At 40.4% G+C, this 135947-nt stretch overlaps 5 protein-coding genes and 1 long non-coding RNA gene across 11 annotated transcripts; 2 read left to right on the forward strand and 4 right to left on the reverse strand.

The window, feature by feature from the left end:
* Positions 1-958: 958 nt before the first annotated feature.
* gfap (glial fibrillary acidic protein) lies at positions 959-35769 on the forward strand. Of its 4 annotated transcripts, XM_016994529.2 has the most exons (11): positions 959-983; positions 6583-7138; positions 13034-13094; positions 18371-18466; positions 21347-21508; positions 23752-23877; positions 24456-24676; positions 25104-25147; positions 29020-29105; positions 33025-33110; positions 33200-35769. In XM_016994529.2, exons 1-10 carry the CDS (start codon positions 974-976, stop codon positions 33061-33063), a joined length of 1401 nt encoding a protein of 466 aa, XP_016850018.2. In that variant the 5' UTR covers positions 959-973; the 3' UTR covers positions 33064-33110; positions 33200-35769. The 4 variants fall into 4 exon arrangements, with proteins under 4 accessions (XP_016850018.2, XP_003222660.2, XP_016850019.2 ...); XM_003222612.4 differs by having other exon boundaries at positions 33025-35769; XM_016994530.2 differs by lacking the exon at positions 29020-29105.
* Positions 35770-42178: 6409 nt separating this feature from the next.
* LOC134299895 (uncharacterized) lies at positions 42179-46437 on the reverse strand. Its single transcript, XR_010007147.1, has 2 exons — positions 46297-46437; positions 42179-43859 (listed from the first exon to the last, which is right to left on the reverse strand). It is a non-coding gene; the product is annotated as an uncharacterized LOC134299895 (long non-coding RNA).
* A 12389-nt stretch (positions 46438-58826) lies between these two features.
* On the reverse strand, positions 58827-60990 carry fam187a (family with sequence similarity 187 member A). Its single transcript, XM_008113464.3, has one exon. The coding sequence runs from the start codon at positions 60111-60113 to the stop codon at positions 58851-58853; it is 1263 nt and encodes a 420-aa protein (XP_008111671.3). The 5' UTR covers positions 60114-60990; the 3' UTR covers positions 58827-58850.
* Positions 60991-61063: 73 nt separating this feature from the next.
* ccdc103 (coiled-coil domain containing 103) lies at positions 61064-67222 on the reverse strand. 2 transcript variants are annotated; one of them, XM_003222611.4, is made up of 4 exons: positions 66871-67222; positions 64440-64585; positions 63545-63677; positions 61064-61900 (listed from the first exon to the last, which is right to left on the reverse strand). In XM_003222611.4, exons 2-4 carry the CDS (start codon positions 64574-64576, stop codon positions 61436-61438), a joined length of 735 nt encoding a protein of 244 aa, XP_003222659.2. In that variant the 5' UTR covers positions 64577-64585; positions 66871-67222; the 3' UTR covers positions 61064-61435. The 2 variants fall into 2 exon arrangements, with proteins under 2 accessions (XP_003222659.2, XP_008111428.2); XM_008113221.3 differs by having other exon boundaries at positions 66865-67213.
* A 176-nt stretch (positions 67223-67398) lies between these two features.
* Positions 67399-99202, forward strand: eftud2 (elongation factor Tu GTP binding domain containing 2). The gene is made up of 28 exons (XM_003222610.4): positions 67399-67553; positions 70081-70195; positions 70561-70726; positions 71484-71562; positions 72748-72823; positions 73326-73391; positions 73698-73733; positions 75393-75483; positions 77852-77934; positions 79475-79641; positions 80828-80952; positions 81718-81781; positions 83054-83144; positions 83558-83693; positions 85928-86055; positions 87269-87462; positions 88439-88550; positions 89630-89770; positions 89902-90003; positions 90141-90223; positions 91322-91408; positions 92011-92137; positions 92721-92808; positions 93916-94034; positions 95587-95681; positions 96802-96955; positions 98193-98300; positions 98422-99202. Exons 2-28 carry the CDS (start codon positions 70091-70093, stop codon positions 98515-98517), a joined length of 2919 nt encoding a protein of 972 aa, XP_003222658.1. The 5' UTR covers positions 67399-67553; positions 70081-70090; the 3' UTR covers positions 98518-99202.
* Positions 99203-101411: 2209 nt separating this feature from the next.
* Positions 101412-116611, reverse strand: higd1b (HIG1 hypoxia inducible domain family member 1B). Of its 2 annotated transcripts, none has more exons than XM_003222519.4 (4): positions 116223-116611; positions 105111-105213; positions 103659-103793; positions 101412-102620 (listed from the first exon to the last, which is right to left on the reverse strand). In XM_003222519.4, the coding sequence occupies exons 2-4, from the start codon at positions 105205-105207 to the stop codon at positions 102574-102576; spliced, it is 279 nt and encodes a 92-aa protein (XP_003222567.1). In that variant the 5' UTR covers positions 105208-105213; positions 116223-116611; the 3' UTR covers positions 101412-102573. The 2 variants fall into 2 exon arrangements, with proteins under 2 accessions (XP_003222567.1, XP_062839929.1); XM_062983859.1 differs by lacking the exon at positions 116223-116611 and adding an exon at positions 106015-107956.
* Positions 116612-135947: the final 19336 nt, after the last annotated feature.

Below are 135947 nucleotides of genomic sequence, written 5' to 3' on the forward strand. Positions count from 1 at the left end.
CCACATCAGTTCCCACTTTCCCACTTTCAATCTTGCTGCTATAGATATTTGTGCCCCTCCATGACCCTCCATGACCAGGACTCTCCTGTGCACAGACATGGATAAACATCCAACGTGCCATAACAACTAACTTGCTATTCATTGAACTTTTACAACCCTAAACTTCTGGAAATGAGGGGGATATCCTGTGTCCCTGGCTCATGTCCTGCTTTATCCCTTCTCGGTACCGTCCCAACTCCTTGCACAGAGACCAAAGCCATTGTTTGCCAGTGCCTGAGTCTTTTAAGTTGTGTCGCCATTGGAACAGAATGAAAGGGTTGTTGTTGGATTGTTGGGCAAGAGTTTGGTGCTGTGAATAGGGTGGCAAGGGGGGACACGGCCCGCCTGTGCATAGCAATGAAGTCTTCTTTATCCTGCTGTCGGGGAGCTGGCACACCACCGGGGAGGCACAAATATAACTCAGTCTGGTGGTTTTGACCAGCTTTGTTTGGTTTCTGGGAAAACAATGGGTTCCAGCAAGAGAGAGTGCGGGGCAGGGAGCTTTAGGAGCACTGGCAACTATCATTCCAAAGCCTTTTTTTCATCAGGTGCAACAGGCTAGGCAAAACTAGTCCCTCAGGTGAGTATCATCAAAATCCTTCATGTGTTGTCAAAAAATTGGTTCCCCCTCTGAAAGGAAGGACTTGACATGAATTCCAGATTAAATCTGAAATTTTATTTTATTTTACATTTTATAGAGTTGCGCAAGTCAAAAAAGTGGCATTTTGTCACTACTTATCAAACTCTTTGAGTCCCACATTGTGAGAAAAGTGGCATATAAATTAAATAAATAAGTGGGTAGGTGGGGGTGGGGTGCCACTCTCAATCCAACACTCCCAGACTCATTAATATTCAAAGCTGCACAATGTAATTATGAGGCAGATTAGGGAGGAAGCATAACTTCAAGCTGCCACCACCCACGAAGGAGGAATACATGACCCAAGGTAAACGCTATAATCTTTTGCTAGAACACGTTTTCATTCTGCATTACATGGGGTAAGGAGATTTGGGGCCAGCCCTGCTTTCTGGAATCCTCCAACACAGCTTTTAACAATGTGGGATTTTTAAAAATCACACTAATTAACTATTCTGCCTTTGTGTTGCTGGTTCCTTCCCAGGCTCAATTTTCCAGAGCCCCTGTGTCCCCGCAGTAGTTCACGGTGCTTCCAGTAAAGCCAGTGGCTTGCAGGGGGGTGGGCAGTTATCCATCATTCCAAGATGAATATGAAGCTGGACATTTTGGGACAGAAGGTAAAATACAGAGCCCCTTCTGTTCGAAGAAAGGGGCTCATGCCACAGCCTCGGGTCCATTAATAAGCCCTTTGTAGGGCTGTCTGCTTCTGGCTCCAGAGGGACGCAAGCCTGGTCAACGGGGGCTTGTCAGAAGGAGGGGCTCGGTGAGCGCTAAGGGCTGGGAACGTGGCTATGGGCCAAAGGTGTGGCCAGCAAAGAGGGCTGTAAAATGGTTGGGGACAACTTGCCCACCAACAATTGTGCACAGATGGAAGGAAACTGTGTTGTAAGACTCATTTGCAGGACTGTAAAACAATCTGTACCACCCACGGGAATTGTTCACAATATGTATGGGAATTCAGTAGGGATTTCATGGGAGTTCCAAAGATGACAACTGCCTGAAAAAAGGAAGTTAGAAAAAACATCCTTTCTGTTGAAGTAGGGATGAAGAACCTTTTAGCCCTTAGTAAGATAAAGGTAAAAGTTTCCCCTTGACATTATGTTTAGATGAGTCCGACTCTAGGGGGATGGTGCTCATCTCCATTTCTAAGCTGAAGAGCTGGCGTTGTCCTTAGATGCCTCCTAGGTCATGGAACCAGCATGACTGCATGAAGCACCATTACCTTCCTGATGAAGTGGTATCTATTGATCTACTCACATTTGCATGTTTTCGAACTGCTAGGTTGGTAGAAGCTGGAGCTAACAACACCCCATTCTGAATTCGAACTGCTGACTTTCCAGTTTAACCCACTATGCCACCGAGGTCTCTGTAGTCCTTAATACAAGGCAAAATTTCAGAGAACTTAAAGGCACGGTATGCATACCCATTTATTTTCACTTAAGCACCCCAAAGTTTGTGAGCTGTCACCAAACAGCAGGAAGAACAAAGATTTCCCATTCCTTGCTCTTCCCAAATGTTGCAGCTTTCCAATGTGATGGATTATCACTTCTGTTATCCAAAACTTGCAAGGGCACGCTGGCATTATGGAATGTGTAATCCAGCACAACTGGAATTTTGCCATATTGGGGAAACATGTTCGACAGGCTCCTTTTTAGTGCTGGTTGTTATTGCTGTGTTCGGATTTCTATGGCCATTCAGACTCTGATCTCCAGAGTCCTATGTTCAAACATACCATGGGAATGCAAATACAGGAAATAATAAGCAATTCTAAATGAGAATGACTGATATGTTTCCAGCTCAGCAATGTTAGGAAACGTGGGGAATGAAATAAAATTCCATTGGGAGGGAGGGATATTTGAGGGGTAGTGCCCATACTTTTTCACTGTCATAGCTATTCTCCAGTTTCAGCAATTTATGTGAGTCTCCTTTTGGAGAGAGAAGCATGTGTATAAATGAACATAATAATAACACTATGTAACAAAATTTGAAAAAAATCAGTAGTTTCACTTATCCAACCTAAACGGGCCAGTAGAACATTGGATAAGCAAAAATGTTGGATAGTAAGGAGGGATTAAGGATAAGCCTATTAAACATCAAATTACGTTACGATTTTACAAATCCAACAAAAAAAAGCAGTTCAATACCCGGTAATGTTATGGAGAAATTACTGTATTTACGAATTTAGCACCAAAACATCGCAATGTATTGAAACATTGACTACAAAAACACTGACTGCTAAAAATTGACTACAAATAAAGATAGATTTGCATAAAATGAACTCGTAGTAACACCATTGTCGGAAATTAAATCCGTAAAAAGTTCAGTCTTTGCTGCCTAGAGAAACAGTTGTGGATCCAGGCGGGAGGCAGACTGCATTGGATAATCTAAAACGTTAGATAAGCGAATGTTGGATAAGTGAGACTTTACTGTAGTTGTTATACTCTAGAGACTTTTTTGTGGCTGCCACAGACTATGTTAAATTGGTTGAGACTTGATGAGATATTCATTGAAAAACTATAGCAAAATGTGATGCAGGATGCAGTTTTATTAACATTTTCCATGTTTTTACGATACCACTTTTAAGGAAATGACATTTATAACTCAGGAACAAAAATGGTGTTATGTAGTGTAATAATAATAATAATAATAATAATAATAATAATAATAATAATAATAATAATAATAATAATACTGTAATAATACGAATCTAAGAATTAACTTGATATGATTTGCTCTTGAGCATTCACATTCTTTTTTTCTGTACTGTGTGGAGGGATGAGTATGTTGTTTTTTTATGTGTGCTGGGGAAGGCACTTAATTTCGTTGTGCAATAGTACAATTTCAATAAAGGTATTCTATTCCATTCTATTCTGTACTGACAAGAATGGAGCCTTCTAAGAAATAATTTTAAAACGTTAAGCAGCCATAATAATAACGAGCAAAACTGGTATGATCAATACTGAATTTATGGTCATAATGGTGGAAAGGATCATTCTCGGCACCCACTAACACTGCACCTGACACCAGGTCTGTAGCCGAGGGGGGGGGGTAGGGGTTCAACCCCCCCCCCCCCCAAAAAAATTCAGGTTTTTTTTAAGCCTGGTTTACTCATGAATTTTGACTGATTAACCAAATCCCCATGAGTGTCCACTGAAATTTATCTGTCTTGAGTGTCCACTGAAGTTTATTGATGGAGCCTGGTTTCTAAATTATTTTGCATTATGGAACTACTATTCATGATTCGCAAAAAAAAGTTTCAAACCACCACCCCCTGAAATTTTTTTCTGGCTATGGTCCTGTCTGCCACCCACCCATCAGATTAACCACAAGGCTGGAAATTATGCCATTCTCTATCTGTTGTGGATTACCACTCCCAGCATTCCTCCCCATCATGCCAAAGGCTGGTGGGACTTTATCTGGAAGACTACAGGATTACATGACTCTGGTCGTTGATCTAGCAAAAAGCTATACTCTTTGCCCTTTTGTAGATATCATCTCACTTTTTCTCCATAAAAAAAATCATTTGCAGAGACTGAAAGGTTAGAGGAATTAGGTGGGATAAAGCTTGACAAACAAGAACCAGCCACTGCGAGACGGCCTCCTGTTTGCTTCCCAGTCTATTTGCTCCTCTTAAGTCATTATTTTGGAAGCTCTTCACCCCTTTGCCGAATGCCCAGCTACTTTCACCATCACGTTCTAATGCGTTTAGCCAACTGGGAAGCAAAGAGCGCCTGAGTTTCCTGAATTTACTCCACTTCATAACCTCCACTCCACCCTCTGACCAAGATATATCATGGCTTATCAGTACCCATTTCCAAAACCAGCTGTACCAACTAGCTCCTAATTTTGAAAATTCCTGTTTTCTCCCCTCATCTGAGCAGGTGAGAATTAAAGTGAACTCGGATGTCTAAGCTGGTAACTTAAAGAACTATTCATTGGCCTGCATTATCTTTAATAGGATCTCCCAATGGCGCAGTGGGTTAAATCCTTGTGCTGGCAGGACTGATGACTTGAAGGTTGGGTTGCTGATCTGAAGGTTGCTGGTTCGAATCCAACCTGAGAAGACCACGGATGAGCTCCCTCTATCAGCTCTAGCTCCATGCGGCGACATGAGAGAAGCCTCCCACAAGGATGGTAAAAGCATCAAAAGCATCTGGGTGTCCCCTGGGCAATGTCCTTGCAGTCGGCCAATTCACTCACACCAGAAGCGGCTTGCAGTTTCTCAAGTTGCTCCTGACATGAAAAAAATTATCTTTACTTCTGCCTCTGGATATATAGAAAGTTGTCTTTAACAAGACAGTCTCCATAGCTCTGGGAAGAATTCCTGAAACGCCTTCTCCTAACCTGGTGCCCTTTAGTTGTGCTGGATTGCAGCATCCCTCATCCCCTACTAACACGGCCATCTGCAACTACAGGAACTGTCCAATACATCTGAAGGGCCCAATGCTGGAGAAAGCTGAAATTAAAGGATGTGGCAAACTTTGCTACTGTTCTGTTGTATGCTATGTAAACTTCACTACTGTTCCTTTGTGTTTTATTAAATGATTTGTATCAAACTATAAGCAGCTTGTGACTAGAGCTGAGGTGAGAGAGTGTCACTCAAAATACCTGAGCTCCTGCTTTGATCACAAGCTGCCAATATGCCATCAAGCCATGATTCGCCCACCCCTGCCAACCTTTACTTCTCTCTGTACCCACAGATATGTCTTCTACTGGAGTTTCAATTGACAAGAAGTCCAGAAGTTGTGGAACATGGTGGGTTTTTTTAATTGCTGCAGCCTTTAAAAAACCACTGGAGTGGAAAGCTAGTCTGGGGGTTCAAAGAGACATTCAATTTAAATCTCTCTTAATTAGCTTCTGAGCTGCTTTGTTCAACCGGCTGGTGAGATGAATCAAAGTTCTGTCATTTGGACCGTTTTAGCAAGAGAAGACAGCAGGTTCATGGAGGAAAGACAGCTGTGTTTTCAGTGTTTCATTTCTGAAAATGATGCTCAACTCTCCATTGAAACTATACTTTCTGGTCAGCAATTTCATCCGGATTGACTGCTGTTATTCACTGAGGAAGAAGACATTCTGTACAAGCACAGAGGCATTTCTGTTGTCGTTAACTGCTGTCAAGTCGATTTTGACTCAACATGTCATGCTATCATCTACCGTATAGCTCTGCTCAGCCTTTGCAGATCCAGATCCTAAAGTTTAACAATATATTATTGTAGTCATTTTTTTCTTTTCCGCAAGTACATGCAGAGTGCTTTCCCCCTACTGTTTTGTAATAATTGCTCACACCACTATACTGCTATTAAAAGTTCAAGACTTCAAGATGTGGCTTTCTGGCAGAATTGATTGAAAAGACTTCTCAGAGTAAAAATTCACCAGAACAAACCGTCTCTGCATGGGCAGCTTGTATTAAGAATACACATCTTTTGGTTGCCTTTGAGCCTCTCTTTTTGAGCCTTCATGTAAACATGGTCATTATGTGATTGTTGGCTATACAAATAAAAGAGTGCCATTTGTCATGTAAATGAGTATTCTGGTCCAAGCGTTGCAAGAAAACAGAGAGGGGGAGATTAACTAGGTTTTTGTAACTATTATACTAAGGCAAAAGGGACAACCCTAGTCTTGTGGGAATCCCACTGCAGTGATGGTTCATAACAGATAGTTGCAATGGTCATTACCAATGGACACAGCTACATCATTAATCCAAGTGCATTTTCTCTTTGTTCCATCAAGAAAACTCAAAGCTTCTCCCCAATGTCCTCCTTTTGCAGCTTTGCCAGGGCAAGGGCACTTGGCATAGCAAATGTGAGATGTCAAGACCTGGCACACAACCCATTCCTCCCTCCCTCTTCAACCCTTCACACGCAAATGACCAGGCATAGTTAACCTTCTTGTATAAAAACCCTTTGCAGCACAGAGAGAGGAAGCTGTCCGAGCCTGCAAAGTCTGGAGAAGGGATTTCACCATGGAAGGGCAGAGGCTGTCATCCTATGGGAGACGCTTTGGCTCACAAACCAGCTCTGTCCACCACGCTCTGAGGTTCTCGCCAGGCCGCAGGTACATGCCTTCAAGTGCCACCAGCCGGGTCTCTGTCACCAAACTGAAGACTGCCAGCCTCAGTTTTCGTGCTGGCCCCAAGTTCTCCTCAGACAAAGTGGATTTTTCCTTGGCTGATGCCCTCAACACTGAGTTCAAGGAGACCCGCACCAACGAGAAGGTGGAGATGATGGAGCTGAATGACCGTTTCGCCAGCTACATTGAGAAGGTCCGTTTCCTTGAGCAGCAGAACAAGGTTCTGGTAACTGAGCTCAACCAAATCCGAGATAAGGAGCCCACCAAGTTGGCTGATATCTACCAGGAGGAGCTAAGAGATCTACGCCACCAAGTAGACCAACTTTCCAACTCTAAGGCCCGGCTGGAGATTGAGAGGGACAACCTGCTGGAGGACCTCAACAATCTTCGGCAAAAGTAAGAAAACTATCCATAAGATCTTGACCTAGAAATGAGCAAATAGAGAGCTAAAACAAGAAAACAAAATGCAAGTGTACTGGAAAAATTTGCCTTTAGAGGAGGATTTTTTGTCAGATGACTTTGTTGCTAGTTTTACACACTATATTTTTGTACACTACAATTCTAACTATCCCTTTTGAGCACGAAACAGAATTTTCCAGGATGTGATTTGCCTTGTCCAAGGTGGCTTGTTTGAGTTGTCTTAAACAGTGCTTCTTAAGCTATGTAATGCATAGGACTAGTAATTGTTTCCACCAATGTGCAGTGGACCAATCTTATATTAGTGCTCATTAGCTACAATTGTTATTTTCTCTCCTGGAAGCTCACCAGGGACCAACAGCAGTACTTTGAGTAGAGCTGGTTACAGCAGTTTCCTCTAACATGGCATTCTCTATGGCACAGAGTCAATGCTGAGCGACCAGGGGTGATGTGAATTGTGTATCTTTAAAGTGCCAGCTTAGGAAAAGCTGATCTATGAAGAACAGAATTCAAAACAGTTCTGGGAAACCTTGTGATTCCTCTGAACCTCATTAATTCTTTAATGAGAACATTATAATGGCCAGCAAGCAGCACACAGTGGCATCTTGCCCACCTCTGCTGACTGTCTCCTGCAATACAGGGCCACAAAGGGAGTGGGAAACAGTCCAAGGGATGACTTGAAGTTAATGATGAAGCCCAGCAGATGTGGTCAATAGTTCTTATGAATTGGGGAGTGTAAAAACTGCAACTGTGTTGACCTTTCTTTTGTGGGAACCTTTTAATTACCAACCTGCCCTTTCCTGTAAGGCTAATTTGTATTTGGAGAGGTGGATTGATGAATCTGCTCTTGGTTTTAGTCTGAACTTTAAAGGAGCTATCCAAAGTGATGAAATTATTTGCAGGATAAGGAGCTGGAGTAAATGATCTGTTCCCAATTTCTCATTCTATGCTTACGTCTTTCTGTACTAAACCCCTTTTATGCTAAATTATTCCGAAAGTGTCACCAACAAACAGTAAGGACTTGAGAGTGCCACAATAAGGAGATTTACAAAAAGCCCATTTGCAAGAAGAGTAAAATATTCTCCCACCAGCTCCTGGGGAGGCCCAAATGTTTTCCAGTTTCAAGGGACGAACAATATAGAACTCCCCTGCATTCCCTAGTTAACTAGACTGAAAGTTAAATCTAATGTCATAATTAGATATGGTCTTCTCAAAAAGTACATAAAGTTGCATTTCTCTCACAGTTGTACAAATGTTAGACATCTGTAATGCTTCTAGTATTGTGTCAAATGTCTCACATTGGGAATTTCGTATCACTGGTCTAAACAATAGTCACAGGCATTGTTTGCTGAAGTGCTGCAGAACCAGTCCTATGATATTGACTAGGGCCCCTTCCACACAGCTGAATAAAACTTCACATTTTCTGCTTTGAACTGGAATATATGGCAGTGTGGACTCAGATAACCCAGTTCAAAGCAGATATTGTGGGATTTTCTGTCTTGATATTCTGGGTTTTATGGCTGTGTCGAAGGGCCCTAGGATAGGCAACTAATCTTATATCTCCTCCCTGCCCACCACAACCACCAATGTGTTCTGTGGAATTTTACTCTCTTGGAATATTCACAAACTAATTTCTGAATGATAGGAAGCCAAGTATAGAATGTTGATGCTACAGCTGTTATATAGGCCATGAGAGATCTATTACTTAAGAAGTGGGCAACGGTGGAAGGTTGGGGGCAATTTTTAGCATCTGGTGCCCTCTGAGGCTCTCAACTGTACTAAAAAAAACAAAGACAATTAAAACAGGGCACCCTCTAGCCCAGTTCCTTTTATTTTGTCTTTTGCATTTTGAAGGTTGTGTGTATGTGCATGTGCCTTAAAGTTACCTGTCAAATGAATTACCCTATTAATTTCATAGATAAGGAGTTCTCAGAGGTGGTTTTATCAGTCCCTTCCTCTGAAGTATAGCCCACAACGGTTGGTCTTCCCATCTAAGTATTAACCAGGGAGGACTCTTCTTAGCTTCCAACATCAGTCAAGATCAGGTATCTTTTAGGGTATAGGTAAAGGTTTTCCCCTGACATTAAGTCTAGTCATGTCCGACTCTGCTTAGCTCATCTCCATTTCTAAGCCGAAGAGCCGGCGTTGTCCGTAGACAACTTCAAGGTCATGTGGCCAGCATGACTGCATGGTGCACCATTATCTTCCTGCCGGAGCAGTACCTGTTGATCTACTCACATTGCATGTTTTCGAACTGCTAGGTTGACAGAAGCTGGGGCTAACAGCAGGAGCTCACCCCACTAAACCGCATTTGAACTGCCGACCTTTCAGTCAACAAGTTCAGCAGCTCAACGGTTTAACCCGCTGCACCACCGGCGGCTCCGGTATATAAAAAGAGTATATAGGCATACTAGTCCTAAAAATCACATTAAACATGTTCAATGAATATTTCATAAAATTATTTTTTTAAATACAGTAGAGTCTCACTTATCCAAGCTAAACGGGCCGGCAGAAGCTTGGATAAGCGAATATCTTGGATAATAAGGAGGGATTAAGGAAAAGCCTATTAAACATCAAATTACATTATGATTTTACAAATTAAGCACCAAACCTTCATGTTATACAACAAATTTGACAGAAAAAGTAATTCAATACGCAGTAACGTTGTGTTGTAATTACTGTATTTACGAATTTAGCACCAAAATATCACGATATATTGAAAACATTGACTACAAAAATGGCTTGGATTATCTAGAGGCTTGGATAAGTGAGGCTTGGATTAGTGAGACTCTACTGTACATGTATTCCTGTTCATCATTATAATGTTCAAAGAAGCATGACCAAAATACCTGTCCATGCTCATCATCTGGACCCCAACTTTCAACCCCATCTGTCCTCTCCCAACATGACTATTTCCTCACCAGGAGAGAGCACCGAGAAGAGTGTCTAGCTCTGTCCTTCCAATAGCCATACTGGGAAGGGGCATCTTTTGCTGAAACTGGGGGTTTGGGAAGTCAGGAAATCCCTGCTCCAGATTCTGTTGGACAACTCAAAATTACTTGTATTTATTCTTTACAGTATTTAAAAGATTACTCATTGTATCATGTGTTTCTCTCTCTCATTTTTGTTATTACTGCTTTAGAAATGAGGTGGAAGATGCCTGTCCTTTCATATATTTTAGATTGCCTCTTCCAGGATTCTTGTTTAGGGCTATAGAGACAAAAGCCTGAATTTTGTTTTTAACCCAACTTGTTATGTCAGATTCTGTTTCTTTTCCCTACTTGTTATATTAATTTAAAATAATAATAATAATAATGCAATTGTGTCCTTGTAACCGAAGAAAGGTATCTCGTAATGGATTATTACCTTACTTATAACCCATTACTTCCAAACTTTGGCAAAATGAATACACGTTTAACATCCTGTCTATCTTGGCATCATGCTATTCTCTTGAGATATCTGTTTAATTCAGATATGTATTAAAGGAAATGCTACAATCCTTAGGGAAATGGTGCAATTCAGGCTTCTAATACTTCATTATTCCACATCAGAATGGACAGCTGCTAGGTTTGGGGGGCATTTTTTAGGTTGGTCAAGTCCTTGAGGACCGCTGAAGTGTTTTGGAGAGTCCATTTTGTAATTTGTAAAATTACATTTAGCAATTAGCTACATGAATGCAAAAATGCATTAAAATTAATTCTTCATTAAATATTATTAAATTCATTAAAAACAAAACCTCTATGCCCTCGGAAGGCTGTGTTAATTTAATGGGGGAAGGGGAAATAAAAAAGCAAAATTAGAAATCTGAATCCAGTAAAAAAAAAACCAAGATCAGGTCAGTAAGAAAGTTGGGTGAGTAGGTTCTGTAGATTCAATGGGACTGCAGGCCTTGCTCATGTTCCTTGGAACGGATTGGAGTGGGGAATACGATCAATTGTTTGCCCACACAGATTTGTTTAACCATTTGGAAGAATGTAACTGTCGTTGCAGAAGAACATTGTTCTTTGTAGGTGGTCAATTAGGCCATGGTGGCTTGAATATCCTGGGACTTGTGGCCAAAGTAATTTTTTTCTGAAATAAAGGCTGAGGGTACACATGTAGGGCAATGACTGTATGTACCCCTAAGGCCACAAGTTACCCATCCCTGGCTCTGCAACACTCACTCAGCCTTGCAATGCCCTGTAATATTTTGTTGCAACTCCTCATTAGTTCCCTCTAATTACCAACTTGGTGGTCCTTGTTGATCAGGAGAGCAGTGAAGTGGGACCACCCAGAGACAAGATGAGGTTCCCCCCCCCCCCTCTCATATTCAAGGAACTGCCACAGATGGAAAAGAAAGGTTTTGTAAAAAGAAAAAAGGAAGATGCTTCCTGACTTTTTACGTCTCACGTTAATAATAATAACAATAACAACAACAATAACAACAACTTCATTTTTGTACCCTGCCTCCATTTCCCCGAAGGGACTCGGGGCGACTTGCATGGGGACGGGTCCAATCAACATAATAAAAATAAAAATATACTAAGTAAATAGACAATAGCATAAACCAGAATAAAACAACAACATTATAACAAAATATAAAAGCAACAATTGGACCAACCAATGAACCTGAAATAACAGTCAGTTCCTGTGCACAGGTGGGCAGACTGGTGCAAATCAATTTTGAGGATAAGGCTGATAGATAAAGTGTGTAAATTAGACAGCAGAATTAGGGATGGAGGACCATGTAAAATGGAGCATAGTATCTTTGGGTAGAGAAAATGCAAGGACGAGATTTTATGTCCTAGTTGGGACCAAATTGTCTGGGGGATTGTCTAGTCAAAAGTACAGCGGAACATCCATGTTTTTAGATCTTTACGGAAGATGGGCAAGATGGGCAAGGTAGGTGCTAGCCTAATTTCCCTGGGGAGAGAGCTCCAGAGCCAGGGGGCTACCACTGAGAAGGCCCTCTCTCTCGTCCCCTCTTAGAGATCATACAGGTTTGTAAGGGAAGATGTGGTCATGAAGATAGGCAGGTCTCAAACCGTTTAGGGCTTTATAGGTGATAACTTACACCTTGAATTGGAACATTTTACTCAAACTGATTACATTATCCAACACATTGGTGCCTCAAATGTTAGACCTATTTCTACATATGCTTAATCTGCCAATTCCAAAAATGGCACCAGTTTCCCCCTATCAGCTCTAGCTTTTGAGATACAGAACATATGTCAGATACCAGGCTTCATTTGCACATTCATAGACAATTGTGAGAACCCCATACCGTATCTAAGAAACTAAAGTGGATGCAGTTTATCCAATGCAATATTCTGAATCAGTGCCCCAGATAATCCCAGGAACAGGCCTAAAAGACAAGACAACACAATTTTTTTGGTTGAGCTGTGTTATCTATTTCCAATATCTTTCCAAAGGAACTGAATATTAAAGCCAACTGGAGACCCTTCAAACAAGGGTTAGATTTCCTTCTTACTCCTTCATAAGAAAACATGAAACATGTTTCCAATGTGGGGTGCATGTTGCCCCTTTCCTGTTGTACAGATCAGATTTCTTCCATTTTCAAACCTTGACAAGGGATAGGAGATTGCAACGGTCCTTCTGGGCTCTTGCTGTATTAACTATGAGGTTACTCTCCATAAGAACAATTCATAATAATGGACATCATTGTCAACAGAAGCCAAAAGGGTATAAAAACTTTGCAAGGCAGAGTGTGCGAGCACATAGGCAGCAAGGGATTAGCAGAGGCTCCAGCGCTACATGGACGCTTTGACTTTGCTGTGTTTTCCCTTGGTCTTAGGCCCTTGCGGAAGAGATGAACCAATAATTCAATAAGCTTCCCTGATTTTCTCCCCACCTCTTTTCTCTTTCTCATTTAAGGTTACAAGATGAGATTAATCTGCGCCTTGAAGCTGAGAACAATTTATCTTCCTACCGACAGGTGAGGTGGCAAGATGACAAATCCTAACTGGGAGCTATAGGAGGGGGATACAGGATGTCTTCATGAAATATAATTGGTTTGAGGGTGGTTACTTTGCAACTCTGTTGAATGGAAAGGGTTTTATGAAAGTGTTGAAATTGGGTAATTTGTAGTACATATTAGAGCACTCACTGCTTGATTTCTTTGAAAAAACAAAATGATGTCTCTTTCTTCTAGGGGTTCATGTCCATCTTTTCCTTTATAATAAAGGGCAGAGACTTGGCTATAACTGTGTCCTGAATAAAAGAAAGGAATTACAGTACAAATGCCCAGTAGCTAGCAAGACAGACCGAGAATGCTAGTTTATTCAAGACCATTTCACATTGCTTCCAGACCTTGCTATTTAGTCTGTAGTAAATGTCTTGAATCTGCTGTATTTTTAATATATATTATTTATTTACTGTATTTATACCCCTCCCTTCTCACACCGAAGGGGACTCAGAGCAACTTACAAGTAGGCAACAATTCAATGCCATGTGAACAGACATAAAAATAAAATAAACATATCTATTAAAAACAATAAAGTTAAAACCATCTAAACATTCAAACCAATTATTAAAACACACAATCCAAAATCATAATCCAGGAGCCATTCCGGTCGTAATTGCACTTATTCCATATTAGTGGTGTGCATTCGGGACTTACCTGGTCCCAGTTTGTGTCCCGGCTTTCAGTGTGGTCCTGTTCCATTTTCGTCTGACCTCCTGATATCGGGAGGTCAGGCATTTGTTCTGTTTTGTCTCCTGGGCCAAAAGATCTGGGTTTTTTTCGGCCCAAAGCACCCAGGCCTATAGGTGCAGCCGTTTGGGCCTACACACCTTGGCCTCGCAGGGCCTACAGTTGTGTGCTGATTTGGCACTTGGCAGTAGGCCCTATGAGGCCCGGATGCGTAGGCCCAAAGCCTGCACTAGTAGGCCCGGGAGCTTTGGGCCCATGCACCTGGGCCTCGCAGGGCCTGCAGCCAATCGATCTGAAAAGCAGGCTTGGAGCCGATACTGGCTCCTGCATGCCTTTTGTTTTGCGTTGGTTTTTGTTCAAGGGGAGGGGGAGCCTTTCCATTTCGTGCCATCCAAATGGACGGTACAAAACAGAAATACAAATGAAAGAAATGCAACAAATACAGCACATATCTCTATTCCATATCACTTATTGTACTGAATTTGCTGTATGAAGGCTTGGTCCCACAGCCATGTTTTAGTCCAGGAAGGAGGAGACTGATCTGATTTTGCTGTGAAGGGAGTTACATAGTCAAGGGGCCATCACTGAGAAGACCCTGTCTCTCAGCTCCATCAACTACACCTGCGAAGAAGGTGGGACCAAGAGCAGGACTTCCCCAGAAGATCTTAACCTCTGAGGTGGTTCATAGAGGGAGATATGTTCAGACAGGGAGGCTGGGCCAGCTATTGTAGATTCATAGAGGCAAGGCTCTGATTTCACACATATTTGGTTTGGCAGAGTCCAGATCTAACTCATGAGGGCTATGAATGCCGCTCTTCCTCTTCTGTGAAGCTCTGCTTCCAGATTGGAGGAAATTCCAGCATTGCTATTTCAGAAGGCAAACAATAGATATGAGAGGTCCCAACGGGGAATCTGAGAGGGCAATCTCATTGCTAAATCCACTCAGTGACCAGGGACCATCAGATGCAGACTTCTCTCAGTTTCTCTGCACTGCTGAAATGGAATCCAGAGGGCATTGCATGATGCAAGACCACTTCCAATGGTTGCCTGTGGGACTCTTGTGGCAGCTCAGGGAAACAGAGGGAAGACTGTGCTGTGAGGTGCTACCCAACTCACAATGGGAGAGGCTGGGAAAAAAGCTGGGAAAAAAGTGGGGAAAGGATGTGGGGTGGCTGCAGAAAGCCACGGGACCTGACAGTAGGTAACTAAAGAAGACGGTTCCATCTGCTTTCCCCCACTTTCCTTACTTTCATGTGACGAGGTCCCTGGGATAGCAGTTATATTGCCCTGCTTCACTTGCGTTACCTAATCGGAGCTCAAGTGGGGCAGCACAAAGAAGCTCCATTGCTGACTCTGGTTTTAGTCCTAGGATGAAGTTCTTTCCTGCCCCGTGCATGTTCCTCACTGGAAATGAGACTGGGGCAGTGGAGGATTGCCTCAGTTACGTCTAGTCTGAGATAGGATACAACTGCATTGACTGTAGTGGTAGAAACATGGGACTCCGCCACCCTTTTCAAGAAGGTAGAGTCCCATGTAGACTTCATTTCTCCAGAATGGAGAAATGACATCTCAGAGATGGTGGGATTTGATTGTAGCAAAAGAGGGTGGGATTTGGGGCATCATCCAGCCTGGTTTCTTTTCTAGAAAGGTTTATTTATTTATTTATTTATTTATTTCGTGTCAAAAACATTGCATAATAAATAAGTTTAAAAGTGATAAAATAAAGGAATCACAACAGCTAAATAGTTTTAGACCAAAAGTGGGCAACAGCAATTGTATTGTCCGTAGCTTTAAACAACTCCTCCTCTGTGCATGAGGCAGGGCATTGTGGCTCTGAATAGGTAAACCCATACCTTACCTCTGTTTTAGGTGATGTTGTTGCCATTCCAATCTTTCCTGCTTTATCTGCTGCTGTGTTAATTAGTGGCTTCTTTCTTGCCTTTTTTTTTTTTTTGGCTAATGAGCTGCTTCTTGTTCCCATGCTATGACACTCCTGAATTGGCCTTAATTGGTTTCTTTCCTCTCCCAGGTGAATATGGAAATAGAAGAGAAATTTTAATTACTACATTCTACTTTATAGTCAGAAAAACGTTTTATTTCTCTGTTTTAATTATGAGGGCAATTTCATGATTGAAATAACAGAACCAGAAAATTGAAGCAGAAACAATGAGAAATTATTCTGGCTACAAAGACATAACCAGTAATTAAAGCCCTCCCTGGAGGGAACAGGAATTGATCAATTAATACTCATTTTTAACTATTGCAGCCACAGCGAATGAACACAAAACAATGAAATGCCTGCTTTAAAAGAAAAGACCAAGGAAGAAGACAGTCAGGAGAAAGAAGCAGGATGCCTTTACTGAATGAAACCTATTTCTGACTCTAAAAAGAAAATAGGATCTTGCTGATATTAAGACACAGTGCTAGATTTTATTTATTTATTTTATTTATTTACAGTATTTATATTCTGCCCTTCTCACCCCAAAGGGGACTCAGGGCGGATTACAATGAACACATATATGGCAAACATTCAATGCCAACAGACAAACAACATTCAGTTTTAGACAGACACAGAAGCATTTTTAACATCTTTCCAGCTTCACGGTTCCAGCCACAGGGGGAGCTGTTGCTTCACCATTCATTGGTGGCTGTTCTTCCTCATTCTTTTCCTCGTGAGCAGTTTTATGGTGTTGTAGATAAGTTAAATTAGCCTCCCGCATAAAGCGTACCTAAATTTTCCCTACTTGACAGATGCAACTGTCTTTAGGGGCTGCTAGGTCAACAGCAAGCCGGGGCTATTTTTTTTTTTTTAATGGTCGGAGGCTTATCCCGACCCGGGCTTCGAACTCATGACCTCTCGGTCAGTAGTGATTTATAGCAGCTGGTTACTAGCCAGCTGCGCCACAGCTGGCTAGTAACCAATAAAATGAAAACATTGCTATTTTCATAGTGTTCCCAGATCACAGAGCCTGGCCTCTCCTCTCCTGTACTCAGGGCAAGAAGGAATAATTTTAGAGAGAACTACCTTGCAAAGTGTGTTTTCCTCATTAGTTAAACTTAGATTTGAATACCATGCTTTGTGCAATTCTGGTTGGTCCTTAAGGTATCATTCTTAGTGACATCAGAAAGGCTGCACCTGTAAAATCAGTGGGTCCCACCCTCTGACATCACAAGAGGGGCTACCTAGTAATCAGAGTTTAATCCTGACATCCCAGAACCTGAGATACTTCTGATCTGGCAACCCTATTCACCAGATATCAGTTGCTGTTTCGGTGAGAATGGCAGAGGTCGCCTTCGGCAGTAGCCAACTACTGTTGCACATCTCGGCATAAGGCATCACACCAAGATACTTGTTATGCACAAGGCACACAAGCCAAAGCCAGCCCTCCACGTCATTTTATGTGACTGATGAGATTTTCAATGCTAGGGCAACATGTTACATTTATATAGTCCAGTGTTTCTCAATCTGTGCTCCTCCGGGTGTTTTGGACTTCAGCTCCCCAAAATCCCAACTAGCTTACCAGTTCTTAGGAACTGTAGGAGCTGAAGTCCAAAACATCTGTAGGAGCACAGTTTGAGAAACTCTGACATAGTCTTATAATTACAAACTGTCCTTTGAATGCAACCATAATACTGGTGTAGACCTTGGTGAAAATGGATTTGACACCCCTGCACTAGGATGTACTCAATATTCTCCTTGTGGAATGTCCAACAAAACAAGTTATGCACAGGTTGTGCCAGTGTAAGACACCCAGAGGATTGTGGCAGCACACAAAAGACAAGTTTATTTATTTCATATCAAAAGCATTGCATAAATTAGTATAAAACTGACAAAAATAGAAGGAGCACAAGCGGCTAAATATCTTTTGACCAAAAACGAGCAACAGCAATCACATTGTCTGTAGCCTCAAACAATTCTTCCTCTGTACATGAGGCAGAACATTGTGGGCAAACATACAGATGCTGAGTTGTTTGTTCTGCTCCACAGTCACAAAAGGTGAAGGATTCTTTTAGGTAGTGCCATTTTGCCAGGTTGTCTTTTGATCTGCCCACTCCATTTCTGAGTCTGTTCAGGGACTTCCAAGTTGCCCATTCCTGGTTTGCCCCTGGAGGCAGACCTTCGTGGGCGGCTATCCAATTGGGATTTACTGTTTAGCTGCCCAGAGGGCTACTCTTGCTGTTGCTGGGAAGTGGTGGTTCTCATGAAGCTTTTCCTTGAATTGAGTTTATTGGGAAGATGCTGATAGCCATGCAGTGGATGGCTTTCACAGTGTTCAAACTCATTTTTCTCAAAGTTAACAGCAACTTCCCATTGCACATCAGGAGGGGCAATGGCAGCTAGCTTGTAAAGTTTATCAACAGGTGTAGGTTTGAGAAATTCTGTGATTATTCTGCATGTTTCGTTCAATGCTATGACAAAAGACAAGTGAGACCTGGGTAAGGCTGATACATGGTACATGGCACATCCTCCCTAAGTTTGCATGTCTTTCTTGGGACCAAACCAGGTTTACTGGTACACTCATTGTCCTTCTCATTTCCCAGTTTCTCTGTCTCCACAGGATGTTGATGATGCTGCATTAGCCCGGATAGACCTGGAACGCAAAATTGAATCTCTGCAAGAGGAGATCAACTTCCTAAAGAAGATTCATGATGAGGTACAGAGCCCAGCATAAAATTAGCATGTTCTTTCTTGAGAACCAGTTATGGGAAGTCAGGCTAAAGATTCAACTTCATAGTTTTTCTCAATGTGTTCTGCTCTCCTTTTTAATTTCTGCATGTAATTTACAATGGAGGGAGATTTCTTGGACCATGGTCCAACCTTTCTTGGACAACAGGCCTATCTGAGATTTTGAGTGCATTCTGGCTTTGTCACACTATAGCTAATGTAAGCACTTTACTGTAAGGCAAAGAAAAATGCTAACCAACCAAACCTAGAGAAAGGACAAGGCAATGGAGTGCTAGAGAAAAACATTGCATTTGAAATGTGGGAAGAATAAAACTGGACATCCATGGTAATGTCCAGAGAGAAGAACATAAGCTGAAGAAGAGCCATACACAAAGGAGGAAAGGCGAGAGAAACATCTAAGAGAAAGGAAGAAAAAAAGCCCACCCCGAACCCTCTTACAACTTCCCTGTCACCAGAAAATATGTTAAAATTAGAATTTTTCTTACCCTTAAGCTCTTACTGCTTGTCCAGATTGTGCCTTCTTCAGATTTCCAGTAAAGCGGGATTAAAAAGAGTGAGCAGTTGAGAGTGAGACGTAGAGGATTTGTGGGGTCAGAGCCAGGCTTCATGAGCATTTGTCTACTATGGTGCCATATTGTAGACCTCTGTCATTGTTGGCAAAGCCAATATTTTTAATTTGACTCACTAACTTTAAATGATGTTGCTTAATTTTACAGCTAACTTTTAATTATACTTTGGGGAAACTTTATTATATTGATATCCATACCTCGGTTCTCTGGTGAATAAAAACTCCAGAGGTGGAGTACTATTCTGTATGAATCAGATTTGGCTTTCTTTGAAATTAAGTCTCTGGAGTTTTATAGTATTCTGTAACATTTGCATTTATTTCCAAACATGCCGATTAAAAACTGGTGAAGATTCACTGGTGGAGATTCACCTGTAGATCTTCCAGAACTCCATCTTGGCTCTCCAACCCTGTTTGTGAGTCAGAAAACTCATGCTGCTGGCTTTGTTCTCATTGACACAAGGTTCCTGTTTACATGATCAACCACCTACAGAGGAACTAAATGCACAAATAGTGTGTAGAGGCTGCACACACACACACACACACACTGCCCCATTTATAAGGTTCATTAATGGACACAGTTTAGAAATGGAAAGAATATTTGAAAAAATGGTAGAAAAATGTGTTTCTCAAGTGCCAAAAATCTTGACAAGGGGACTCCTGGACTGATGATAATTTTTAAAATTTAGAACTTACTCTGGGTTGAATCCATGCCTGGGTGTTTTTAAAAAAAAAAAAAAAAAAAACAAGAAGCAGTATTTTCTGCACAGGAATATTTTCTGCCTAAACAATTCTGCTATGTAAAAATACCATGAGCAAATTTGTCATTTCATAAGTCCCAAACTATAAATGCTCTTTGAATACTCCACAGCCCAGCGTGGGAAGAACATTGCAAAAATTATTCATTGCTTCATGCAAGATCAAAATTAATAAAGAACTACATCTCTGATTAAGACCCGGTTAGAAAGCAATTAGGATTCTTACTAGGGTTGTGCGCGGATTTAGTTTCCCCCATTTCACCTATTTCCTTCGGTACCTTCGGTACTTCAGGAGCACATAACGGTAAAGGCCCTTTCGGTACGAAAACTCACCTAACATTAAAGCAAGCGGGAGCCGATCTCAGCTCCTCCTCTCCTATCCGGGATCACAACTGAATCTTTTAAAATTTTCTTTATTTTCCTGATTCTTTTTATTTAGTGGGACTGAGTGGGAGTTGAGGACCTGAAGGACAGTGGGTGGGGTGCACGTGCCTGCATTTGGGGGCTTGGAGACAGAGAGTCACCCTTTAACCTTCTTTTTCTCCTTCCCTTCCTCTCCTTCAGAAAACACTTCTAAAATATAATAATAATTGTTAATAATAGTAATCCCAGCAAACAAAAAGAGAAGCCTACCTCTCCTCTAGAGTAAAAGTTGAAACAGCTTTAAGGAAACAAAATCGACAACAGAAAGGAGATTGCAGGCACTGGAAACAGGATTTTTTAAGGTAGTCCAGGGAGAATAGCTCTACTGAGCTACAGGTCAATAGCTCTTACTTCCCTGGGCCTTCTTAAAATGCCTCTTGGAAAGCTGCTTGGCATGCTGGCTGCTGGTGCTGTTGAGAGAAAGCATGTGGCCCTGCCTCTCCTGCAGCCAAGCGCATCTCCTCTAGAATAGAAAAAACAGCTTTAAGAACAAGAAGTCTCCTTAAAGCACGCACCTGCTTGCAGCTGAGCACCTCTTCTCTAGAGTAGAAACAAATAGCTTAAATGCCTAAAATGACAGGAAGGGGAGCCTGGGAAGCCTCCCCCCCCCCCCCAATAATGGGCCAATAGAAAATGGATATTTCTGCACCCCAGAGCAAAAACAAATACCTGCCCTCCCATCTTTGAGAGGCTCCCAAAAATGCATTAGGGCCCCCATCAAAAGCTGGGACACAAAACAGCTCACTGTTGACCCAGATTGCACAACTCTAATTCTTACAGCTTGACTTCTCAAAAAGTGACTTCTCATGATACAGCTTCTCAAGTTTTTATGGGCTTTGCCAGTTGTTATCACCTCTGTGTTTTCTTGTTTCATTTGAGGTGGATATTTCTAAATGTAGTTGGGAATAGGTTTAGTTCTGGTCCTACCACTATCACCTCTCCAATAAACTGAAGCAGCACAGCACAGTGGGACAATTTTATTATTACCTTCTGCTCTTTGTGTGAACCCTAATGTCAAAACTTTTTTTTTGAAGTCAAAGAGGTCCACTGTGGGAAAATCTTGTTGGCATCTGCCTTCATATCTCTTCTGCCCCTCTCTCAGGAGCTGCGGGAGCTGCAAGAACAACTGCAGCAGCAGCAGGTCCACATCGAGATGGACATGTCTAAGCCGGACCTGACATCAGCCCTACGTGAGATTCGCATCCAATATGAGTCCATGGCCTCAAACAACATGCATGAGACTGAGGAATGGTACAAATCTAAGGTACACAGTAACCAGTCACAGTGGAGGCTGGATTGGTGGAAAGAAAGTCCCATTGTAATGATTATGACAAAAAATCCCAGTCCTATTGCAGTTCTAATTGGTATTTCTGGGTTTAAGCTGAATATGGGTTGACAGGGAAGTTGTGGTACTTCATCACACTGAAGGGGAATTCAGTGGATAGAATGATAATTCAGACTGCATCTGTGAACTTTCACATGGAAAATGACAGCTTTCAGGTCAGTACTGGAAAGTCAGGCTGTGTGATCCTCCATTCTTTTTAGTTGCTTAATGAATATTCCTTTGTGTGTGTGTGTGTGTGTGTGTGGAGGGGGAAGAACCAAATGGAGCACCCCATCATACTAAAAATGTGGCATTTATTTTGATCTTTAAAAACCAGACTGGACTGTGCAATTAGTAAGTGGGAGCTCAGTTTTTGCCCTCTAACTATTGCCCGAGGTTGTCATAGTGGCCTTGTTGACCACAGAATTCTGGAAGTTGAAATATCAAAATGTTAAAATTAAAATTGGAATATTAAGGATCTGATTACATCTATCTATCATTATTACTGTTAGCAGCAGAAAAAAGAAAAGTTGTTACTAAGTGCTGTCAAGTCAACTTTGACTTGTGATGGCCCTATGAAGGAGGGCCCATCCAGACAGGCCCTAAATCCCAGGATCTGATCCCAGGTTTTCTGTTTTGAACTGGATTATATGAGTCCCAACTGCCAGATAATCTGGGATAAACAGAAAACCTGGGATAAGATCCAGGGATATGGGGCCTGTCTGGAAGAGACCGAAGAGACCAGTCACCCAATCATGAACAGCTTCGCTGACTCAGGTCTGTGACTTCTTTTATAGTGTAGACTGCAGTCTTCCTCTCTTTCTTCTGCCTTCTACCTTACCAAGCATTATTGTCTCTTTAGTTTCTTCTCATGATATGGCCAAAGTACAACTGTCTGAGTTTTGTCATCTTGGCTTCTAGGGACAGTTCAGGTTTAGGACCTATTTATTTGTCTATGCAGACATAGAAATTAATGGCATTTTGGACAAATAACATTGTCTGTTTATCAGCATTAGAGATGTGAAGAACAGCTATGTTTTTTGGAAAATGGAAAGCTCCATAAACTTTTGGAGATTTTATGATCTTTGGAAAGACATGACCTTGTTAGAAGTCATAACCTTTTGAAAATGATGCTATAACCTTTTGGGAAAATGGCATTCATGCAAGGCAATTAGGTGTCTCAGCTGTTAAACTGATGTACCTAGATATCTCTTTGAACTGTTATGCCAATGAATAAAAACACACATAGCAGAGTTTCAGAAGTGTTCTTATAGTTGCCCCAAAACATCTATTCTCCCTTAAAACCTTTTGGTTTAAATCATGCTCTTAAGAGACAAAAATAAGTAGACTTCTTTAAAAGTAACACTGTTGGTTTATTCACAAACTTCATCTATTCATCATACAGGTGTTTTGCTTATCCGTCCAGTTACATATAGGATTTGAAGTAGTTTCTCTGTGTAGGTAACACAAGGCATCTTTCTTAGACTCAACAACCCATAATCTAAAACATCTCTTTGTTCTGAGAGTCTAATAGAGTGTCTAGTCTGAAAGTCCAATGGAGTCTGTAAGCATATTGTTCCTGCTGAAGTCTAAAGCATACATCTGCTTCTTCTGAAGTATCTATGCATACTTCTAAAATGGAGTCTGAGTCATAAACAACCCCAGATCTGATTACATGGTCTGCAACCCCTCCCACAACAAAGAATTAAGGCAAAACCTCATACCAATACAAACATATACAATACAGTAAGAAATCTGAATTATATACATAACAATTAACTACTGGAGGCTTGAAGAAGGTTGCTATTTCCAACATATGTTGCATTATCAGCAAGGGCAGCTCCAAACTAAGTAGGAGCGTTTACCTTTTCTATGAATTACTTCCAGTCCTGTTTATGAGTTTGCTGATGCCATGGATGCAGAATTGAACATGTATGGTTGTCATGAATTAGGAACTGAAGTGAAAGATTTGGAGGAGTCTCTGGGCCCTTCCACACAGCCATATAACTTAGAATACCAATCTACAATATCTGCTTTGAACTGGGTTATCTGAGTCTGCACTGCCATTTAATCCAGTTCAAGATGTCGAAGGGGCCTCAGACATGCCTCCGGTCTAGCTAGCTCTCTTTTAAAAATAAATATCAGTTGCAACTTTTGAAACTAACTTAACTTTTTCCTGTTAGTTTGCGGACCTGACCGATGCAGCAGCACGAAACATTGAGGCTCTGCGTTTAGCCAAACAGGAGGCCAATGAGTACCGCCGACAACTGCAGGCCCTCACTTGCGATTTGGAGTCCTTGAGAGGATCGGTAAGTAGAAGTGATGCTTCTAAGGCAGAGTTGCAACGGCTGGAGACCTGGTTGCGTACAGTTACTGCGTACAAAAAGTAACTGTAGTAACATTCTAGTTGTGAGGGGTGGAGATCAGTAATTGTTCCAACTGGTTGTATCAATTGGTGAGATGAGAAGAGATAGTAGAGCTCACACCTCTGATGAAGGCCCACACTCATTGTTTTTCCCTTCCATAATTGTCTCCTGCAATAACCTTCCCATATCTTAATCCATGGACTTGTTTATTTTCCTTTCGTTCGTAATTTTTTATTTGAGTCTTAGATTGGAAGAGTCTCTTAAACTATAAAATGCCTTGAGTGATTTGGCAGAAAGTCAGGGTGTTAAGTGAGTCATAATTAAGTAACGTGTATTGTTCCAAAATGTGTGTTGTTCTCAGGCTACAAATAGTGGCCAGCTTTGCTGCCATTGACTTTGCTGGTGGCACTGGTGATCCCCTAGACTCAGCTGCAGGCAGAGGGTGTCCCTTTCCACCCGTGCAGGTTAGTAACAGGTCATTGCCTTGTTGCGTTAATCAGAAACTCTTCCATTTTTCTCAGAATGAATCTCTGGAGAGGCAGCTGAGGGAGATGGAAGACCGCTATGCCCTTGAGACTACCAGCTATCAGGACACAGTGATTCGACTGGAAGAAGATGCCCGGGGCCTCAAAGAAGAAATGGCCCGTCACCTCCAGGAATACCAGGACCTCCTCAATGTCAAATTGGCATTAGACATTGAGATTGCAACTTACCGCAAACTTCTGGAAGGAGAGGAGAGCAGGTGTGACTTACAGATATACCCCTTTTGTATCATGCATCTACAGTACTGCATAATACCTTTCACTGTGATGTTCTTCTTCTAAACAATGAAAAATCCCAAATTTCCTTAAAGGACTGCAGGTTGGTTCTGAAGCCCCTTCACACTACACATTTATGATTCCATTTTGACTAACGTGGTTGCTCCCAGTGCAATCCTTGCATTTATAGATAGGTAATTCCCATCAGGTTTATGACTGGTGTCCTTGGCTTTGTAAAATGGTTGTTCTTTCATATTATAACACTCTGAGTAAGTACTCTATATGACTTATGCTTTTCACCACATTTAATTTGTCCAGAGAAAAGCCTAGAATGAATAAGAGGAGCTGTATTATGGGTTATTGTGATCAAATCCCCACACTCTTCATCTCTGCTTTCTTGTTCCTTTGCAGGATCACCATTCCAGTGCAGACCTTCTCCAACCTTCAGATCCGAGGTGAGAGACCCACTGAGTCAAACTGGTTGTCACCATAGGGTCACATGTGGCAGTCACCATGTTTGGGACAGCAATAATTGTGAAGGATTAAGTGATCTGCTACCTCTTTCCCTCAGCATGGGGAAAGTTGGCCCTTGCATCCTCTTTTTTCTGAAGGAGGTGTCAGTGTTCACTCAATTATTTCAACCTAAAAGAATTGGAGTATAAAACACCTATCTTCCCATAGTGACACCAGCTGCCCTCCTACATCAGGCCAATGATGGACCCATATTATAAGAGTGTTGTCTCCCTAAATTCTGTGTTTACGGGGCTCCCAGTGTTCTCCTGTTCAAGGGGCTGCTTCAGTCCATACCTACTTACTTTCAACAACAATGCAGTTTCAGGTGCCTCCAGACTAAGAGTATTTATTTATTTATTTATTTATTGTGTCAGAAACAAATTGAAAATATAATAATATAGAAATAATATATTTAAAGTAGTTATAGTAAAAGTTGAAAATTTGGTATTGTAAGAAGGTCCTCCATTGTGCATGTGGCAGGGCTCAGACTGCATTGTGTAATAAGTGGTCTGTGGTTTGCGCTTTTCTGCACTCACATCATGTCATGGACTCCACTTCTGTGTGCCCGGGAGGCAGGGGGTTCTCATCTGGTATCAGCCACTGATTGAGGTTCCAGGTTTTAACTTGCCACTTTTGGGCTTGCTGAGATGCTCCTGAGAGTATCTCTGTAGATCTTAGGAAGCTATTTCTTGATTTAAGGCGTTGGCTGCTGGCTACTATCTGAAACAAGGGTGGGCCAGATATGTCAATGCCCTGATCCTTTCATAGACTAAATGTTTGCTTGGATAAACTCTATTCCCCAAGGAAGATCATTGTAGACCTAGATGTCCAGCAAGCTTGGGACTCACAAGTCTGCAACTGATGGGCCTCAGCTTCTGACGTCCAACGCAACGATTTAAAAACACTCTGCCACACTTTCTCCTACTCTTCTTCTGAACTGTTCCGATGAGGACTAGGTTAGAATACTGTACTGCACAACTGTCTACCCAGTTGGAATAAGGCTCCGTCTGCCCATCTCTTTATTTATACACCTATTTCCCAGATTGGATCTCAAGACAGGAAATTACATATATGATTAAAACCATACGGAAGTTGAGACTGAAACAGCATTGAATCAACAAAAGAATTAAATCCATTTTTAAATATTATAAAGATAAAAAGCAAAAAAGCATCATTTTAAAAGTCTGCTCTTATTAACAATCAATTCCCCGAGGCTTGCTGGACTAGACCAGTTTTCACCTGCCAATGACAAGACAGCAAAGAAGGAGCCTTGCTTAATTGAAATAGCCAATTAATCGCTTTGGAAGTGGCTGGGCAAATACTGAGAGACTGCCTGACTGTTCTTGTTCCCATATTTTCCTATCTACTATTATCCAAGTGGCCCAAAAGATTTCCCCTCTGCCTCTCTAGTCCTTCACATAGTATCATCAGATTCAAACCAAGACCCTCAGACAAATAAAGAGCAGCACAATAACTAAACTATTGTTTAGTTTTACATCTGATTTAAAAATGCAATAAAAGCCATTCTGTCATGATATCTGTGGAGGTGAAGATAAAAAAGGTTTAAAAAAAACCCTAATAAAATATGAGATAAAAATGATCTAACTATTGGGCGTTTTAAACCACACATTTCTTCATCCCCAAATCCTGAAGTTGAATGTTTGTGCTATGGGGAGTCTCACCTTAGCCAGTTCACCTTAGTTCTAGTGTAGATGCCCCAGATAATTTTTAAAAGACTTAAAACAATGTTTAAAGTGCTTTGAATCAATTCCTGATTTATTTTCAGAAAGCCTTATGAAATTATTGATCTTGTCTTGCTGGTAGGGGGCTAACAGCATGATGACCTTCTTCACGGCATGGCTGGTACAAATTATGAAGACATCATTTGTGTATATTTAACCATGGTTTCAAATTGTATAAAAATAGAAAATATACAAAATGAAAAATTGATTTCTAAGCGACATACAAAAACATATAATAGAAAATTATATATGCAATATGTATGCCATTTATAAAATTAAGTTTACATAGTAGATTTACACCAGTTGGAAAAGCTTGCAATAATACATGTCTTCTAACATATACCTGAATATAGGAGTTGTTGTTGACTGGCTATTACACTATGTAGCATTATTTTTGTTCCTGGGTTATAAATGTCATTTCCTAATTGAGTCTATCATAAAAAACATGGAAAGGTTTTTATTAAACTGCAAAAACTTTGTTCTGTGTTATGTCCTGCAGAACATTTTGCTCTAGTTTTTATTTATTTATTTCAGGAATTTCTGTGCTGCCTTTCTCCAGCGGAGCCAAGGTGGCTCACAACAAAATTAAAACATAATAATAATAATAATAATAATAATAATAATAATAATAATAATAATAATAATAATAATATATTTATTCTTGTATCCTGCCACCATCTCCCTGAACAGTCATCCCGGAGGACTGTTTTTTAATTACCATTAAATTAAATTAAATTAAATTAAATGCAGTATAAAATTCCCCTATGACAATAAAATACTATAAAATACTAGGCTTCTGCTACATGATTAGATTGTATTCTAGTGTTGGAAGGGACCCCAACACTATCCAGTTCAACCTTCTAAGAGAGATAAATAGCTGATAGCATGCTAGGGATCCAAGGGGCTATCCAGTCCAACCCTCTAAGAGATAGCTAGACAGATATATAGATAGATAGCATGCTAGGGACCCACTGGGTTTTCCAATGAATATCTTCTAGAATCTCAACCAAATCAACATAGTTTGTGTCAGCCACAAAAATGAAGTTTCTGGAGTATAACAACTACTCTCAAAGGAAGTACCACACAATTAAACAGGAAGAACACTTTCAAACCAGGAACAGAAAATTTTTCAAACGTTGTTATATAGTGTTATCAAGGGAACTAATATACTCATGTAGTGTGTGCCACCACACTAAATGCCTTGCTCCAAATGTTTTGTGAGGTCGACCTTGGGAGCAATTTGGTACAATAAATTGCACTCACTCTGTAAACTTATGCTCTTATTCGTGGGCCTGAGCTTCACAACAGACAATGGGTCTTGGTAACAAACCCCCTTAGCCACAACCTCTGTTTCCTTTCATGTCAGCTGTTTTTTTAGACTTCATTTCATTGCACACCTCTATTTTCTATTGATTCTTCAACATAGATCACTACTATGTTCCTGACAACATTTGGAAGCCTTCCTTAAAATACATTTTAATTGAAGTTCTTCTGCATTCTGATATAGATATGCAAAATATATTTGTTATAGAGACCTTTATCAGTCAAAATGCTAGTGTTGTCGAAGGCTTTCATGGCCAGAATCACTGGGTTTTTGTGCATTTTCCGGACTGTATGGCCATGTTTCAGAAGCATTCTCTCCTGATGTTTCACCCACATCTTTGGCAGCCATCCTTAGAGGTTATATACCTCACAACCTCTGAGGAAGCCTGCCACAGATGTGGGCAAAATGTCAGGAGAGAATGCTTCTGGAACATGGCCATACAGCCCGGAAAATGCACAACAACCGAAAATGCTAGTGTTTAGGTTGAGCAGTGTCTAACTGTTCCTGCTCACTACTTACCTAGTATTTTCTTATCCCTTCACCCTGAGCATTCAGTAGTAAATTCAGAGCACAGATGAGGGGTTTTAGTTCACTTTGTCCCTGTTTCTACACCCCTGCAAAAATAATCTGTATTTCCCTCTGTCACCTTTTCTTGTAGTCTGTCTCATCACTGTCTATCAACTAGTAGTCCCCAGATCGCAGTTCAATGACAATAATTAGGCTGATTTTCTTTCCCTGCTCCCACCAGAAACCAGCTTGGATACAAAATCTGTTTCTGAGGCTCATCTGAAGAGGAGTATTGTGGTCAAAACAGTGGAGACAAGAGATGGAGAGGTAGGAAAAGGCTGCCCACTTAAAGCCTTCTGATCACAAAACTCAAAGTGGAATATTGAGTTCAACTATTTGTCTCCAAATAGTTGACAATCCCATGAACATGAATGTCCCAGAGAAATAATTTTCTCAGTTTCTCTAGTGATCTGTCTTTTATGTTCTTTCTCTTATTCTCCTTTCAGTTAGGAAGCATCTTTAGCATCTTCAAGCTATTTTTTCTTCTTTGTAGTTTTAATATGTTGCATCTTGTCTTGTCATCTTTGCGTGGATGAAGGTACCAAGGTTCTTCATCAACTGCCAGAATATCTTGAGCTAAATTTAATTTTGACTTTATATACCCATCATTCCTCAGTCTTTCTTCGTATGATGTTTTTGAGGACCTGACATTCCTCTGCATCCCCCTTTACCAGTACTGACTTCTCACTGGCACTAAGCAAAGTAGTGTCCTAACCTTTCAAGTCATGGATTTGATTATTTCAATTTGATTTGAGACACAGCCTTGGCCTTCTGAGCTTCAGTTATCAATCACTTATGTACCTCTGAAGCTGTATTTATGTGTGTTTGTGTGTGAGAGAGACTGAAGAAGAAAGGGAGCCACTTAAGGCCACCGATTGAGCAAGTACACGATACATTCAAATGAGGAACTTTTTGTTTTAGATTAGACTTGACTACACAGCTCATCTTTATCGGTGTGCAGTACAGTACAGGATAACCACATATGATAGATGTTCCCTACAATATATGTGCTTGCAGGAGAGAATTCATGTCTTCTGTTTTGTGGATGTGTGGCCCTTATTATTTGGATCACCCAAAATAATACACATATTTATTTACCCCCAAGCGTCTTATGAGAGTATACAGGGGCAATTTTGCCATGTTCTCCCAGGTTATTGTAGACCTTTTACAAGTGAGAGTCATCTACACATCAACTTCCAGACTTGGAAGTCCTAAAGGGCCATAAATGGCCCGCAACCATGCTTCCCTTTCCCCTGCCTTAGAGCCAAGCTAGATCTGATGTTGGAGGATTTATGTGTGGATCATTTGCTATTTTTAATGTAAATGGAGCCAGAGATGAATGGTCTAAGCTGGAGGCTGGTGTAGTGGCTAATCAATTCTGCTATTGCTGTCTGTCTTCAAATGGTTTCCAACTTTTAGTAATGTTAAGGTGACCCATGCAGTTTTTTGGAGCTTTTTGTTTCAGGAGTGACTTAAGAAACTGCATGTTGCTTCTGGTGTGAGAGAATTGGCTGTCCGCAAGGACGTTGCCCAGGGGATGCCTGTATGTTTAATGTTTTACCATCCTTGTGGGAGGCTTCTCTCATGTCTCCTCATGGAGCTGGAGCTGACAGAGGGAGCTTATCCGTGCTCTCCCCGGATTCGAATCAGCAACTTTCAGATCAGCAACCCAACCTTCAAGTCAGCAGTCCTGCTGGTACAAGGGTTTAACCCACCGGAGGCTCCATGAAGCTTAGAATATCTAACTTCCTCAAGGTCACCCAGCGGGTTTCCATGTCCAAGGAATAATAATAATGATGATGATAACACTTCATTTATATTCCACCCTTCTCCCAGTGGGGACTCAGAGCAGATTACAGTATAAACAGATACCGGCAAACATTTAATGGCTTGTTACAAAACAATGAGACATATATACACAAGCAAAGGCAAAGGCTTCTCCTTTCATTTTCGGCTTTGGAGGCGGAACTCATCTCTGGCTCTGGGGGAGGTACTCTTCTCAATTTCCAAGCCAAGAAGCCTGCGTTGCCACCTCCTGGTTGTGTGACCGGCATGACTGCTTGGAGCGTCTTATACCTTTCCCACCAAAGCGGTACCTATTTATCTACTCACATTTGCATGTTTTCGAACTGCCAGGTTGGTAGGAGCTAAGGCTAACAGCGAGAGCTCACCCCCATCCCATGGATTCGAACTGCCAACCTTCATGTCAGCAGTTCAGCAGCACATGGCACAACCCATTGTGCCATGGCGGCCTTGAATTGAACCCTGTTCTCCTCAGTCATAGTCCAACGTTTAAATGACTACACAACTCTGGCTCTCCCTCTTCCTCATTTCAGGTTGAATTAATTCCCCACACCTACTGTTTGTTTCGCAGGGAAAGTATTTTAAATAGGAAATATCGGATATGTTCATTTGAAGGATTAAACATCTCTCCGTCCTGTGCTAACAACAAAGCCTTCTGACAGCTTAAAGACTAAGAAGTTCTGTTTGACATAAGATTCATGAATTTCACTTCTCATCATCAAAGGGCCTCAACCTAAATCCATTTCTCACAACGTTTTAAAATGTCCAACTTTGATGGTGGATTTCCATGCCATTTCCAGTTTGGTCCTAAATTCATCCCTGTGAAAAGACACACATATTTGTTAGCTTTTGCAAGTTTGGTAAAAAATCTTGGCTGGCTGAAGTTTGAGCTAGGTCTCCAGGCGCCCTCTTGTGTTTTACATACAATTAGATAAACGGGTTGCCGTGAGTTTTTCAGGCTGTATGGCCTGACATTTCGCCTGCATCTGTGGCTGGTATCTTCACAGGCAAAACATCAGGAGAGAATGCTATTGGAACATAACCATACAGCCCGAAAATTCACAGCAACCCAGTGATTCCGGTCATGAAAGCCTTCGACAACACAATTAGATAAATGATTGTGTTGCTCCCTTCTTTCCTCTCTCAAGACTACCATCTATCATGGTAAAAGTTTATTTTACATCAAATTTAAACCTTTACTTTCCTGTATAGCTTTGCTCAACATACTACCCTCCAACAGAATAAACTATCCCTTTTATTAATTGATACAACTGAAACAAGAATTTCATTATTTGGGATTGTTGTGAGTTTTCCGGACTGTATGACTATGTTCCAGAAGCATTCTCTCCTGGCATTTCACCGACATCTGTGGCAGGCATCCTCAGGGGTTGTGAGGTATATTGGAAAAACTAAGCAAGGAAGGTTTCTATACCTGTGGAAGGTCCAGGGTGGGAGAAAGAACTCTTGTCTGTTGGAGACAAGTGTGAATGTTGTAATTAATCGCCTTGATTAGCATTCATGGCTTTGCCAGCTTCAAGGCCTGGCTTTTTACTGCCTGAGGGAATCCTTTGTATAGAGATGTTAGCTGCCCCGGATTGATTCATGTCTGGAATTCCTGTTTTCAGAGTGTTGTTCCTTCTTTTTTAAATATTTTTTTAATTTTAGGACATCCACATCCACAACATTTACAATTCCTGCCACTACCACAAGGATTATTTTATTTTACATATTAATCCTGTTTGAGACAATTCTTCTAGATTTACATACAGTATAACATTTATATCCTATTTCTTATGGCCTGATCTCTAGACTTATTCATAATATAATTCTTGATCTGGTTCCATTTTTCTTCAACTTCTTGCATTCTATTTTCATTACCTTTTGAATCATTTAATTTTACATCCATAATTTCAAATTCCATTTGGTCCACCATATACTGATACCATTTATTTATTGTCCACTGTATTTACTGTTTTTCCTTCTTTACTGTTCTGATTTTAGAGTTTTTTTTTAATACTGGTAGCCAGATTTTGTTCATTTTCATGGTTTCCTCCTTTCTGTTGAAATTGTCCACGTGCTTACAGATTTCAGTGGCTTCTCTGTGTAGTCTGACATGATTTAATAAATTAAACCATTTCATTATTTAATTTTCATTTAATTGTCACCAGCATTCTGTTCCCACTTCTCATGAAAACGGACTGTCAGATTTTGTGTTTATGAGTTGTCTGTATGAAGGGGAAAAGGAATGGTGGAAAGTAACTGGAAGCATTTGGAAATGAACACATTTTGACACATTGTCAACATCAAGAAAAATCATCCCATGACAGCTTAAAATATACTTTAATAACCAAACATTCTTTTCTTCTCTTTTCTTTACCTGCAGGTGATCAAGGAGTCAACCCAGGAGCACAAAGAAGCGTGAAGCCTGAGGCCATGAAGTAAAGGCGACACTAAGAGAGCATATGAAGACACTTGTATCCGTAGAATGCTAGGAAAGCTTCACTTTTTTCTGATGCTCGATTGCCATGGTCCCAATGTAGCTCCAGCCAAGCCGCAACCACGTGCAACATGTCTTTGCTAAGGGAACCAGCAAGGGGTGTGAAACATCTGCAAATCTAACTATTATCGCATTACAATAACCAGCTGCCCATCAGGTCTCAGTAGAATATAATTATCAGCCCCATAGTATATAGGTTTTGGCTATATTCCTGCATCTCATCTTTTCTGTGTCAATCACAGAATCCAACAGGTATGTGGTTTAAACCAAGCTGTACCTTTGTTGAGATTTTATCTTGATCTTAACGCCTAAATCTAATGCTTCTCAATAAAGCTGCTAATGAATAGGACCCATTTTACTCATAATAAAGAACACATGATGTGTGTAACAGAGAAAGATGTTGAACCAGAGATACGGATAACCTATCTTACTGAAAATACAATCATTAGCTCAAGCAGTTCCATAGTAACTCATGAGGACTAGTGCACAAAAGGAATTTGTTCATCTGAGGCCACCCATTCCAGCTTGTTGTGGCTTAGATTTGAAATCCTCTCCCTTCTCCCATTTCTTTTTTTTTCTGGCAAGGAATCCATGTGTTTAAGAAATGTATGAAATCCACCATGGGTATGCATCTAACACAAGTCAGTAGTTGAATGGTAAACATTTAATTTTTACTTGTGACACAGCTGTTAAACAAAGCAAACCATGTATGTGTGGCTTCCAGAGCTAGTACCTTGTAGATCATAGAGGGAAATGAAAAAAGGTTTCTGCCTGCTTCCTCTAAGGGGTGGGGTTTTTTTTAATGGTTAAAGGCTAGCTTGCAATTAAGGCTTGGCTTTATGATGGATTACATTTCACTATGTATGCCATATCAGACACATTTAGAATTGGAAATGAATTCTAGCTCTAGACTGTTCCTTGCCTTTCTTTGTAGCACTTAAGTCCTCTCCTCACTCTCATCTGAGGGCCCTTCCACACAGCCATATAACCCAGAATATCAAGGCAGAAAATCCACAATATCTGCTTTGAACTGTGTTATTTGAGTCCACACTTCCATATAACCTAGTTCAAAGCAGATAATGTGGGATTTTATACAGGTATGTGGAAGGGGCCTGAGAGACCATTATATCAAAGTCACTCTGCAGCAGGACTGATGTCTAGATGGTTGTTCCTTGTCTTACTGCTTTGGATTTAAATATGTATTACTTTTTGATATTCTATTTTTATCCTATGTTTACTTCAAGGGGATCCCTGGTGGCACAGTGGGTTAAACCGCTGAGCTTGCTGACCGAAAGGTTGGCGGTTCGAATTTGTGAGGCAGAGTGAGCTCCCACTATTAGCCCCAGCTTCTGCCTACCTAGTAGTTTGAAAACATGCAAATGTGAGTAGATCAATAGGTATCGCTTCTGTGGGAAGGTAACGGTGCTCCATGCAGTCATGCTGGCCACATGACCTTGGAGGTGTCTATGGACAACGCCGACTCTTCAGCTTAGCAATGGAGATGAACACCAAATCCCAGAGTCAGACACGACTAGACTTAATGTCAGGGGAAACTTTTACCTATTACCTTCCTTCAAGGAGATAAAGGTGATGGATGTTGTTCTGTCTACTCACCACAAATTAAGTTCAGCTGAGAGATTAGTGAGTGGCCAAAGCAAATGTATGAGAATGTCAAGTGGGGATTTGAACCTAGTCCTAGACTAACACAGCAACCAGTACTGATAGTCAGTGCTTTATGCAGTGCATGTAATAAGACCCAGGGCAGATTAATATAACTTTCTGCAGAACAACCATATGACTGCCAAGGTGTACAGCCCCCATATACATGGGAGATATATTCCTAGACTTTGCATGAATATGCAAAACTACAGATAATAGTGAAATAAAGGATCTCCAGCCCAAGAATATTGTAGTTATGTTGTAGGACCTAGAAAATGCCTAGAGGGGTGTTGGGATGCGCTGTCGTGTCCCTCTATTACAGTGTTCTTAACCTATAGGTCTCCAGATGTGTTGACCTTCAACTCCCAGAATTCCTAACAGCTGGTAAACTGGCTGGGATTTCTGGGAGTTGTGGGTCAAAACACCTGGAGACCCACAGGTTGAGAACTACTGCTGTATTACCACATGGTCCAAAACCACCATGGTCCTTTTTTCCAATCAAACACTGGAGGCAAGGAGATAATTCAACAAGTTTATTTGACCAAATCACCCTGCCAGGCGAGCGAGAAAAGTACCACAAATAACTGAGATGCAGCTCAGTTTTATAGTCGACAGGTTGAACATGCACACAGGCTATTTTCAGGCTATTTTCTCTTATTTGTGCCTCATCTCTATCTCTTCCTTTTGTTCCCTTCTGGTGCTAGCTCTTACCAGTATTCATGCACCTGCTTTTCTTCAGTAGCCGATTCCCCCCTCCTACCTCCTTCCCCCTCTTGTGCCTGCTTGTTACTAGACTTTTTAATAATAATAACATAAACATAATAAACTTTATTTGTATCCTGCCCTGTCTCCCTGTGGGGGATTCAGGGTGGTTTCCAACAAAAGAGGGAAATAACACTAAACATTATACAACAAATTAAAATACGCAATTTACATCCAATAAAAACGATTAAATTTTCCTCTTGAACTTTCCTCTTGTTTGAACTTTCTTTATTGGTTGGTAATTTTCCACCCTAACCCCCCCCCCCCCCCGGTCCTGGCTGGTAGTCCCACCAATACAGAGGCCATACTACACAGATGTATCGTGTGCTATGGAAAATGGAGAAGGCTGCACTCAATAATAATAATAATAATAATAATAATAATAATAATAATAATAATAATAATAATAACTTTATTTTTATACCCCGCCCCATCTCCCCGAAGGGACTCGGGGCGGCTTACATGGGGCCTTGCCCGATAAAACAATCAAATATCAAAACACAGCAATAAAACAGTTATCCAATAAAAACATCAATTACAGTAAAAACAATCGTTAAAATCAACATAAAACATACAATATTAACACTGGAGACTAATTCATAGAACCCAGGCAACGTGCAACATGTGCCGAAATGGGCCGAAATGGGGAAGGTAATTTCACAGTTAAAATGGACAAAGTGCAATATAGCATTGGCAACACCTCAAGAATGGGGCTATTCTAAAATGGGCAGATCGATCAGTCCAACACCAGATTAAGTATCAATGGTAGTGAAGGACAGAGTAGCAGATTAAGGGACAAGTGACAGCTAGGATATTCAAGAGGGATAGTAAATTGGCCTTGGTCCTGTTGACTGGCATAACTATGCTTGTATAAGTGGTGCCAGCATAAGAGTGACTCGTGAAAAAAGTGTACAGCAGTGGCCAGAGAAAGTGAAAGGCTGTGGTACTGCTGTGATATACTTAGCAGACAGTGTTCTCAGTGCCTATCTCTGGGATCTGTCATTGAAGCTATAGGCCTTCTGGGAACATTATAGGAAGCTGTCTCTTTGGGCCGCGAGGGAGGAACCTTCCTCTGCTACCACTGCTGTGCAATCATAAAAAGGAACACTACGTTTCTGTAATACATAGTTACACCAACTCAGTGTACAAACAGGATTGTCTGTTGCAAGTGATGCAATGGAAGCAACCACCCATATATTAGAGATAGCAGGAGAAAAGGGTTTACGGAGAAAAGTCTGATAAAACTTGATGTATGTTTAGCTTGGTCAGTGAAAAGAATATAGACAGTTGACAGGATAGTCTTCAAACATGAAAAGGCGGTCCGTAATCCTAATCCATAGGGAGCCCCGGTGGCGAAGTGCATTAAAGCACTGAGCTGGAGACTGAAAGGTCCCAGGTTCAATCCCCAGGAGCGGCATGAGTGGCCGCTGTTAGCTCCAGCTCCTGCCAACCTAGCAGTTCAAAAACATGCCAATGTGAGTAGATCAGTAGGTACCGCTCCGGCGGGAAGGTAACCTTTACTTTACCTATCTGAACAGAGAACTATCATACTGATTGCACAAGTCCTGGATGAGGAGTTGCTGTGAGTTTTCTGGACTGTATGGCCATGTTCCAGAAGCATTCTCTCCTGACATTTTGCCCACATCTATAGCAGGCATCCTCAGCGGTTGTGAGGTCTTCTGTTTCTTCTCACAATCCTCAAACTTTACATCAATTTGTAATTACACAGATGAATAGTCTTTCACATTTTGTACAAAATATGTGGAATACAGAATTTGGGCTAGACCTTTTGAAGGGAGAAATCCAGATAATCTGGATTCAAATCCCAGCATATAGCTGAGGCATTCCACTAAAGAGAATTATGAATACAACTGTTTTGCTCATTATACATGTCTTATAGCCTATGCACTCCTCACCCCAGTACATCAACTACGCTACAATCCTTTTTTACCTACATTTGCTTGTAGTCTATCAAATGTGTTGCTCTTAAGCAGCAATATAAATGATACTATCTTTAGAAATTGTTGGACTGCAACTCCAAGCATTCACCATTGACTATGCTAGTTAAGACTGCGGAGATTTGCAGATCAACAACATCTGAAAGACTGAATAAGTTCCACCCTTGTTCTAAAGAGCATACCTGTTTGGAAGGTGAGATTGTGAAAGATCTAAATATACTAGGGAGAAGAAAGATCATGCTCTTCCTATTTGATCTTTGATCTCCTTACCTCCTCCTTCTTGACTCAGAAGTGCAAGAGACAGAATTGACAGACTTTTATGTAGGAGTATTTTTACTTCTTGTCCTGAGTGACTACTGCTTCTGTGTAAGAGGAGGCAGAAAACAGATCCTCCAAACGTGGGAGACTGAGAAGAAACTTTCTTTCTCCTTTTTTCAGCAACTGAAGTGTAGAACCTCATATTGAAAAAAAGGTGTCAGTCTGTGATGACTAGATTGTTACACCTCTTCTAAATTATCCTCATGCCCTGTTGCAGTTGCTGTCAATCTCTATGGTATGAGCTGCTCAATGAAGTAGTATCTCAGATCAGGGAAATAAAATTCAATTAAGCCCGTTCTTTATCAGACAAGCTGTGTCTATTAATGCACTGTTTCACATCTGCCATTAGTAGAGAGGATTCTTTATGCACCTTTTTACTACTATTCCCATTGTGTATAGTTGCTGGTGGACTGGTTATTCTTCTTGGTATTGCTTCATTCATTTTGGACAGAGGCAGATTGCATGATGCGAATATTAAGCCCCTTCCACAGCAGTGTAATCTTTTTGAGTGGGTAATTGTGGCTGTCGGTGCAATTGGATAACTTCTTTTTAAAATGTATTTCTAAAAACACATTTAAAACTAGGGGATATGTTTTAGAAGTTATTGTACAATTAGCAGTTCCTTTATAAAATGTTGTTTTAATCAACATTTTCATATCAACCAAGTTTGGAAATGATAAGACATCTAGGGCTTACACAACACCTGCTTTGTGAGTGGTAGAGGATATTGAGAAGAAACAAAATAGAATAGTTGTTCGCACACTAACTGTTCAGTATGGAATTTCATTGCTTTGCTCATTCCTTTTTAGCAAATCCAGTTGGATCCCGTAGGGTTGTGTACGAATTTTATTTCCTCAATTTCCTCGAGTACCTTCAATGCTTCAGGTACTCAGTCAGGGCCTCCCGGTACAAAAACCCACCCGACATGAAAGCATGCGGAAATCAATCTCGGCTCCTCCTCCCTTATTCGGCATCACAGTTGAATCTTTTTTGATTTTCCTTTATTTTCCTGATTCTTTTTATTTAATGGGATTCAGGTATGGTGAATGGGGTGCAGGCAGGCATGTGTGTTCAGACGCTTTCACCCTTTTAACTTCTTTTTCTCCTTCCCTTCTTCTCCTTCAGGAAATACTTCTAAAGATTATTATAAATAATAGTAATCCCAGCAAACAAAAAGAGAAGTCTACCTTTCCTCTAGAGTAGAAAGTAGAAACGGCTTTAAGGAAGAAAAGAAAGGAGATTGCAGCCTTGCAGGCAAGTGAGGGCATTTTTAAGGTAGTCTAGGGAGGATACAGATCAACTGAGCTCCAGGTCATCCCTCTTCCTTCCCTGGGCCTCCTTAAAATGCCTTGGACACTGCTGGTGCTGGGAGAGAAGAAATTGCCCGCTGCCTGCCTCTCCTCTAGAATAGAACAGCTTTAAGAAGCAGTAAACCCAGTCTCCTCTTCTACAAACAGAAGGGAAAGGATCCAGAAACTTAAGAGTGGTAACCCTGATGCTTTCTTAAATCCAGGTCTTAATGAAGGATATGGAAGGGGAGCCTGTGGGAAGTCCCCCCCCCCCCCAAAAAAAAATAATGGGCTGGATAGGGTGCTTTCTTAACCCCTTTACTGACACCCAGGCTCCCTGGAAGGGAAGAAAGGAAAGGCTCCCAGGAGAAAGGGAAGCCTCTTAAGTTCACTATTGCTGCCAATGAGCTGAAAAGATCCAGGTTTTTAGGGTTTTTTTGTTTTTTGTTTTTTTTTGGATAGTGAACGAAAACATCCATTTGGCAGCGTGCCTGTTTTCGGGAGGCACTGGAAAACAGATATGGGGGGCTTCCGGTATTTGGCAAGCAGAAACGGATAGCGATTCACCTGAAATGCACAAGCCTAGTTGGATATTCTAGTTACAGCTCTGTATTAAGTGCTGTGTGGAACTAATGCTTCAAATTGAAATATGAGGAAATGTATGAATATTTTAGGATGAGTGTAACCATTGACAGAATATTTACTTGCAGACACACTATAGCGTATCATACAGTTGCAAAGGAACTCTTTAAGAAAACATTAAGAAATTATAAGCACAGTTTTAGTTAAAATACTGCTTAATTGTACTTCCAGTTGAATGCACAAAATAAATCAGTAGTCCTAAAGTTTTGAATAGTCAGCCTCTGCTGAGCTGCTGAATTTGCCAACCGAAAGGTCAGTGGTGAGAATCCAGGGAGCGGAGTGAGCTTCCACTGTCATCTCCAGCTTCTGCCAACCTAGTAGTTCGAAAACATGCAAACTGTGAGTAGATCAATAGGTACTGCTCTGGCGGGAAGGTAATGGCACTCCATGCAGTCATGCCGGCCACATGACATTGGAGGTGTCTACAGACAACACCGGCTCTTCAGCTTAGAAATGGAGATGAACACCAACCCCCAGAGTCGGACATGACTAGACTTAATGTCAGGGGGAAACCTTTACCTTTACTAAAGTATAAAATAAATTAATAAATGAACAAAAGTACTAAAGGGCTGTGAGTATGGAAGCAAGCAAGTAAGCAACAAGGCCATGATCCATATGTTCTACTTCCCAGTTGCAGAGGAAGGAACAAAAGAGGGAAACACACACTTTTCTAGCACAAGATGGTTATATGCAGCTATATCTACAAATGCAATAATTGCAAACAGAACGACCATACTAAACCCAGGATCGCAGTGGCTGTGATAGTTTTCCTATGACATGTTAATTCAGATGTGCGTGTTTTCCTTTTGTAATAACTATTTGTATGATCTCAAGCTTCTATGCTGTTCTTTGTATGCTAAACTTTCAAAAGCGCTTGCATATTTCCATATATTTGATTACTTTTGAATACTACCAGTTCTTAAAGGAAATCTGTATTTAAACCTTTTACAAATATTAAAAAGTATTATGCAGGGGAATACAGCCCTACTTAAAATTGTGCTTTTGCTGTTTTTAATCTTTCTTTTGATTGAAATAGTTTCATAAAGGAGTTCCTCTCCTCCCCCAATTCCCATTGTCTGGTGTGAGTGACTTTTGGGGGGTAGGGGCGGGGACAGCAGATCTAAGTAAAATATATTTAAAATACACATATTCACAATGATGTGCTAGTATCAAACATTAAATAACATTTAAAAAATCAGAATTGAATTGAAAGCAAGTTAATGGCCTGGCGAACATCGTAAAAATCTGCTGACAATAATACAGGTTCCCAGCAAGCACTCCTTGGGATAACATGTCACAGTCAGCGTCCCTTTATGAAAAGGCCCTTTCCTCAAGTTGAACCTGGCAAAGAAACTTGGAAAGAGATTTAGGAGACAGAGGAGGGGCAGAATCATACCTTCCCAGCCAGGCCCGTAGCCAAAAGAGCAGTTTAGGGGTTCAAACCACCCCTGAAATTTTTCAGGGGGGAAAAAAATCCCTGATTTGCTCATGAATTTTACCTGGTTACCAAAATCCCCTTGCCAATTATATAGGAAGCAAAAATTAGAGTTCCTCCAGAACTACAAGCACTATCTCAACACAATTTTGATTAGTCATGCTATAATTACCTACCTTTCTACCAATTTACATTGCAATATTAGCAATAGCTGACATAGCGGAAGCAACCAAGTTGGCCTACCCATAGCCGGCAGACAAAGCCTAAGGCCTGGGCGGTGGAATTTGACATGGATTGCAGGTGGAAACTGAGAAAAATGTGGAAACCGAAGTGTCTCCCACAGTTTCATCTAATTCAAAACCCTGCCAAAGAAACCATGGAACCGGAGCAAAGAGAAGTAGCTGTGTCATTGTTAGACCTTGGACTTTATATGAACAAGATGGTTTCCGATGACCAAGTGAAAGCTCAATTAGTGCAAAATATACTGACTCCATTGCCAGGATATGTGCTTCTCATGGATAAGAAGAGGCATCTAAGATTTAAAATGAAATGGTTCAGCAGATTTTCCTGGCTAGCCTACTCATTTCATGTACAAGGGGCACTCTATAATTACATTGTGGTGTTTGAAGGAGAAGCTGGGAGCGAACGTGGTCATCAGAAGCTTGGTGTATTGGTAGCTAAACCATTTGTGCGATGGAGAAATGCAATAGAAGTCTTCAGTAGAGACCAAAAAAGAGAGTTCCATCAGGACAACTTGTTCTTGGCTGAATACTGCGTGCTAATTCACAGTGGAAAATGTCTTTATGTTACCCATCATCTTTACAGAAAAATCCGGGGGGCATTCAGTGCAAAGCTTCATCCTATACTGACATGAACTTCTACCAGCTGATACCAGGACAAAAGCCTAAGCTACTGACTGATGGAGCAATCTAACACAATCAACTTCAAGATCCTAAGGCAATAAGCACAACAAGTGATAACAATTCAAGAAATACATTTATTTGAGAAAGAGACATGGTGACAAAAACAGAAGAATGAAGAGCCAAGCAGGTTCTCCTCAATCCATTGCTGGGAACCCCTTGAACGGCAACGAGGACGACCCCAGGCTGGCCACCAACATGCCGCATTCTCCTGGTCTCAGCCTGGATCAAGGTTCAGCATTAGGCTCCGATCCAAGAAGCTAATGGATCACATCGGTTTTACATCAGCCATCTGGACTCCCTCTCATTCCATTCCAATTTGTTCTTAACAATGAAGTAGGCATAAGAAAGGAAAAAAGTGACATTTTCCCTCTTTAAAAGATTTTGTTCCTTTAGGGTTTCTTTTGAAGGGGGAATGGGTAGAGAAAAATGGAACGACTGAGCACCCCACCTCGCTTGCCTCCTCGAGATAACAACAGTCTTCCGCGAGTGCCCACTCTACTCCACCCGTGTACACAGTGGTCCACTTCAGGCCCATTTGCCATCCGCCCTATATGGTCAGATGAGGATTTGCATAAACCCCCTTAAAACAAAACTAGCCTGATTCCAAAGAATCGAGAAATACAATCTTTGGCCTGATATTATCCAACTGCTTGCCCTTGTAGCATCCATACAATATCCAGCAACCATGGTTCCTGTGACAAAAAGTGTTGCTTGCACAAGGATCGGGAGGTCATGTTGCCTACTCCTTGCAAGAGGGCTACGGCCGCTTTTTCTTGCACAGACAGATGAGCTGGTATCCAAGAAGGCACTCGAAGTTTAATGTGTTGTAGAAGGCTTTCATGGCCAGAATTACTGGGTTGATGTGAGTTTTTCAGGCTGCATTTTTTTCCAGTAGCATTCTTTCCTGATGTTTCTCCTGCATCTGTGGCAGGCTTCTTCAGAGGTTCTGTTGGTAATGATGCAAGTGGAGTGTATATATCTGTGGAATGTCCAGGGTGGGAGAAAAAAACCTTGTCTCTTAAAAGTGTTAATGTTGCAAATTAGCAAGCTTGAATAGCATTGTGTGGCCATGAACCTGTAAAGTCAATCAGTGAGAGTATCTGTATAGAGGTAGCCTGGTTTTTGTTGCCTGGAGGCATCCTCTGTTTGGGAGGTGTTAACTGGCACTTGATAGTTTGCTGTCTGGAGTTCTCTGTTTTCTGAGGGGTGTTCTTTGTTTACTGTCTTGTTTCTGGTGTTTTTTTAAAAATGGCATCCAGATTTTGTTCATTTTCATGGTTTCCTCTTTCTGTTGAAATTGCCCATGTGCTTGTGGATTTTAATGGCTTCTCTGTGTAGTCTGACATAACGGCTATCAGAGTGATCTAGAATTTCTGTGTTATCAAATTAAATCGGATGTTTGTTTCGAAGTTGTTGCTGTGGTCCAGGAACTTGTTCAGTTTTTCTTCTCCGTGGCTCCAAATGGTGAAGGTGTCATCAACATGTCGGAACGATACGGGGGGGGGGGGGGGTTGGTGCTGTTTCAAGGGCTTTTTTTCTCAAAGTTTTCCATGTAAAACTTTCAATAACACGGTTAAGAGGGCTCTGTGTGGCTACTCCATCTTTCTGTTCGAATAATTAATTGTCCCACGGGAAGCAGCTTGTGGTGACACAGTGTTGAAACAGGGCTGTGATGTCTTCTGGGAAATTCCAATTAAAGAGTGTTGGTTTTTCTGGTGATTTGATTGGTTGGGTCCTGTCAAAGCAAAAACAAACAAAACTCAAAACAAAAACAAACAAAATCAAAATAAAACCAAAACAGCCAAAAAAAACAACCAAATAATAAACAATATAAAGAAAATATTGCAAACAAAATAAACAAAATAAAACGGATACAAACCGATAAATAAAAATAATAAAATAAAATAAATGTATACTATATACTAAAGCTAAATAATGAAGATTTTAAACTCTAACAAATACTACAAATAAATTTACTAAACAACAACTTAATAAGAAGAAGAATAAATAACAAACACTAACAAGAAATATTCAAAAAACAACAAACTCAATAATAAAAACAATTAACCGTCTAAAAAGTAACAAACAAACTAATTATAAAAACAAACAACAAATACTACTACCACAAAAACAACAACAACAACAACAACAAAACAACGAAAAGCAAACCATTAAACAAAAACTAAACATAAATACCGGGAAGCGCAATAGGAGGCAAGGACAGAGGCAAGACGGGGGCTTTCTCGGGGTCGGGGAAGTGTTGAAACAGGGCTGTGATGTCTTCTGGGAAATTCTAATTAATGAGTGTTGGTTTTTCTGGTGATTTGATTGGTTGGGTCTTGTTTAAGTTTTTTTACATGTTATGGGATCCAGGAGTTGTCTTCTTTTTTCTTTGTGTTGTTCTGTTTTCATGATGACTTTGGCATTCCCCTTGTCTGCTGGAAGAATGATGATGTCTGGATCTGAACTGAGGTCTTTGATGGCTTTTCTTTCTTTTCTTCTTATGTTGCTGGAGGGACACTTTGCTTCCTCAGGATCCTCAATGTTACCCTCTAACTTCTGCCGCTTCTTCCTCCTTTTGCTCAGATGAATACTTTGCCGCCTAAGGGTTGCCCATCAATCAGATTAATCAGGATCTGCAAATGATCCAGTTTAGAATAAAGTAGGAAAACGGTACATCCGGGTCACTGGCCTGGGGGGAGGGGAAGGTGAGAGCGTTTTCACGGGAGGAGGCCGTGGAACTGCTGGAGGCAGGGGAATTACTTTTGCCGGGCTCCACTGGTCTGTGCTCAGAGGCATCGTCGGGAGAAAGGATTGTTGTCTCTTCACTTCCGTTTCTTCAATATTTGCCAGCCGGCGAACAAATCCAGGCTTGAGATCCTTTGTGATGGGATGGCGTTCCTTCTGGTCTTCCTCGAACTTCCCAAGGCCATGGGGCTTGTTGGGTAAGACTGGGGGCTCCTGTTTGGGCCTTCACCTCTCCCTCTCCTCCCACTGCTTCTTCACCTTCTCCCTCAGCAGTTCGGCTTGGCCGCTTTTTCTGGGGCCAGTTCCCACAAGGGGCACCTCTGCCTGCTCGGCCGCGGTTTCTGCGCGGGTGGCACTGGCCACTTGACGGGGGCTTCTTCCGGGTCAGGGGGGTGTAAATAGATTACCCTGATTTCCTGAAGCAGCTGGCCGGTGCTCAGCATGTTGTATGCTTCCATTCCGCTTCCCAAAAAACAAAAAGAAAACTCAAAGCAAAAACAAACAAAACTAAACAAAAAACAAAAAAACAAACAAAAGACAACCAAATAATAAATAATATAAAGAAAATAATATAAACAAAATAAACAAAATAAAAAGGATACAAACCAATAAATAAAAGTAATAAAATAAAATAAATGTATACTATATACTAAAGCTAAATAATGAAGATTTTAAACTCTAACAAATACTACAAATAAATTTACTAATAACTTAATAAGAAGAATAAATAACAAACACTAACAAGAAATATTCAAAAAACAACAAACTTGATAACAAAAACAGTTAACAGTCTAAAAAGTAACAAACAAACTAATTATAAAAACAAACAACAAATACTACTACCACTAAAACAACAACAACAAAACAACAAAAAGCAAACCAATAAACAAAAACTGAACACAAATACCGGGAAGCGCAATAGGAGGCAAGGACAGAGGCAAGATGGGGGCTTCCTCGGGGTCGGGGGGCCTTAAATAAATGACCCGGATTACCGGAAGCAGCCGGCTGGTGCTCAGCATGTCGTATGCCTCCATTACGATTCCAAAACAAAAACAAAAACAAAAACAAAACCCAAAACAAAAGCAAACAAAATCAAAATAAAACCAAAACAACCAAAAAAAACCAAATAATAAACAATATAAATAAAATATTACAAACAAAATAAACAAAATAAAACGGATACAAGCCAATAAATAAAAGTAATAAAATAAAATAAATTTATTTTATATTTAAGAAAAAAAGCTAAAACTCTAACAAATACTACATACTTAATAACAAAAACAAACCACTCAATAACAAAAACAATTAACTAACAGTCTAAAAAAGATACAAACTAATTATAAAAATCAATAACAAATACTACTACTACTAAAACAACAACAACAACAACAACAACCCAATAAACAAAAACTGAACACAAATACCAGAATCGCAATGAGAGGCAAGGACAGAGGCTAAGGGCAGGCAAGGCAGGGCAGCGGTGAGCGGAGGACGAGGGCAGAATGAGGCCAGAGGAAGCTGGAGGAGACCAATCGCCTGGGGAGACATTGTGACATCAGAGGGAGGGAGGGGGAGGGAGGGAGGGGAGGGGGAGGAGGAGGCATCGTCACATCAGAGGGGGAGGGGGTCTGCTGGTGTGGGGGTTCTTGGGGAGATGACTTAGGCATGTATAGAGGGTTGTTTATTAACAAGTATATTACTATATCACCAAGCATTTGCATTTTGAAAGGACTGACGCTGGATCTACACTGCCCTTTATCGCAGGATTTGATCTCTGAGCTACTGGACAGAAATCATGAATTTGGACAGAAGTCATTGGACAGCAGCAAGGCCATAGCCAGAAAAAATGGGGGGGGGGGGCGTTGAAACTTTTTATTAGTGAATCTTGAAGACTAGTTCCATAATGCAAAATAATTCAGAAATCAGACTCCATCAATAAACTGCAGTGGACACTCAAGACAGATAAACTTCAGTGGACACTCATGGGGATTTGGTTAACCAGTTAAAATTTATGAGTAAACTAGTTTTTTTTAAACCTGAAAATGTTCAGGAGGGGTTGAATCCCTCACCTTGGCAACAGCCCTGGACAGCAGATCTTGTGGGTTTTTCTGCCTTAATATTCTGGATTATATGGCTGTTTGGAAGGGCTGATAGCTCAAACTTATGCACCATGCTGGCTCTCTGGCTGTGGTTTGTAACCCTATGTCTGTGTTGTCTTCTTTTGGCATGTCCATGTCTTGAATTGGCAGGCAGAAATCCAAAGGATTCACTATTTCCCTGCATTGATCACTAAAGAGTGTCTTATACATCACACTCATTCCATGTGGCAAAGTGAGTCCCTCATCCTGCATCTCTGTCCAGGATACATGTAAGGGCCTTAACTTTGTTTCCAGCATCCTCTCCTCTTCTCCTCTCTTGCTCTACCATCGCTGAAGAGTTCTTGAAACCTCATGTCCAAGCACATCCCTTGGGCATGAGAAACTGGCATCAGTTTGTGTTTTTTCTGGGAATAATCTGAAAATTAGGCAAATTGTGACTATTTTCAGAAGCATTTGACATTTTAGAGTCTTGTGACACTCAGAGGAAGTGCTGAAAGAAGACCTCTGTTGCAGCCTTCATCTGCCCTCACAGCCGTTGACTAACTGGCCACCAGAATGCCAGTTGAGGAGAGAGGGAGGGGTTCCCAGCTGTGGCTGCCGAGGAACCAATGGCGTTGCATCTTGCTGGAAGTCTCCCTCCCCCTCAGTGTCCGTCAGAATGTCAGCTGATGACAGAGGGAGGGGCCTCAAGAGGCTCTAGTTTACACCTCCAGTTTCTTCATACTCTTTGTTTTCTGATAGTCTTGGCTCAACAGAGCTAGTATTAAATATTAACTAATATTAAAATGTCTTGGGACCAATTTGCCTAAAGGGAGGTTCTCCTCCCATATACACTGTACAGACCGTTTTCCCAATACCTGTGACAAATTAGAAGAGGTGGAAGGTTGCAAAACTGTGTGTGAGAGATTGTGTGTGAGAAACACACAGATAGACAGACAGACAGACAGACTGTTTCGGAGGTGATGCTCTGTTTTTATGCAATAGACCCACCAGAGAGTTTTTGTGGTTTGCAGATATCGTCTTTTCAACACTGAAGAAATCTTTTACTCATTTATTCTCAATCTCAGGAATATTAAGTACAATTTTCCCAGCTTGTAGATTTTACACACCTTTTTTCTGTTCACTTTGATTTATGCTATATATAGTTGTTACTTTTTGATAGTTTAAAAAATATATTTATTATGTTCTTAGACTTATTGTTTGTGTTTTGTGTATTAACACATTGTGTACTGCACAGAAAACTCTGATTATCGCATGATCTGAAATGTACAAGCTTGGACAACATATAAGAAAAAATGATGTGGTTGACTTCTTTGTTCCAGGGTGACAACATTTCCACTAGAGGACGTAGTACAGTAGAGTCTCACTTATCCAACATAAACAGGCCAGCAGAACGTTGGATAAGAGAATATGTTGGATAATAAGGGGAGATTAAGAAAAAGCCTATTAAACATCAAAATAGGTCATGATTTTACAAATTAAGCAACAAAATATCATGTTATACAACAAAATTTTGACAGAAAAAGTAGTTCATTACACATTAATGCTATGTAGTAATTACTGTATTTACGAATTTAGCACCAAAATATCACAATGCATTGAAACCATTGACTACAAAAATGTGTTGGATAATCCAGAATGTTGGATAAGTGAGACTCTACTGTATTTCTAAATAATGGCTGGTTACATCCATTGTTTTGATACATTTGATAGGATCTCTAGGAAAAATAGCTTCACTTCCCTTCTTATAGGTACAACATTTGTATCAAAACAGATAAAATGTCAAAGGTCAGACGCCAACTGAGAGCAAAATATAGTTTATTTAATAAACAACCCAAAAACAGCTCAGTAAATTGTCCAGGGGCTTTTAACCCTTAAACCTTAGTGTTAATAAGCAGTCAAGGCTAAAAAAACGCCAAAGAAACAAACTGAGGTATAAACCGGATTATCCAGAGATATAATCCGGATTTAAACTAAAGTGCTTGAACTCAGCTCAAAATCACAAAACGGACTTAAAATGGCAAAACACACAAAGGTAAATAGTCCCAAGAACTCAAAACTTCCCCAAAACCCAGAAGTACAGTAAAAATCCTAAAACTAAAGCGAAAGCCCAAACCGGGCAAAAACTCTTTGCCAAAAGCGGCACAGGCAAGCAAAGCTGGAAGACGCTGAAGAAATAGCAGCAAGTCGCTAGAGAGTCGAAAGCCAAGCCAGGAATCAAAGGAGCGTAGCGTTGTAACAAAGTCAAGCCGGTCTGAAGTTGGGATAAGGAATCAGCGTCAGGGTCGAGGGCAAAGCCAGCAGTCAGCAACAGTAGACAGCCACGAAGATGAGAACGATACCAAGCCGAGTTTGGGAGCGAAGAGATATGCCAAGTCGAATTCCAGTCCAAGGTCCAAAGGGTGCAGTTGTCACAACAAGGTCCACGTCACGGGATGGCACAAAAAGCCAAGACAATGGAGGCGAACAGCAAATCGGTTGCAAAGTCCCAAGCCAGTCTTCAGAATCACGTACAGGAAACCCAATGGCGCCCAGCAACACCTTGCCACACGCAAAGAATAATGGCCAAAAATCCCCAATTTATTTAGGTTTCCTTGGGCGTCCAAACCTCCAACACCCTAGGGTCAGGTATCCCCAATTCTTCATCAGATTCCAAGCTCCAAACAGCCAACGCCCTAGGATCAGGCGTCCCAAATTCCTCATCAGAATCAAGATCACCCTGCCCACACCCAACTCTGTCCACACCTGTGGAACTGCCCTCATTCCTCCAAGTAGACCAAGATACCCAAGCTTCTCTTGCATCCACAGCATCCATGGACCCAGTTTCCTCCCCAAGATCCTCCGGAGCCCGTGCCCAGTCTATGCCAACTTCCTCTGCCACCACCGGTTCCTCAGCATCCATTTCCACCTCAGGATCCCCTTCCAAATCCCCACATGAATCCTCCTCAGAAGACTCCTCATCTATCTCCCTGATTCTCTTCCTGTGTAAATCTTCCAGCGAGCCTTCCTCGCGAGGATTCTTCCTTCCCCTCCTGATCCCACCATTATCACTCACAGCATCGGAAGGCTCATTCACAACATAAAATGCAGAAAGAAAACATTGTTTCACCATGGTATCAAATTATGAAAATTCAAAACATGAAAAAGAGAATATAACAAGTTGAAAAACTGGAGGTTACATTTAATAGGTAAATACAATCCTTTAAACTCCTCCAAATTGACCGAAAAAGATGCAGACAATATAGTTTAAAAAAAATCAGCATGTGCATTCATTGACCTTCCTGATATTGAATTATCTGGTTATTGTTTTTAAGTTAGTTATGAGTTTAATGCATAACTGAATTCTTTAAAAAAAAGTGGAGGCTCTGGAAGAGGGCAAAACTGGGCTTCCTGTTGCTTGCAGACTACACTTTATCCACCCTGATTTGATGTGTGATACTAGGCAGAGGCGGTCCAACCGTCAGGCAAGGGAGGCATTTGCCTGTGGCGCCATTGTCGGGGGGCGCCGTTGAGGCCCCTGGAGAATGGCACCACCATCTGCTTCCTCCTCCTCCTCTCCAGGCCTTCCTGCGGGGGGCGGGGCTGCGCAGGGGGCAGAGCCGCGCGGGGGGCAGGGCCACGCGGCCTGGCCTGCCCCCATACCATGCGGCCCCACCCCTACTCGAGGCCAGGGCTGAGCGTTCTGCCTCAAGGGAAGAGGGCAGCCCCTGGGCTCAATGGCTGCTGGGTCAAGAGAACCGGGGCCCTGGACTCATCCACTGGATTTACTTACTGAAACGTGAGTGGGGTTAAACAGTATCCAAGAGCCTCCAGGAGAACTGGAGCTCCCTGGGGCTCCTGCACCGCTTCTGCCTCTCTTTCCCTCCTCCCCCCACCCCCACCCCCCGCCATCCAGCCCCCCTCCCACTGTCTGGTGCCCCTCAGGTGCATCTATATGCAGATTGGCACCACTTTCCTTGCCCCAGGCATCCTGCTCTGCCCCCTCACTTTCCTTCCCAGCTGAGCCCTCTGCTAGGCTATTCAATGCTAATCAAGGTGGCCAATTGCAACATTAGGAATTGTGGGAGTTATTGGAAATAATTATCAACCAGTGTGAAAAAAAGCTCTAAATAAATAAATAAAGAACAACACTCAGAAGACAGAGGAATTCCAGACACGAAACAATCAGGGACAGCTAACACCTCCCAACAAAGGATTCCCCCAGGCAGGAAGCAGCCAGGCTTTGGAGCTGCAATCCTATTTAATGCTAATCAAGCTGGCCAATTGCAACGTTCACACTTGCCCCAAAAGAAAAGAGTTCTTTTTCCCACCCTGGACATCATTCCACAGATATATAAACCCCACTTGCCTAGTTTCCAACAGACCTCACAACCTCTAAGGATGCCTGCTATAGATGTGGGCGAAACATCAGGAGAGAATGCTTCTGGAGCATGGCCATACAGCCCGATAACTCACAGTAACCCTTTGATTCCAGCTATGAAAGCCTTCAGTATTAATTCTAACATGCAGCCTTGCATAACCGCTCAATTTCTTCAAAAAAAGAACAAAAACTCCAGAGTATGGGAAGCTGCAGCCCTCCGTTTCTATTTCATGTCATGGGATTTTTAGGTGGATATTTGGTACAGTAGAGTCTCAGTTATCCAACACTCACATATCCAACGTTCTGGATTATCCAACGCATTTTTGTAGCCAATGTTTTCAATACATCATGATATTTTGGTGCTAAATTTGTAAATAGAGTAATTACTACCCTGTTTCCCCTAAAATAAGACATCCCCATAAAATAAGACCTAGTAGAGCTTTTGCTGAATTGCTAAATATAAGGCCTCCCCTGAAAGTAAGACCTAGCAAAGTTTTTGCTTGGAAGCATGCCCACCGAACAAAACACCAGAGCATGCAGGATCGGTAAATGTACATACCACAGAGTGGTGTACATGGAAATAATGGTAGTAACAAGAAATTCTTAATAGGATTCACAGTTTGTCTGGTTATGCTTTGTGATGACAACTACTGTACAGTATATAATAAATGTTCATTTTTTTGTTCAACAATAAATGTGAATTCTTCTTCATGGAAAAATAAGACATCCCCTGAAAATAAGACCTAGTGCATCTTTGGGAGCAAAAATTAATATAAGACACTGTCTTATTTTCGGGGAAACACGGTACACAGCATTACTGCGTATTGAACTACTTTTTCTGTCAAATTTGTTGTATAACATGATGTTTTGGTGCTTAATTTGTAAAATCATAACCTAATTTGATGTTTAATAGGCTTTTCATTAATCCCTCCTTATTATCCAACATATTCGCTTATCCAACATTCAGCCGGCCTGTTTATGTTGGATAAGTGAGACTCTACTGTATATGCATAAAGGAAAGCCGGCAAAGGAGCAGGAAAAACCCTTCTGCAGAACCCCCAGCTCCTCTTCCCCTCCCTCCTCTCTCTCTCTCTCTCTCTCTCTCTCTCTCTCTCTCTCTCTCTCTCTCTCTCTCTCTCTCTCTCTCGCCTTTGCACCCGCCTCTAGCCTCCTGAGCAGCCCTCACCATGCGGCATTCAAGGTACTTTTTTCAGACTCCAGGGAGAGAAGGGGCAAACTACATTGGATCTAGTTGACATGGGGCCTCCTTCTCTGGAGGCTTGAAAGCAGACATGGGCCAACTTCGGCCCTCCAGGTGTTTTGGATTTCAACTCCCACAATTCCTAACAGCCGGTAGGCTGTTAGGAATTGTGGGAGTTGAAGTCCAAAACACCTGGAGGGAAGGCCAAGTTTGCCCATGCCTACTTTCAAACAAAAGCCAAATGACCACCTGTTGACTGTGTGGATCCTTGAGTGCAGCTTTCTCCCATACTAGGATTTTATGACTCCTTAGGAAACCTATCAGGTTTCCTAGCAGTTTGAATACATGCAAATGTGAGTAGATCAATAGGTACTGCTCTGGCAGGAAGGTAATAGTGATCCATGCAGTCATGACCTTGGAGGTGTCTATGGACAATGCTGGCTCTTCATCTTAGAAATGGAGATAAGCATCAATCCACAGAGTTGGACACAACTAGACTTAATATCAGGGGAAAACCTTCACCTTTTACTTATATTTATTTATTCTGTATGTCACCTTTCCCCCTCTAAAAAATGCTCCAAAGCAGAGCACAAGCATTAAAATAGCAACAATTTAGAAAATGTGTTAAAAACTAGAAGTTGTGCTATATTAGCATTATTGTAGGATACTGTATTTTATTTTTGATATTACTATTAATGTATACTGTATACCACTTTTTCCCTCTTAAAATATTCCAAAGTACAGTAGTCTCACTCATCCAACACTCACTTATCCAACGTTCTAGATTATCCAAGGCATTTTTGTAGTCAATGTTTTCAATACATCATGATATTTTGGTGCTAAATTCGTAAATACAGTAATTACTACATAGCATTACTGTGTATTGAACTACTTTTTCTGTCAAATTTGTTGTATAACATGATGTTTTGGTGCTTAATTTTTAAAATCATAACCTAATTTAATGTTTAATAGGCTTTTCATTAATCTCTCCTTATTATCCAACATATTCGCTTATCCAGCATTCTGCCAGCCCGTTTATATTGGATAAGCAGGACTCTACTGTAGACTATAAGCATTAAAATAGAATTAAACCTACAAAGGAATCATTAAAACAAATTTAAAATACATGAAACATTACCCAACACAGATTAATGGTACAAGACACACAAGTGCAAACAAGAGATTTATTTTTATTTCATTAATACACATATCTATATTTTCCAACTCTATTATTCTGTTCTGGATACAACAAATTGAGTGATTCTTCTTCAACAAGAAACCTCTTTGCTTTTTTTCTCCATGGCTCTCTTCTCCCACTCTCTCTGCACTAGGTTATCTGAGTCCACGCTGCAATATAATCCAGTTCAAAGCAGATAATGTGGATTATCTGCCTTGATATTCTGGGTTATATGGCACACAGGCATATAACCCAGAATATCAAGGCAGAATAACCCACAATATCTGCTTTGAACTGGGTTATCTTTGTCCACACTGCCATATAATCCAGTTCAAAGCAGATAATGTGCATTATCTGCCTTGATATTCTGGGTTATATGGCTGTGTGAAAGGACCATCAGGACCTCAAAATATCAAGGCAGAAAATCTCACAATATCTGCTTTGAACTGGGTTATTTAGAGTTCTCTCTCTGGCCCCTTCCACACATAGCTGAATAAAATCCCACATTTTCTTCTTTGAGCTGGAATATCTGGCAGTGTGGACTCAACTCAGTTCAAAGCAGATATTCTGGGTTATATGTCTGTGTGCAAGGGCCCTCTCTCTTTGCCTCCTTGTCATACTTACTTACTTAGGCGATCCCTCATAGTTCGAGGACGATTGTCTTCCATCTCTGGTGTCTTGGGGGTGGGTTCTTAGGTAACTGAAGAGACCTATTCCTGACCCGCATATTCTCCCGCAGTGAGGACATCAGTTCCCAGGTGGAAGGAGGTCCCGGTCAGGGTTGGCTTGACGCTCCTTCCTCTTGGCACGTTTCTCCCTTAAGCCCTCCATTCGTGCCTCTTCGAACTCCGCAGCACTGCTGGTCACAGCTGACCTCCAGTTAAAGCGCTCAAGGGCCAGGGCTTCCCAGTTCTCAGTGTCTATGCCACAGTTTTTAAGGTTGGCTTTAAGCCCATCTTTAAATCTCTTTTCCTGCCCACCAACATTACGTTTCCCGTTCTTGAGTTTGGAGTAGAGTAGCTGCTTTGGGAGACGGTGATCGGGCATTCGGACAACATGGCCAGTCCAGCGGAGTTGATGGCATAGAAGCATCGCTTCAATGCTGGTGGTCTTTGCTTCTTCCAGCACGCTGACATTTGTCCGCCTGTCTTCCCAAGAGATTTGCAGGATTTTCCTGAGGCAACGCTGATGGAAACGCTCCAGGAGTTTGGTGTGACGTCTGTAGACAGTCCACGTTTCGCAGGCGTAGAGCAGGGTTGGGAGGACAATGGCTTTGGGTATCTCTGGAGGACAAGCACCTTGGTATCTCTACGGATGTCCCGGTCATCAAACACTCTCTGCTTCATTTGGAAAAATGCTGCACTCGCAGAGCTCAGGCGGTGTTGTATTTCAGTGTCAATGTTGGCTTTTGTGGAGAGGTGGCTGCCAAGGTAGCGGAAATGGTCAACGTTTTCTGTTAATGTGACACCATTAAGCTGTATTCCTGGCTTTGCAGAGGGATTAGCTGGTGCCTGTTGGAAGAGCACTTTGGTTTTCTCGATGTTCAGTGAGAGGCCGAGCTCGTATGCTTCTGCGAAGGTGTTTAGGGTGGCTTTTAGGTCTTCTTCTGAATGCGCACAGACTACGTTGTCATCGGCATATTGGAGTTCTATAACAGATGTTGTGGTGACCTTGGTTTTGGCTTTCAGTCTGCTGAGGTTAAATAGCTTGCCATCTGTCCGATAGATGATTTTCACATTCCAGAAGGAATGCCCAGCTTTCCAAAGGTTATATGCTACTTAGGGCCCTTCCAGATAGGACCTATATCCCAGGATCCAATCACAAATTTTCTGTTTATCCCAGATTATCTGGCAGTGCGGACTCATATAATCCAGTTTAACATCAAAAGCATGGGATGGGATCCTGGAATGTGAACTATTTTCACACCCTGCTCCTTTGGATCTTAATAATAATAATAATAATAATAATAATAATAATAATAATAATAATAATAATAATAATTTATGTGTTGTCATGACCAGAATCAACGCTTTTATTTTTCAGTGATTGGTTGGGGGGGGGGCAAAATTTCTGTTCGCCTACACTTGAAAATTGCCTTGGACCTCCTCTGATACTAGGAGTATGCAGAGACCTGTTTTCTACTTTTTCATCTAGAGTACCATCCTTTGCACATTTGGAAATGTGTTCCTGTGTGCTTTGAAGTCATTTAGATCATATGTTTAGTCACTATGCCCAGGAGCTAGATTCAGCCCACCAAGATCATTTCCCTCGTCTCGCTCTAAACTTTAGATTCAACCCACTACCACCGCTGCCATTCATGCCCCGAGTTGCTCTTTAGCTCTCCTTTGCTCTGCTTTCCTCTACCTCCCTCCAAAACAAGGGAGGAAGCAAAGACAAATGCAAGTAAGGTGGGTAAGAAAAAGAGAGGGAAAGAATTTGGAAAGCGTGGTGTTTGACCACCAGACTGTGGCTCTGAATCCAATGGGTTACTTTAGGCAAGTCACGCTCTCTCAGCCTCAGAGAAGGACAAAGTCAAATCACTTTGAATCATTCATGACAAGAAAATTCTGTGAAAGGGTTGCTCTAAAACCGAAACAACTTGAAGGCACACGGCAAGAACAACAAAATATAGCCAACAATTTGAGCTACCAATGTTTGACCAGGGGTGCTTCCTCATGCGATGCCATGATGGAGAACGCCTTTGCTTTCAGACTTGGGGGAAAAATTTCTCAAGGGCTCCAACTCCCAGGACCCCCAAGCTCTGTGTGTGTGTGTGGGGGGGGGGGTTATAAAAGGTAAAGGTTTTCCCTTGAGATTAAGTCTAGTTGGGTTAGACTCTGGGGGTTGGAGCTCATCTACATTTCTAAGCCGAGGAGCCAGCATTGTCCGTAGACACCTCCAAGCTCATGTGGCCAGCATGACTGCATGGAGCACCCTTACCTTCCCGCCAGAGCGGTTACTATTGATCTACTCACATTTGCATGTTTTGAACTGCTCCCCAGATTCGCAGGTATATTCCCGCATGTGTATACACACACAAACACACACACAATAGATTGTTTCCAGGGATCTCTATCTATCTATTACCTATATTACCTATATATGTAATCTTCTATATAATAAAAGTCAAAGTTTGTATGTATGCATGTATGTATGTAGTGAAACCTTGACTTAAGAGTTTAATTTGTTCTGTGACTGAGCTCTGAACTCAAAATACCCTTATCTCATAACAAAAATTCCCATTAAAATGCACTGAAATGCTCTTAATGTGTTACATGTTTTAAAATAAGAAAATATATTTTATTAATAACAAATAATAAATAAAATAACTAGCTGTGCCCGGCCACGCATTGCTGTGGCAAAGTATGGTGGTATGGGAAATAAAGTATTGAGGAATTGGTGGTAGTTAAGGTAAAGGGTAAACGTTTTCCCCTGACATTAAGTCCATTATAAATGGGTTATATAGCTGTGTGGGAGGGCCCTGATTCTACACTGCCATATAATCCAATTCAAATCAGATAATCTGTATTTTATAGGCAGTGTGGAAGAGGCCTAAGTGAGGCCTAACTCTGCCTGTCCCCTGGGCTGAGTGGGTTGCTAAGAAACCAAGTGGGCGGAGCTTAGCCTTCTAACTGGCAGCAATTGGATAAAAGCAATTATTCATCTCCCTCTAATTAGGACTTAATTTTTCTTTTATTTTTGTTGTATGAACATAGAGGCATGGATGAGGGGTTGTGCTGCCAAGTTTAGTGTTTTTGGGATGTGTAGTTTTGTTGTTTTGTCCTAGGCCGAAATTTCATTACCCTTTTATATATATAGATGATACATGAAACGTTCAACTAAAATAAAAATTGTTAAGGGAAAAATATTCTTTATTCCATCCAGTCACTGTGGAAGGAAGCACATTTTGAGCAGTAAAATGTGTGTTGGCCAGGGTAACAGCAAGGCAAAACAAAGTGAAGAGGCAGAAGCATCATTTTCTTCATAGTGTACTCCTTCCAGCCTCCGTCCCTTGCTCGCTCTCTCTCTCTCTCTCTCTCTCTCTCTCTCTCTCTCTCTCTCTCTCTCTCTCTCTTTCTCTCTTCATGAAGCCAAACATATACAATGAACTAATCCAAAGTTCCTAAAAGCGGACAGCAATCTCCCAAAGTGGACAACAGGGAAGCAGGCAGTAATCTCCCAAAGTGGAGAAGAGCATGTGGCACGCAGGGAGAGAGGCACGGAGGCATGAGGTACATAGACTGATGGCTTGAAGCCCTGTATTTTTATGCGAACACTCCCTCTGGTGCTAGCACACCCTCTGGCTGCTCATAGGAGTGACTGCTTGTTCGTTAGTAGAGACCACACCACATGGTTTACTACTGTTTTTACAAAATTCTAACTGGAAAAATACAGCCAACAAAAACCAACTTATAATACTCTATTAATATCTATTTATAACATACTAGTGTATTCAGACTGAAGACTTTGATAAGAGTGAACATTCTGTGTTTTCATCTATATCTATATATAGGTTTGTCTGTGTGTTTATGTATGTATGCAGGCAGTGATATATTTTTCTAGCCGAGCCTCCAACTTCCACAGAAACTGTGACATCCACAAATGATGGACCTGGACCAAACTTGGCACACAGACCCCCCATGACCAACAGAACATATTGGAGGAGTTTGGGGGAGGATGGACCACGGATGATGGGATTTGCAGTACTTTCACCTGCTTTGGATCCAATTCCAACAGATCACTGCGACATCCTCGAATGACGAACCTGGACCAAACTCCGCACACAGACCCCTTGTGTGACCCACTTTATGTCCTGGTGTGGTTTGGGGGAGGATGGACCACAGATGATGGAATTTGCAGTACCTTCACCTGGTGTAATTTAGCTAGGAACTGCAATCAAACACCTGGAGGGCAACATTCTCCCGTTCCTTGTTTCACATGTCATTTTTAAGAGATGTGATCCTTGCAAAGGGAATTTTAATGTTTTTCTGCAATATTGCTTCCATTCAGTTACTTAATTCTTCAAGAGTCAACAACTGTTCAATTAAGTATTTAATTAAGCAGACTAATAAAAAATAATTATTATTATTAACAATAAAACACTCAGGGACCATATACATTTTCCTACAGGATATTATTCCTTAGCTGGGCATTTTAAAGGCATACATGCAAAAGCGTATACCGTGGACGGTTACAAAGATGAAGGTCAGAAGGATATAGAAAATGAAGATGGTCTTGATAGCATACTGTGCCTCAGGATCATCAAAGCTTCGCTGGCGGCGGCTCTCATACATCACAGTTAATCGGAAACCAGCCACCAATTCTCCCTCTCGCCAGCAAAAGTAGATACCTCTGTCACTCAGCTGGGCAAAGCGGATGTGCAGATGGTTTCCATAGTCAATGAAGACCCTCATGCTCTTATTGACTCCAGTGAGGAACCTAGTGAGGTACAGCCGAGTTGAATCTTTGTCCCAGGCCACAGCATGCTCTGGCCGGGCACCAGGACAGGAAATGATCAGGTCGGTGCCAAGTCTTTGCTTGTGGAATTGAATAGGGATGTTAGAGACCCAGGGCATTTCTCCAATCTGTGATATAACATCGGAAATAGATTCCTCTCCTTCACTGGCTGTTGTCTTCCTTATACAAGGCACTGAGCAACTTCGGATAACAATCTCAGGCTTTCTGTTCTTAATAACACGTTTAAACTGTTTTGGGATTGACTCTGAGCCACAGGATGCCACCTCTGCAGTGGCTGTACGGTATCGTCTAATCAAACGGGAACTCTTTATATAGCAAAGACCAATCCGACGTTGCTCACCTCGAACATCACAGCGGTTGCACCTGGTCCAGTCCCAGAAGACAGTGAAGATCTTGTAGTGTTTTTCTTCCTTATCTTTATTAGGATGCTGATTCTCATCTGTAAAGGCAACACTTATGCGTTTGGAAGCTTGTACATCTACATCATAGCCATAAAAGAAATCCCCCTTCTTTGTGCCACAAATATAATGCCCTGAATCTTCCACTTGAACCCGAAAGACAATCAGACTGAACATCCTAATGCTGAAGCGCCGGAGCATGTCCATCCCCACCTTGATGTGCGTGGAATCCACTACCATCGTGCCATCAAAGTCTGTCAGGACTTTTGTCTGCTGACTGCCCATACCTTTCTGGAAATACCAAACTACAGAGGAAACCTCTTCTGGCTTACAGTTACACGGCAACTCAAAGCTCATTTCAGCTAGGTAAGCAGCATTCTCAAACATCAGAAAAGCTGGGCAAGGTGTCCTCTTGAATACATCTTCCTTCTCCATAATATCGAAGGCATTGAGAATCCCAGTAGAACTAAAGAGAATTGCAATAACAATCAATCCTGCTATTGGATGGGCGACTAGTACAGTTTCCATGTTCTATAGTAATCGTTTTCAAACTTTTGTCCTCCAGGTAGACTAAATTCCAGCTCCCAAAAACACCAGACAACTTGGCTGATGATCCGTGATTCTGAGAACTACAGTGCAAAATTCTATTGAACAACCAATACTGAAAACTAACATTCTATAGAGCTTAGCTACAAGCTCTAGAGTTGCAGCTTCTGAATGTATTATTGAAGAATGTTTTAACAAGACCACTAAGCTGACTTTAGGTTATCTGACTTCAAAAGAATAAATATTTATATCATTCTTGCTTATCCTTCCAGTACGTAGCATAGTAAAGCTCATATGTCTATGCAGATATTTTTTGAAAAGGAACAAAGACAGTTTCTAGAACTCAAGGAGCGATGACTATCATTATACACTTCTGAAGCATCCTAGTATATTGTAGTTAAAATAGCAAATGTGTTGTGTACATAGAGGTAACAAAATTTTAACAGGATTTTTGCCTGAATAATTGTGGCTGAAATGCATTTCTTTTTAGGAGAATGAGGATTGGCTGCCTGCCTGGTATTCTTTACTGTGTCTGTGCCAATTCAGTCCAAGCAATGAGGTAGAAAATTACAAGGGTGCCTGCCTTGTACTACTGTAGAACACCTTTTATCTTCCCGTTCTTGAATGCTATATCTGAATTAGCCACTCAGAGAGACCCAATAGCTTTTTCTATTTTTTCCACTAGCATAACAGTAGCAATCATGATAACTTGTGAGTTACTGATCCAGACCACAGGAAACTGAAGTACAGTATGACTCCTGTATCTCCAAAGGATATATTCCTGGAAATTATATGGACAATAGTGAATCCTATTGAAATAAATTACTTCTGGGTCAACAATACAATAGAATCATGCTGGAAGACTTAGAAAATGCCTAGAGGGGACATATTTTGTTGGATATGGATAAATGAGACCATGGATACCCGCCTCATTAATATGAAGGTTATACTGTATTTATTTCATCTTGAAAAGAAACATTCAAAGCTATGAGAAACATGAGACAAGTTACAGCAGAAAGTAACAAAACCGTCCACAAAAAAACTATTTATTGAAACTGAATGGAGAAGAACAAATTTATGTAAAAATTCAATAACTGATGCAGCACAAAATAAAGGATGTACAAAGGGCTTAATCACTGGAAATCTCTTCTGCATAAGATCTTTTGCAGAATGGGAAATGTATAAGGCAAACCCTTGCAGATTGCTAATTTTTTAAAAAACTATTACAAGTGGGTATTTCAATTTTCCCTGTATTCTGCAATATATTCCAGTAGTGTATTTGGTAATAAAGATGCAAGATTATTTCAGGAGATTTGATAAAGCTGCATCAGTTTCCTGAGTTTTTCTTCAGTTGGTCCATCTGTTTGGCCATGAATTTTGGATTGAGCTGTACTTCCCTCATCAGAAGCATCTGGAGATTCAGCAAGTTCACCAGGGCCAGAAGCCATTTTTTGCAGTTTCTTAAATAACCCTCTGCAGCCTTCTTTCTCTTGCTCACCCAGAAGTTCTATATTCAGACCAAAGCGTTTTGTGCTAGCAAAACTCTCCAAGATTTCCAAGACAGTGTTTTGGTCTTCCATGCAGACATTTTCTGTGAGCACCACTAGGAATTCACCTAGAAGACCAAAAGCCAAGTCGGTTTGAAAAATTCTGCCCAAACTCTGGGGTCCAAGTTGGAGCAGAAGCTGGTATCGTTGATGGCTGCTTTTCATGCATCTGCGCCAGTCTCTGTAGAATTCTGCAGAAGTCTCAGGAAGCCGCTCTAAATCCTGGAGGAAAAGAACAATGTTACCAGTCCTGACTCAAATAGACTTCCTAGCATCCTCCCTTCTCCTGCATTAAGCATTTGGGCTCCTTTGTCTGCTCTCAACTTCTTGGCCTCAGTGGTGAATGACAGCCAGCTGCTTGCTTTTGCAGCAGGGAAGAGCCAAGAGGCCAATAAAAGACTGGATCTGAAGGTGAGGACCTGGAAGGAAGACACTGCAAGACTAGACATGGGAGACAGAGTGTACTGACCTCTCTGTTGGTCTGAAATGAGCCTGGATTCACAGGACAACTGGTCCAAAGCCTTGCTCATCTGGCAGAGATGGGTGGATATATAAAAGAAGACTTAAGCAGAAAAAGCCTCATAGGGTGCCAGGAGACAAGCACCTCTACTAAGAAATATTCTGGCAAAATCCTTTGCTGGCTAGTGGAACTCTGATTTTTAAGGTGTACTATCACAACCAAAAAAATCCAACAGCCACTCACCCAGTTCCTTTTCCTGAAATCACTTACCAGACAAACATTGTGTTTCTTCTACATTATCTCTTTAAACACCAAATAACTTGGTCTGATTTTTTTTCCATGTCAGGAGCGACTTGAGAAACTGCAAGTCACTTCTGGTATGAGAGAATTGGTCGTCTGCAAGGACGTTGCCCAGGGGACACCCGGATGTTTTGATGTTTTTATCATCCTTGTGGGAGGCTTCTCTCATGTCCCCACATGGAGCTGGAGCTGATAGAGGGAGCTCATCCACGCTCTCCCCAGGTCGGATTCGAACCTGGCAGCTTTCAGATCAGCAACCCAACCTTCAAGTCACAAGGCTTTAATTCACTTGGTCTGATCAAAGTATAGAGTCATGACTGTGACTGTTAGGCCATTGGGGGATGTGTGTGAGAAATGTATTATGTTTCTCCACATGGAGCACAAAACCCATGCAACATTTCTTATGATACATGTAAGGTTTAAAGAAGAAACAGCATTTCATGCTGAATTCCCCAAATCCTTCTGCAACAAAAATCAAGTACTATCTCCAAAATAGACTGCAAATCCATCCAACGCTAATTTCAATTATTTGGTCATTTTTCCTTTGCACACATTTGCAATAGATCCAATAGCACAATTGACACATACATATATAATTTTGCTGAAACACATGTCCAATTCTGTATCATGACATTTCCATTAATTTTGCATTTAGCACTAATTTTGGAAATACTGCTATATGTTCTAAAATGCCTATTTCTGCATGTAAAATATGCAGTTAATTTCTCTACATTTTTTAAATTGTAGAATAAATAATGGGCAAAAGGTAGGATACAATTAAGGAGCAAGGATAACATAATTAAAAAAACATTCTCAAAGATGGGGAAGAGGTTCATCTTTGATACAGGATTTTTGCTTTGAACACTGAAACAATTTGTTATCAGTATATGCTTGCTTCATAGTTCCTTATTGTGAGGTAGAAATGTCAATATCAGAAATTATACAAAAGGTATATGCAGCAATATACTTCCAATCTCTATATTAAGATAAAAATCCGTTAAAACCAAGAATTACTATGATTTTTAATTTAGAAATATGTGGTCAACGAGGAATCTGGCTCGGAAGAGATCAAAGATTTAAAATATCTTCAAGAAAGGCTATTTCACCTGAGACAATTCTACTTCACTTTCTTCTTTACAGTTTGGTTTAAATGCACAGGAATTCCATAACATGCTTCTTTTGCTCCTCATTTTGTCCCTTTTTTCTAAAGGCTTTAAGTGTGATGCTCGAACAATATCCCTACAAGCAACAAAAAAGTGTGCATTATTAAAAGTTCAACAGCAGTCAGGCCAACTACAAAGTTTTGAAGATAAGAAAGTGTCTACTTCTTGAAATTCTTTCTTTTATAAAATTATTAAAGGTACAACAATGTTACTTAGTATTGTATTCATTCCAGTGCCAAACAGAACAAGGAAACTTCAGGTGCCTACAAACAACTACCTCTGCTGCCTGTTGCTTATTATGGTACATGGTCCAATGTATAGCAAGTAGATCATATGATAAAGTGAATACCTTCGATGTGCCACAATTCCAGGTAGTAGCCTGCATAAGGCAAAATTCACATTCTCCAACTATCTACATTGGTAGTTGCCTGTAATAAATGCTACTCTATTTAATCTTTTTACAGGATGCCTTCTTTCTCTCAGATATACAAACAATAAAACTTGGAAGTGGAAAAAGCAGGCTTTTATTGCCAGTTTGCAAAACAGTAACATTCAATGTTCTATTTTCTATATAATTGCCATTAACAACATACATATTGTTGTATATAGAACAGATTTCACTTTGAGGGAAAGTCATGCCAGTTGTCCTTAGTGCAAGTTTATTTTAATTTGGGAACTGCTGATCGGTATGCCATATAAATCAGATGCTAAACTGTACAAGCTTAACAGTTGCATATGCATTGAGATAAAATCACTAGCAGCTGCTTTAAACAGAAGTAGTTGGTTTTATCTACTCCCTCTTTTTTATCAAGAAAAGTATTAATAGGAATCAAGAAACCTGAATTCTTCATAGGATGCTACTTTCTGATGCACTGCTCGAAATTTGGCATCGTTTTCTCTTTTGTACTTCTCATCACTGGCAATCGCTTGTCCCAACTCTTTTTCCAAAGCACGGAAATCTATCATGCCTTCCATTCTTAAGACCTAGGAGCAGCACAGGTGATTAGTAAATCATTTAATTAAAAAATTAAAATAATTTAATGCCAAAAATTGGGGCTGAACAACTTTAACTGGAGGTTACAAAGATATTAATCAAGAGGAGGAAAGATAAATCCAAATAAATCACAAGCTAATGTATTCAAAAACACACATACAGAAACCAGATTATATTACTATAGTTATCATCAGAGTATATTGTTATGTATTTCCCACTTTGCAATGCAACCAGACAGTCAATGGGCTGAAGGGGCACTACAGAAGCCAGCTTTTTTAGGGGAGAAAGCACAGATTTACAGCATCTTTTGAATATATATCAATTTTACAGCTATATAAGCAGGCCCCCTTAGGCCCAAATTGATTCAGCATATTGGCAAATCCAGATCTTGGCAGGAGTTGCTTGCACCCTGACGCGTGGCGCTTCACATTAAGCCAGTTCACAACTCCTAACTCTTTGCTTCTTGTAAATTCAAGCAGCAAAACCTGGCTGCATACCAATTCTTTTAACTGTAAGAGAGCATCACCTCGCCAAACTCAGATGGGTACAAATGGAATTTGTTACAAATGTGACAAGGAACACTTTAGTTCGGCATTCAGAGTCAACCAGGTATGCCCTCCTTCACAACATTATCTTCCTTAGCCAGTTTTCTGATTCTAGCTCCAGAATAAGACAGCATTTGACATATATTAATCACTCTCACCCCATGTTGATTTGTAGACTATATATATATATATATATACACACATACACATATACATACACACACACCCCTTTACAAATCTCAGATTTCATTGAGGCTGCTGATAACACCATCCAACATACATTTTGGTGCCTCAAATGTTAGATCTGTTTTTGGTCATATACTTGCTGATTCCCAAAATGTCACCAGTTTTCCCCATCAGATCTACTTTTTGAGATACAGAACATATGGCATGTACCAGTCTTCATCTACTCATCCATAAAAATCATGATAACCACATCTAAGAAACTAGAGCTAATGCAGTGAACCCAATGCAATTTTCTGAGTCTTCACCCCAAAGAACCCCAGAAACAGGCTTAAAAAACAAGACACCAAGAATTTTTTTGGTTGAGCTATGTAATACTCTCTTCTGCACAAGCTGTACCATTTTGGCTACAAAGGGATCAGCACTGAGAGCATTAAAACTTAAAAATAAAGAGAACACTTTCCATAGACACGAGATAAATTTCCAGTTTCAAGGGATATTAATACAGTAGGCTCTCAGAGCCCTTCCACAAAACCATATAACCCAGAATATCAAAGCAGATAATCTACAACATTTGATTTGTACTGGATTATCTGAGTCCACATTGCCATATAATCCAGTTCAATGTGGATTCTGTACCGCTGATCGGAAGGGGCCTCGGTGAACCAGAACTCAAGCAACCAGAACTATCAGGCCCCTTCTAAACTATGATATAATCCATATTATCAACACAGATAATCCACATTATCTGCTTTCAACTGGATTATAAGAGTCTACCATATAAATCTGTTCAAAGCAGATAATCTGTTTTATATAGCAGTGTAGAAGGGGCCTGTGACACATTAAGTTTGTCTTTGTCTTAATTTGCTTTTAATTACCGTATTTCAACATTAACATCAAGTAAATACAAAGTTTACGGTACAGTATAGTATTAGTTAGGCCTGTTTTAAATAGTAAGGGTCCTTCCACACAATTATATAGCCCAGAATATCAAGGCAGATAATCCATAATATCTGCTTTGAACTGGGTTATCTGGGTCCACAGTGCCATATAAACTCAATGTGGATGTTATACAGGTGTGTGGAATGGGGCCTAAATAAGGCCATTCAGGCTTCCACTATTGGGGGAGGAAACTCTCAGTAGCAAAGCAGTCTCCCAATAGTGGAGGTCCAAATGGATCTCACTCCTGTGTTAAATCATAAACTTCTTTAAATAAACAAGTCTATAACCACCACCACCCCTTCCCCGTGGCGCAGTGGGTTAAACTGCTGAGCTGCTGAACTTGCTGACTGAAAGGTCGGTGGTTCAAATCTGAGGAGCGGGGTGAGCTCCCGTTGTTAGCCCCAGCTTCTGCCAACTTAGCAGTTCGAAAACATGCCAATGTGAGCAGATCAATAGGTACTGCTCCGGTGGGAAGGTAACGGCACTCCTTGCAGTCACAGGTGTCTACGGACAACGCCGGCTCTTCGGTTTAGAAATGGAGATGAGCACCAACCCCCAGAGTCAGACATAACTAGACAATGTCAGGGGAAAACCTTTACCTTTACCTATAAACTCACAGCTCCAGCTTTGGCCTATCTAGCACCTGTGGGACTCTTTAAAGGATCACTACACAAATTTCAGGAAACTCTGCACTGGGAAGTCCACACCAAGACACGAAACCGAGAGAAAGGCAGCTTTTCACGCTACAGGGCGCTGGAGCTCGTTTTCCAAGGTAGGCCTCGCGCTCCCATGCCAACGAGGTTTCCATAGCAACCAGGACACTCTCCGGGGTGGGCAGGACCTTCCAGCGGTGGAGCTTAGAGTTCACTAGCACAACTCCGATGTAGACGAGAGAATGAAAGGCTCCGCTGTTGCCTCCGGATGAGGCTGTCTACTCAGTTGCCGGAATGATTTCTTCGAATTCTTCGTGTAAAGGTGCCGTCACGATATATATCTCGGTCTTGGTGGACAACAATATCATGTGTATGTGTATATAATATGTATACACACGCGTTATTGTTGTACTTATGGCTATCCACCAAGACCGATATATATCGGGACTGCATCTTTAAAGGAAGAAATGGGAGAAATCATTCCGGCAACTGAGTAGACAACCCCACCCGGTAGCAACAAGGGGGCCTTTCATTCTCTCGTCGCAGCAGTGTGCGACGGGAAAGAGAACGTAACGACGAACGTGAGCCGCTGCCTGTGCTGAGGAAGGCGGCAAAGCAGAAGGAGAAGCAGGAAGGTAGGACTGCATGTCTGTTTAAACTGAATATGGGTTTTTCCCTCTCTAACTGTAAAACTAATACATTGAAATGGGCTTATTAAAATACGAACTAACAGCGTGGTGTGTGAGGACGACTTCGAAAAGACCTGCTGGGGTTCCTTTTAGCTGGAAGTCTTGCAATTGAGCAGGATTCAATGGCCCCTGAGGCCCCTTCCAGTTCTATCTATGGCTGTTCTGTCACTGAATAAAATAGTCTCAGGTCTCTTCCAGACAGCCCCTATATATCCCAGGATCTGATCCCAGGTTTTCTGTTTATCCCAGATTATCTGGCAGTGCGGACTCATATAATCCAGTTTAAAGCAGAAACCTGGGATCCGATCCTGGACATAGGGCCTGTCTGGAAGGGTCCAAAGCTCCAATGTTTGGAGCAGGAATAAATTTCGACTAGATTGACACAGGATTGAACTGTTCTGAGTTGTAGGAAAAAGCTGCTCATAAAGGCTAAAATATTAAAGTAAATAGAGGAATATAGGGAAAGACTGAAAAGCTTTATAAGTACAGGCGAGATAAGTTAATCCTTTCAGATCTTCATTGGGCATGTATAGCCTGGAGAAAAGAGGGCTGAGAGGGGCATGATAGACAAGTGTTGTCAAAGGCTTTCATGACCAGAATCACAGAGGACCCTTTTAGACAGACCCTTGAGCGCTCTAACTGGAGGTCAGCTGTGACCAGCAGTGCTGCAGAATTCGAAGAGGCACGAATGGAGGGCTTAATGGAGAAACGTGTCGAGAGGAAGGTGCGTCAAGCCAATCCTGACCGAGACTACCTTCCACCTGGAAACTGATGTCTTCACTCCAGAAGAACATGTGGTTCAAGAATAGGTCTCCACAGCCACCTACACATCCACCACCAAGACACTACACTTGGAGGGCCATCATCCTCGGGCTATGAGGGATTGCCTAAGTGAAGTGATATCCCAGGATCTGACCCCGGGTTTTCTGCTTTAAACTGGATTATATGAGTCTACTGCCAGAAAATTGCGACAGATGTAGGCAAAACGTCATAACATAATGCTACTGGAACATGGCCATACAGCCCAAAAAACTCACAGCAACCCAGGCCCTTTCCAGAGAGGCCCTATATCCCAGGATCTGATGTTTAAATACTTGAAAGAATGTTCCATTGCGGAGTGGGCAAGATTGCTTTTTTGCTGCCCTGGAGACCAGGAGACCATGGAGCAATGGATTCAAATTGCAGGAAAAATATGCCATGTAAACATTCAAAATAACTTTTGGCAGTAAGAGTTTTTTGACAGTGGAATATGCTGCCTCAGAGTGTAGTAAATCTTCTCCGGAGGCTTTTCAACAGAGGCTGGATGGTCACCTGTTGGGGATGCTTTGTGTTTTTTCTGCATGGGAGGGGGTTGGACTGGATGGCCCATGTGGTTTCTTCCAGCTCTGTGATTATATGAAAACTCCTTAACTTGTTAGTTAAAATGAAGATGATTTAGTTGGACAATTGTATAGCTGTTCAGAATTAAGTTCAAAGTTATTACTAGGCACGTGTGTGTGTAGACCTATAGGCTGACAGCTTGTACACCTGTCAGAGTTCTGCCATATACATGTTTTGTTTTACATACGTATAAGTTAAAAAAATAACTGCTTTTAATTTTTTAGCAGTAAGTTCAAAGGTGAGTAGGAGTTCAAGAATTTGAATTAGAGAAAGCCTGATGAGCGGTATTGCAATTCATAAACACAATTATTTGGAATTGGCAAACAGCCTTTTCAGTGAATTTATTCCAGAATAGCAGTGAGGAGGCGATTGACTTTCTTTTTGGAGATCGTGGTTATTTTGATACAACCTTCTTTTAAAAATCAGCAAAACAAGTTATTCAAGAGATGTTTTCATTTGCAGATCATATTTTCTTCTGCGTATGTCAAAATAGACAATTGTGCTCCTCCTATGTGAAACCTTTGTGTTGGGACTGTTTGTATGGCAAAGAAATTAGAGGACAGAGTGATGGTAGAATGGAGAAAGAAGAATAGGAAGCCAAAAACTTAAAAGAAGGGGTGACTAAGAAAGGAGAGAAAGTTGTGATAAGGAGCCACTAATGTAACTAAAACCAAATGGAAAGGGAGATTTCAGGAGGTTAGCTATTTGGAAAAAATGGTCTGATTTTGGAGGTGGCAGTAGAGGAAAGATATAATACAGAAGAATGAGCATGAAGTTAAACTACAAGGCAGAGATCTGTGCACTGAGACATGACGAGGGGGTAGTTAGAGAGACATAAAGGAGAGGCAGAAATCAGGGAAAGAGACTACTATGGTGAGCAAATATAGAGGCATGATATTTGGACATGCAGAGTTTATTATGAAATTTAAATCTAAAACTCATAATATGCAACAAGGGAAATTAAAATACTTCTAAAATTATCTGGAGTGCAAACAGCAAATCACAAGCAAAATGATCAGTAAAAAAAGAATAACATATTCATTGCAATGTACAAACCGTAAGTGTTCTTTCTATGGTTTTGTTTCATCCAAAGGCCCAGAAACATGGATACAGACCTATATGATGAGTTCGGAAATTATATTGGTCCGGAGCTTGATTCTGATGATGACGACGATGAAATGGGTCGAGATTCAAAGGATCTTGATGAGGTGTGGCGAATGCTTCTACTATAGTTGTCAACCGTGTTAAAGACTGTCTATTGATTTATAACTTTACAGAAAGCTGTGTTTGGATTAAGCATTTTTGTCTTTCTTATCTAACATTTATTATAATTTTCTCTAATCTGGATTAATTTCAACTTCAAGAAAAGCCTCCAAGTTATGCTTTTGTAGCAGTCAACAAACTCTCATAGAACCTTGGTATCTAATACAGTACATACATTTATGCGTGAGCTTTTAAAGGCTTGATACTACAATTACAAAATGATGAATTTGAGGAGGGGATCATCCTCAAGTTTTGTAACTGAGATTATGTTAAAATGCAATGAGATGAAGATCCTTCATTCTTTTTTCAGCTCGATGATGATGACGATGATGATGATATGGGGGACCATGATGATGACCATCATGGAATGGATGTGGTGCTTCATGAAGATAAGAAGTACTACCCAACTGCTGAAGAAGTCTATGGTCCAGAGGTGGAGACCATAGTACAAGAAGAAGACACACAGCCCCTCACTGGTGAGAAACCTGTAGATAGCATAGGATATACATTTCTAGTTCTGATGTCAGTTGTTTAGGCATCAATTTACTTCAGAAATCAGAAAAAATGATATGCATTTGGATATTTTTCAGTGTGTTTAGTTAATTGTATACCTCTATGTAAGGCAGGTATCTTCAATACAATTCCTTCTGCCAATTTTAGACTAAAGAATTGTCTGTACTGTCTGGGGCTGATGAAATTTGTAGTCTTAAATATATGAAGAGCATCCTAGTTGGAAAGCCTGTACCTGCAAATAGTTTGTGTATATGTGTGCTTTCAAGTTACCTGTCAGTTTATGGTGATCCCATGAAAGTCATGGGAAAGATTTTCTTAAGCAAAGCAATATAGCTTACAAGACCTTGTATTTGTTGAGGGTCTGCTATCCTAATACCAGCCATAGCTGACCCTACTTAGATTTCTAGATGAGATTGGATGTCATGTTTAGGCCTTGCGTTATGAACTCTGAAGTTCTTGTTCATGTAATAGCTTCATTTTTTCCATACCTGCTTTGACTCCAGAACTAGATAAGAGGCCATTGGTCTCATCCAACAATTGTTTATACTCTGTGGGTAGCTGTTCAAGATTTTTCCTAGCCCTACCACTTTAGATGCAACAATAAAAATGAACCTGAGACCTGTGGCATGTAAAACCTCTGCCTTTAATTCTCCCCATCATTGTCTACAGTGTAATAGTAGAAATTCTGTGTCTTATTTTTTTTAATCAATCTTTTTTTAGAGCCTATTATTAAACCAGTGAAGACCAAGAAATTCTCTCTTATGGAGCAAACGTTGCCAGTCACAGTGTATGAGATGGAGTGAGTACAATGTGCAACATATATTCTGTTTCCCTATATCCCCACCCGAAAGTTACTAAGCTGTACAAATTCTTACATTATCTTCTTTTTTTTAGCTTTAGTATACTTTTAAAATTAGCTTTTACAAATTAATTTTACTACTGTACTCCACAAACATTCATCTTACTGCAATTCCTCCTAAAGTTTTTTAAAGCTGAAAACAAGACTATATTTCTTACTATATATTTCTGTTTATTATTAAATATATGTTATCAATATCCAATTGTTTTTATCATAGTAATCAACTGTATTTTTGTTTTTCTTTCACCCATTTCCCCTATTATTATTATAGTATCACTTTTATCTCTTGATTAGACTCTGTCATGCACAAAGTAATCTCTTCCAGCTTGTCTCAGTGCTCGCAAAACTCAGGGTCAGCACCATGCTATTCTGCATTTTGTTTTCCTCTCACTGTTTGACAGTAGTGGCTAGTCATGTAAAGAGGTGAAATGCAGAATATACAGAAGTCGTTTCATGAGACAAGATCTTTTAGTCATTATGCATATAGATACTCAATTTTTGTCTTCTGGCAGCAGATGCATGTCTGTGTAACTTGGCTTTTACATTTTCTTTCCTAAATTGTTTGCCCAGTTACAGTGACACTGAACTCTTCACTGTTGAATGCAAATGCACCATAAGAGCATTAGATACACCGTTTTAAGATACGTTCTCTCTCTGCATATTTTCTGTTTCATAGAGGGCAATTTGAAGGAAGTGACTGAATGAAAACAATTAATTTTTTTGTAGTTAGTTAGCAACAGTGTTGTGTTGTGCAAACCAAAAAGCAACACTAATGCCATATCAAAAGCAGCTGCTACCCAGCTTATCTTGCTGGAGGCAAGAAATAAAGGTATTGAAGACTCACTTTTCCCTTTGGTAGCACAGGACAGTTATTTATACTGCTTTTACATTAGTGCTCTCCTGATTCACTTAAGCTCCCATCTGATACAGAACAGACCCAGGAAAATAATTCCGTTTTAGCCTGTTTAATAATAAAACTGTTTCTGTTTTTAACTGATTAAATTCAGAAAAGCAGAACTGTGATTATTGTGCATGTTTGATAATGAACACATGCCTGTACTCTTTGTCAATATACATCAGTAAAAGCTCTCCTGCGCCCTCCCATGGCTGTTTGTCTTTTTTCAGCTTCCTAGCAGATCTGATGGATAATTCTGAATTGATCCGGAATGTTACACTCTGTGGGCACCTACACCATGGAAAGGTTAGCATAAATTTATACCTTGAATTAGAAGTGGTTTGATTTCCTGGAAGTTGGTTTTGTTTTGAGGGTTTTACTTAGCCTTTATCCTTTAGGTTCCATGTTTCTCATTCTCACAAAGTTTCATGCATCCATGAGGTCACGAAGAGTCGGAGACGACTGTGTGAATGAAGAAGTAGTTCCTTTTTTATTGTTTGCTTGTTGCATTTGTATGCACCTTTCTCTCTGAGTAGGACTTAAGGCCTTGGTGCACTGACCAGCCTTGATATATTGACTAGCACAAAATTTACTTGAAAAAAATGATCTCCACTTGAAAAAGTTGTGGTTTAATAGCAGAATCTATGCATTTATTGGAGCCCTGAAATTATGGGTTTCTTAGGTCTGAATTGCATCTTGACCGAAAGAGCTGGAACTGTAGCATACTTGCTCCTATTGGGCTGGGCATGTTCACCAAATTGTTGTACTATGTCATTTATTTCAATCTGCTTTTCTGATTGCTTTTCAGACTTGTTTTGTGGATTGCCTGATTGAACAGACTCATCCTGAAATAAGAAAACGTTACGATCAAGATGTAAGTTAACTAAATTCTGTTCCTTAGTAGGTCCATTTATAACGTTATCCTAGTCCATAGATATAAATGAGCTGTCCTTCAGTTAAAGAAATCTTAGCAGTTATTCTTGGAGTCTAATAAACTTATCAGTGATTAAATTTTTATATGTGTAAAAACAATAGTTATTTTCTTTGCAAAACTTCAATATGTTAATTTCTCCCATTTTCCTTAATCTTTCCAGTGAAAAGAAAGATGAAGATAAAATTTATGAAAATATTCTCATTTTCATGATCTGTTTGCTGAATTGTTTGTTGTTGTTTCTTTCAGCTTTGCTATACAGACATACTGTTCACTGAGCAGGAGGTAAGGGGATCTGCATTTTTGAATCTATAGACCAATTTGATTTTTGGAGTCAAAGCATAAAACCCATACAAAATCTTATAACAATTTTATATAGACCAGGCATGGGCAAACTTTGGCCCCCCAGGTGTTTTGGACTTCAACTCCCACAATTCCTAACAGCCTACTGGCTGTTAGGAATTATGGGAGTTGAAGTCCAAAACAATTTGCTGTGTCTCCTGACTTTTTCTTTTCCTGACTTTTATAAAACAAACTTCTAGATTTGTACAGAATAAGTAAACTAAGTGACTATTATTATTTGTATGTAACGCTGCCTTGAGCCCCCTCTGGGGTGAGAAAGGCAGGGTAGAAATGTTGTAAATAAATAAATAAATAATAAACACTATCAATACTGTGGAGTTCCACAGCTCAGTTATGAGAAAGGCAGAAAAGGAATTAAGGCATATAAAAAAGGATGAATCATAGAATAGTAGAGTTGGAAGAGACCACATGGGCCATCCAGTCCAACCCCCTGCTAAGAAGCAGGAAATCGCATTCAAAGCACCCCCGACAGATGGCCATCCAGCCTCTGCTTAAAAGCCTCCAAAGAAGGAGCCTCCACCACGGCCCCGGGGAGAGAGTTCCACTGTCGAACAGCTCTCACAGTGAGGAAGTTCTTCCTGATGTTCAAGTGGAATCTCCTTTCCTGTAGTTTGAAGCCATTGTTCCATGTCCTAGTCTTCAGGGCAGCAGAAAACAAGCTTGCTCCCTCCTCCCTTTGACTTCACGTATTTGTACATGGCTATCATGTCTCCTCTCAGCCTTCTCTTCTGCAGGCTAAACATGCCCAGCTCTTTAAGCCGCTCCTCATAGGGCTTGTTCTCCAGACCCTTAATCATTTTAGTCGCCCTCCTCTGGACGCTTTCCAGCTTGTCAACATCTCCCTTCAACTGTGGTGCCCAAAATTGGACACAGTATTCCAGGTGTGGTCTGACCAAGGCAGAATAGAGGGGGAGCATAACTTCCCTGGATCTAGACGCTATTCCCCTATTGATGCAGGCCAGAATCCCATTGGCTTTTTTAGCAGCCGCATCACATTGTTGGCTCATGTTTAACTTGTTGTCCACAAGGACTCCAAGGTCTTTTTCGCACACACTGCTGTCAAGCCAGGCGTCCCCCATTCTGTATCTTTGATTTCTATTTTTTCTGCCGAAGTGAAGTATCTTGCATTTGTCCCTGTTGAACTTCATTTTGTTAGTTTCGGCCCATCTCTCTAGTCTGTCAAGATCGTTTTGAATTCTGCTCCTGTCTTCTGGAGTGTTAGCTATCCCTCCCAGTTTTGTGTCGTCTGCAAACTTGATGATCGTGCCTTCTAGGTTAGGTAGATGAGGTTAGTGCAGGGGGACAGCTGTAATCAAGAAACCGTGGGGGATCCCAGAATATGTGTGCTGTATATGCTAAACAGATTAGCTTTTGAATACTCCTAGGAAAAGTACTGAGTCCAGAAACCTTTCTCTATCTCTGAATCAGATGATGTCATATTTCGTACCATGTAATAGAAAAGTTATTACATTGTGTTTCTGTTGTCCCAAGAGAGCTTACATCTTTCTGTTGCTCCACTACTGTTTGTACCTCTACATTGTAGTTCTTCTGCTTCATAGTTCCTATTCATTTTGTTTTTAGAGGGGAGTTGGGATCAAGAGCACACCAGTGACTATTGTTCTCCCGGACACCAAGGGCAAATCATTTCTCTTCAATATCATGGACACACCCGGTGAGTTCAACTGATCAGGAAACTCATACTGTGAAATAAAACACTGGAAACTTGAGTTAAGGATTTTGCTCTTCTTGCTGTTTTTTTAAAAAGACTTTCCTGAAAAGAATGTTATAAAATATTTAGCTCTGAGTAGCATGGAGATATGCTCGCCAATGCTTGTGACTGCAGCCTTTGCCATTGGCACTAAAAGGTAATCGCTATAGGATAGAATGGCAATTGCAAGAGTCATGGATGTGACTTGTCTCAGAGTCCTGCTTAAAAAGAAGTGTGCTTCAATTGTTGACTTAGTTATCATCAATGCCTGAATACAGGCCCGCTTCTACACTTCCATATAATCCAGTTCAAAGCAGATAACATGGATTTCATATGGCAATGTAGAAGGGGGCATAGTGAAGCTATCTTATACTGAGTCAGACCACCGGTTCAGGCAGCTCAGTTTTGTCTACAATTGTTAGCTATTGTCCAGGATTATAGAGGTGTCTTTCCTAGCTCTGTGTGGAGTTCCCAGCTTTTAGCTCAGGTTCTTCAAACTTTACTGCCTTTACTTTACATGATCGAAGAATCATAATGCATTCAGCAAAATTTGTAATCTGTTCCCGGGGAGGGGCGGGAGGGAGAAAGAGGGGGAACAATGTAAACATGTGTTACCAATGGAAAATGTTTTGAATGTTTGTATGATTTTGTGTAGCACTAATATATATACATGTGTGTGTGTGGTGTGCATATATATATATAAACTTTACTGGCTTGTGCAGCCTTGCTGTGTTAGTGAGACTATGCAATTTTATTTGGTTATAAATATGTTGAAAGTAGAAGTAAGGCATTAGAAAAGGTTGCGACTACCTAGCTTATTCCACTTTACAACTGAAGATGCAAGGTTGTAAAATATCCAAGATTATACTTTATTTCTTTAAAAATAGTCTGAAAAGATGCTACTACATTTAAACTTTAACCATTGTAAATTGACTAAAGCAGCTGTCTAAACATGTCCTTTAAACCAATGGTTCCCAACCTTTGGTCCTCTAGATGTTTTGGACTTCTAGAAAGGCCAATCAGCTTACCACCCATTAGGAATTGTAGAAGCTAAAGTCCAAAACAACGGGAAGACCAAAGGCTAGGAACCACTGCTTTAAACTGAATAAATAGTGGAGGAAACAAATAGGGAAATTTAGGAGATGACTAATTAATATTTAGTATTGTGAGCTAATTAATATTTAGTATTGAGAGAAAGCAACCAACTTATTTTCATTTGTCCACCACTCCTCACCGTGCTTGTTACCCTAAGTTGTTTTTCATGTATTAACCAAATCACACTGATCTCTATCACAGAGGAAGTGTGTTCTATCTCTTCCCTGTTTGGCATTTTCAAAGAGGCCAAAAGTATTATGTAAGGTCTAGATCTTCTCTGTCTTGCCATGACTTTTGAAAGAACCCCAAGGATGACAAGGTTTTTTTTGAGTTTGCATTCCATGCTTCCCTGCTGAGACTTCTCCAGCTTTGCTTTGGATAGGCTTTGCAATAGGCTTGGGGCCCCAATTTTTTTTCTCCTTTCTGTGTGACATACTGCTTTTCATGCTGAGCTCTCCCCTAGAAGTCTCATGCAAAATATTTGTGAAGTTTCAGCCAAATGAAAGCAGCCTTTTTATCATCTCTATTGGAGTTCAACTGGCTTTAAAGTACTGGACATTCACAAAATGTAACAAGCATCTGAGAATTCTTTTACATCAATTGTTCTAGCCTTATTCTGTGCCAGATCATCTCCTCCTGAATGGATGCACACACACCCCAACACACAGGCACACACATACTTCTTTCTGTTCCTTTTTACTGCTCCTCCAACTTTACTTAATTCCCCAACATAAACTAAAAAGCAGAAATTATCCTGAGCATGGGTTGAGTTTCATCTCTTCACCATAAAGTCACATGCAACCCATAACTAGAATTCTGGTTATCCTTGAGGTCTAGTATATCTTCTCAAAGATTGACTTTTCTACACTTTCTGAGCCACAAGAATGCCATTTCAATTTAAATACTAATCTTCCACTTCTGAGAAATGAAGATTTGTGAGTGCAGCGAACTAAATAGTAAAGACAGGGCCACCTTTATCTGAAAGAACTGTGCAGGATTACTGTTCCAATGAATGGCTGAACTGAATGTCAGTAGACTACACTAGACTGTTTCACAGTGCTGTCAACAGTTCCTTTTCACTGTGGGATGTTACCAATGCCTTTAGAAATTTGTGAACCACAACAGATCATTAGTGACAGTGGCTAGCTTCTCATACTCTAGTGAAGCCTCTTCTTTGTGAGGTAGATGCTGAAACTTTCAACTTCTGATGGTGGTTGTTCTTTGAAACTCTTTAAAGGTCATGTAAACTTCTCGGATGAGGTCACAGCAGGACTTCGTATTTCCGATGGTGTGGTTCTCTTCATTGATGCTGCTGAGGGGGTGAGTTAAATGGGTGTGTGTGTGCTTTCTTTCTGCCTAGAATGTTCTTTGCATTAGTAGAAAGTATAGCATTGGGGAATCTTAAAGATTATCTCATAGATATCTTTTATTGGGAATTGCAACTGGGACCTTTTCAGTATCCACTACGTTCTCAACCCAGAACATTTAAAACATAGACTTTGGAGGAAGGATAATTGAAATGAAACAAAGACAAATTGTTGATAGTATCTTTCATGTTCAACAAAAATCAGATTTGAATGATTGAAAACCTAGATTTGAATTAGGATTTAAGAAATTCAACAGTATTTTTAGCATGTTGCTGTTGTTTTGTGCTTTAAAGTCATTTCCAACTTATGGGAACCCTAAGATTAACCCGTCATGAGGTGTCTTGACAAGATTTGCTCAGAGGGGGTTTGCTTTTGTCTTCTTCTGAGACTGAAAGAGTATGACTTGCCTAAGGTCATTCAGTGGATTATCATGATCAACTAGGAATTTGAAGCCTAGCATTCAGATCTGCAGTCCAACACCCCAACCACTAATTTTTAGCAATATTATGTAATATTTTTTATCTTATAAAAGTTAATAGAAACTCTGTTTTTGAATGGTTCAAGGAAAGGTTAAGCAGACTTCGTACTTTACTGAGGACAGAATATTGAGACATGAAATTCTGTTGAGTTTGGAGCAATTGAAATGTTGCAGTAGAAATACAGCTAGATAAAGGTTTTCCTCTGACATTAAGTCCATTTGTGTCTGACTCTGAGGGTTGATGCTCATCTCCATTTCTAAGCTGAAGAGCCGGCGTTGTCCGTAGACATCTCCAAGGCCATGTGGCCGGCATGACTGCTTGGAGCACCGTTACCTTCCCGCCAGAGGGGTACCTATTGATGTACTCACATTTGCCTGTTTTTAAACTGCTAGGTTGGCAGAAGCTAGGGCTAACAGCGGGAGTTCACCCCACTCCCCAGATTCGAACTGCCAACCTTTTGGTCAGCAAGTTCAGCAATTCAGCGGTTTAACCTGCTGCGCCATCAGGGACTCCCAGAAATAGAGCTGCTGTTGCCTTTTGATAAATATTCTATTTAATTGATTTGGGCCATTTATTAATTTGGGTAAGATAACTAAATATTTTTTACTAATTATTACATTATTCTACACTGAAGACTGACAAACAGGAAGAATTTCTTAAAAGTGTTTTTCTTGTTGTATTACCACAGCCTCATGTTTTTAGTGGTATCCCTTCTCGGGCCATTTTTGTGTTTTTATGCTCATACATGGCACTGTGCTATATAATTTAATTAGCCTAAATCTTTTGTTCCCTTATTTCCCAATGCGATAAAGAGTTTTATTTTTGTCGAAGGTCATTGGATAGGGCAGCCTTAAGGAAGGCATGTTGCCCTTAAACACATATTCTAAAAGTGAACTTCTTGCTAGTAGTGGTTGGGCATAGATGCTCCCGCCGGCTGCTCTTTGAGCAGAGAAGGGTCAGTGCTTGATTTCTCATGCCTCACCTGCCTTCCTCTTGTATTGTGTGTCCCTGTAGGTAATGCTCAACACTGAGCGGTTGATCAAGCATGCAGTGCAAGAGAGATTGGCAGTAACTGTGTGCATTAACAAGATTGACCGACTAATACTGGAACTGAAACTGCCTCCAACTGATGCCTATTACAAACTGCGACACATTGTTGATGAAGTCAATGGCTTAATCAGGTATAGAAAGAAGAGTATTTAAAATATGTTTTTGATGGCCATCAAAATTGTGAATAGCCCTAAATTCAAACCAACACTCTTCTCATTCAATTGTATTTTTCAAACAAAAATTATCCAGACACAAATAAGATAATAACTGACATCGTTGTGTTTTGTGTCAACCTTCAAAGGAACAAGCAATTCTGGTCTGTTGCAGCAAAACAAAACAAAAAAACTCTTGTGGTACTTCAAAGACTAATACCTTTTATTTGGCATAAACTGTATAGAAACTTTTATCCAGTGAATAGGGGTACAGTTCACAAAAGCTACCTCCTTAGTATACCAGATGTGTTATCATATCAGGTGTCACAAGATTTTTAGTTCTTTTACTATGCCAAGGTTTTTTCGTCTTTGCTTGTCAGACAGATCTGATTGCATAATGGTATAGAATTACCATCAATAAATTTTGATAAAGTTTTAAAATATTTCTATTAAGTTGATTCATTGACTAAAAATGAGATTCTTCAGTAGGTTCAGTATTTGAAACATGCCTTTAATGAAAACATCAATGAAAATACCATTCTGAAATAGTGGAGGATGTCAGTAAATTTTTCTGTTTATTTGTAATATTGTTTTATTCCTTCCACAATTATTTATCCACAATTAAACTAGGTTTACAAAACTAAACAAACATGCCGTTAACTCTTGGATTTCACTAAATAAAATGTACCCTTCCAGATTATAGCTACTGTATATACTCAAGTATAAGCCAAGTTTTTCAGCCCTTTTCTAGGACTGAAAAGGCCTCCCTCGGTTTATACTCAACTGAGAGTCCTGGCCGGCATATATTCGGGTCAACTTTTACTCAAGTATATAGGTAATCAGAGTTGGACAGTCCTACCTTATTAAAGTCTTATTATTAACTTAGAGTTTTATGTAAATATTCAGAAACATTTAACCTACTGATGCCCAGTTTTTTTGTGGTAAAATTATGTGCCTCAGCTTATATTCGGGTCAGCTTATACTCAAGTATATACAGTAATCTACAGCAGTAAATGTACTGATGGGAATGTGCAACCTTTCTTAGAATTCAAGGTGACCTTGGGGTATATATTCTCAGCCTCATCATGCTTCCCAGGGTTGTCATGAAGATTTATTCTCCCTTTAAATAAGGAGAGGGTGACTTGATTTTTTTTTTAATTTGCAGCATGTATTCCACAGATGAGAACCTGATCCTTTCTCCACTTCTGGGAAATGTTTGTTTTGCCAGCTCCCAGTACAGCATCTGTTTCACACTGGGTTCCTTTGCTAAGATCTACACTGACATGTATGGTAAGGGTCCCCAAAAGTACATCTGTACATTATTGGCTCTTATTTGACTCTTTGTCAGAGGCATGCCTATATTGTGAAACCCAGCGACACTTGGCACAAGTATGCATATAACATTTAAACTTTCCTGTTTTGAGACTTATGGGAGGTGCATGTATTTATATATCAAAGTTCTGACATGACCTCTGATGAAGGGACAAGGCTAAGCAGTTTTGATCTGGAAGAATCTGGTTTGTCTACTGCCCTAGTCATGCCCCTAAATAATTTGTTCTCATTCATTCTTTTTGGGGCTAGGGATTTATAAGAATTCAAAAGCTGTGTTGCTTATTGCAATCTATTTTGTATATAGCTTCTGTTTAGTTGGGAATCAATCCACCTTTATGTAAGAGCCGAGATCTGATCTCAGCTGTTGAAAGCTCATCTGTTTCTGTGCTGAGGGTTATGTAGAAGGTCTTGCTCTTCTCTTGTATGGAAATCTTTTTACAGTAACTCTCTGCTGGCTGTCCTTTGCATAGCTCCCTTTGGGAAACAATCTGTTTGTCTATTAAAAAGTGAAAAGCCATCTTTAAAGGCAGCTGTCCAAGGCTAATCTGTTTCCTATGCCACATTATGTGGCAGTGTAGATGAGACCAGAGTCAAAGAAACAATGTAGCTTCAGAGCAATGATTGTTGAAGATAAAACTAGTGGTCTTGACTTTCTGCATGCTTTAAATTGAGTGAGTCAGTTGCATAGCTAAGATGTTCCTTTTACCCTTGCTGTTTGTTCAGGAGACATCAACTATCAGGAGTTTGCTAAAAGGCTTTGGGGAGACATCTACTTTAATCTCAAAACGTAAGGATTGGATTGTCTTATTGTCTCCTTATTGATGCACTTTTTCCATTGCAGCTTTATCTAGACCAGTGGTTCTCAACCTGGAGACCCCAGATGTTTTTGGCCTGCAACTCCCAGAAATCCCAGCCAGTTTACCAGCTGTTAGAATTTCTGGGAGTTGAAGGCCAAAACATCTGGGGACCCCAGGTTGAGAACCACTGATTTAAACCTTCTACATTCAGTCTTGCAAGCATTGTATTTAATATATATTAAGATGAAAAACTGAGAAGAGAATGGGAGATTTTCTTTTTAAATTATCTTTCTGGCATAAGGTTGTTGTCAACATATGAGTTAGCCACAGTTCCCTTAAAATCATGTTAATCGTAACCACAGGTTTTATTGAATAATCTATTACTCTGACCATTCACACATGAACAAAAACATCCCTGTTTAGGTGAATTACCATCCTATCCAAAGAGCAGAAGTGCTGAAAAAATTGATAAATTACTTCTAGAGATATATATGAACTTAGTTTGATTTACTTTCTGATGTTTTCTTTCTTTAAACTTTGCAACACAGCTTTCAGTTTCAAAAAGTACCTATTTTTATTTTTAAATATTTTACACAAGAATGCATATGATTTTTGAAGATATTATCCATTGTTCATCTACAATAGATAGATGAATATGGAAATAGATCTGGACAGACTTCTGAATGAATATTTGTGAATTTTTTTCAGACTGAAAATAGATTATCCATCCACAGTCACATTAATAAGCAATCTGTATGCTATCGTTCTCTGATAACACTTCATCTATTGAGTCATATCAAGTGGGGAGAAATTAATAGAGGTGATTTCACATGATTAATGCTCAGTTCCAGAATTCAAACGTATTAATACCAGACCCAAAGAATACAAGATAAAAAAGTAACAAGTGTTCTCATATTTTCCCAGTCTTTTAGGGCCCTCCCAGACAGACCCTATATCCCAGGATCTGAGCCCAGGTTTTCTGATTATCCCAGATTATCTGGCAGTGATGACTCATATAATCCAGTTTAAAGGAGAAAACCTAGGATCAGATCCTGGGAAATAGGGCCTGTCTGGAGGAGCTCTTAGCCATCATGGCTGGGAGAAGGAAAGATGCTTAGGGTTTTTTTTATTTTGCTTTTTTAGATTAACTCTTTCTGTTCTGATCTTGACATTTTCTCAGTGATCCAGATACAACTGTCAGGAAAGGCTTATTAACTGGATTAGGTTCAAATCCAGTCATATGTCACCTTCTCTTTTTTTAGGAGAAAGTTCACTAAAAAGGCTCCAACAAGCAGTTCCCAGCGGAGCTTTGTGGAATTCATTCTTGAGCCCCTCTACAAAATATTGGCTCAGGTATGTGTTTGACTGTTAGCTATGAATACTGGCAAAGTGAGTTGTTCTTACAATATGGGAGGTTTGGGAGATAATTTAAGAAAAAAGTTACATAGGAGAGAAAGCTAATTTCTCCCTTGCTATTCTGTGTATATGAGTGTATTATAAAACCTGATCCACCCAAACTTTGGTCCAGTCTATTATAGCTTGTTAGATCGTTTTCTTTCTGCTGTACCATGGCAATGCAGAAAGAAGAAAAGAGTGTGGTAACAGGTTCCTGAGCTTATTATTTTGCAGCATTCATAATTTCTTGACTATTGCCCATGCTTGCTGGTGCTGTTGGAACCTGAGGTCCAAAGCATCCTGAGAATTCAAGATGGGGAGTGCTGACTTGAAGCTGGCGTCACCCATTCATCACCCACCCTTTTCCACAGGTGGTTGGGGATGTTGACACCACCCTGCCCCGAACACTGGATGAACTGGGAATCCATCTAACCAAAGAGGAACTGAAGCTCAACATCCGCCCTCTCCTGAGGCTTGTCTGCAAGAAATTTTTTGGAGAGTTCACAGGTAGACTTCATTTTTGTTTCACCCCCTAAACTTGAATATTTTCAACAAAGAGTTGTTGTTGTTGTTATCACAATCTTTATTTCTATCTCACCCCATCTCCCTGAAAGGACTCGGGGCGGCTTACAACATAAGTAGATACCATAAGTAATATATACAAAATAAATGACAAGTTAATAAAAGAAAAATAAAATAAAACAAAATGAACAGATTAAATAATATAACAGTAAAACATTAGTTAAAAACACATTTAAAACACAATGATTTCAGTAATAAATCAAATAAACTGGATAAAAGCCAAAATACCCCAGTATATCCATAAAACAGATACCTCGTCCACATTAAAAGCATATTACTAATCATTTTCAAAGGCCCGAAGCCCCAAGACTTGAAATTATTTCACTCCTTCTGCCCTTGTTCTTCATAATCTCTTCCTGGATTGGTTATTTGGGTCTCAGAGTGACCTCTTATATGTGGATGTATGGCAGTGTAACTGTGTTGTGGTTAGTATGAACAACCAGAGGCATTGTTAAAATCAAAGGGGAAGTTTATTAAAACACATGTGATTACAATATTAACCCTTGAACTCTCAAATCATTCATCACTCCCTAAACCCACAGCCAAGTCACCTAGCTCTCTGACTAACCTGTCAGGATACCTTTGTGGATGATATTAGAGTGGGAACTGTCTATGTTGTCTTGAGCAGAACAACAATTTCATCAACATAGTATATATGATCTTGAAAATATCCCATTATATTTATTCTTCCTTCGTTCTGTTCTCTGATTCATAGTCTGTCTGTAATAATAAGGATCGGAAAAAGCTATTAAAGAGCTGTATGCCAGTAGTAATGTATTCCATATGAATTTTTTAATATATTCAAAGATACATCATCCTTCTATCACAACACAATGCTATTAGAATTTTTTAAACACACAAAATAACACTTGCAATTTAACTAATGATTTAAAGCGTTCATTCAATATTACTGGTATCTAAGCCTCTTTCAGTATAACATACTGATTAATTCGTACAAACTAGAATTGAAATATTTTCAGAGGCTTTCCAGAAAGCCTTCTGCACTTGAGTAACATATATTTCGATAGAAGAATCGGCCATGTGTATTGTGAATTGATATTTTTGTTTTATCTGTTGCTAAAACTGAGCAATCCTCAATTTCAGTGGATGAGCCAGAATGTTGGGAGTTTTTTTATTTGGTTGTTTGTTCATTTTGCATCTTGAAACCTGCTTATGACTTAATAATTTGTATTTAATTCAAACATTTTTACCCTACTCGCCTTTCTGTTTAGAATTTCAGGGAGGTTTGCAATTCACACACTCCTGGTCTGTGACCATAACAATCAAATTCATTCATTCATTAAACCACAATGTACAATAGAACAATAGAACAGCTGAAACCCTTATTTAAAAGAAAATTAAAGATTTGCATGAACAAAAATATTTTAGACTGGTCTTGAGGGGAAATGCAATATAGCTCCTAGCAAGCCTGTTCCATCCTTGGTTTGCCATTGCTGAGAGAATCCTCCCATTTTTAATAATACACTCCATGCTTGATATAGGCACATTAACTGAATTCTAAGGAATATGGTATGGAAAGAGGCAAGTCTTTGGAAATTTGGATACTAAGACATGCTTTAAAGGTGTACATCCTCACCTCAGATTGAGTCCAGAATCAAGGAGGTAGTCAGTAAAGTTCATATAAAGCTAGTGCAATTTGTATAGACCGGATGGTGCCATCCAAATCCCCTCGTAACTTCTAGAGCAAGACAAATATATGTGCCCTGTTCTGTAAGCCGCCAATTCAGGCTGATAAATAGTTGGGAACTACAGTATAAGCAAAAATAATCTTACCTGTCTTCATACACCCTGCTAGGCAGTGTTTTGATCAAGGTAAGATGTGTTCTGTGGGGTGTAGTCAACCATTACTTCTGGCAACTGACTCCATTAAGCTCCTGCATGTACAAAACAATCCCACCCCAGTTGGGGACCTCCAGGTTGCTAGATTCCAAGCATAGTGCTGGCTCTTTTGGCTGGAATGATGCTCTTGTGTAGTCTAGCATACCCTGATGAGAGTAACAGGTTGAGGAAGCCTGCCATAGAATAAATTCCAGCTTATTAAAATTTGTGTAAGTGAATGTTGTAGCAGTTAAGTTGGAAGCAGTTAACTTGTGTACCTTTTCACTGTATTGCTGTTTCACTAATCTTTATTTTTCTAGGCTTTGTGGATATGTGTGTGCAGCACATCCCCTCCCCGAAGGCAGGAGCAAAGACCAAGATTGAGCATACTTATACTGGTGGAGTTGACTCTGACCTGGGAGAGGCCATGAGCGAATGCGACCCTGATGTAAGAGTTGCATATGATGTCCTTATTTGTGTGTAAAGAGAAATTGCCTGGCTTGCATAGCAGGGCCTAGGTGATTCCAAGAAAATAAAGAGCTTCTTTTGACATTAAGGAAAATGAAACAAGTATTAAATTAAAACCTTTCTTTAGCTGGAATTAGCAGTGTGTCAGCTGCTTTTTTGATATGGAGTTTCATACTATTCTAATGTTGCATTTATAATATGAAAGCTGATAAGTATATATTCTTTGAATCTGTACTAAGATGAAACAGAAGCATTTAACTACCACCATCAAAACTAGAAAATTGTTAGTACGTACACCAAACCTGTCATTGATAGATTGGAGAAATATGAAAGACCAAGTAGACTGAGATGAGGCCTACCTGAGCTCCTGAAGGATTTAAGTTTTAACAGCCATTAAATGCCCCCAGAAATGGAATTTTAACTCCATTAGAAATCTTGGTATCTAACAGCCAATCTAGACATTGTGGAGCCAGCAGAATATTTCTTTGTTCATTTGTTTGTCCTTTACATGTATATTCATATTAGAAAAGTCTTATTTTAACATCAAATTGGGTATGCAGTCGATGAAAGGAGAAGCCTATCTCATTGGGCATCTTTTCTCTTAAGGCTAGTTTGATTCTGGTCTTGGAACTGGGCAGGAAATAATAAGAAATTAGGCAGTGAAGCATGTGAAAGTATCACTGGAGGGGAGGGGAGGTTCCACTCTATTCATCATATGTCTCTTTAGATAAAATCAGAGCATCCTACGCCTTTCTGTTCAAAGATAGCAGATCTGTGAACAATGCATGTGATTGACAGCATCTTGTCTAGTTGGTTTCATGTATGTCACAAGGCTGTTTCTAGCATCTTTGTAAAATTACTATTTGATGTTTCTTTGGGAAAGCCAGAGATGGGTACACCGACTACAAGTCTGCAAGATAAAATGAACTATTTTTTATAGAATTAGATCAAATATGCATTTTACTCAGTTGTGCTAGGCGTCACTATTATCAGATAGTCTTCAAAATCTCTTGGACAACACTTTTGGAATTCATTAAATCAATATGCTGGAGATCAAATCTGCAAAGCAACAGCTTTTCTTCTCAGCCATAGCTACTGTTTTCATTACTTGTTTGCTTGTATGTGGTACAAGTGGCATACCATGGATGTTCTCTGCATAAAACTGATTTTTTTTCAATCTCTTCTTTGCAAAGGGTCCACTTATGTGCCATACCACAAAGATGTACAGTACAGATGATGGGGTCCAATTTCATGCTTTCGGAAGGGTGTTAAGTGGGACTATCCATGCAGGGCAGCCTGTCAAGGTTCTTGGAGAAAATTACACACTAGAAGATGAGGAAGACTCACAAATTTGTACAGTTGGACGACTGTGGATCTCGGTAGCAAGGTAGGTGCTTCTGGGAGAGATCCACTCTATGTCATTCTTTTTTGTCTTTCCTGTGTGGAGATGTGGTCTACTATGAAGCCCTGGTCTGTCTTGGAACTCTGCTTTTGCTTAGATTACATGTATGAGTGTGGCTGTGTATGCTGTGTGGGATTGTCACTAGCAGGGAATGTTCAATTTTTGTTTCTACACACTTTCTTACAGACTTTCAGTGCCTAGGAAACAATTCAAAGACAAAAACTAGGCAGAGTTGATTATACAAAAGCTAATATGTTTAAAAGTAACAGTTAAGAAAAACAGAAAAAATGTACTACTTGGTTTGTGGAACTTGACATTTTTTTAAGGTGGATTAAAACATGAAGGCTTGAATTTCTTGGAATTACATATTGTAAATAAGGGAGCAGACACAGTTCTTGATAAGCCCATGACAGCTGGAAGTCAGGGCAAATAAGAGGGTAACAAAGGTTTTGGCAAAAGAGAAAATAGTTATTTGACTGTTACCAACAAGAAAATGAAACCACCTTTATTTATTTGGACTACCATGCAGGATCTGTTGCTGATCATGGGAAGAAGTAGGCTGCTATATAGCAAAAAGGGGCAACTAATAGCCTTCCAGGTATTGTTGGATTACAACGCCTATTCTTTTTCATCATTGTATGTGTTGATAAGAACTGACTGGAGTTCTAGCCCAACAACATTTGGAAGGGCATAAATTGTCCACTTCAGCTGAATATGAAGCTGAACAGTCTCCTTGGTGCACCTCATTAAAATTTCTAGACCTATACATAGGTATATAGGCGAGTTGCTTTTCACTTAATTAACTTTGTTGGCTGCTAGTTGAGAGGTATGAAATAAAATTGTATCCATGCGTTGTATTGAAGAGGGTGATAACTACTAGTGGATGAAACAGTTTTAGGGCATTTTTCCTGCAGTGCAGAACAGCAGTGCCAGAGTTGTACTTACAGATATCATATTTCAGGTACCACATAGAAGTCAACAGGGTGCCTGCCGGCAATTGGGTGCTCATTGAGGGAGTGGACCAGCCTATTGTGAAGACAGCCACCATCACTGAGCCAAGGGGCAATGAAGAGGTAGGACATTTCCTTTGGATTATGGAAATAGGTTACAGAATACTATTGATATCCTTGAGGGTAGATCAGGATGGTGTTCTGTCCACTGACACTTTCCCTGACTTCCCTCTATCTCATCGGATAGTTTTAAGAGAGTGAAAATGCACTGTTCCTCATCTGACCAGCTTGTGTGTGTTTTGTGGATCTGGAAAAATTCTGAGGGTCATTTAAACTGAAAAACATACTAATGAGCATATGAAACCAGAAGTGTATTTTTTTATGGAGCACCAGATCAGCAATACTCATGATTTAGTCAATTGCCAATTTACTATGTTTACCTTTTCCCAATTTTGTCACAGAAGTATGTACTTTTATGAAGATCTGTTTTGGGGGGAAGCTCTCTTGTCAAGCCACACAACAGATACAGGGAGGCCCAGAAGCAAAAGTCCCTAGTGAAATCCATTGTTCTTTTCTGGATCTTTTTCTGGACTCCATTCTTCAGGAATAGACAGACTTATGGTGGGACCATGCCTCCTATAAAACTTTTCTTCCTCCTTACCATTTCACATCTGTGAGATAGTTCCAGACTGAGGATTACAGATCTGGCTTAACTGATTCAGATCTTCCAAGTATTTGAAATTGAGCTTTTGCTTAAATTTCTTCCTGCTAATATATATCACAATCTCATTCTATCATTGCCAACATCTTGCCACATGGCTTTTGTATAATGGTGGACCACTAAGTTTGAGTTAGCCATTGTCTAAAATATGTAGTGGAGGTTTATACTTGCAAAGGTGCTTTGGCATTTTTGTGACACCAACCCTTTAGTGCTCCTTATGGCAGCTTTTGCCACTCTCTTTCAGTGTCCACCTATGTAACCATAGAACATCCTTTATCTATACCTCAGATCAGTAATGGAGTTTGCTTCAGCAGTGTTTGAAACAAGTGAGAACATATTGATTCCACCCTTTGATTCACATACATGGAATGCAAGAGGCATACCCTACAGTTAAAAAAACCTACTGTAACTCCACGAATTCCAGGAATTCTTTTGACTTAAAATAACATTTGAATGTTATTAATGTAATGTTTGGTTTCAGGCTCAGATATTCCGTCCTTTGAAGTTCAATACCACATCTGTCATCAAAATTGCAGTAGAGCCTGTAAATCCCTCTGAGCTACCCAAGATGCTGGATGGGCTGCGGAAGGTCAACAAGAGTTATCCTTCTCTCACTACAAAGGTGTGTTACCAGTTTGGAGAACTGGGATGAGGAGACATGAGTAAATGGGAACATTCTAGCTGCTACTGCAGTGCACAGGGGATTCAGTGATGTAGGTTTTATTACATCTTCTCCTGTGTATCTCTCTTCAGGTGGAAGAATCTGGAGAACATGTCATCTTGGGAACAGGCGAGCTCTATCTTGACTGTGTGATGCACGACTTGCGGAAAATGTACTCAGAAATTGATATCAAGGTACAAAAAGAGATTGCCTTTCTGATCTGCCTCTTAACCTAATAGGATGTCTTCCATTCAAAACCCTTGGAAGTACCTTTGTACACTCGTAAAGAAGGCTAGGTTGATTATCTCTGCCCATTTTCCTGTTTTCAAAGGTTGCTGATCCTGTTGTCACTTTCTGTGAGACAGTTGTGGAAACATCTTCCCTGAAGTGTTTTGCTGAGACACCCAATAAGAAGTAAGATCTTTTAGAATCTTAAATGAAACCCCAATTATGATTCTGTTGCTTTTTTAAAAAACTACACTCTTTTGTGGTAGGCTTACACTTTTTGCAAGAACTGGCTTGCCCTTGGCTGAAATAGCTCATCCAGTGTTGGGCATGTCATGTTTAAAGGGCTTCTGGCTAAGTGACAAGAAACATGACATGGACGCCATTTTAAATCCCTCCTTGTAGTAGCTGTGCTTGTTCGGCAATGTGTTTGTCTTCTTTTTGGTCAGGGCATTTCCCCTATACTGCCAGAGGCATTCTCCCAGAGGTGGAAGAAAGATATATAATCTGGCCTAGAAAGGAGGCCAAACAACCTTGTAGGCATTATGGAAGATCTTCAGGCTCTGTCTTGCTATTTTGAATTAGTTGTCTCTTTTCAAACTAAGTTTCAGATGCAGGAGACATAATAAAATGAGACATGGTGTTTAGAATAAAAAAACATAGTCCCCGAACCTCTTGAAAGGAGACAACTAATAGTAGAACTTGACACTTTCCTAAAGTAGCAGTGTTCATATATTTTGTCAAGAACCACATTCCTAGCAATAATCTACCAAGCTGAATACTGCACTGGGGGTGGGGAGACCAAAAACACTGTGTGTGGTTGCCATCGATCCCTCCTTCCCTTTTCAGTGGGTTGTCAAAAGCAAAATAGATAGCTCCTGACAGAATTTAAGCTGATAGCTTGCAGACAACTTCTGAAACTAGGCCAAGAGCTGAGCTTTGCCACATTATTTTATAGGATCTGAAGTAAGAAGGACAAGAAACAGCACATTGAGAAAACCCTATCTTCATCATTTTAATCTTTAAAATTAAATAACAATTTCCTGATGGAATGAGATTTGCGATAATAATGCAAGATGTTAATTTTCTTTGTTTCCGCTTCCTTTGCTGCTGTTAAATATAATTTGTTTTTTGGGGTTGCTGTGGGTTTTCTAGGGACTGTATGGCCTTGTTCCAGAAGCTTTCTTTAGGAGAGAATGCTTCTGGAACATGGCCATACAGTCCGGAAAACCAACAGCAGCTCAGGCCATGAAAGCCTTTGACAACACATTAATTTTTTTTGTTCAGGAACAAGATCACTATGATTGCTGAGCCTCTGGAGAAAGGTCTGGCTGAAGACATTGAGAATGAAGTGGTGCAGATAACATGGAACAGGTATTGAGCTCGTCAGAAACCTGTTTTTTTGGGAAAGGCAACTATCCTCAACACACCCATCCCATTTCACACACCCACCTTCAAACATGTCCTAGAAGGTCTATTCTATCCTTTAAATTATAATACTGTATGTGCAGTGATAAGTAGTCTTTTTAAAGGTTTGTCCATTATATTTAAACAAAGGTAGGTTAGACCCAGAGATTCCATGTTTCTTTACATATAGCACCCATGTTTAAAATTTGCTGATATACAAAATCCTAAGTGTGCAAGGCTTATGGTATAAGAAAAGGAAAAAGCTTAAAATAAAAATATGCAATTTTTTAAATCTGCTAATCGAAGGTGCATTTTTCATTGACCCAAAGTTTCAATGATTTGATTGGCAATTGCAGTCATAAAAACACTTTCAGAATTTGGGGAGTTACAGGCAGGTTGCCAAGAGGAGTGGTGCAGCTTTGCCTAAGGAATGTTTGAAAAGATGGATGTGCAAGTATCTGTTAGAGATATGGATTATGCTGCAATTCATGTTTAGGCAGGAAGTTTAAAGTAGATGCTTTTTAAAGTATCTCCATTTTTCCTAGTAATATTTATATATCTCTTGTTAGGAAAAAGTTGGGTGAATTTTTCCAGACCAAATATGATTGGGATTTGCTGGCTGCTCGTTCTATCTGGGCCTTTGGACCAGATGCTACAGGACCAAACATCTTGGTGGATGACACCTTGCCATCAGAGGTAAGGAGCTTGAAAGAGAGATTTGGATTGTGCTTTGAGCCTGGATTGATTAAAGGGATCTTCATTAGGTCCAGTTCAGTTTTGAACTCAACTACTGGAATGCTCACATCCAAGATTGTTGAAAGGGCTTCATGAGGAATCAAAACTAACCTACTGTACAGTCTTCCACTTTTGGATCGACAACTCCCATAAGATAGGGCCTGATATTCTTTGGCCCTCCAGAGGTTTTGGCCTGCTATCCTTTTCTACTCAATCTACCTAGCAAAGCTGTTGACAGGTGACTGCAGAAAGCTGTGCCTTCAAAGGAAGGACTTGCCCATGAAAAGCAGGATGGCTGGCCATCTGGCAGATTACTGGGCTGTTTGAAAGGACTGGGCCCTTCATGTGAAAGGCTTGCCACTTCAAAGACTCCTCTGTAAACATAGCAAAATTTTTCTATCCCAGCAAGACCATCTTCCTTCTGGGCATTTGCTTTCTCTGCTCCTGCAGAGGGTTTTGTGTGCTGTTTTTTGTGCTGTGTATTCCAGTATATTTATAGCCACTCATTTCTTTCTCATTGCTGTTAACTGTTTCTCCTTTACAGGTTGACAAAACTCTTCTGGGTTCTGTGAAGGACAGTATTGTGCAGGGTTTCCAGTGGGGAACTAGAGAAGGACCACTTTGTGATGAGTGTGAGTAGAAAGGATGATAAATTGTATCCTGGGGATTTTCAGGATCCTTGCATACCCTGGTTGCAAGGGTTCTCCAGAAAAGATGGACTATGCCTCGTAGAAGAGGATTGTATTTCTTATTACTACTTTTCCCAGAGATAAATCCAATGTACCATATATTACTGAAAGTTATTGAAGCAACATTTCTTCACTTCAATACTTAAACACATAAATTGGAATTCTAGGTAAACAAATCTGGTTGTTACCAAATATATTGCAAATTCAAATTTGAGAACATTTGAGCACTATTTGGGTTTGCACACATGTGCTTTCCTTAGTGCACCCAGTCTTCTCACACTGAGGTTTTTAGTCCTCTTGCTTCCTCTTGACTTGTTAAACCTTTGTGTGGTGGATGAACTGAAGGCCTTCAAGACCTATCCTGCAGTTAATCAAACAACTGAGTTCTAGTGTAACTGCACTTATCGTTCAGACGTGATTCCTTTCATCGCTTGCTTACTTTTTCCAGCCAGAGGGCAAAATGAATTTGAAAATAACTTTTAAAAGGCTTTGGAGATTTAGGACCTTCTGTAGCTGCTGTGGACCCTCAAAAAGTGACATATATTAGCTGCAATGTGGTGTTTTTGGAAAGGATTCCAGGAGATCAGTGTTCAAGTCCCTGCAAGGACATAGACTCTTGCTAAGTGACTTTGGGCATGTCACAGTATGTCAACCTTAGTGAAAGGCAGTGGCAAACTACTTTGTAATATATCCTTTGGATAAATCTTGCTAAGTAAACCTTATGGTAGGGTTACCTTAAATCAGATTTGACTTGAAGCCACATAGCAACCATAACAAATTTCTTATGGTTTGTAAGTTTGTAAGCTGCTCTGAGTCCCCTTTGGGATGATAAAGATGGGGTATAAATATAGTAAATAAATAAACAAATCAGCTACAGAGGATTTTTGTGCAAAATTCAGGGTGCAAATAAGTTGCCAATAAATTAAATTCGTGGAAGTCACCAGTGACTCTTCCCTATTAATCTTCTGAATCAATGGCCCTCTCGTCTACTGGTTGTTATGAAAAACCCCTATAGCTCTTGACAGTGTTCGGTGCTTTCTTTTGCCCCAGTGATCCGTAATGTGAAGTTCAAGATTCTGGATGCTGTTATTGCCCAGGAACCATTGCACCGGGGAGGTGGGCAGATCATCCCAACAGCCCGCCGGGTGGTGTATTCTGCTTTCCTCATGGTATGTAACGGCTGGCATGATTACAAAGCCCAGCCATCCTAGAAAGGTGTATTTTTTGGCTTTAAAAGAAATCTTTAAAAGACTTCTTAGAAACACTTTTAACTGACGTGTTAAATTATTTGATTGTAAATTTACAGAAATGTGTTTTTGGAATATTTCAATTGTATATTACTTTTAAAACTAAAATGAAAGAACAGTACAAAAACTGCTGAAATAAAAGTAATGAAAGGTAAATACTGGGAGGGGCTATAGCTTAGTGGTAGAACACATGCTTTATGTGCCGAATACATTTCAGTCTCTGAAATTTTCTGCAAATAAAACTAGAAAGGACATCTGTTTGAAGTCAGCTAATTAAATGAATCAGATCTCACTCTGCATTAGGTAGCTTTCTATGTTAGATAGTTAAGAAGAACCTTTCTGGATCAGATCACAACCCTATAGTGTCCTGTTCCAGCAGTAGCTAACCAAATACCTCTGAGAAGCCCACAAAAAGGCTGTTGGGGCAGTTTACACACTTACGTTTGTGTTCTCCATAGATTGTATAGAGAACCATACTATCTCTGATGTTAGAAGTGATATAAAGAGTATCATGATGGATAGGCCCATGGTCCTAAAGATATTTGTCTGCAATAGGTGATGTAAAATAGCTTTTAAACACTTAATAGTGCTTGATAAAGAGTGTAATAGTTAACAAGAGATAACACTGAACTTGGATTTTTTGATACCAGAATATTCTTAAGGATCCATCTCACCCTGGATATTCTCTTTTTGAATTGCTACCATCTGGTAGATGGTATGGGGTGATAAAAAACAAGGACAAATAAGCTAAGAGATAGCTTTCTTTCTAGAACTGTGACTATATTGAACTCTGTGGCTTCAAAGCACCCATCCTTCCATATTCTAATGGCTATTACACAACGCATTAGAGTGAGCCATTAGAATATGGAAGGATGGGTGCTTTGTTTTGGAATTTGTATATACAGTAGGGTTTCACTTATCCAACATAAATGGGCCGGCAGAACATTGGATAAGTGAATATGTTGGATAATAAGGAGGGATTAAGGAAAAGCCTATTAAACATCAAATTAGGTTATGATTTTACAAATTAAGCACCAAAACATCATGTTTTACAACAAATTTGACAGAAAAAGTAGTTCAATATGCAGTAATGCTATGTAGTAATTACTGTATTTACGAATTTAGCACCAAAATATCACGATATATTGAAAATATTGACTACAAAATGTGCTGCATAATCCAGAACGTTAGATAAGTGAGTGTTGGATAAGTGAGACTCTACTGTATATATAATGTGGTCGGGGATGGCATTAATTCTCGTTGTACGATGTACAATGACAATAAAGTTATTCTATCTTCTGTATCATAATCAGATGAGTAAAGAGACTTTGGACTTCAGAAGGAGGAGGCTAGAGACAAGGGGTATGGGAAACATTTAGGGCAGAGAACAGGATTTAAAGTTGATGTGATGTGTCATGAGACCATTCTTCTTTGTGTGAATGCTTCTTTGTGATGGCTGTATATTTCTGTACAGGCCACCCCACGATTAATGGAGCCATATTACTTTGTGGAAGTCCAGGCCCCTGCTGATTGTGTGTCTGCAGTGTACACAGTTTTAGCCAGGCGAAGGTAAGAAACAATTGTGTTCATTAGACTTTTCACTGTGCTATGTTTTTCTGCTATTTCTGATTACTGAATGGAGAATACAAAGATATGGTGAAATTCACATCACTTGGTATCTGCATTGGTGTTTGCCTTTTCATTTTGCCTCCCAAAAGTATACAATTCTTTTAAGGAAGACATTTAGCTACTGTTCCAAAAGTGACATTTATTATTGACCCCTTCTAAACTGCCATATAAAATCCAGATTATCTGCTTTGAACTGGATTATATGGCAGTATAAACCCATATAGTCCAATTCAAAGCAGATAATGTGGATTATCTGTTTTGATAATCTGAATTATATGGCAGTGTAGAAGGTCCCATTGTTTTTGTTATCTTCATCATCCCACTGCCCCCTCTTAAAAGAGACTCAAAACAGCTAACAATGCTAAAAACAATACAGTGTTTGATTTAAAAATTTACATGTAGACACTAAAATAAAATTAAACATAGAAATAATAAAATAAATAATACAATTAAAACTGTTTAAATATTTAAAACATTAAACAGCACTCCCTTGTTCATTATTTTCTCACTATTCCTTTGCATTGAGCATTAACTATGGTTAGAAGTGGTACAGGAGAAATCTTAGATTGGATGCCTTTCATTTTGATGTTTATTCCCCATTGGGGTCACGTTGCGCAGCTACTCCCTCATCCTAAAATCCTGGAGTTGGTAAGATAGAAAGGGCATCAAAGAAAGGCTGGATCTGTCATTGTTACATTTTCTGTAATGGTTCATTCTGGTCTAAATATCAACAGTTGGAGGCAAAATGGGATGATTTCCCTATCATGCTTTGCTTGTGAGCTTTGAATATGTTTGGACAAAAGTGTGAGCTTGATCTATTTCATCAAGATTTGTGTTTACATTGTCATCAAGTTTTTCTTCACAGAAATCCCAAATATCTCACTGCTTCTATCTTGTTCTTTACACTGTATATTCCACCTGTATTCTTGTCCTTCCTGTTCACCTATTTTTCTTTTCATCTTAATTTTTTTCCCAATTCGCAAACAACAGGTGATCTCCTGAGTATGTGTTGAGAGGGGGCACTAACAAAAGCATCAAAAAAATTTGCTTTTTTTTAAAGAGGCCATGTGACCCAGGATGCACCCATCCCAGGTTCTCCTCTGTACACTATCAAAGCCTTCATCCCAGCTATTGACTCATTTGGGTTTGAGACTGACCTCAGGACACACACCCAAGGACAAGCATTCTCACTCTCAGTCTTCCACCACTGGCAGGTAAGTGCTATTAGATGACTTGTTAGCAGGTAGCAGAGGAAGAAGCCATGGCTCTTTATTTGTTGGGTTTATACTCAAGCTCCCAGCTTGGGATGCCCAGTTATTGAGAGGCAATTTCTATCTCCAGTGTAGGTCATGCTTCATATGGCACATAGAATTGGAACTTGACCTACACATTCTTTGTATGTAATAGGCTCACATTCTGTTCCAAGAAAAGATGTATTCCATTACCTTGAGGCCAACCAATTGCAAAACAACCTCTCCTTTTCTAAATATTTGTACCCAATAAATATTCCACTCTTGATAGCCAAAGAACAAAAAAAGATGAGAACAGCAAATTCTTTCCTCTCTGTTCTCTGATGAGTGGAAAACCAGTTTGACCTTTACCATACCTTTTTTTTCCTGATGTCTTAGGATTTGTAGATTTATGAATATAGTGTAGCCTTCTCTAGCCTGACCAATAAATATATGCAGCCTTTTTATCACATCACAGACCCTCTTGAGAGTCTTGTCCTACAAATCATAGAGACACTTCATTAACTAATAATAACTGAGATACCAATGTGTAAGGTGTGACTTTGAAGCAATGATGGGATGCTACAGCTGAATGCTGTACTATAAATCCATAAGGTCCCTCCCAAATCTATAATTTTATGAAAGCCATGTTGGAGATTCTCTGGGGGAAACCATAGAGCTTTCTATATACCTTCTGGGTGAAGGTATAGGGTATCGTCAGTCCCTGAGTTATGGGCAAGATAGGTTGTGTAGGTTTGTTCTTAGGTTGAATTTATATGCAAGTTTGAATAGGAACGTTTTTTTAAGTGTAACTCTAGCAAAAACAGGATTTTGTTTAGTTTTGTATAGCATAGGGAAGCGTTAGCACTCCTATAACGTTTCTTCTGCTGTCTGCCCCTGTTCATAAGATTTCACCTCACTTTCTGTCCCTGTGACAATTGGATTTTGAAAATTTGGGGGTTGTTGTGGAAACAAGGATTGATGATAAACCTTCAGTGGAGACATGTTTTCCCCATGATAACTTTTACCAGAGTGAATGTCCCTTCCAAAGGGTAGATTTCTCTCACTTCCTGTTGTCTCACCTTCATTTGTAACTAGGAGTCGGATGTAAGTCACATGTCTGTAACTCAGGGAATGCCTGTATTTTGCAAATTCCTTTTTTTTTTTTTGGACTACTCGTCTATGGTTCTTTTACCCTCACTGAGTGTTCGTTAAATTACAGATTGTTCCAGGTGACCCATTAGACAAAAGCATTGTGATTAGACCTCTTGAACCCCAGCCCGCACCTCATCTGGCCAGAGAGTTCATGATCAAGACTAGACGCAGGAAGGTAAGGATTTTTTAAAAAGCCAGTTTTGTCTCTTTTGGCTTCTTCCCCTCCAGTGGAGCATGCACACAGTTTCCCTTCATTCTTTATCTCCTGCCTAATGCTTGCCTTATTTCTCCTTCAGGGGCTAAGCGAGGATGTGAGCATCAGCAAGTTCTTCGATGACCCTATGTTGCTGGAGCTGGCCAAACAGGATGTGGTGTTGAACTACCCCATGTGATTGCGTTGGATTGGTTCCCCCACCCCCACTGGAGAGGAATACTTTCCCAAGCAAGAGATTGCTGTCTTCTTGTTTACTGGCATCCTACACAGGAGACACTGCTGCGTCTCTACTGTTCGTGCTGCTGTCCCATGGTCAAGACAACTTTTCACCAGGATGGTTTTGTGCTTTTAGGAAAAGTCTTGTAATGCTATGACTGAACACTGCAGCAATCCTATCCCATTCTAGTCAGAATGTACCACCCTAAATTCAGTCCCGAAGAAATTCGGTTTGAACTACACTATTTTTCTGCAGTAAAAGCCATAGTAGTGTGGTATTGTTCTAAAAGATAATTCTGCAACCTTACCTTTTAAGCTTTCAAAAAGTATTGGCAGGAATATCCAGTTTCATCTTTCCCATTCAAAGTGAACAGTGACCTCATCGCTCACTCATTTTGATGGAGTAACAATTCACTGCCACCACTTTCTGATTGGATTGTATAGAGGGAAAATATTGCATTCTCTAAATACTGTTTTTTTAATGCTTTCAAAGGAACCCACCAGATTTTGTCAAAGGCCAGTTCTTTCCATGCCACTTCCAGCATTCTAGAGCTACAAATGTGTTCTCCTAACTGGATTTATAGTGTGGAGATGAGGTTGTGTAAAGAAAATAAATATTTTTTACATCTTGTGACTAGATAAAAACATTCTGGTCTGGTTCTTGGTTCTTGTCCCATTTGTGTGTGAGAAAGCAAGAAAAATATATGAACTGACCATGTCTTGTTCATTTTTATGAAAGCTTTCTCCAGCTGAATCTGCAGTCTGCTTTTCATCCTTTTAGGCCCCTTGTACACTGCCATATAGAATCTAAATGATCTGCTTGGAACTGCATTATATGGCAGTGTAGACTCATAATCCACTTCAAAGCAAATAATGTGGATTATCTGCTTTGATAATCTGGGTTATATGGCAGTGTACAAGGGCCCTCAGAAACAGCTGTGTTAGAAGTCCCATTTGATCATTTTAAATGTTCTTTGTGTTCTTAGGTTTTGACACTGCTAATTTGAGAAGGGTTTGTTCACTAAGGACCTTATCACATTGGAAAATACTCCATTTTAATCAGTATGTATCTCATATTTTCTTAGGACTGGATGTATACTGTATTCAGATGGGATGCATACTCTCCCCATCACACCCAATAACTACGATTCTTAGTTTTAGAAAGTACTGTGCTTTGACTCATCACAACATGGAAGCCTGGCTCCTCCCAAACTATTCAAAAAATTCACTACATCACTCTGTGACTTTTTTAAAAAAAATCGAACATTGCGCAGTGACGTAGCCTGGAAGTCCCAAACTACCCTTCTCGTAATATTTTAACTGATGGCATGCACACTGATTTTTCGATCACGCATAAAAACAACACTTCAGCAACAGAAGAAATCGAGTAAATAAAAAAACATGATTAAAATTCCATGTGCAGTTTCTGTGACGCTTTGCAGATGGATTCAGATTGATTACTGACAAAATGGGGCAAACATGTGACCTGTTCGGAATCATTTTCAAAGAGTCTCAGAAACAGAGTATTCCCCAATGTGGTAAGGTTCTAATTATGTATATTCAGTACTATCCGTTCTCAGAGCAGTGATGATAGATCTCTATCTAGACTCCCATCTAGTTTTAACCAAACATGCTATCGACTAGAGTTGTGTTTGGATCTGTTTTCCTTCGGTATCTTCGGGAGCATGTAACGGTAAGGGTCCTTCCAGCATGAAAACTCGTATGCAGTGACAGCAAGCGGGAGCCAATCTCAGTTCCTCCTCCCCTATTCGGTATCACAGTTGAATCTTTTTGATTTTCCTTTATTTTCCTGATTCATTTAGCGGGAGTGGCTGGGAGTTGGGGACCTAAGGGACAGTGGGTGGGGTGCATGTGTAACGTTTGGGGGCTTTCACCCTTTAGCTTCTTTTCTCCTTCCCTTCCTATCCTTCCAAAAATACTTCTAAAAGATAATTAATCATTAAGAACAATAATAATAGTAATCCCAGCAAACAAAAAGAAAAGCCTATCTCTCCTCTAGAGTAGAAAGAAGAACCACTAGAAGCAAAACCCCAAGCAGAAAGGGGATTGCAGACAAGAGGAGATTTTTAAGGTAGTCCAGGGAGGATTGTGCTTCTGAGCTCCAGGTCATCACTCTTCTTTCCCTGGGCCTCATTGTGTGGCAAACCTGTGTGGCATGCTGCTGGTGCTGATTTGGAAGAGAAAGCTCGCATACCTGCCTCTCCCCTAGAATAGAACAGCTATAAGAAGCATTAGACACAGGGAAACGTGTGGTAACTAATGCTTTTTAAAATCTATGTCTTAATGAAGGATATGGAAGGCAAGCCTGTGGGAAGCCCCTCACCCATAATGGCCTGGATAGGGTGCTTTCTTAACCCCGTTGCTGACACCCACGTACCCTTGAAGGGAAGAAAGGAAAGGCACCCAGGGGAAAGAGGAGACTTGTAAGTTCCCCATTGCTGCCAATGGCTGGAAACTGTATTTTTTTTGTTTTTGTGTGTGTGGGGGGGAGGGGGGGGGAATGGGTTGGATGTAGAAAAAAATGCCCATTTTCGGGAAGCGTTGGAAAACTAATATGAGGGACTTCCGGTATCGGGCAAGCAGAAATGCGTAGTGATTCACCCAAAATGCACAAGCCTACTATCGACTGAATCTGCCCTCCTCCCCACAAAATGAGTCTACTGATCAGAATCTTATACTTATAGCTATACTCCCAGAATCTTTCCATCAGCATTATTGGAAAGGGAATGTTTCTAAGCTTTTCTTCACTATGCTGTTGCAAAGGTCTGGTGCCTCATCCAACATTTCTTTACACCTTATGGCAAATCATGCACACACTGACAATTCAAGTTGGGTGTTCACTTTTATTGCCAGGAACTTAGCTACTTGTCCCTGTACTGTATATGCATTTATGCAGCCTGCTTCTCCAGTATTACTTTTCACTGTTTTTCTAATGCTTGAATATCACATTCTCCAGAGGCAGGACTGGAAGAGTGATACCATACATATACATGTATCCAGCAATTCAAATAAATAATGCTTGTGTAGGCCATCTGTCATATAAATATGTATGCTAATGCTTCTTAAGCAAAAGAATGTTTAGTTATTGTTTGAAGTAGGGATATTATGTCTTGAAGCACTTGGCCAAAAGAGCAAGCAAAGCAGAAACTATACCAACTGACAGTTAACATTCTAGAGCGAGGATTGGGCAAATCTATACTTAACAGTGCAAGTGTGTGCTTGATTATGAATTAGGTATATTTTAGTTATGTCCAGTGATTTTTTTATTGTGTCAGAAGCGACTTGATAACATACTGCAAGTCACAGTGGCGCAATAGGTTAAATCCTTGTGCCGGCTGAACTGCTGACCTGAAGGTTGGGTTGCTGACCTGAAGGTTGCCAGTTTGAATCCGCGAGATGGGGTGAGCTCTCGTCTGAGATGGGGTGAGCTCTAGCTTCAGGGACATGAGAGCGGTTTCCCAGCAGAATGGTAACACATCTGGGCGTCCCCTGGGCAATGTCTCTAGATGGCCAATTCTCTCACACCAGAAGCAATTTGTCCAGTGATGACCGCACTTCTGGACTAAATGAACTGCTGGTGTTAGTTTTCACTAACATGAGAGGAAAACTGTGGATTATAATAGCTTTTTCTACCTCATTCCCATTGGATTTGTTGGACTAAAGCTTCCACCATGATTAGCTGGCGTGCCAAATATCAAGTTGGAGGAGACGAGTTCACTAGGCATGCTTTAGTAGAGAGTTTAGTTACTTGATGGTCCTTTTTCAGCCTTTGTTTCCATGAGGATGGTCTGTACATCTCATTAGTACTTCTTAAAGTATACATCAGAGTAGGAGATTTTAGGAAAATATGAACTGTATCGCTGAGCAGTGAAGGCTTCAAGGGGTGTTTCTTCTGCAAGAACAAATCAGATGATCTCCTAACGCTGCTGGAGTTGCTACAGGGGTCTTCAGATCCATTCATGGAGAAGGGACAAGCCAGTGCCATTCAATATTCCATCTATTTCTGATTCTGAAAGTGGTCTTTGTACATGCTGTAGACAGCGCCTGGGGGGAGAAAGAGAGAGCCATATCAAGGCAAAGGAAGCAATCAGGAACTGGGCCATAAGAAATGCAATGCTCTTTGTCTCCACTGGAGAATTTTGCATAACGTTGCCTTTGTTCATTACAAGGGGCGATCTAACTATCCAAAGCACCAAGGAGTCATCTGCTCCACTCCTTACAAGTTCTCTAGCACTTCCTAATTTCAAGTTCAGGTATCTTCCAGCCCTGCAGGCTGAAAATAGTTGAAATCTTCAGCTTTCTGTGTTCCAAACACAGTATAGTCCTCAAACAACTCTGCAACTGACTCCAAAATTGTCCAAGGAAGTTTCTATCTGGTGGTTGTCTCTCCGGCTTTCACTCCGATTTTGGAGGAAAATGGCAACTCGTTTATGCAAAAGACAAGAAGATTCAGGTTCTGTCCTCTGTTTCATGAGTAACCCCCTACATTTTCCCTCTACTTTGTCATAACTCAGAGCTAATTACAAAACACAAGAGTTTGTGCCTCTGACACCTACTTGAGGAAATTGGCTTCCATTCTTCTGGACATATAGTCTTCAAATGGAGATGTATGATGCTTGGACATCTTGACCATCATGAAGATTAATGTAAATTTGATTAATTTACATGCAGGAATGAACAAGTTTGGCTCTTGCACAGGGGTGAAAAACTTGGGAATAGTTGATAAGTTTTTCTTCGGATAGATTGTCTCAGTATGCTGAAGCTCCCTTCCTCATCAAGGATGAAAAAGTATGAATACTGTTTATATCCTCAGCTTATAGTACACCAAATGTACTCAAAGGGAACCAATTTTCATTCAGGTTGAAGAATATAAAATGCTATTTATAATACCAGTGAGATCAAAGTAATTTCCAAGATATGTATTTGTGAGTGTGAAAGGCTTGAAAGCCCTCAAGTCTGGTTGAATGATTCCAGGCAACCTGTTACCTTTGTGGGAAATTGCTGAGAGTCAAATGGACAGCTTTAAGGTCAATTGTCCATCTCTTCTCACAGCCTTCCATGACTTTTCCCCCACCAACTTACCAAGGGTTACAGCTCCGACTACACAGGCCTGGGCAGCTACCCGAGTGTGAATCAGATGGACAGACATCTTCATGCTCCCTCGTCCCTTCAGTCGGTAAAGGCCACAGGCTGCCACAACAGCAAACCCTATCAAGCCTGCAGGTTCAGAGAAACAATAGAATTACAGCAAATGTGGGAAACTTTTTTTTAAAAAGGGCTGGATCCTCTCAACAATAATCTAAGGACCGGGCATTAGCAATAGAGCTAAAGTTTGCAATATGATGAACTTATCTTCTTTTCTCAGTCCCCTTCCACACAGCTGTATAAAATCCCACATTTTCTGCTTTGAACTGAAATATATGGCAGTGTGGACTCAAAGTTCAAAGCAGATATTGTGGATTATCTGCCTTGATATTCAGTTACGTGGCTATGTGGAAGGGCCCTTATAAACATCTTTCTTATAATCTTCGTTCTCCTTGCCAGCTCAGAGAGGAACTGATTATTCTTGCCAGAAGTATGAATTAATTACAGGGATATTTTGGAAATGACACAAGAGCCACCCTATTTAGAAGGGTACCCTGTGTTGTCATATAGCCCACTTCACCCATTATCAGGTAAGGCATATTTTGTATCCGCAACAGATAGGACTGCTCTCACTGCCACCCCCACCCACTTGAAAGCAATAAATGGCATGGCTAGCCATTAAAAAGAGTATCATTTAAATGTTCTTACACTTCAGGGAGTCTTCCTAATTTGTACTATCACTTTTGTCCCACATGACAACATATCACACTCAAAATGAGAAACAAACATGAATAGAGTGTTTTGTTGTCTAGATCTTCTGATACCATATTTTTAAAAGGAAAAACTGTCAGAATGTCTTCAATTGGACCTATATTTAGTTTTAGGAATGAACATTCAAGTTGAGGATTGAGTTAGAGACCACAAAGAACAATAACATAAGCTTTCAAAATAAAATTCTTGAGAAAGGCCCCATAGCTCAGTAGCTCAGTACATTTTATACAAAGAAGATATAACATTAAGCTCCAAGCAGTACCATTTGAATGGTAGAAGTCTCCCCAATGCAAAGCTCTCTAGATTTTCAGACTACAACTCCTATCTTCCTTACTTGTTGAAATTTGGGTGGATGGGAGTCCAGTATATCCTGAAATCACTGGGCAGGATAGACAGATGAATGATCTGACTCAATATATGTAGATCATTTTCCTAAGTTTATACAACTAAATTGGCAATCCAGCAGATTTTTAGGTCCATGATCAAACATACCCTTTCATCCTGATCCCATGAAAATTTATGAATGTTCGGGACAAATTTAGTTTCCTGGTTGTACAATTGGTTTTGCATGACTCTTCCTTGCAAATATTGTTTTTTAAAGAACAACTAACTCTTAATTATTCCCATGGGAAAAGATCACAAAAATAATTGTTGGAAATGGTGTTTCCCAAAACTTACCAATTGGCACCAAAGGGCTCTTCCGTGCCTTTTGTAGAAATTTAGTGCCAACTGTAGTTTCTTGTTCTGGAATCCAGTTGCTTTTATCTGTCGACATTGGAAGCTGAAGAAACAGATTTTCATAATTTTAATATTACACTATATCCTCTAAATATACAGGCAGTCCCTGAGTTACAAACATGCGACTTGCAAATGACTCATAGTTAGGAAATGGAGTGAGACAACAAGAAGTGAGAAATCTATACCTAGAAAGAGAAATGCACTTGTGGAAGAGTTATCATGTGGAAAAGGTGTTTCAATTGAAGTTCTATCACCAATCCTTGTTTCCACAACAAGCCAAATTTTCAAAATCCAATTCTCACAGGGATAGAAAGTGAGCTGAAATCTTCTGAACAGGGGCACAAACAGCAAAACAAATGCCATAGCAGTGTTAACTCTTCCCTATGGTATCCAAGCTTGTATATACATTTTTGGCTGGAGTTACACTTAAAAATTTACTTGTTCTGACTTACAAATTCAGCTTAAGAACAAACCTACAGAATCTATCTTGTTTGTACCTTGAGGACGACCTGTACTTGGATTTTGCTGATGGCAATCATATTTCTAAAAATAATTTTATAATAGATAATAAGCTTGATATTTGGTCAAACTGTACAACACCAGAGAACATTCTACATGCTGTAAACATCTGAAGAAGTCCAGATTTGTACATTTCTCCTTTGGATCTTTCAATATGAAGTCTGCCTCTCAATAATTGCTCAGGGTTATGAGCCCTGAAAAACAGAGAGCTATTAACTAGGACTACCCTAAAGATTAATACACTCAAATACTTGAGTAGACACTGCAATGTGGCAGCTTCACACAAAGTTATGTCTTCCATCAAGAGCTCCACTTAGCTACTCACCTGTTGTCTTAAGAGTCGCTGGCCCTACTTCAAATCTTGCTCACTTTACTTTCCCCCAGGAATTGTAGTCTCCTTCTGTTTGCTGGTGCACAGATATCTCCTTGAAGTCATCCCAAGAAGGGTTGTTTTTAAAGGGCTGCTTGGGTCTTTTCCCATTCTGTCACTTTAAGGTTAGAATCAGAGTCCCCACACTAGCCATTTCCTTGATGTTTAAGCAAGGAGATTAGCCTATGGCTGGCAGCTAACTATGTGTTTGCTTGCTTTTAACTCTTGCTCTGCCCATTATCATTCCACTGAAAATTATTAGGTAGTCAAGATCAAGAGCAAAGCATAGCTTATCTGGGAGAAGTGGAGGAGAATGTTCTTGAGGTTAGGTAAAGAACACAAAAGCAAAACAGTTTGGCAAGTGAGAATAAGATAAGACAAATGTGTTCATGTTACATGGAGGAGAATCTGAGAAATGGAGCCACATTGGGTACATTACAGTATAGGGCTGTGCACAGATCCATTTTTCAAAACGGGTTCCAACTGTTTTGGATCCTTCGGCCAGCCTTAATGGCATGGGTGGAGCCACAATTTTTTTCAGCCACAACAAACCACACTGCCAACCATGGCTACTTTCGTGCACCTGCAAGGTGTTTCTCTATGAGTCCTGCCTGTTGAGCCAATTGAAACAGAAGAAAGCCATCATGTGTCTTTTAGCCAAGCTGGGCCTCTGTTTTTCTGTTGCGAGCAGGCTTTTGAGAAGAGAGAAATCGTACTCCAGTCCTATGGTTATCAAAATTCTTAGTGCTGCTCGCAATTCTGCATGGCTTGTCTTGCTTTTTAACTCAAATAGCAATAAATAAGCCTTTACTTTCTGCACACTTAAGAAACTACCACCGATTGTGCCCTTCACACAAGGCAAGCTTCAAATGTGGGTAGAGATATCTTTCTGTTTCTAAAGCTACCATAAAATAAGGAGGTAATTTATATCTTTGTTAAAGAATGGCTAATGCTCCGTCAGGTGGTGTGGCTCCCACCGAAATAAATGTTTTAAAAGGGTGCCTTAGCTTCATCGAAAAGATGTTGAAAGCAAACGATCCCAGAAAGGGTGTTTTCTTAAGTCTGATGCCTTAACCCAGGTCATATTGAAGGATATAAGGGAAAACGATTCCAAAAAGGGTAATTTCTTAAGTCTGATGCCTTAACCCAAGTATTATTGAAGGATATGAGGAGAAACGATCCCAGAATAAATAGTTTCTTAAGACTGATGCCCTAAAAATGATGGAAAGGGGAGCCTAGGAAGTTCCCCCATTTCCGCCAATGGGCAAGATCCCGGAGTGAAAACAGATCTTTTGACTGCTGGATCAAAAAACGGAATTTCATGCACCAAAAAAAAGAGACCGGAGGGAAGGGAATGAAATCGGAACACCGAAACCGGCACAGGGTTTAGCCAAATTGCACACACCTAGTACAGTATAGTAGCAACTTGAGCCTTTCGAGACAGAATGCAACTATTTCATCTTTAATACATTTTCCTTGTTGAGAAGAAAACATGAAAGAAACAGTAGAAAAGGATGTGGAAGGGATACTGATGAGAAATTATATTGCGTAATAAATGCCTGTTCTGGATGTTCCATAGAAGATGGTTCTAGTCACTTATGTTTTTATAAGCAACAAGTTACTTTCAGATAAAGGCAATGGCAAACCTGCTCTGAATAAATCTTGCCAAGAAAATCCTGTGATAAGTTCACCTAAGAATCACCATATATCAGAAATGACTTGAAGACACACAACAACAGCAGATTTACAACTTCAGCTTTCTCATGAGGAGTAAGCTTGCCTGTGTTTATATTTTGGACAGCTCAGTTTTAGATCTGACTGTGGGACAAAGCCTTTGGGGCAGTGCAATGAGGCAATAACAGGACACCTACTCTGCTGACCAAAGCCAGCATGGTGTCCTGAATTGGTTTAAATAGCTGATTTTAAAGTAGATATAACTGATGTTAATGTTTGTGTATATTTATAATTGTTATATGTCCCAGCATGGAGTGCTTGCCGTATATATGTTGTGTTCCACCCTGAGTCCTCTTCGGGATAAGAGTGGAATATAATTTTTTAAAATAAATAAATAGATTGTTTTGAAACGAAAATATCCTTAAATAGTTTTCCATAGAAATCTCCTGATTCATATGAGAAGTAGTACAGTCAAAGGAACATTATGTAACAGCAATTTGGGTGAGAGAATTGAGATGTTCCTATGGGTGTCCTAGTGTTAAGAGTTTAAATTAGTGGGTAAATGAGGGTCAGCTTAGACCAGTGGTTCTCAACCTGTGGGTATCCAGATGTTTTGGCCTTTAACTCCCAGAAATCCTAACAGCTGGTAAACTGGCTGGGATTTCTGGGACTTGTAGGCCAAAACACCTGGGGACCCACAGGTTGAGAGTCACTGACTTAGACATTAATGGGACTCCAAATTTAAATTATATTCACAAGCTAAGCCTTTCCAATGAGCAGTCCTTAAACCAGTAAGATAATTATAGTCACCTTGTATTCAGTATGGTGTAGTGTTTTTTGAGTGTCACACTTTCACAGTCTCAAAGGAAGGCAAATGCAAACACTCCCTGAACAAAACCTGCCAAGAAAACCCTGTGATAGGGTCGCCTTAATTGAAATTCACCACACACACACACACACACACACACACACACACACACACACAAACCATAGTGGATAATATCTTCATCATGCCTGCTCATGCTGCTTTCCATCTTCAAGAGCCTCCAACTTATTTTCCTTGTTACTATCTTAATATTGTAATTTGACATGGACCAGAAATGTTTCAAATGGGTGACTGTCCTCTGTAGATGACAATTACCACTTTAGGATTAATTTCAGTAAAATAATTATTTTTCTAGTATCTGCAATCTGTGGGTTAGTTTGAATGGTAGTTCAAGTTTATTTTTCTGTTTGACATGTGTTGCAATTGGGCAGAGCTCTAAAACATAATGTCATTAATACCTCCGAGAAACTCTAATCATCACAGTCTGTGGCCATACCGTTTGGTGAATTTCATAGTTATAACAACATTTCCAAGCCCTGACATTACTCTAGATTGGGTTTGACGCATTGGCATTGCTTTTATTTGCTGCTGTCCGTTCCTTAATTGATATCTCGGCTTTTATTTTTTCTAGTACATCACCAGGAAAAATGCAATAAGTATTACAAATGGGGCACATTAATATTTGAAATAACAGTTTGGCCTGACTGGAAGCAGGTTAGTAGGCTGAGCCCGGGGTCATGTCCTGTATGTCTCCTTTTTTCCTTTTTAATGGACAGCCGCATGCCTTGTGACGCCACCAACAACAAATCATAGATGGCAGCTGAAAGCAAGCCGCAGGAATCTGGATGAAAGGGAATGTTTCTATGGAAAAACACAACATGCCCCTTATCTGACTCCCTCTGTTCCCCTTTTCCTTTGCCTGCCTCCCGCCTCTCCTTTATGTTCTCCGTTCCCACCAGAGCAGTGCTGGGATGTATTTTTCACACAGGATGTTTACACCAAAGGCCAGCTCAGGGATCTCTGCTGGAGCTACCAGCTGCTCCCATCCAACTCCCGTTTTGTGGTCATCACAGTGGAAAATGCTGACCCGTTTTCAAATTCCAGGCCTGATGGGTGGATGGAGACAGGATACCAGAAAAAGGGGGAAATGTTTTCAGTGGTGCAGTGTGCAAAAATATATATATTTGGTCTACTATGGCTCCCCATATGTTTTGGCTTACTACTTAAATCTGATCTAGCCATCATAAGCAGAGGTCATGGACTGTGGCAAATTATCGTCTAAAACTATGCCTGTTTACGCTATTAAAAGATTCATATCGGGTTAAAAGGCCATCACATACAAAGTGGAGAGTATTAAAAAGTTGCTTCTTTGGACCCAGAATTCTCAGCTCGTTAGGCACAGAACTAACTTTTCCAAGTTCTGCCAAGTTACAAAAACCAGACCTTTCACTTTAATAAAATCAGAGTTGGAAGAGATCTCAAAGGCCATCAAGTTCAACCCCCCACCAAGAAGCAGGAAATCGCATTCAAAGCACCCCTGACAGATGGCCATCCAGCCTCTGCTCAAAAGCTTCCAAAGAAGGAGTCTCCACCACACTCTGCGACAGAGAGTTCCACTGCCAAACAATTCTCACAGTGAGGAAGTTCTTCCTCATGTTCAGGTGGAATCTCCTTTCCTGTAGTTTGAAGCCATTGTTCTGTGTCCTAGTCTGCAGGGCAGCAGAAAACAAGCTTGCTCCCTCCTCCCTATGACTTCCCCTCACATATTTATACATGGCTATCATGTCTTCCCTCAGCCTTCTCTTCTGCAGGCCAAACACCCAGTTCTTTAAGCTGCTCCTCATAGGGCTTGTTCTCCAGACTAAAGAACCTAGAGTTTCCTAGAGAAAGCATATTTATCCAGTCCGTAAATAATCACATCCTTGCTCATTTTAGTCGCCCTCCTCTGGACACATTCCAGCTTGTCAACATCTTTCTTCAATTGACGTGCCCAGAATTGGACACAGTATTCCAGGTGTGGTCTGACCAAGGCAGAATAGAGGGGGAGCATGACTTCCCTGGATCTGGACACTATACTCCTACTGATGCAGGTCAAAATCCCATTGTTGGTTCATGTTTAACTTGTTTTCCATGACAACTCCAAGATCATCCTTGCTGAAAAGATAGGGTAAAGGATGAGGAGAAGATAGGGATTTTCAGCTAGCAAATTGTGTAACCTTTCTACTACAATACAGTGATGCCTTAACTTAAGCGTTTAATTTGTTCCACGACCAAGCTCTTAATTCAAAACACTCTTATCTCAAAGCAAATTTTCCTATTGAAATGCTATTAATTTGTTCCAGTTCCCCAACTTCCTCCCATTTTGTTACATCTTTTAAAATATTAAAATGCACTTTATAAATAAGAAATAATCTATACATGTACATTCACATAGAACAATTAAAAAACCAAGACCAACTTTAAAATGGTAAACTCACAAAGTTCTGGCAAGGAAGCACATTTGAGGCAATAAAATGTGTGTTGGCCAGTGTAACAGCAAGGCAGAACCTGCACATTCACAATATACAACGATTAAAAAGAAAGATCAACTTTAAAATAGGAGAAGCACAAAGTTGTAGCACAATGGTAGAAGTACAAAGTTGTGGCAAGGAAGCACAAAGTGAAGAGGCAGAAGAATCATTTTCTCCATACAGTACTTTTTCAAGCCTCCCTTCCTCTCTTGCTCTCTCTCCCTCTCTCTCCTAATGAAGTTAAACATACTATACCAGGAATAAAAAACACACAAAATCAACCAACTCAAAAGTTCCTCAAAGGAGATAAGAGCAAAGCAGACAGCAATCTCCTAAAGCAGACAAGAGTACGAGGCACGGGGGGTTGTTCCCTTGAAGCTCTAAGCCAGAGCTCCCTCTGGCAATAGCTCTTAACTCAAAACACTGATCTTATGTCAAGGCAAAATCCAGGTTGAGCGCAGCTCTTAACTCAAAATGCTTTTAAACTGAGATGCTCTTAAGTAGAGGTACAGTTTCTTTGCCTCCATCAACAACTGGAGAGTTACAGGTTCTTTAGTCCTGTGTTGCACTATTACTTCCCACATTTCCGTACCACAAGAAGATTAAGCATAGCAAATGCCTGGAATCTTCTCCTTTGATCCCTCCCTTACTGCCGGGCAAGCATTCATTTTGCTTCAGAATTATGCCTCTGATCGAAAATCACAAAGTACACATTCCCACGAGTTACATGAGCAATGGGGAAGACTTAGCCTTTTTGATTTCAGGGAGAGATAAACTTCATAGCTCAGTTTATGATCCTTACAATATAGTACACATCCATCAAGAAAGGATTTGAGCAACCTGGGAGAAAGTATGTCCAGATGTGTTTGGAATGTCCAAGTGTTTAACCGTTGTGAAAAGAAATGATAGCAGGAATCCCCATGGTGCCAGGCAGTGCTTCTGGGTTTTTTTTATTGTGTCAGAAACGACTTGAGAACATACTGCAAGTCGCTTCTGGTGTGAGAGAATTGGCCATCTACAGAGATGTTGCCCAGAGGACACCTGGATATGTTAACACCCTGCTGGAAGGCTTCTCTCATGTCCCTGCAAGCTAGAGCTGACAGACAGGAGCTCACCCTGTCTTGTAGATTCAAGCCGCCAACCTTCAAGTCAGCAACCCAACCTTCAGGTCAGCAGTCCAGCCGGCACAAGGGTTTAACCCATTGTGCCACCACGGCTCCTCACAGTGCTTCTGATGTTTCCCCAAGAGCCTTATTCAATTGGTGGTAGCCCTTGTTTTCACAACTCTGAATCTATGTCAGGAGCAGAGAACCTGGTGTACTCAAGATGTCAATGGACTAAAGCTCCCATAACTGATGATACTCGGACATACTGGTTGGAAGTTGAGTTGAGAATAGATAACTACAGCCCTCCAAATGTCAAATTCCAGCTCTCATTGGCTGTGCTGGCAAGGATTGATGGGAGTTCAGTGGACTGTAGTATTTTAATCATTGGACTACGAATCTGGAGACCAGGACTGTCTTCCCTACTCAGCCATAAAAACCCATTGGATCACCTTGGGCGAGTCACACTCTCAGCCCTAGAAAACTCAATTAAAGTGTTACCCAAGGGTCACCATAAGCTGGTAAGAAACACACCCAACATTTGGAGGGCCACGGTTGTCCACACTGATTTACACATTTGTGTGTGTTTGACTTTTGCAGATGTGATTATTCACGGACTGGATTAATATGATTTCTCTAAGAAACTAGGTTCTCTAGTGCCTTTGGTCAGTTTCCAGGGGGCGTTGACCATAGGGTCATACAAGGTCTTAAAATTTCTGAAAAAGCTGTTCTCTCGAATTAAAAGAAATGATGCCTTTTAAATCGATGGAGCCCCTGATGGCACAGTGGGTTAAACTGCTGAGCTGCTGAACTTGCTGACTGAAAGGTCGGCGGTTCAAATCCGGGGAGTGGGGTGAGTTCCCACTGTTAGCCCTAGCTTCTGCCAACCTAGCAGCTCGAAAACATGCAAATGTGAATAGCTCAATAGGTACCACTCCAGCGGGAAGGTAACGGCAACTCATGCAGTCATGCCGGCCACATTACCTTGGAGTTGTCTATGGACAATGCCGGCTCTTCAGCTTAGAAATGGAGATGAGCACCAACCTCCAGAGTTGGACACATCTCCAATGTCAAGGGGAAAATGCTTTACCTTTACCTACATCTGAATCGGCAGTTTTCCTGCTTCCACAGAAGTCCTGCACCCTAAAGCTCAGCAAATGTGCAGGGCCAATTGCATGTACTAATAGCAACATCTAAACTATGAATCTCCCAGAAAGCAAACTGGTGGCACAAAAAACATTTTGAGCACGGCACACATGGAATCATGAAACCATCAAGACTGCAGAGCGACAGCATGCCAGAAAACTAATCCATTTATGGAACTGTGGTTCCCATGTCTAAGCCACACTGAAAGACTTCCTGAGGGACCCAGACCACAGCTACACAGCACTTTATTTATGTCTCAAAATACAAACATGTGTTTTTTATAATCACATGTCAAGCTAGCCCTGAAAAGTTTCTTAGCTTTTATGTTGCATTTTGATATTAACTCCTTCCTGATTGTGTCAGATGAAATCTTAAACTACAGAAACCGCAATAACCATTATTGCACAGCACAAATTAAGAGCAGGTTCCTTGTTGTCTCAGCTTCAGGATATTTGAAAATTATAATTCCAGAGTTTAGAAAAATATAAACATGTTCATATCAAAGACTCAAGTTGTAAGACAATGGAAATAGTAGACAACCCAAAGGAAACCGATCTAAGATCTGCTTTGAATAGAAAAATAAACTGTTCCTATTGTCATTTTTGTCATCAACATCTCATCACCTCCCTCTCCTCCCCAAAATATTTGGTGATTATTAGTAACACTAGGAGCCCCGGTGGCAAAGTGTTAAAGCGCTGGGTTGCTGAACTTGCAGACCGAAAGGTTCAAATCCCGGGAGCGGAGTGAGTGCCCGCTGTTGCTCCAGCCAAACTGCTAGGTTGGCAGAAGTAGGGCTAACAGCGGGAGCTCACCCCACTCCCCGGATTTGAACCATCAACCTTTAACCTGCTGCACCACTGGAGGCTCCTTACTAGTTTACTAGCGTGGGGCTAATACAGATTAACCTGATTTAATGCACAATATTTACCGGAAGTAGACAAAAGTCATAAGGACACCCAAGAGCTAACTCAGGTTGCATCTACACTGCAATTTAATCCAGATTATCTGATTTAAACTGGATTATATGAGTCTACACTGTCAAATATTCCAGTTCAAAGCAGTTAATCTATATTTTATGGGGCCTCTGGTGGCACAGTGTGTTAAAGCGCTGAGCTGCTGAACTTGCGGACCAAAAGGTCCCAGGTTTAAATCCCGGGAGCGGAGTGAGCGCCCGCTGTTAGCCCCAGCTCCTGCCAATCTAGCCGTTCGAAAACATGCTCTGGCGGGAAGGTAACGGCGTGCCATGCAGTCATGCCGGCCACATGACCTTGGAGGTGTCTACGGACAACGCCGGCTCTTCGGCTTAGAAATGGAGATGAGCACCAACCCCCAGAGTCAGACATGACTGGACTTAACGTCAGGGGAAACCTATTTTATATGGCAGTTTAAATCTAGCCTCAGGGTGAGACTGGATCATAACACCTGTGCAGACCTTTGTTTGCTTGGGAAAGTTTAAATTGGAGAGCAACTCCTGTGTCTTAAAGTCAGAGTTTGCAAAAGTATATAAAACATCTTAGCAAACATTTTTGTCCCCACTGTACAAAGTAAAACCTGGATAGCATTATTTGGTTGGACTACAACATAGGCTCCTTCTACACTGCCATATAATCCAGATTATCAAAGTAGATAATCCACATTATCTGCTTTGAACTGGATCAACTGAGTCTACACTGCCATATAATCCAGTTCAAAGCAGATAATCTGGATTTTATATGGCAGTGTAGAAGGGGCCATCTATATGTTAAAATCTGTGCTTTCAAGATCTGTTTTCCTCCACTTGAATTTATAACAGTTTTATTTTTCATTCTTTGGGGACTTACAGTTACATAGAAATCAACAAGATGTACTTTTTGTGACTTCCCAGAAATGGCTCTTCTCTGCACCTATCCTGACGAAACCTTATTTTCTGCATTTCAATCAGAGTACAATCTAATAAGCCAAAGGCGAAAGCAGCTACTTGGGAAAGGGCTGCAAACACAATGACTCCACAGAAATGTAATTAAGCACTTTAAAAAATCTACACTTTACATAGTGACACCAGTATAAATCACAGAACCTTTTACATAAAAGAGTACAAATTTAAATGTTCATAAATATAGTTCATACATTGAAAAGAAATTGTAGTAAAATCAAACACATGACACCAATTTCATGATCTATGACGCCAGAGATTTTAGTTATGTGGCACATGGAAATCTACTTTCTTTTGTCCTTATGACACTCAAAGCATCTTGGACTGTTTGAGCATTAATATATTTACAGTTGATAGCCATATCTTTTTGATACCACTTTAAATGTAATTGCTTCATACTACATGCTCAGTGCTGTGGAACCATGAGAGTTGTAGTGATACGATACAGGTTAAAAACCTTGTAAAACTGCACATTATTCCATAGCATTGAGCCATGATAATTAAAGTGCTGTCAAACTGCATTAATTAATTGTACAATAAAGGTGTACTCTAGTTGTTTAATTTCACATGTGTGTAATGTTAGCTTTTGTTAAGACATTTGCTGAAAGATATTACACTAACTCTTCTTTACTGGTGTAGAAACCTATTTGTCTTTCCATGTTATTTTCTATCGCTCATACCATATTTTCTGGTTTAAAAAAGTAATGTTTCTATCAATGCATCTACTTTAGTAACTGAGACATACATGTATATTGTGAAAACTTGCTTCTTTAGACCATGCTGGAAGATTCTTGGAATTTTTGGATGGGAATTACATGTTGCTGCTGGTGCTGGGAATTGCCCAAAACAGTTTGAGACAATAAACATATGTTTTTTAAAATATAAAAGATATATTTCATTTAAAATCCCTTCAGAACTACAACAACAAATATTACTATGTCACATGGCATATTCTGAGCCCATGGCATATTTTGAGCCTCTCCAAAACTTACCTACTGCCTCAGATTTGATGGGAGATGCTTCTTATCAGCCTCCGGTCAATCATCTTCTATGCACAGAATAGGAAAAAGCAATGCCTTCTGCTCTTTTTTCTCATGCGACCAAATATCTTGGGATGTACTTCATTAATATCCCCCTGACCCAGTAGAAGGAAAACCAGACGGTCTAATACAGATGCAGACAGGACAAGCTGTTCTCTCTCTGTCATCCCATACCAGAACCTTTTCCCTCTGATATTTTGTTAACTTCTACAGTTCAAAACATTAGAGACTTCCTGCCAAAATTTCATACAGTTGGAAGTGTTACCAAGATTTGACGAAGATGAAAACATGTTACCATTATAAGGATAGAGCGTTATTTCAACATCTTTGAAATCGATGCAGAATACTCCATGTTCAATACAGAAAATACATCTGCCTCAGTGGAAACCAGTGGCCTCCACTTCAGTGGGATAGTGAATTTTTGGGTTTTAGGTATCTACACTGCATAATTAATGCATTTTGACACCACTTTAACTGCCATGGCTCAATGCTATGGAATCATGGGAGTTGTAGTTTGGGGAGGCACCAGCACTCTTTGGCAGAGAAGGCTAAAGACTTCATCAAACGACAAATCCCATGGTTCTGATATTTCTGACATTTCAAGAGTTATCCAAGGTGATGGATATATTTGGTGGCTGCTGTTCAGTGCCTTTGGAGCTCCTTTAAGCCACAAGCATAAAGAAATCAACAGAGAGAATCATCCAAACCATCAACCATTCAAACTAGACATTTTATTGCCGGAGGCAAAGCAGCAAATGGAGCCGTCTCATCCAGCCAAAGCTTATACTATCCCAAAGCCATCAAAGTTATTCTGCCACTGGAAGCAGAAAATCCTACATGTATTTTTTTCCCCAAGCCTGGCAACAGAAGAAATTCCAGGACAAAACAATATGCTTCCTCTTTGTGAAACACAAACTTTACTCCCTGCGGTGGCTACTTCGCCTAACAGTAGCGCCAGCTCTAATCAGAGCAGAAACATGGTTTTGAATTGTTGAAGGCTTTCACAGCCAGAATCACTGGGATGTTGTGTGGTTTCCAGGCTGTATGGCCATGTTCTAGCAGCATTTTCTCCTGAAGTTCCACCTGCATCTGTGGCTGGCATCTTCAGAGGATCAGACAAAATGCCAGCCACAGACACAGGTGAAACATCAGGAGAAAATGTGACTAGAATAAAACCATACAGCCAGGGAACGACACAACACCCTGGAAAAGTGGTTTTCTTTTTACTTTCTATTAAATGAGGCTACCTATGAAGCTACCTAAGCCGCTATGAAGAAATTTGCTAAACAATGAGCTAAATCCCATTGTTGGTTTTGACTAAACTGGATTCATTTGATGCAGATGTATTTTCAAACTACAGGAAAAGAGATTCCACCTGAACATTAGGAAGAACTTTCTCATTGTGAGAGCTGTTCAGCAGTGGAACTCTCTGCCTTGGGAGTGTGGCGAAGGCTCCTTCTTTGGAGGCTTTTAAGCAGAGGCTGGATAGCATCTGTCATGGGTGTTTTGAATGCAATTTTCCTGCTTCTTGGCAGGGGGTTGGACTGGATGGCTCATGAGGTCTCTTCCAACTCTATGATTCTATGATTTAATCATAGAATGTGTTGACCACCTTTCAACAGTGCCTTCTGTGGGTTTACTAACAGGATTTCGGCAAGGACATTAAAAGTATGAGAGCTGATATCAAGCAAGGACTCTTTAGGCACCTCTGGGACATTTGACCAGAAGATGTGGCTTCCTGCCAAACTGTGAGCGGAGCTTGGAAAAGTTACTTTATGGGTCACATTTCTGCTCTGGAGATTAGGACACAGAGCAATGGATTCAAATTGCAGGAAATCATAGAGCGGGAAGAGACCATAAGGGCCATCCAATCCAACCCAACTCCCTTCTGCCATATAGGAACACACAATAAAGGCACACTCAAGAGATGGGCCATCCAAGCCTTTGCATAAAAACCTCCATAGAAGGAGACTCCACCGTGTGGTAAGAGTGTCCCACTGCCAAACAGCTCTTACTGTGTTCGGCAGTGGAAAGGTTTAAGTGGAATATTTTTTCCTGCAATTTGAATCCATCACTCTGTGTCCTTGTCTTCAGAGCATCAGGAAACAAGCTTGCCCCTTCCTCATTGTGACATCTTCTCAAGTCTTTAAACATGGCTATCATGTCCCCCCCCCCCTCACTTTCACTTCTCCAAGCTAAATACAGTGTTCCCTCACTACTTTGCGGTTCACTTTTCGTGGATTCGCTGTTTTGCGGTTTTTCAATAAACTCTAAAAGATTATTATAAATCATAAAAAATTACAATTTACAGCCTAAAGAAGGGAGGAAGGAGAAGCCAAAAGGAGAAAAAGGAGTCCAAGCGGCAACCGGAGGAGAAGGAGGCGATTTATCAACACACGATTGGTTGATAAAAACTTAAAATAGTGTATAACTACTAAAACAATGTATAAATATTAAAATAAATATAGCGTCCCTACTTCGCGGATTTTCACTTATTGTGCGTGGTCCTGGAACCTAACCCTAGCGATAAGTGAGGGAACACTGTATATCCAGTTCCTTATGCCACTCCTCATAGGGGCTTGGCTTTCAAAGCTTTGATCATTTTGGTCACTCTTTTCCTGACACGTTCTAGCTTTCCCAGAATTCCTTCCACCAGCATGGGAGGATTTGGGGCAATAGAGGCTTCTGGTTTCCATCAGAAAAGACATCCAAAGTGTGGAACTCTATTGCCACAAAATGGGTTCAGCATCTTGGAGAGCTCCTTTAACATTCAAACTAAAGCCCAGTCCCCTTCTACACTGCCATACAATCCAGATTAACAAAGCAAATCATCCACATTATCTGCTTTGAACTGGATTATATGAGTCCACACTGCCATAAAATTCAGTTCAAAGCAGATAATCTGGATTTTTTATGGCAGTGTAGAAGGGGCCCCAGAGTAGATCCACATTTCTAAAGCACTGCTTTTTAAAAATGTGGATGCTGGGTCCAATTGGGGTGTCCTCAGCTAAGTATTGAGGATCACAAAAATTTGCCTACAGCAAAAGATTTCTGAAAATCACCCATTATAGAATATGCTTCAGCTGAACTCCACAAATCAGTCTGTTGAGCAAGCCTAACAAATGCTTATTTATTTTCACTATACAGAAGAGTCTCACTTATCCAAGCTAAACGGGCTGGCAGAAGCTTGGATAAGCAAATATCTTGGATAATAAGGAGGGATTAAGGAAAAGCCTATTAAACATCAAATTAGGTTATGATTTTACAAATTAAGCACCAAAACACCCTGTTTTACAACAAATTTGACAGAAAAAGCAGTTCAATACACAGTAATGTTATGTTGTAATTACTGTATTTACAAATTTAGCACCAAAATATCATGATATATTGAAAACACTGACTACAAAAATGGCTTGGATAATCCAGAAACTTGGATAAGAGAGGCTTGGATAAGTGAGACTCTACTGTATCTATATCTATCTATCTACTTATTTTATATACCTATATACCTGGGATCACATAAAAATTTATCGGGCTGAAAGAGGGTCATGTCTGGGAAAAGACATAGAAGTAACTAGCATCATTAGTTCTAAGAACTTTATACTAAAAATTAAACATTTCCAGTCTTTGGCATCACATCTCTGTTTATAAATTAGCGGTTATTGAGAGGAGCAGAGAGTGATTAGAGTTACTGATTCCCCAACTCCTTTCGCTGGGGCTCAGATTTTGTTGGCAGCCCCTTGACCCCCTGCTGAGCAGCATCCTTTTCTATTCCGCATGATGCTTGTTTCCTGCCTCTGTTTCCCCTTACGTTTCCCACAATGGGAAGCCCCCGAAGCAGGACATAGCCCTACCTTCATGTAACCAATTCTAAAGCTAAGCCTTGAACCCACCCGGGGACCTTTTCCATGGCTGAGGCTGCTTCACAATAGCTTTCAGCTAATCGCTCCCATTGGAAGAGCTTATCATAACATCCTGTGGCAGTGAATTCCATGGACTAATTATGCACAGTGTAAAAAAGGACGTTTTTATCTTTCTTTGTCCTGATTCACCTGCTTCCGAGCATTAACAGCAGTGACTGACCCTGAGCGTTTAGGGAGAGAATTGAAAGCATGGTTTGGTCAAGCAAAAATACACAAAGAAATTATGCTTCTTGCCTGGAGCCAACTGTAACACCTTTTGAAGTTCCGCCTGTTCTATAGTAAATTGTGGTCTTGGCTTTTAAATCCATGGCTTCAGATTTTCCAGAAATCATCACAAATTATCACAACTTGGAACATACACATAACTAGTACTAGATTTCTCACTGGCACAGAAATACCGTAGACATTTGGAGCAATGCTTTTAAAAAATAATCCAAGTGCGTGAGATTTTATGGTGCTATGGGTTATATAAATACTTGCGGTATGTACATGAAACTTTGAAGAGTAAAAGAGGACAGTCCCGGCTCCAATGAGCTTACAATTTAATATTTGACACATGGGGAAACAAAGAGACAAGTGGGAGAGATGTGGAAGGAGGGAAACAGGGAGAGACAATGCAATTGTTTTGATTCTGCATGCTTAGAATTTGTCACAGATGCAGGGACAAACAAGCAATGAAAAACACATTGCGTGCAACTGAGACTAGTTATCTTTTTGACGCTGCTCCTTAAATGTACCATGTCCCTAAGCTAGGGCAAAGAAAGAAGGGAAATCTCTGTTTAGCTTGAAGAGAGTGGTTTTAACCTTCATGATGGGAAAGTAAAATGAAAGAAAAATGCTGCAAGAGAAAAGTTTAAGCCTTACTTAAATACATATGCTACTCCTGCATCCCATGCACTCATGCTTTAGTATAAGAAAGCAATCAAGGCTCAACTGCACACTTTCTATTGAACATAGAATGAACTTTATTTATCAGGAATACTTTTGTTGTATTTAGCCTGTCTTCCATAGAGCTAAAAGGAGCATATGCAGCTCTGTTCCTCCCCACTTTCTCACTACAATGTACCTGTAAAGGCTAGGAGAGTTCGAGAGGCTGAAAGTCACTCACTGAGGCCCCTTCCACACAGCTGTATAAAATCTGCTTTGAACTGAGTTATATGGCAATGTGGACTCAGATAACCCAGTTCAAAGCAGATATTGTGGATTATGTTGGATGGGGTTGCACTCCCTCTGAAGACACAGGTGCGCAGTCTAGAGGTGCTCTTGGACTCATCGCTGACCCGGGAGTCCCAGGTGTCGGTGGTGGCCAGGAGCACCTTTGACAATTAAAACTTGTACTACAGCTGCACCTGTACCTTGAGACACTAGATCTGGCCATGGTAATCCACGCCTTAGTCACATCCTGCTTGGACTACTGCAATGTTCTCTACGTAGGGCTGCCTTTGAAGATAGTTTGGAAGCTTCAACTGGTTCAAAGATCAGCAGCCAGATTGATAACAGGAGCTCTGTACAGGGAGAGATTTACTCGCATGCTACGGCAGCTCCACTGGCTGCCGGTTTGCTTCTAGACTAAATACAAAGTGCTAGTCATTACCGTTAAATCCCTAAATGGCTTGGGTCCAGGCTACTTGACCAATTGCATCTCCTCTTACAAACCAGCCCAGGTCAGCGGAGGAGGCCCTGTTCTCAGTTCCACACCCATCTCAAGTACGGTTGGTGGGAACGAGAGAGATGGCCTTGTCCATGGCCACCCCTAACCTCTCAAACTCCCTTCCTAAAGAAATAAGGCTGCCTCCATTTCTCCCTTCCTTCAAAAAACAACTAAAGACCTACTTCTGCTATGGAGAGGTGGAAGATTAATTAATGAGAGACCACTCCAGATCCTGATTGAGAACTATGCTGTATCTGGACTCTCTTAGTCTATGTCAGCCCAATTTACCACTGTAGGCCACATAATCCAACCCACACAACTCTGTCTCTTCAGAGAGATAGTTCAGAATAGAAATAAAAGTTTTTTATAATCCAACCCTGCAAGTCTAATTTAGTCTTTCTCTAGTTGAGCTGCAGTATCAAATGGGGGCACATAGTAAAACTGAGTCTAATAGATGTCACAAGAAAGAAAACCTAGTACAAAACAGCATTCATATCTATAGTGAGAAACATTCCCAGATTTCATCAGGATATGCAAAATTGTGGATAATAGAGAACCCTATTGACATTCTGGCCAAAGAATGCCATAGGGTCATGCTAGAGGATTTAAAATTTCTGATCAGGTCCAGTGAAAAGAGACTAATTTTTAAAAAGTGGCCCTGAAGTCACTTGGAATGGTTGAAAGCATAAGGCCACAACTTTATTATTAATTTTGTGCCTGGTAAAAACAAAAAATGGGAAATAAAAATGGTATGATTATCTAGTGGATTATATGATTCAAAATTATATTATTAAAAGGAAAAATAAATATACAAATTGATATCCAGTGGGAATGGGGACTCATAATGGAAAGATCTGATAGCCAGAGTAAAAGGAAAAGGAAAATACAAGAAACTGAATTGGACCATCTTCATGATCAAACAAATAAAATAAAAGTTAAAATTGAGATATAACTGTTCTCAGAGGGAAGGAGGCGGGGGGGGGGGGGGAGGAAAGGGACAGATATAAGTAGGAGATAAGTACAGAATTGGAAAGGATAAGAAAACAGGCTATACCAGAATGGTATGAGTATCTATGGGAAAAAATCTTATTGTTTCTTTTCCTCATTATTCCTGTAACATGATTGTGAAACGATAAAATCCTCTTACAATGAGTTACGAAGATTATGACAAGGGGATGAAAGACACATAGGACCCCTTTCTCTCCAGTACCACTGAAGATATTACAAGCATTTCAGAAATCATATCTATAGGGTACAACTTCAAGTTCAGTTGCTAAAGGTTGAAGGAATGAGAGGTCCAAGCCAGAATGCCCAAGAATGCATTGTTATCATCCCCAGTTGGGCCAGAGTGAAGCCTGCCTGTTTGAACATCCATTTGGGAAGGTTGCTCCTCACTTTGATGAGACTCTAGTTGGTTGAGGCCTTCAAAAGCTTGCAAAAAGTGCACAGACTTGTAACAAGTAAGCTGGCACACTAATGAGGGGTATATAGTATCTCCGTACTATGTTGCACTCATCTTCTTTCTAAGCTATTTTCTAAATGGACGGTTAGCATTGTGACTGTCGTATGCTGCACTCCTCTGTAGCCCACAAATTAATTTGGGGGTCGTTTCTTCTTCTCTTCCTCATTCTTTGACCTTGCCTTTGACACTTTTTCTACACATATACCCAGGGTTCTTCTTGGCCAGCCGCTTCTTAAGTAACTTCTGTGCTGTTGATCTCAATTGTTTCTATCCTACTATTTGCAGGACACACAGCTCATTACGTGTTCCCTCTGTTTTCAAGGAGGCATCCAATTCCCTTGGTATTTCGTGCTGAGCATGCAAGAAGTAGAGTGTCTGAAGGCGGCAGGAATTACGGGGATGTCAGAAGCCCTTACTCTTTATCTGCCAGATCAGGTTAGGGTACAGCCACTAACAGGGTGAATGAGAAAGTGGGGTGCAAGAACCCTAGGACATCTGTCTCCACGATTGGAGTCAAAGGAAGAGAAACTGTGGTTGCTGCCTCTAATAAGGGCTCATGCGCCATAAAGGATATACTTATTGCTGTTAATAACTCACTCAAGGTGACTCAAATGGCATGGCTGCTTCACATGACAATTACCCCGCAACGCCTTTTCAGCAAGAATATTTGTGGACATTTGAGGACATTAACGTTAACACGAGAAGAATGCTGGGTTTTTGAATTCTTTTGGTGTGAATTTTAATACCATATCAAACTGTCACTTTTAGCAACTAATGCCCTTGCTGCCATCTTGAACTATCAAGAATGTTAGGAGAAACCCTGTTATGTGAACCAAATGTACACTAAAATAATCTTCAAGTTACAAGACCCAGTTCACTGGTGAGTCAGGCTGAAGGTTGCCTGTTTGTATTGGCCTCTACTATTGGTGTGAAGACAGCCAAAGCAAAACCTCTGCAGATTTTGAAGCCATGGGAGAATGTTTTGTCCTAACAGGGGAAGCAATGAAGATTTTTAAAGATTCTATACTGTAGGTCTACATATTATGCAAGTTTGAAGACCTGCTTGTGCTGCTTGCATTACCTTTGCTTCTCAGGCCAGCTCATGTTCAGTACTGATTGGCTGTTTGGTTGTGGTGATAAAAAGGTCACGGTGGAGAGGTTGTGGAAGAAAGAGGTTGCAGTGAAAAAGAGGTGGTGGTGGGAAAGAGGTTGTGTTGAAGAAGAGGTTGTGGTGGAGAAGAAACTGTGGTGGAACAGTTGTAATGGAGAAGAGATTGTAGTTAAAAAGAGGTAGCAGTGAAAAAGAGGTTGTGATGGGAAAAAAGAGGTTGCACTGAAGAAGAGGTTGTGATGAAGACGAGGTTGTGTTGGGAAATTGGTTGTGGTGGCCAAGAGGTTCCAGTGAAGAAGAGTTTGTGGTGAAGAAGAGGCTGTGATGAAGAAGTTGTGGTGGGGAAGAGATTGTAATAAGGAAGAGGCTGTGGTGGAGGAGTAATTTGTGGTGGAGAAGTGGTTGTGGTGGAGAAGAGGTTGCGGTGAAGAGGTTGTGAAGAGATTGTGGCAGTGAAGAGGCTCCAGTGGTGAAGAGGTCATGAAAGAGACAAAGTCATATTGGAAATGGGATCGTGTTGGAGATGTGGAGAAACATACAAATGGCCATATGAAGAGGTTTTAACTAGTGGGGAATTGGAGGAATTTAAGATCACTTCAGAGTAAGAGGAAGAAGAAAGGAAAACAGAGCCAACTGTGTGGACATTTGAAAAGTTTTCTTTAGTGTTTCAAATTTTACAGATAATAAAGGACAAAATTCCTACTATCCATAATGTTTGCTTCTGACACTCTCATCGCTGACCACATTTGCTTCCAGCATGAACACTGAAACGTCAACATTGTCCTGGTGCTACAATCCAGGATCACCTTCTGATGCCCCACTTTCTTGTGATGTTTCCTCTTCTGATTACAATATCTCTGATGGTTTTCAGTGGTTTTCGGTAGCTGTGATGCTTTCATTGTTTATCTTAGGTTAGAAAATAAAGATTCCAGATATCATGCTAAAATTGCAATCCTGGAACGGACGTAATATGCAGACCTACTATATTACCGAAGTCATTTTACACCTTAAGAATATAAAAAGTGTTTATATATAATTTTGTTTGACAAATATGTTTGGCATAGCAAATGCACAACTTATTCAGAAAATAATTACACTTCCCTTTAGGTTTTTTAATTCCTTACAAATAAAACTATAAGTTCCTGGACACACCAGCAGTCCAGTTCCTCTCTGTTCCCAGCGGATCCCCTCCCTCCCTTCTCCCTTTCCCATTTCTTCTCCTTCGCTTGCCTCCTCTGGCTTGCAGCAGATTCAAAGGACTGAAGCTGAGGTTTTTCCCATAATCTATTTTTATTACCATGTTTTAAACATTACTTTGGCTTTGTTGGATTAGTTCTTTACATGGATTTCATAATGTTATTGTAAGCATTCTTGATAACTAAGTCACAAATAAATATTTTGGTTGGAAGGAAATGCCACATAAATGATTCTTGATTACCATTTCTTTAAAGATAGGATCCTTCCCATGTCAGTATTAAAATAATGAATGGATACAAAGAACCCAGTTTCAAAACGAAAACATTTTTCTAAAATGAATATCATGATAGACAATGATAGACTTTAATTTCATTTCTACAAGATCCTGAATTTTGTAGTCTATTGCGGCACTGGAACACTGTTGAGATTTCAAAACACCCTTCCCTAAAATGTGAATCCCTAGGATAGAACCAAGGCAGTTAAATTGGAAAAATAATTATGTAGTGTAAATGGGCCCCTAATCACATAAGATAGGTTTAACAGTGGTTCTTAGTTATCATGATAGCTCTAAGCAACTTCAGTGTATTGAGGAGACCTGATGCCATGTACAAGTGAGGAACGAGCAAAAAATGAAAGAAATAATAATAATAATAATAATAATAATAATAATAATAATACAGTAGAGTCTCACTTATCCAATGTAAACGGGCCGGCAGAATGTTGGATAAGCGAATATGTTGGATAATAAGGAGGGATTAAGGAAAAGCCTATTAAACATTAAATTAGGTTATGATTTTACAAATTAAGCACCAAAACATCATGTTATACAACAAATTTGACAGAAAAAGTAGTTCATTACGCAGTAATGCTTTGTAGTAATTACTGTATTTACTAATTTAGTCCCAAAATATCACGATATATTGAAAACGTTGACTACAAAAATGCATTGGATAATCCAGAACGTTGGATAAGCAAGTGTTGGATAAGTGAGACTCTACTGTAATAATAATAATTTGTCTTCACTAGTTCCTCTATTGTGAAGTAGGCGCAAAGCAACAATTCCTGAGAAGTGGTAACAGAGGCTAGGAACATTAATGTGTGAGGTTTGAAGTGCACCTTTGCGCCTGTTTAATAGCACTTAATTGTGCTGGTTGCTGCATAACGTCCTTGCATACTAAAGGCATTTCAAGTTTCTCCTCATTATTTAGCTGTATTTTTCAATTAATGGAGGAAACCCTTGAATAGGCTCCTGATCTGTTGCTCCAGGATTGCCACTTGTGCAGTAAGCAACCAGCACTGCTGTCATGATATTAATTGAGTCTACATGGTGGTGTGGGCATGTTGTGGGCATAATTTTTATCTACTCCACTTTCCTGTTCCCAAGCTTTGGCTATTCATCTTCCTTTGAGTGGATGTAGAGGATCTCTACTGTCCCTTGTGTGGTATATATTGCGGAGATATTTTTGGGAAAGCTAGTGCTTCATGTGTTCAGCTATATTCATGCACATTCTAACAACTGTTGATTTGTTAACAAGACTGCATTTTGAATCTGGATGGACAGCATTAATTGTGATGTGGAACATTGGATTCAAGTGGACAAACATTGGAACCAATTGGAACCCTGGGAGTTCTGCTATTATAGCTCCATACCCCAAAACCAGCTTTGGCATTGAGAACTACACTACTCTTTCAGCATGGACTAATTTATATAAGGCTGGGATTTGTCTTCCGTTAGAGTTGACAATGGATGCATATCTATGATGATGGGAGGTATGGAAAAATGTGCACGGGAAACTGGCAAAGTGGTACAATGTTATAACAGGGATTGAACAAAAGGAAATAGGGCAATGCCAGGATGTTCCCATTCTATAGAGAACAGGATTATGGTGCTAATTGATGCTGACAGACCCTGATACAATAATGTCCTAAGAATTACACACACACACGCACTTGCCTGTTCTGACTTACATATACTTTCAACTTAAGAACAAGCCTACAGAACTTACTGTGTTCATAACGTAGGGACTCTCTGTATAGTGATCTATTTTGTTCACAGTCTTGTCTAGACATCTGCCTCTCATATAACTTTTTATTAGGGATTCATCTTCTTCAGAAGAGGAAGGGGAGCAGGAAAGTGTTCATGAATCTGAGGGGGAGTTGGAATCTAAGGAGAAGATTTTGCAAGTACAGTATTCACATTTCAGGAGAGGCAAAATGAAACAGAGCAGAGACGTCGTTCAGCTAGAATAGTTGCCAGAAATGCAGCTGAGTAATTGGGAACTGACCTAGCAGCTGTGAGGGAACTCAGGGCTATAAAGCAGAAGCAGGTGCAGTCAGCTTTTGCTGGTAACAAACTGACTCTAAAGCCTAAGCCTTCGCTCCCCTTGTGCCTGCTTCAAGTCTGCATCTGGGAAACTGCTCCTAAGGATTTATTGCTGTTTCTTTGTCTAAAGTAAGATTGCTACTTGATTTGGGAATTTATCAGAGACTTAAGAACTGTGTTTGCCTTAAGACTTCTTTACTTTCTTTTGCATTATACCACTGAGTGTGCTGTTCTTTATATTTTTCTGAAGTAAAGCAGTTTTCATTTACTTACCACATTGTTTTAAGGCTGTTCTTGAAAGACAAAACAGGACACTTTCATAAATGATTTTGAGGCAATAAGTATGGCAAACACCTTGTCCTAAACATTTTATTCATAATTTTGAAAGAAAATATTGCACAATCAATTTTTCCTAATTTTTCTGGGAAATTTATTTTCAGGGGTGTTTTTTTTTTGGAGGGGGAGGAGTTGTTCCTGAGGCTTGCAGATCTCTGATGGGTAAATAGTAGCCTTAGGACAGTATACCCCATCTTCATAGTATTAGTAACCCTTGAGCTCCCCAGCCTAAACAACATGAAATGAGCACACTTCCACCACCTGCTGTAAAAATTATGTATGGCTGTGTGCGCCCTCAATGGAGTAAGAAACTAGTAACATAGCACTTCAAAAATAATAGCAGGCTTAGAGAACATGTCACTGTCCAAGATATTATTGGACTGAAACAAGACAATGAGGGGAACTGTTATGCTCCAACATCTGGAAGACCACATGTTCTCCAGCCTTTGTATAGGGGAGCACAAGGGAGCTTTATGAGTCATATCCCTGTCTACTGTCCATTCCCCTGCAGTCAGTCTATGATCTGCATCTGTTTCCCAATATGTCATGTGGCTAGTTTTACTGTCAGTCACTGTCAACACATGTATGTGATGAGATGTTGAAATTAATGTTGGGTTGTGCCTGTGCAGCCTGAACTAAATCATCCAACATTCTGTTTTCTAAATGTCAGTGTCAGAATTTCTGTTTACTTTTTCAAGATGTTTTCCTCATAGAAACACTGCAAGATACTGGGTTGGATCCAGGGATTGTGTTGTGCAGATAGAAGAACTCTACTCTCTGAAAGTGCCTGGAAGGCATCATGGCAACTATTTCCACACTCAGCCTTTCCTACTCAGTGGAGCTCTTTTAGATAACATTGGGGAGGACTGTCATAGGGATGAGGAAGAGGACAGGAGGAAAACCTGTTTCTGACAGCCCTGTTCCACAATCTAAATCCAGGTTCAACCCCATATCCAGGCATCTCACATCTTTGTACCAGTCATTCACCTATTTTAGCCAATCTTATCTCTATATGTTTCAGTACTGTGATTCTTCCCAACAAGGGAGTTCATACTTTTAAAATGTGTCTAGGGACATGCGTGTGTTTCCTCTCAGAGCTTATTCACAGGAATCCAGCATAAAGTGAAAATTAAAACTAAGAATTCTGACATTATTTGGACAAAAACTCTCAGAATTCCTAACACCATGGAAACAGCATTTAAAAAAAAGAACTGTTTCAAGCTATTCATTCAGATCTGAGGTTACAGGGGCTAAGCAGGGCATATAGTCTAATATGGTACAAAATGTAGCCACTTTGGTGAACATAACTGGTAAGGGTTCAATCTGGAAAGACACCACTTCAAAACATCTTGAATTCCATGAATGAATCAAGGTTGGGCAGAAATACCCATCTAAATAATATATGACTAATTAACTATTGCTTTGGCTTAACCGAGTCATGAAACTTGGTCGAAGGCTGCAAAAATAGCTAGGGGCGATATGTAGGCACCGGGTCACATTTTTCCCATCCCTGCTCCAGTTGATGGAACCACTTTTGTTTGCTCTCCATTCATAGAAAGCCCACTAAGCCCACTCTCCATGTCCTGTACTCCTCCATCTCCCCATCACACCCATCCTTCATGTATTTTTTAAATTTTGGCTAGCAACTGGCACTGTGGGCCATGCCATTGGCTGGCATGTGGTCGTGAGTGACCCCTGCTGTGGCAGCCTGGCTTGCTGGAGCAGAGCAAACTAGCAGATCTGATAGCTGCCCGGAGCACTTGGCGCAAGCTGCAGAGCTGCGCTAAATATAGGCTTCTTGGGAACAGGCAGAGAGAAAGAGAGAGAGAGAAAGCGAGAAAAAAATGAGAGTAAAAAAAGAAAATGCTGTTTCAGTTTGTGTTATCATCATTGCCAGTGAGGATGGGCTTAGTTAAGTTAATGGTGATTTCTCTGCAGATTGTTTGGTCACCTGAGAAACTGACTTTGTGAATGGGGCTCCATGTATGTCAGAGCTCCGCTACAAGAGTTCTGAATTTGGCACTGATAAAGAAGACAAGTGCTTCTAAGCTTTTGGAAACAGTAGGTTTTTAGCTATATGATCGGACTGTTCAATTTTAATGTCTGGAGGTTAATCTGGAATGATAAGATTGCTTTTTTCTAAATCAATACATGCTGCCATGTCTTAAGTTCCTATACTTTTCATTCACAAAGCCTTCAAGAATACAGTGGTGTATGAAGTCACATCTGCAGAGAGAGAAAATGACACATTCATGTGACAAGGCATTATTAGATACAATTAATGTACCATAACATGGCAGCTGCCCACAGTTTCTCTGTGGTGGCTATTTCATGGTATGCATCCTGTTCAAATGAAAAAGCACCCAGAATCCAATATAAAACAAAAATGGCTTAAATTCAAGTAGCTGAATAGCATACCCTCCTGTCTGGAATGACAAGGACAGTACCGGTTAGTCCTCTGCTGTCTCATTTTCTTAGTTGCTTTTACAATGTCCTGGTTTCTCTTTCCCTTCCAGTTTCTCACTTCGAGCTTGGCTTAATTGAACTGCTGCACCCTCAACCAGCTCAGCAGGACTGAGCAGAGAAGAAGAGTTGTCGCCTTTCCCAGTAGGCCCGTTTGGATTTTTAAAAATGTCTCAAGCCTAAACTCAGTATATAAATTCCAAGCTTTCTCTGTTTAATGCAATAGATTTGTGTATTCTCCATCTTTAATAACTTTTTGTCCTCTTGTTACCTGGCCATACTTTTTCGACTGATTTTTCTCAGCTATATACATTTCTGCTTTTGTCTGTGAATTGTTAAAAGTTATGGAAATGATATATCGTTAGTACATTAGTTCCTATTGGCTATTTATTTATTTAAAGCAGATAGGGACAATGGAAACCTTCCAAATTTCTGGCCTGCAATTCTTATAATCCATAGTCAACATAAGAAATTATTGCAGCTAGTCAAATAATATTTTTTAAAGCCAATTCAGATTGCCTAGGGATCAGATGATCGTCAAGATTGAGAGAAGTCATCTTTTCCAAGAAAGGATCTGTTAAAACAGCCTCTGAGGCCCGTTCCCCACATCTGTATAAAATTTACATTGAACCAGATAATATGGCAGTATGGACTCAGATAATCTAGTTCAAAACAGATATTGTGGATTATCTGACGATGTTCTGGGTTATATGGCTGTATAGAAGGACCCTGAGTATTTCTTGCTTAAGAAAACCCTATTGAATAAATGGAATTACTATAGATCAACAGGTTACTTGAAGGCATATATACACACACCACTTATTTACGCAGTAGCATGTTCTATTAATCTGCTTTACTATACAAAATCTCATTTCAAGTAACTATTGGGAGTGTGCATCCATTGGTTTAATCACAGTTATTCTCTGACTGCCGCACCAAAACATGCCCCAAAACACATGTCACTGTCACAGAGACTGACCTGCAGACAACCTGGGCATGACTTCGTTAACTGAGGCAGGCTTGCTTCAAATGTACCAATTTTGACATTCTTCATCATTTACATCACAAACAGCTTGTGCTAGATAGGTCCATACCAGCTCATATTCCTTGAAAGTCTTGAAATTTGGAATTATCTTCTGGGATTGTTTGTTCTGTATCAAGGCAGTTGAAGTCATTTCCTGACCTGAACCATATACTTTAGCTGATCCACACGGAGAGCGCTGAGTTGCAAAGCAGGTTTTGCATTGCTTCCCATTGGGGTTTGATGAATCCCTAGTGGGACTGAAACCAAAATGATCATTTGTACAAGTAAAAGTGGTATCTATGATCCCATCACACCAGGCTACCATGAGTATTAGACACCAGCTTTGCTACAAAATGAGATGAAAATTCTAATGGGACATTGCTTTAGACCAGATTTTTTTTAACCTGGACCACTTGACCAGGGACCACTTTGACCAGGAACCACTTTCCAGCATTAGTACCAAAAGGGTTATGAATCAGTTTTTGGTCAACTTTAGATCCGGTTTGGTCATTTGGGGTTTCAGAAAATTGCATTGGATAGATCACATCAGCTTTAGTTTCTGATACAGAACATATTCCATCCAGTAGTCACCATTTGTTCGGCCAGAAAAAAACTAATATTTAATAATTTAGAGCTGATGTGGTCCACCCAATGCAATGTTCTGAATCAGCACCCCAAATAACCCCAGGAACAGGCCTAAAAACTAAGACACCAAGGCACCCCACTTCCAGGTGCCACATAGAACGGCCCCGCTCCAGGAGGGAGGAGGAGGAGAAGCAACAGTCAGCAGGCTTGTTGTCGCGCCTTTCATGGGTAGTCAGCCTCTCCTCTCCCGACATCCCCATTGCCTTGGCACTATAAGAGGGTTTCGCGAGACCAGTCACTTTCGTTGCAATGGTGTAGTAACAATGAGGCCGCGGACCATATTTTAGTTCTTGGGGACCACTGGTGGTCCACAGACCACAGGTTAAGAACCACTGATTTATACAGTGTGGGCTCCAAATTGATATGTTTACAGCATTATGTGAATTGAGATATCCTGGTGACTCGAGAATGTCCTATTAAATGGACATTTCTGTGAAAAGATCTAACATAGCTTGCCAAAATGTCTAGAAAGCTTGCCAAAATATCAAGCATCGCTTGGTGTTTTAAATTCTTCAGTTTTACCAAATTTCACCCCTTCTAGGTGAGGTTATTTGGGTGCCTAGAATGTTGAAAACATAGAAGCACTTGAAACATGGTTCTCAAGCTTGGATTTGCTCAGAAGAGTGCTTTCAGAGCTCAAGTAGAAAAATATGTGATCGGTTTGGGCTTTGAGTGCTTCATTAACAAAACGACGTTGACAAACTGGAGGGAAGAGTAGAGGACTGATCACAGTGCCTCGGGGGATGATGTTATGAGAAAAGATTAAAAGAGCTAAAAATGTCCAGTGTGGCAAACTGGTGCATAACAGGAGGGCATTTCATGTGGCTAAATGACTAGGAAGAAAGGGAGGGAGAAGAAAAAAAGCATGAAAGGTTATTTTGTTGATGAATTTGACCTGAGGACTTAATTTGATCCAGACCTCAGCCCCAGAACCATTTTTTTCAGTGCCACAGCTATGCCCAGTGACATGTGAACTGATGCTAAAAAGAATCCCCCTGAGTATGCAGAATTTATTTCCCTCCTCTGTCACATGCCCCCACGTGTTTGGATTTGGAGGAAATGCTTTCAAGGCTGACCGAGTGACTCATAGGACAATGTGAGCATCAAGATGAGAATATGATAAAGGATTATATCATCCAATATTAGCCTGATTGGTTCTTAAGATTTTTGATGGGGGCTCATCACTCATTTCTGCTACTATCAGGGGAAGGTTTAATAATAATAATTATTATTTTAATTCATACTCACCTCTCTGCATGAGTTACAACATTGCTAAACACAATCAAAACGCATAATCATTTAAAAACACTCTATAGAATACACATGCGACTCAAAACAGGGAACTGCAGGCGAAAAATGAATTTCAGTTATATTTATGAGATGGGCCTGTATCACCAGTATCCACACTGCATAAGTACACCAGTTTGATATCACTTTGATTGTATGTTGTGTTGGGAAAAAGAGGTGACAACAATGACCAAGGTCAACTTTAGATTTGGGTTGGTTATTTGGGGTGCCAAATCAGAAAACTGCATTGGAGAGACCACATCACCTCTAGTTTCTGATCCAGAACATATGCCATCCTGTAGTCGACATCTGCTCACCCATAGAAAACCATATTTAATAATCTAGAGCTGATGTGGTCCATCCAATGCAATGGTCAGCTATGTGGAAAGGAGCATAAATAAAATAAATAAAAACGAAGGAGGTTTGCGGACCGAATTATCGCTCTCACGGCCCAATGCTGGGCCGCAGCCCACAGATTAAGAACCACTGCTGTATGGAATTCAGATATAATTACACACAACTAGACCAGAGCTTTCTAAATGGTGTGTAGGAGTGTCATGTGAACATAACAAGAAGTTTGTGAGGCTCTTTCTACACGGCCATATAAAATCCAGATTATCTCCACTGAACACAATTATATGGCAGTGTAGACTCATATTATCCAGTTCAAAGCAGAAAACCTGGGATCAGATCCTGGGATATAGGGCCTGTTTGAAGGGCCTTGAGTCCACCCAGCCATATAACCCAAAGTATGAAGGCAGAAAACCCACAATATCTACTTTGAACTGGGTTGTCTAAGTCCACACTGCCACATATTCCAGTCCAAAATTAGTTAAGCGAATAAACCCAAAGCGTGCTCACCCATGCTTCCTCTTCATCCTGGAAAGAAGTGACGAGAGGAGTGACATAAGCAGGGTTCTATCCTGGGCCCGGTTCTGTTGAATATCTTTATTAACAACTTAGATGAAGGGTTAGAAGGCATGATCATCAAGTTTGCAGATGACACCGAATTGGGATAACCAATACTCCAGAAGACAGGAACAGAATTCGAAACGATCTTAACAGATTAGAGAGATAGTCGAAACTAACAAAATGAAGTTCAATAGGGACAAATGCAAGATACTCCACTTAGACAGAAAAAAAATGAAAAGCAAAGGTACAGAATGGGGGACGCTTGGGTCGACAGCAGAATGTGTGAAAAAGATCTTGGGAGTCCTCGTGGACAAAAAGTTAAACATGAACCAACAATGTGATGCGACAGCTAAAAAAGCCAACGGGGTTTTGGCCTGCATCAATAGGGGAATAGCGTCTAGATCCAGGGAAGTCATGCTCCCCCTCTATTCTGCCTTGGTCAGACCACACCTGGAATACTGCGTCCAATTCTGGGCACCGCAGTTGAAGGGAGATGTTGACAAGCTGGAATGTGTCCATAGGAGGGTGAGTAAAATGATCAAGGGTCTGGAGAACAAGCTTTATGAGGAGCGGCTGAAAGAGTTGGGCATGTTTAGCCTAAAGAAGAGAAGGCTGAGGGGAGACGTGATAGGGGAAGTCATAGGGAGGAGGGAGCAAGCTTGTTTTCTGCTGCCCTGGAGACTAGGATGTGGAACAATGGCTTCAAACTACAGGAATGGAGATTCCACCTGAACATCAGGAAGAACTTCCTCACTGTAAGAACTGTTCAGCAGTTGAACTCTCTGCCCTGGAGTGCGGTGGAGGCTCCTTCTTTGGAGGCTTTTAAGCAGAGGCTGGATGGCCATCTGTCGGGGGCGCTTTGAATGCGATTTTTCTGCTTCTTGGCAGGGGGTTGGACTGGATGGCCCATGAGGTCTCTTCCAACTCTATGATTCTATAAAGCAGATAATGTGGGATTTTATTCAGCTGTGTTGAAAGGGCCCGAGAACGCCAAGACAGAAAATCTACAATAACTGCTTTGAACTGGGATACAGTAGAGTCTCACTTATCCAACATAAACGGGCCGGCAGAACATTGGATAAGCGAATATGTTGGATAATAAGGAGGGATTAAGAAAAAGCCTATTAAACATCAAACTAGGCTATGATTTTACAAGTTAAGCAACAAAACATCATGTTATACAACAAATTTGACAGAAAAAGTAGTCCAATATGCAGTAATGCTAAGTAGTAATTACTGTATTTACGAATTTAGCACCAAAATATCATGATGTATTAAAAACATTGACTACAAAAATGTGTTGGATAATCCAGAACGTTGGATAAGCGAGTGTTGGATAAGTG

This window comes from Anolis carolinensis, chromosome 6 (assembly GCF_035594765.1).
Source record: "Anolis carolinensis isolate JA03-04 chromosome 6, rAnoCar3.1.pri, whole genome shotgun sequence".
Classification (NCBI taxonomy): Eukaryota; Metazoa; Chordata; class Lepidosauria; order Squamata; family Dactyloidae; genus Anolis; species Anolis carolinensis.

What these genes read in the sequence shown, in the direction of transcription:
- gfap (XM_003222612.4), top strand. An exon ending in TAAAGAAGATTCATGATGAG is followed by an intron (nt 18,467 to 21,346) that starts GTACAGAGCCCA and finishes CCCCTCTCTCAG; the next exon opens with GAGCTGCGGGAGCTGCAAGA. An exon ending in TGGAGACAAGAGATGGAGAG is followed by an intron (nt 29,106 to 33,024) that starts GTAGGAAAAGGC and finishes CTTTACCTGCAG; the next exon opens with GTGATCAAGGAGTCAACCCA.
- fam187a (XM_008113464.3), bottom strand. Translation starts at nt 60,113, where the DNA reads ATGGAAACTGTACTAGTCGCCCATCCAATAGCAGGATTGATTGTTATT.
- ccdc103 (XM_003222611.4), bottom strand. Translation starts at nt 64,576, where the DNA reads ATGGAAGGCATGATAGATTTCCGTGCTTTGGAAAAAGAGTTGGGACAA. An exon ending in GCATCCTATGAAGAATTCAG is followed by an intron (nt 63,678 to 64,439) that starts GTTTCTTGATTC and finishes TGTTGCTTGTAG; the next exon opens with GGATATTGTTCGAGCATCAC. An exon ending in GTGAAGTAGAATTGTCTCAG is followed by an intron (nt 61,901 to 63,544) that starts GTGAAATAGCCT and finishes CTTTTCCTCCAG; the next exon opens with GATTTAGAGCGGCTTCCTGA.
- eftud2 (XM_003222610.4), top strand. Translation starts at nt 70,091, where the DNA reads ATGGATACAGACCTATATGATGAGTTCGGAAATTATATTGGTCCGGAG. An exon ending in ATTCAAAGGATCTTGATGAG is followed by an intron (nt 70,196 to 70,560) that starts GTGTGGCGAATG and finishes TTCTTTTTTCAG; the next exon opens with CTCGATGATGATGACGATGA. An exon ending in CTGTGGATCTCGGTAGCAAG is followed by an intron (nt 87,463 to 88,438) that starts GTAGGTGCTTCT and finishes ATCATATTTCAG; the next exon opens with GTACCACATAGAAGTCAACA.
- higd1b (XM_003222519.4), bottom strand. Translation starts at nt 105,207, where the DNA reads ATGTCGACAGATAAAAGCAACTGGATTCCAGAACAAGAAACTACAGTT. An exon ending in GAGCCCTTTGGTGCCAATTG is followed by an intron (nt 103,794 to 105,110) that starts GTAAGTTTTGGG and finishes CTGAACCTGCAG; the next exon opens with GCTTGATAGGGTTTGCTGTT. An exon ending in AGTCGGAGCTGTAACCCTTG is followed by an intron (nt 102,621 to 103,658) that starts GTAAGTTGGTGG and finishes TTCTCCCCCCAG; the next exon opens with GCGCTGTCTACAGCATGTAC.